Consider the following 121804-nt stretch of genomic DNA (forward strand, 5'->3'; position numbering starts at 1 on the left):
CACATCAAAAAGCTAATTTCTTCACCTACTTTAGAAATATATGATCTTGACATTTACACTCATCTACATTTTAAATTAACAGAATATTATGTGAATAAACGGCTCTTCAAAATAAACCTGATCTAACAGCGTTCGATTCCTCGATGTGCATGTCAAATAAAGTCAACTCAAGTTTTTATTTACATCAACTTCAAATAGTTTCTGATTGTTGTTCCCATATAAAATACTTAATTACACTATTTCTTGATAAAGTATCAAGCTTACTTTTACAGAAAATGATGTGAGACAAATTAAGTTAGAATCAACCTTAACACGAGAAGCAACAACTTCTGTTCTCTAATTTGAAGGCTGATATTTGATCATCAGGGGTAAATGTCATATTTTGTGATTATGCATTACTTTACATAGCGCTTACAACTCACTAGTCATGTTCTGCCTTAAAGGAACAGTTCAGGCCAAAATGAATATTTACTGAATGTTTTCACTCTAGGAAGCATTAATATGGATTATGAACTTCTGAACCAGAAGCGATGGTTTACAGTTTAAATGTCTTAAAGATGGATTTGTTTCTTACAAACACGCAGCTTTTCTCTTCACAAGATGTTAACTGATGGACTGGAGCAGTATGGATCATTTGTGGATTATGGTGATGGTTTAATCAGCTGTTTGGACTCTCATGCTGACGGCACCCATTCACTGTTGATGGTGATCCATTGGTAAGCAAGTGATGTAATGCTAAATTACTCCATATCTAAAGTTTGGCTGAACTATTTAAGATCACGTGGTGTAACCAAATCAAGCACAAGAGTTAGTTACAAACTAGCGAGGTAATAAGCCTTTCTACAACACTACAGAAGCTCAGTCCGGTGCTCTTACCACAATAGCGCTGGGTGAATGCATCAATGCTTTCAGCTCGTTGAGGTCATTTTCTGCCTGTGTCCCACAAAGAAACAAAAGCATTAGTTCAGTATTTTCATCCAGCATTTTGGGAGGAAAAATATCACCATCAACCATATAGGGTTTACTTTAAAAACACTCAAGCTCAGACAAAATAAGTCATGTTAACCTAAAAAACTAAATTAATTGGAATTAAATATAATAGCCCCTGGACACTTCAGTTACTCTTCAATTGTCTAAATATCTTAGATAGCAAAACACCAAAAGTGTTTGTGAATTTTAAAGAAATATTAAATAAGCAAAACACAGATTTAAATTCTAAAACAATAGATATATTGTTCAAAATGATAATGAGACAAATGAAAGAGAGTACATTATGAATTTGTTTATTTGATTGTACTATTGCTTCAAAAATTCATCAGCATTTTCTGCACAAAAAGAAAAAAGAAGCAGTATATACCTCTCTAAACAGATGGAAACTAGAAATGAATAAGGTGGAAAATAGGATTCAGCTTTGCCACTGTTAGTTCAGGGAGCCAGAAGACAAGGAAAATTAAACCTTCTGCTTCAGCGGTCCAAACAGTTCCTCAAGCCAGAAGCACGATCAACTAAATGTGCAAATCATTTCTAGAGTTTATCTTACTCCACCATGAGCTCTGAAAAGCATTTCCCTAAAGGTTGGACATGATTGTTGTTTCTGCCCGAGAGCTTGGTTTCAACAGTCCAAACTCCCCTCTCTCAAATAAACCTGCTTCTTCCTGGATGAAATACAACATAACTGGATCGTTTTTATTTCCACCCATTTAAACTGCACTGCAGTCAAAAATGAGAGTCCACTTTTCAAACAGCTTTAGACTCTTTTCTTTCAGTTTACTCATGAAGTGTACAGAAAGGGAAAGACATGCATTCACGGTCGAATTCATTTTTATTTTATTTTTTTTAAATCACACTTACAACTGCTGCATTAAAGAATCAAAATGTTAAAGTCTTGGCAAAGATAGAGAAGAACAAATCTATATGCACACAAAATCAGAATGAATTAAGCTTTTTTTTATGACGTTTCACCGTCCCCACATAGACATTTACATGACCTTTGACCTACAGTTCACCCATCAGTCTGCATGCTCATCCTTAATAAACATGACACAGCATTCACAATTAAAAAAACCTATGCTTTCCACGACTATTGTTTTTTATTATTATTAAAACTGTAATTAAGATGTTTTAATTAAAAAAAAGTAAATCTCTGTTGGGTAGCACTTTGTTTGCCAAAATGGTAAGGAATTGTTGAAATTGAAATTTTATTTTAAAAGATTATTTAAATTGTTCAAGTTGTATACATTAATTAGATTACCACCATTTTCCATAAAATAAATATTTTATCATTAAAAAAAAACCTGAAAAATGTAAACAGACAACACTGAAGTTCTGAAAAAATAAAACATGATATGGAACTATAAGTGTTAAAATATAATAAATTATTTAATCGATAAAATGTTATGATCCTTTTTTATTATTCAGATTTAAACAATTAAATGTAAACAGAAACTGGAAAAAAAAGGATTTGATCCCTGCTGAAGTTTGCCCACTTGCAAGGAAATTAAGGGTCTGTAATATTTATGGTAGGTTATTTTAATGGATAGAGACAGAATATTAACAATAACAAATCCAGGAAAAACACATTATATAAAAGTTTAGAAACTGATTTGCATTTCAGTGAAATGAGTATTTGATCCCCTACCAACCAGCAAGAATTCTGGCTTCCACAGACACAGATTAGTCCTGTCACTTTAAGAAGTTCCTCTTAGGGGCCTGTTTACACCTGGTCACTTCATGCCTTTTTTCTGATCGGATAGCTATCGAATCGTGAAAAGACCAGGTGTAAATGCACATTCAAACACATTCGAGACATAAAAATCCGATCACTCAAACCACTTCAGGAAGTGTCCGGGATGCATTCCAGATTAAACTGGACAAGTGTAAATGCATCTGGTTGCTGAAACCACATATGTAAATTTTACTCCTCTCAAAACATTCAAAATAATAAGCGTGTTATAGGCTACATGACACTATAGTCAGATATGACAGTGATAATGTACCGAAGTTTGAAGTGCATTTCTTCAGCAAGCAGATGTGCAAACTTTCCAGTGATGATGCCGCGCTCTATTATTGTGGGTTTTAATATTTAAATGAGCTGATAACTAATAAAATACAGTGCTCATCTTTTGTTTTTGTTGACTCCATTAAAATTGAAATGTAGTGCGGGAATTGAAGATTAGATTTACATCCGTTCTTAAATGACACATCTATGTGGCCAAGTGTAATTGGAAATGTTTCAACAAACGTTGATAAATCAGATAGATATCCCTTCAGCGAAAACACATGAAATGTCTAGGTGTAAACAGGTCACTAATGTCAGTTTGTTAGGTGTATAAGGCCCCATCCACACAATCTGTATCTTCCATTCCAACCTCTCCCACCACCACAGACGAGACCAAAGATCTGTCTAAGGATTCAGAGACGAGGCTTGAATGGGCAACAAGACCGTCAGCAAGAAGCTTGGTGAGGAGGAGACAACTGTGAGATTATTCAGAAATGAAAGAAATACAAAACAGCCATGAACCGGCCTCAGTCAGGAGCTCTGTGCAAGATCTCACCTCATGGGGCAAAGATGATGATGAGAAAGGTGAGGGATCAGCCCAGAACTACACGGGAGGAGCTTGTTAATGATCTTAATAACCCCAACAACACCATCCCTACCGTCAAGCACTAAGATGGAAACACTGTGCTTTAGGACTGTTTTTCTGCTAAGGGTACAGGACGACTTCACTGCATTTAGAGGCAAATGGACTGAGAACCTCCTTCCCTCAGCCAGAACACTGAAGAAGGATCATGATGGGTCTTCCAGCAGGACAATGACCTGAAATATACCCCCAAGACAACAGAGGAGTGGCTCAAGAAGAAGCACATTAAGATCATGGAGTGGCCTTGCCAAGTCTCCAGACCTCAGTCCTACAGAAAATCTGTGGAGGAAGCCGAAACTGTGAGTTTCCAACAACAGACAAGAAACCTTAAGGATTTAGAGAGGATCAGTAAAGAGGAGGGGAGTAAAACTTCTCCTGAGATGAGTGCAAACCTGGTGACCAACTTCAAAAAACGTCTTACCTCTGTGCTTGCCAACAAGGGTTTCTGCAAGTACTAAGTCATGTTTTGCTTGGGGATCAAATACTTCCTTCACTCACTGAAATGAAAATCTATTTCTGAACTTTATATAATGTGTTTTTTTTCTGGATTTTTTGGCTGGTATTCTGTTTCTATCCATAAAAATAATTCTACCATAAAAATTAGACCCTTCATTTTTTTCTAAGTGGGCTAACTTACAAAATCAGCAGTGGATCAAATAAATATTTTCCCCACTGTAAGAGATTTAATGAGGAAAAGTAGCCACTTTATCCGCTAGGAAATTACTGGAAAAAACTGTTTGTTTATTATCGTTATATTTAGTGCCATCCCAGCTACCAGAGCTATATTCATGGTTAGAGACAAGTGAAAAATAGAAAAATGTAATTGTTAACAACAAATAATAATAAAAACAAATTACAAAAGTAAAAAAAATATATATATATATATATATGTCTATCTATGATTAAATATATTTAAAACTAAATCTGGCCTAACTTCAAACTTTAAAAAAATGAAAAGACTTTTCATAAGAATTGGAACAAGGTTAAAATTCTGCCAAAAAATACAGACTCTTATTTTGATGAAAGGTTATGAGGACAAACATTTTCTTTACTATGCACTGATGCATCACATATGGCATGAAAATATTGTCAACTTTGACCGATTCAGGATAAAGGTGACTATCCCTCCCAATAACTTCTGACTCAAAATCATGATATGATGCTTGGCATAAGCTCACCTTGTCCCATTCGCCTTCCATGATGTGGTTCCGGAACTTTGTGGCTGATGGATGCTCCAGTCTACAGCCAGATTCCTGCATTAACAAATCCACCGTCTGACTGGAAAGAGACAGAGAGACCTCACAAACATGAGCAATGCATCACAGTGCATTCAACCCTTCTCATTTATCTGACCTGTAGTGAAAACAATAACTAAATCTTGATTGTTTCTAATTGCTATATCTCGGAGTAAAACAACAGCTGGCATCTCAAGTACTGTTTGCATCCTATCTGACATGAATAATAAAGTTAAAAGGCCATCTATTAACTTGTGTGTTCCTAACATATGCATTACCTGTTTCATTAAAGCATTAACACACTAATGCCTTGCTAAATAATGAAAATAATCATCGCTGAAGGGGTTCAATGGGAATTTATATGTAATTACCTGCATTACTCTGCCACATCGTAACTCTTACGTGTGTCATATAGATTTATTATGGCATGTGGTGGTCCTATATTCAGAATTGAACATTTCTGAAAATATATTTTTAGGTTATTAAAGACTGAAAAACAAGCTCAAACATGCTGATGAAAATGATGGTGGTGACTGGGATGCTACAGACAGGTGAAGGTTTCTAGAAAGTGTTTTGAATGCAGGGTCTGACAGAATGACGTCATGCTATGATTGCAAAAGAGAGAGAGTGTGTGTGTGTTTGTGTAAGGGGGGAGGGGATGGATGTTTTTTCAGTTTTTACTGACGTTTTCAGCTCATCTTGCAGTCCAGATCTTGGACGTGAGTTTTCAAGTACGCTGATATGCATTGCGATCGTTTTTGGTGTTTGAATCTGAGTGACAGCTGATGGCTTCAGCAGATCTCACTAAAATTAGATTCGAGCTTCTTTCTAATGTAAACCAGCTGCTACACACACACACACACACATTCCACAGCCGCCATTAAAGCAAACACACAATGTCAAAATCAATTGATAATGCGTAAAAACACATATGTGATACATCGCCAGAGGGATGTTGATATGTACTGAATTTATCTGTACGTTACTTTTGACACTATTAAAGCTCAAATATGTTTTCGGGGCCCGACAAATATTTGACAGGCGTGCTGTCATCTGTGATCGCAAGTCTCTTTGTGTCTAGCGTTAACTGATTACGTTGTGGATATCTGTATGTCATTTTATCAGACTATAAAGGTTTTGACTGTCATAAAACACGATGTTTCGTCGAGAGTTCGCTTCGTTGATCACATATCGGCTACAAAATCTGCGATCTGTCAAAACAGAACCGACTCGGTCCGGTGGTACTCTTCATTACCGCGACACTTACTTCAGCCCTAACCCGTTCAGATGCTGTCCGATGAGGCGGATCACGTCCTCCTCCGCCTGAGACAGACGCTTCTTCTTCTTCAGGGAACCCGAACCTGTCCCGGAGGCCCCCGAAGCCGAGCCTGCGTTGCTCTGGAGGCCGTTGGCATCTCCGTTCTGCGCGCTGGCCGGGTGGTTCTGTTCCTGTCCCGTCCCGTTCGACTGCATGTTGGTGCCGGTTCGGCTGAGGTGGGTCGCTGACGTAAGGCCTGCTGAAGCACCGGGCTCTCCTACTCCCTCCGCCGACGAGGCTCGGCGCTTCTTCCGCGGGGGCGGCGACGCTCCGCCGGTGTCCGAGTCGGAGGAGGAGGAAGCGGAGGCCAGAGTTTCCTCACCGAGAGCGGCCGTGGTTAGAAGCCGGTGAAGCCCGGGGGAGGGGAAAGAGGCGTCGGGCTCCCGCGGTCCAGAGCGCGTTCCGTACAAGGGTCTTTCGTCTTGTTGTTGTTGCTCTCCAAACAGCTGCAGATCTAATGGCGTCCAGACGTGCTGACGTCACCGGACATTCCCCTGTTGCCTCACTTCCGGACGGAGCCCGGCCAAAAGGGGGCGCACGAAGAAACTTACCACAGACTATTAATTCATCAATAATTATGATCTATATATACATGGTTTAACAGATTATCATATCAGTGAATCTATAAAAAATATATGGAACCTGTTTTTTTCTTCTTGTTGATAATAGTCCTTTTTATTTTTCATGTGGCTCAGTGGTAGAGTATTGGATTAGCAGCGCAAAAGGTTGTGGGTTCGATTCCCAGGGAACACATGTTAGGTAAAAAATGTTAACCTGAATGCACTGGAAGTCGCATTGGATAAAAGTGTCCGCTAAATGCATAAAATTTTATTTATTTTCTATCTATCTATCTATCTATCTATCTATCTATCTATCTATCTATCTATCTATCTATCTATCTATCTATCTATCTATCTATCTATCTATCTATCGATGAAGTCAGCAATAATCTACTAAAGTTTGGCTGCTTAATGTACCTTTTTAAGACTCTTTAAATCATATTTCTTATTCTGTCAAAAAATAAAACATATCTGAGCTTCTAAATCCACAATCTACAAAAAATTAAAATAAATTATATATATATATATATATATATATATATATATATATATATATATATATATATATATATATATATATAATCAGTAATAATCTGATCTACAACCATGAGTTTCACAGAGTGTACATGAAACAAACCGAATGTCATTGTATAAAAAAGCATTAAAACATCAGACTGCCTGCTGGCATTGAGATACAGACCAGATGTTTAAGTATTAAAATGCCATTCATTAAAAAACTTTCTGACTACACGTCAATAAGAATATGGTATCTGTGATATTCTTGGTTAAAGCTATACATGAAATACAAATATAGAATAAAATTCTCCCTTCTGTTGATGCTTTCATTATAGAATTAAAATAATGAATGATATACAAAAATTTTGATGTTCTGTTGAAGAGTGACTACTTCTGACTACTTGACCCCTTAATGGCTAGTATTTTGAGTTTTTAGCTCCTGATCGTGTGTTTGTTAACAATTAACAGAATTTCCATCATTGTCTATTTTATACTTTTTATGTGCTTTACTTTTCATGTGTTTTATGTGCTAACATTTTCAATAATTACAAATAACAATTCAGTTTTCTGTAACCTGATCCTTATATGGATGCATATGTTCTTTATCAGCATTTTTTACTGAATGAAAGTGTATAAAGCATGAAAAACTCAACAGACCAGATTGATCTGTCTCAATGATGGAACGTGCTTTTAAAATACAAAAACAATAGATGTTTTTTCTGGTAATACAACCTTTGGCTGTTGTTTTTAATGGGTAATTTTTCAGCGTTATTGTCTATGTGCTGCAGACAATGTTGAGCTTCAGTGTTCATTAGGGAGACTCTGTCCCCTTTCTATTGTTTCTCTCTTCTCAGGGTTTGTCTGGTATTTGATGTGGGAGAGAGACTGCGGTCGTCTTTGCGACAGGCTTGTCTTTGCCCTTCATGAAGAAAGTGAGCAGTTCTCCTTTTCCTTTTACATAGATGGGTCCTCTTCTGACGAAACGGAAACCGTACTCCTTCAGGATGTTACAGCAGTCCTCCACCACCTGTGGAGCACCAGCACCAGAAGAACACAGATATCTGTATCACTCACAAAAACAATTGCAAGCTATGACCTCAGAATTGTGATATATAAACTTGAAGTTTTAAGAAGAAAAGTCTGAAGTGTTAGATATAAACTGGCAATTGCAGAAAAAAGTCAGAACTGTGAGATAAAAGGTCGCAGTTAGTTGTTAATTTTTTTTCTGTGACAAACTAAAATGTCACAATTGCATAATGCAAACTCAGAATTCAGATAAAAAATGTAAGAAATGTGAGATGTAAACTTAGAATTATGAGAAAAAAAGTCAAAACCGTGAGATATGTGGAAAAGATGTAAATGTTTGTCAAAAGGCTTAATATTGAACATTTAAATGACTGATATTAAAAATATAATTTTTATTTTATTTTATTTCATATTGGCCAGTTATTTTTTAAATAACTTTTAAGAAAACGTCTAATAAAATGAAGCATTTATCACCTGTATGTTACCCATAACTCCAGTGGACTCCATACGACTGGCCACATTTACAGTGTTTCCCCAAATATCGAAATGAGGTTTGCGAGCGCCAATCACTCCAGCTAACACACCCCCCTTATTCAGACCTGACAATAATACACACACACAAACAGCATGGTCACAGTACCATAAATTTAACACATCCTCAACTCTATTATTATATAAATAGAAGTAATATGTGTCTGTAGTTCAGTCAGATGCTTTCCAGTGTTTAAGTGGGCCGGTACGCACCAGTACTCAGTAAGGGCACTTCCAAAATAGCTCTTGAGCGTACTGCCACCTCTCCGTGCACCCAGAACTTGCTTTTAGCGTACTGGTACGTTCATTTGGACATCTGCTTTAATAGAGGTTTTAATCCTTTGCCTGCGCTGCCGCTTTTCACAACGCCCTTCACAATGCACGCTTCCTAAATCTTCCTAGTTTAGAGTATGGAGCGTGAATCATTTGAACCAGTTCGGGAGTTCGGAGCGGTTTCGCGAATCATTTGAGTCAGATCGGGAGTTCGAAATGGGTTCGCGAATCATTTGAGTCAGTTCGGGAGTTCGGAGCGGGTTCGCGAATCATTTGAATCAATTCGGGAGTTCGGAGCGGGTTCGCGAATCATTGAGTCAGTTTGGGGATCGCAAATCATTTGAATCAGTTCGGGAGTTCGGAGCGGCTTCGCGGATCATTTGAATCAATTCGGGAGTTCGGAGCGGGTTCGCGAATCATTGAGTCAGTTTGGGGATCGCAAATCATTTGAATCAGTTCGGGAGTTCGGAGCGGCTTCGCGGATCATTTGAATCAATTCGGGAGTTCGGAGCGGGTTCGCGAATCATTGAGTCAGTTTGGGGATCGCGAATCATTTGAATCAGTTCGGGAGTTTGAATGCAGTACCTCTTTCTAAGGGTATTTTTTCAAAATCCTTTTGCACATTTTATTTATGTTCAGTAGTTCTTTCTACCTCAAGCAAATCCACAAACTAATAAAAGGATTTATTCTTAAGGTCGCCTGTTGACTGCTGTATATAAAACGCCTTCAATATAGTTGTTGTTACCTCAGGGGATGAGGGCAGTCATCAAAAAAAACAAAACATAAAATAATTTTTTTTTTGGGCTATAATAGAGTACCGGCACCTCTTTTGGGCCACTTAAAGCACTGTTTCTGACCTATGCGCAGCATGAAGTTATTGAATGACTGTTTGTTTAGGTTTCCAAGTGTGACTTTCATAGCCAGTGCAAAGTCTGCCAAATCAGCAAAGTGTTGCCAGCGCTCCAACATGGACTGATCCTCTATCTGTATAACACACAAATCATCATCATCACCATCATCATCAGTAACACAGTATTTATTAGTGTATTATGAGGTCTAGTTTGTGTTGTGGAGCTGACCTTGCGCTCGGTGTATCTGTTGGTGTTGCTCTCCGGCGTCACGCCTGATGCAGCCATGTATGTGCTACCAATGGTCTTGATCTTCGTAATATAGCGAAAGTCTGTGCGATCCAGAAGCTACTCAGAATCAAAAAAGGCATTGTATGATATTAAAGAGAACTTCTGCTGAACAAATAATGACATATATGAAGAAATAAAGGACAAGAGGCACTCACACTGTCAAAGTCAGAGATGATCTCATTCAGGATCCGGAGGCATTCTATCCCTCCATTGTTTATACTCTCCTCCGTATAAAAGTCAGAGAAGTTAGGAATAGAGGCGAACATCACGCCGATCTCATCATAAGACTGACTGTAAAGTTCCTGCAATAGACAAATAGAAATAAATGTGCACTTTTATTAATGACTAAACTAATAAAACTCTATACTCGGAAAGGAATATAGAGAAATGGTAATTAGAACTTTTTATCTTATAATTCAGCTTTTTTTTTTTTTTACTCGCAATTCTGAAAAGCCTGTTATAAGCCAGTTATGAGTTATAAAAGATTATATAAAGATATCTATTATATAATTTTATATGATAAAATTACATACAGATATAAAATCTCAACTGCAAGAAAAACTGAGATAAAAAGTTGCAATGACCTTTTTAATTTATTATACCATGGCCTAAACAGAAAAGGCTGAATTGCAAGAAAAAAAAAATCCAAAATTGCGAGATGTAAACTCTGAATTAAGTGAAAAATCAGAAGTATGGGATATAAGATAAGTTATAAACGGACATAAACTAGCAAAAAAAATAAAATAAATAAAAATACAATATTTAAACTTAGAATTCAGAGAAAAAAAGCCAAAATTCCAAGATGGAACTTTTGATTTAAGAGAAAAAATTAAAAAATGTGAGATGTACACAAAAGTCAAAAGTATGGGGTATAAGAAAATGTATAAACTGATATAAACCTGCAATAAAAACATTAAGTGTATATATATATATATATATATATACTTAGTCTAGATAATTATAGATATTTAAACTATTATTATGATAAGTAAACGTAGAATTCAGAGAAAAAAAGCCAAAAAAAAGGTAGAATTAAGAGATTTAAGAAAAGTAGGATTAAGGAAATAAGGTTAAAATTGTTATTCCGTGGCATAAACAAGTTTCTGTACATACCTCATCTCTCTTCTTGGAGCCCAGGAAGTGTTTGGCCACGTGTTCAGGAAGCATGTTAGTGACCAGCGCCTCGTTGTATGTTCTCATTTCATACACTTTCTCCTTCTGATCATGAACCTCAATCTTCCACAGAAACAGTTTACGTGACTGTTTTTCCACCTGAATACAGAAATAACATGCTAATATTTGTGAAAAATGGAGGAAAGGAAATAAACTTGAGTTATTAAGCTTTTGTTGGACATACTTGACGTGCAAAATAGTAGAAACTCATCATCATGATGATAATCATCATGGTCAGCAGATATCTGGTGGGAACCACTGAATAACTGAAAATAATGAAAAACTATTTCAGGTCTCAGACAATTTCCAAGAGTGGTTTAAAGCGCAATTTAACCTTGCATTTCATTTATTAAACACACAATCCAATTTAACTGGGTGTAAAATAATATAAATAAGTTAATGTCATGTAAAAATAAATGTTTCAAATTATTCAAATACACAACAGTTATTTTAAATTGAAATAATATTTTACATTATGATTCTACTGTATTTTGATCACTTTTCAAACAGATCGTCTGGACCCAAACTCAAGCTTGTCTCACCTGTAGTCATGGTAGCGAATTAAATCATAGATGTCGTAAATGTACATCCAGCTGTGGAGGTTTACAGCACCTGTTGCTATTGTAACCAACAGCATGAGCGCCAGCTTGACCACATGGCTGAGCTGCACCAGCATGACAGTGGCCACAAGTGACAGCACTGATATGTATCCGTAGTGTTTGGGGTTCTCTGCACATCCGCCGTCACCCAGGGACTCGAGGGTCATGCCGGATGTGGTGTTCAGAAGCACGAAAGGAGGCTGAACACAGCTCAGCTGAAGAAAAAGGACAAGAAAAAGACTTCTGTTTGCGAGGTTCATGGCGCTGAATCTTTAATAGTCTGATTTTACAAAATTATACTTGAAAAATGCAATAGCCAAGCTGCATGACATCATACAAAGATGCCAGAAGAAAGAATGATTTACACACTCAGTAATAATAATTTGGAAAGAGGTGAAATGTGTCTTTTCTCACCATATCGGCCACCTCAGCCATGGTCAGAACAAATATGGCAGCCATGGCCCATGTGTTTCGAGCCCACCGTGTGCGGTCGATCCACTGCGAGAATGACACCAGCTTCCGGGGGAAGGCCTGATACACACACATCCCAGTGTTACACAGACGCTCTGCACTCGCTCTCATAGCATTGTAATTGTTAACTAAAATTAAAATTATTAGAAATAGTTTTCATTAATTGTAGCACTTTATTTTGTACTAGCAATAACAATAACTGGGTAATAACAAGGTGCTAACCCTGTACATACCCCTACACCTAAGTTTAACCTGTGTTACCCGACTTATACTACCTGGTACTTTCTTGGTTAAGTACACTGTAAGTAAAATGACTGTAAAATAAAGTGTAGCCGCTAAAATACTATAAAAGTATAAAATATACTAATTCTAAATAATAATAAATACTATAAATGTATATAAATAAAATAGAATAAAATACTAAACATATAAAATACTAAAGTATACAAAGAAATACACAAAATATATGCAAATCTTTAAAATACTAAAATAACATTGCTCTCTCATGACAATAAAAATTAGGTGAATCACGTGACAAACTTTCAAGGGTAAATCTGGCTAATACTTAACTCCAAAATAAAAAGGAAAATAATTATAATTTATATTTAATATAAATAATAATAAATAAATTATATGTTTAAATTAAGTCTGTTTTTAAAACTTTAATTAATAAGCCACATTACTGTAATTTGAAGAAACAATCTTTCAAAAAAAAAATTTTTTTATAATTTGGGGTATTTCAAAATGATTATTTATTGTACAGCCTTTAATGTATGATTTATTCTCACAGTAGTCCAGTAAAGAGTAAAAAAATCTAATGAGAAGCATCACTTATGACAATAATAATAATTTTAAATGATGGTGTGGGTCATGATTCTAAAATGCTTTAAACTAGGCTAACTAATATAATTTATTTTCTTTTTCTTCCTTTTTTTGGATTGAAGTGAACTATGAACCAACTATGTTGTCATGAGATTTATTTAATAATGTACTGCTGAGATGTTTCTCACCTGAGGAAAGATGGCCGCTAGTGAACACAGAGTCAGAATCAGCAGTAACAGCTCACCAACAGCCAGGGTCACATAATTAACAATTAGCCTATCAGAAATCAAGCAGATACATTACAACATTACACAAGAGAAATGTCAATATCAATACAGTGTTACATGAATAACTCATTCATCATGTTGTATTAGTGACAAGTTATTTATGATATTCACTTACTGTGGATCGATGAGAATTTCCATGACTGAGGTGAAGATCAGAACAACACAACAACAGCTGAAAGCAACGCCTGTCCGTCTCTCCTTCTCTGCTGAATAACGAGACTCCAGATCAGAGTCCTCAAACCTCAGAGACAGAGTTGATGTCTTCTTCTTTTCCAGACTGAGAAAGAGACAGTGATTTAGGACAGAGTTAAAAAGACAAAACCACTGGGTTCAAATAAGTATAAATTGTAATTACGTCTCCTCTGTCTCTCTCTCCAGCAAAGATTTATTCAGCAAGTAATTTAGATGCTCGTCCTCCATCAGTTCATCGGTCATAATAGCCAACTGTAACTGCTGAGAAATCACACACACAGGTCAAAGGTCAAGATTGATAGACAGATGGACAGACAGACAGATGGATAGACAGAATGATAAATAGACAGACAGACAGACAGACAGACAGTCAGACAGACAGACAGACAGACAGACAGACAGGCAGACAGGCAGACAGACAGACAGTCAGACAGACAGTCAGGCAGACAGACAGACAGTCAGGCAGACAGACAGACAGACAGACAGACAGTCAGTCAGACAGACAGACAGACGGACAGACAGGCGGACAGACAGACAGACAGACAGACAGACAGACAGTCAGACAGACAGACAGACAGCAGACAGACAGTCAGGCAGACAGACAGACAGGCAGGCAGACAGTCGGACAGACAGACAGACAGACGGACAGACAGACAGTCAGTCAGATAGACAGACAGACAGTCAGACAGACAGTCAGGCAGACAGACAGTCAGACAGTCAGACAGTCAGACAGACAGACAGGCAGACAATCAGACAGACAGACAGACAGACAGACAGGCAGACAGTCAGACAGACAGACAGACAGACATACAGGCAGGCAGACAGACAGACAGTCAGGCAGACAGACAGGCAGACAGTCAGACAGACAGACAGACAGACAGTCAGACAGACAGGTAGGTAGGCAGACAGATAGACAGACATACAGACAGGTAGGTAGGCAGACAGACATTCAGACAGACAGATAGACAGACAGATAGATGGATATACAGATAAGCCCCTTTCACACTGCACGTCGGACCCGCAATATTCCCGTAACATTGCCTGGTTGCCTTCTGTGTGAAAGCAACCACGTCCCGGAATTGATTACCGAATCGAACCCGGGTCGGGGACATAGTAACATTGCGGTAATCGATCCGGAACGAGCGCTGTGTGAACAAAAGCCAGATCTAATTCGGTATCGAAGTGATGACGCGCGTTATCCCGCGACTCTTTTACCGGCTGTTTTGAAGGAAGATCAACATTCGCGACGAAAACACATGTGCAAACTGTAATGAAGCAGAGATCAGTTAGTTCCTCACTTTCCGCGCTGACGCAGAGATCGTTTGCTTGCTTCAGTTAAAGTATAACGTTCCAAGCGTTGTCGACTCGTACATTACACGTCACGCGCTGATGTCACGTGTCGTTACGGGATCTTCAGGGGTTGTGTATGAAAGCACGCACATATACCGGGTCATCACTGGCAGTGTGAAAGTGCCAAATCTAGCGACCAGGGAACAATTACAGGAACACTTTACCCCTGTATTTGCCGGAATGGCAGTGTGAAAGGGGCTACAGATAGTCAGAAAGACAGACAGACCGACAGACAGATAGACAGATAGATAGATAGACAGATCTCACCTGTGTTTCTGACTCCTCAGGTATGTTCTTTACTGACGTGTAGCTGCCGCTGGGATTTGTGGTGTGAATCATCTGAAGAAAGTTTCAGATGAGTTACAGATGAGAACAGAAGATCAGAGTATAAGAATGACAGTGATGATACGCACTGTGCCATTGGTTACTCCGTTTGTTTTGGGAGTGTCTTTAGACACCAGCACCAGGTACGTGTCGATGCCTTTCTCCAGAAGATACTCGCAACGCTCTCCTCCATTGCCCTCCTCCAGCTCAAATTCACCATGCAAACAGTCCTTCGTGCTCTGAGAGATGTGCACACGCCTGCATACACAGCAGAATGAGAGTCACCTGCTCTGTAATTCACAAACACATCTACCCTTGAAGAAAAGAATGGTTTAAATTCAGATTGTAGTTGATCACACCCCGGGATTCCTCCTGACTCCATCTTATTTGCCACGGTTACATCAGTGGACCAGACATCAAACTGCCAGCGCTTCTGTCCCAGGACTCCACCGAGGACAGTACCCGTGTGCACACCTACACGCATGTCCACTTCCGTCTGAGTTTTTTCACGAACATATCTGAGCAGAATTGAGAAGAACATGAGCCATTTGGACTTTCTGCTTTATAATTGTTTATTAATTTTATTTAATTAAAATATGTACATTAATATTATATAATAAATATAATATATATCTTAAATTTTATATAAATGTATATATTCGTGTTAAATTTTTATATTTTGTATATTTTAATTGCATATTGGAATAATATATCTAATATATTATTATATACAACTTTATTTTATTTTTATTGAAATTTATATTTTATATATGTGTATATATCTTGTAGTATAAAAAAAATAAAATGTAATAAAAAAATTAATATAAACTCTCACTTTTTATACAATAAATAAACAGATTTTAGTATATATATTATTGAATACAATTAATTTTGCAAGCACTGAATAAACTATGCACTATACTTTATGTGTGTGTGTGTGTTTGTATATATATATATATATATATATATATATATATATATATATGTGTGTGTGTATAAAATGTATTACCAACTTATATACATTTTCATTATTATATAATTATGTTAATTTACAACCGGATCCTTCGAAGCATAAAGAAAAGAGCTCAAAACCTCTACACTTTCAGAGATTATTGTGAAAGTTCAGCACTGAACTCATGAAGTGCCCTCTTATTATTCATAGTTCAACACATTTATCATAATTGTTTCTGTAGATAAAGATTCTTTTAGTCCCCATTTACTGTAGTCAATGCCTTTCCCACTTTGAAAAGCCCCACCCAGTGGATGTGTGCTTAAGATAGAGTTATTAATGATTAAACCCCTCCCATATGGCATGTCCTGTAGATAGAGTAGAGAAAGCTCCACCCAGAGATTGGGTACTGCAGGTAAAGCCCCTCCCAGTGGGCGTGTACTTACGAGATGGCCTCCACCATAGACAGGCCCATCATAATAGAGCAGACCGCGTGATCTTCACGGTAATCTGGCAAACCACAGATACAGTAATAACAGTCTCCCAGAATCTTGATCCTCAGCTGGTGGTGTTGCTGTTAAAGCATACAGCCAGATAAGAGTGGAAATTGTATTCTTAGTAAAGGTGATTATATGCATATTTGTACCATGCAAATTCTCTATAACATATGAATTTGTACTATTTATGGCCATTTCTTTACAAGGTGGAGGTAAAAACTGTAAATATTTAAAATGTGTGCGTTGGCTGTTTTTACTCACTGCTGCTAGTTTGTCAAAGCGAGCAAAGAGCTCGTTGAGTAATTTCACAAGTTCTTTCGGGGTCACGGCAGACGACAGTTGTGTAAAACCTACGATGTCTGCGAAAAGGATACTGCAGAGAGAGTAGAGATGTTAGATCAATACTTCCATCTGTTTGAAGGGTTTGAAGCCTTGTTTAAAGACAACTTGAAATGAAAACCTGTAATGTGAATGACACATGAAAAATGCTAAGGTTTATTAGACACTCACTTTTTGCCATCTACTGGTGTAATGATGTAAATACAGGAAGGTTTACACTCATAAACATAATTTATGTATTTGATTTGCATATAAACTGTCCATCTATTTAGATTACACAGTTTTAACATAAAGAAATGAAAATAGTGTCAGGCATATTTTTAAGTCATGCATAAACAGTGGTAAGAAAGGAAAAAAGGTAAGATTTCGGCATAAAAAAAGAAATCAAGTAATTTTATTATTAACAATTTGCATGCATTTTGTATGTATGTAATTTGTATGTATATTATTTTAAATCATCTCATTTTCAAAATGCATTTATTAAAATTTCTTAGAATCAGCACAAATCTGTTTATTGTGAAAACAATTAAATGTATTCAGTTAACAAGTGAGAACATGGTTAAAATATGGCTATAGGAACAAGTTAGTAAAAATCAGGTTTACTAAAGCTAAAATCATAAACAAAATTTGATACTTGAAGCAAAATAAAATACCAAAAAAAAAAAAAAAAGGCCAAGGCTACATATATCATTTTCCATTTTCTTTTAGTTTTTCTTGATGAACTAAAACAACTAAAACGGAATTAAAAAATATATAGCTAATTAATTCCTTTTTTTTTTTTTTTTTTACTAAAATGTAAAATAAAATAAAAACATGATAATATCTCAATGATACTAACCCTGGAAAAATGTATGAGATTGAAAGAAATTGGTTTTATTGATTATACATATATGCATACATACAAACACTTTACATTTATTTATGACTAACAAATATGCAGATATATCCTGAATGAGTCAATGGACAAATATGAGTGAATCTTTTGGTTAAACAGATTCAAAAGAATCACTGGGGTGAATCAGAATTAAGATCCACTTAATAATAAATGAAGACAGGATAACGATAATGGAGTGACTATGAGTGGAGGACAGTTAGAGGGTTTTACCTGACGTTTTCGTGGCGGTACATGTACATGGTGTTGAACTGCTGAGCATCTGATTTCTGATTGGCTCCTTTCTTCATGCCCTGCAGCATCTCATCTGCTATGTGCTTCGGTAAGATGGACAACAGCAACTCCTCCTATACATACAAAAAAACACATATATATCAAAATACAAGGTATACAAGGTTGTGATTGATTATGCACTTTTATCATCAATATGATAATAAAAAATAAGTAATTGCAATGTCTTAGTTCATGATTATTAATTAGATAGAGCAGACTTTGCTAGATTCAAATGTATAAGTCTAGTTCATGAACAGAAGAGTGATGTGGGATTTTGGGAGTTTGATTGCAGGGCGCATTTGTCTCTTGCTGCCGTTGCCATAGTGAGTTAAACCTGTCAGCTGCGCTCTGATTGGTTGGATGCACTCAACTCCCAGAAGCCCCCACAGTTGCTCTAGCATTCTGGGATTGATAGGGTCTCTGAAGACCACGTGAGAACATGAGCAGAAAGGACAGAAAGAAATGCTGGCAGTAAATTAACACAAGATAGCAAAAACTTTTAGTATCTAATATGGCACATGTTGTCAAGATAAATGGAGTAAGATATATATATATATATATATATATATATATATATATATATATATATATATATATATATAAATAGTTTAATAAATATATGTCTTTATTTAGCTCTTAAATGATTCAGTAAATATATATAAGTAAATAAGCAAGCCTTTATGCAGCTGTTAAATATATAATTTTATAAATATATAATTTTAATGCAGCTATATAATAAACAACTTAATATATACATCTTATGCAGCTGTTAAATAAATCATTTATAATATAAGTCTTTATGCAGCTCTTAAAATAATTAATTAATATATTTTCTTCATGTAGCACTTAAATTCATTTAGCAACTGTTCAGTCATTTAATAAATATATGTCTCAATACAGCTGTAAAATAATTGAATAAATGTAAGTTTTTATGAAACTGTAAAATACATAAAATCATAATAACATAAACATAACATAAAATAATGTGTGATGGCAAATTTGGACTCTTGGGTCTTTAGTGTTCCTGCTGTCACAATAATAGCAGCCCGGGGACTGACTTCATTACTGCAATAAGATTGACAACAGAACACAACCTGTGTGTGTGTGTGTGTGTGTGAAGTGTGTCATTATCTCTAGTTCTGCTCAGATGTGGCAATAACAGGTAACAGGACACAAGGTCCCCAGAGCAGAGCTCCACCACTGAGCCCAATTAGAGCATCTCAGTATGTTCATTACTCACAGACTAAAACATGGCACAAAATCCCTACAAAAAGAATCTGGTGCACTTAAAAACCTTCTTCATTAAAGAGAAAATTTGTATTTGGGAATGCATTTGTGTGTGTACCTGCTGTTGGCTCTGTTCTTTCAGCGTAAGACTGACTTCCAGAGATTGTTTAGCCTCTAGGAACGCTGTGCGGTACATACGGTCGGCCATGAAATATGACATCACGCCCACCAACATGGCAGAAAAATAGAGCATCAGATTCGCCACCAGCTATGAGAAACAACACACTCATGTCACTTTTGCTTGAATACACTCCAGCAACTGCTTTTATATTTCCACATGGAAAATAGATGTCTGAGTGATGATTTTGAGTTGTGGTTGATTTTGTCTCATGACGTCAGTGTAAAATCATTATAACAGATTCTTCTGTAAGCTCCGCCTCCATGTGGATGACATGAAACATGTGACCCTCTCTCTGTCATGCATTACAGTTTTAGAGATGGTTAAATATAAACACTTAATTAGCACTACTTTAGATCAAGGGTTTGGGGGTCAGTAGGATTTTTTAATGTTTGAAAGAAGTCACTAAGACTACATTTATTTGATTAAAATAATAAAATAAAAACACTAATATTGTGATTACAATTAAATAGAAATATATTATATTTTAATATATTTTTAAATGTAATTTATTCCTGTGATCAAAGCTGGATTTTTAGCATCATTACTCCAGTCTTCAGTGTCACATGATCTCCAGAAATCATTCTAATATGCTGATTTGCTGCTCAGAAAAATTTCTTATAATTGTTGAAATAATTGTGCTGCTTAATATTGTTGTGGTGATATTGTTTTTGTTTAATTAAGCATTTATTTAAAATATACATTTTGTACACCATTAGAAATATCTATACTCATACTGTCACTTTTGATTAATTTAATGCACCCCTGCTTAATAAATCAATTTCTAAAAATAGTATATAAAATCCAAATATTACTATAGATATTATCATTTAATATCATTATTTAATGTAATTTATCTGTTACCACATGAAGTTTTGTGTGTGTGTGTGTGTGTGTGCGCGCGTGCGTGTACTGTAGTAGTGATGATATTAGGGTAACAATATTCAGGTAGCCTACCATGGTGCTATGTCCAAAATAAATAAACCCCAAATGATACCATGATATTTGAAAATAGTATATAATATATTTAAAGTACCTTTCTATAGTATTTGGCAACCGATAAAAGAGAGTAAGTGTGTGTGTGTGTGTGTGTGTGTCACCTGTCTGATCAGCACTGTTAACTGCAATTTGTCTTGGTGTCTCTGCGCAATAGTGAATCCCAGCAGCAGCGTGTGCGCGCAGCACGAGAGCGCGCTCAGGAGCGCGATGGGCGCAAGCGGCAGCGGGAGCGTGAGAAAGAAGGAGAAGAGGAAGAATGTCTGCCATCCGACAGTGTCACCGGCCGCGTAAAATCCCGCGAAGTTCAAACTGAAGTAACAGAGCACGTGGACCGTGATGAGCAGCCAGAGCGCGTACGGGACGAGGCTCCGGGACACGGACTCCGGCAGCAAACGCAGCCGGCACAAAATGTAGAGCAGAATATCCGACGCCAGCCCGCCTGCCGCCACGGCGAGCGTCTTCAGTTTATCCTGAGAGTAAACCACCGCGCACATGATGATGACATAACCGTTAAAGAGAGCCGCGAACACGATCAGCACCAGCAACGTCTCCTGCCGCTGCCGCAGAAAATACGTCTGATAAACTTTCTCCAGAGATTCCGGTGTAAACTTAAGACGCACGAAACGCGGCAGAGACGGACCTGTCCCACGCGCCGTCATCTCGTGCGCTCCTCCGCCCGTGCGCGTCTCCGCCAAGGTAACCGGACCGTCCTGAATCCCGTTCACCGACATACTGAAGCGTTAGTGAAGTTGGACATGTAATACTGCTATCTGTAGACGATCCGTCACGGTTGTCCGAGTTTATTCCTCTCGGGTTTGAGTAGAAACGCACCGGAGAGATTCAGTCTGTCATTCCTTAATGATCCCAGGCTCCGTCTCCATGACAAACACATCTCGAACTGCTCTTCCACATCCTTAAAATGCAACAATAACAGAAGAAAAACAAAGAAAATTTAAGTTACTTTTTTTTTAAATGTCGTTCATAGCCTAAATTATGCAAAAATATTTAATAAAAGCACATACAACAATAAAAATTGGGTTACAAGTTAGTTTCTCAATGCACTATTTTCGGACACAAAGTGCGCGATAAAAAGTTTAGTTTTATATTAAGACTTTTATTGCATTGTAAAGCGACCATTTTAAGTCATATGTGCATGTCAATAGAAGCATTTGAATGAAGACTATATATATATATATATATATTTACCCGGGTGGCATAGGGTGGCAAATGCTACCCTAGAAGAAAGCCTTGCCAGTTGGCAGCAACGAATTAAAGGTTATGGCCAATTTGAAAATTTACGAGCGCGAATCTTTCTCGCGATTCGTGATCCCGCTCTTAACTCCCGAACAGACTCAAATGATTCGCGAACCGCTACGAACTTCCGAACTGACTCAAATGATTCGTGATCCCGCTCCGAACTCCCGAAATGATTCAAATGATTTGCGATCCCCAAACTGACTCAAATGATTCGCGAACCCGCTTTGAACTCCCGAACTGACTCAAATGATTCGCGAACCCGTATGGAGTGAGTTTTGGTTCTTTATTACATACGAGAAAATAAAAGATCTGAGAGAAAAAAAAAAGTTTGAGAGAAAAAGTTATCACACTGATAGCAAAAAAACATTTCATGAGAGAAAAAAGAATATTCGAGAGAAAAGGTTTTCATGCCAATAGCAAAAAATAATAATATTTGAGACTAAAAAAAGTTTTGAGAGAAAGTATTTTCTCATAGAACATAAAAAATATACATTTGAAATTTTTTAAATTATTTATGAGAAAAAAAATCTCTCTCAAAATACTTTGAAAAAAACTCAAATATATATATATATATTTTTTAGCTACGAACTCCCGAACTGACTCAAATGATTCGCGAACCCCAAACTCTAATAATTTACCAAGTATTAATATATGTAATATTTTTGTTGCTGTTGTTGTTGCTATAAAAACAGACCTAAGCCATCAATAGCCTTTAAAATTGCTTAAAATTCATTTTATAAAAAAATACTGAGGCAATAATGATTGGTTAATAATAACACTGTTAAAATACATAATGAAAACTATTTATGTACATGTTATTACAAATGCCATGTGATTGCTGCTGTTACACTTACAGGACAATCAAATTCTTGTTTAGGCTACTGACCAAACATTGCATTCAAATATTCACTTAATCTTTCATTTTTGGCCACCTTTTTGCTATAGATGACACAGGCTTTATAATTTCTTCAACTAAAAACGTGCATATCACAACCCTTACAAAAATAAACCATGGTTTTATCATAGTAAAACTGCTTAGTTTCCTTGTGCATGATTTCTGAATGCTTAAGACTATAAAATAAATTAGAGTCATAATAAAGTTATAGCCACAGGTAAATGTCGAGAGCTACAATTGTGATTTGTTAATAATACAATTTATTCATTTAGTTTTTTATTTGATTAAAGTTATTTTTTCACCCCATAGTAGTTTTTTTTCCATCATCATATTTGAGAAAGGGGGGCACAACAATGCAATCCTGCTTATGGGAACCCTTAAGGTGTTGTTATACACGTCTCTGGGAATGTGTGCTCTACTACACACACACACACACACACACGGAAGCACGCATGGTGTTTTCAGCTCTTCACTATTGATGCATGATGTATGCTACACATGTGCACGTCAGTGCGCTATGAGAGGATTTCACCATTTCATTTGATAAAACTATCGTCATTCATTTGTATCGTATACACAGACTGACAGAAACGGCAATGTCTTTACGACAACCTGTCAAAATAAAATTTTGGTATAACTTGAAGAAATTCAAACAGAAATATAGTACTATTGCACAGTAGAGTATGCCATACTTATACTATGCTATACTTCCTATTAGCTAATAATAGTAGTTAATTAAAAAACACATAAACTCTAGTTACAACCCACCAAAATAAAAGTTTGGTCTAACTCAAAGAAATTATGTAAGAAATTGCTTAGTAAAATATACTTAAAAAAAAGATATACTAAAACAAGTTTTCATAGAAGTTTTAATTTAAGCTTGCCAAAACAATAACACCATCTTTTTCAAAAACAATTTCTAAAAGTACATCTGTATTTGTGCCTATAATGTTTATTTATTTATTATTATTGTCAGCTTCAGAGACCATATTCATATAACATCTAAGGCTAAATGTAGCTCTTGACTGGTTGAGTTAGATGATGATTAACACTAAACAGTGGAAAATCAGTTGAGTCTCCCCAGCTGGAAATGTCATTGGCTGTTAACATCTTGTGTTTCTTATAATAAATTGACATATTGATAACACTGAACCTTTTATAATGCTCTTAATTACATGTTGATGCATACTGTATGCATTAGTGAGTGTGGTGGTGCTTATGGAGTATAGTCACTTATTCTTTATATGAACTGTTTCAAATGCAAGACATTGATTGCATGAGATTAAGTTTGTAAATGAGAGCCTGTGTCCTTTTGTAGTGTGCACATATATTTATCATCAAACTGTGATAACAGTGACTAAATTCAGTGTATATACGTCTGCCATATGTTGCCACCCCTCAAAAATTCCTGCCCCCTCCTCGCCAACCCATCAATATTTTTCTAGATCCGCCCCTGTATATATATATATATATATATATATATATATATATATATATATAATAAAACGTATACTACAAATAATATTACTTTTATCACACTCAATATCAAGATATTAATATACAATTATTATTATTAAATTCAGCTAACTAGACTTTCACTAGACCAACACAAATATATAAACAGAATTGATTTAAAGGGATAGTCCATAAAAACCTGTCATTATTTATTTTTACCCACGTGATGTTATTGTTTTTTTTTCATGGAACAGGAAAATATAATTGTTTGAAGAATCTTTTTTTTGCCATGCAACAGAACTACAGCTGTCAAACTTCAAAACAGACAGTTAATAACAGAAAGTATCACATAAGTAGTCTACATGACTCTTTATTTTTGGTTGAACTCACTCAATGTTATATTTGACGATTAAAGAACTGAAGAAACAAAATTGTGTCTTACCTGATTCAGGTGGAAACTTGATTTGTTAGGTGACCGCTTTTATTGTGGTAAAAGACTAACATTTCCTGTTAATATAAGCGAAAAATAGCTCTTACATTAAAACAAATAATTAATTCACAATTATTCCTTCCATTAAAGTCAGATACTCCATCTTGTAGGTTTGGTAAACAATCCATATGTCACTGAAGGCTTTCTAATAATCTCTCTCTCTCTCTCCGTCAGTGTTGCTGTAACCAAACCCGACTATTTCCAGGTTGCTACACTGTGTTCTCTTGAGAATACAAACCTCATACCTGAGGGAACTACAGAAATGTGTTGCACCCTAAGTTCTCCATTCTATAATATGTTGTAATGATTAAAGCAACTGTTTACGTTCATTTAATATGTGTTCATTCCTGTTTGTTTTACAGTGTTTTCTTAAAGAATCAATATTCAAGAACATTCGTGTTCCAAAAGCAGCAGTAGTATTATAAAGGTATATTTTTCATAGTATTTTATGCCTATTCCTCAATGTATTGGTCACTTCCATGCTTGTGGTCTACTGGTTGCCTTCGTATCATTGCAGGACTGCACATACTTTACAGGTCTTGAGCAGATCACTGGAGCTGTGCAAGGTCCCTCCACCATCATCCCCATCCCAAAGAAACCCAATCACAGGACTCAATGACTACCTGTTGCTTTAACATCTGCATGTGGTCATGAAGTAGTTTGAAAGCAAACAGCTTTACTGAGCAAACAGGTCCGTGGATGACGGGACTGAACTACATCCAACAACATCTGGACAAATCAGGGACTTATGCAAGGCCATCCCAACACAACCAGCTTTCTGTTCCTAGCTCTGTTTGGATCTCCAGCTTTCTGACAGATATAAAACAGCTAGTGAGAATTGGTAAATTCACATCCATCAGCACTGGTGCTCCTCAGGGATGTGGAGTATTGTATTGTTTATTATTTTTATAGCACATTTAAAAGCAACTCATGTTGGCCAAAGTCTTTTCCAATAAAACAACATTTAACCAAAACTAAAACAGCAAGAATATCAAATAGCATGACTTAAACAAACAAGAGCATCAGATATACACCAGCTATCAGTAAGTGCCTTCTTAAAAGTGTTTTAAAATGACCTAATGATGTACAACATCTAATTTCCAGTGGCAGGTCATTCCAGAGGCAAATGTGCTGCAGTTAAAAAGACATCTCCTTTTGACTTTAAGCGGGATTTTGGGACCTTTAACAAAAATTTTTGAGATGACCTCAATGGCGGTGTCGGAGAATAAAACTGGATCATATCTGAAATATATTTAGGTGCTAGATCATGCAAGGCTTTAAAAACAAAGTAAAACCTTAAATTGAACTCTAAAATTAACTGGCAGCCAATGCAATGAAGCTAGCACTGGGTTAAACACTGACCTGTTCCTTGGTCCCAGTCAGCAATCTGTTTGCTGCGTTTTGTAATACCTGAAGACGATTCAACAGAACAGTGGGAGTCCCCAAATACAGCGAATTATAGTAATCCAAACTTGACATAATAAAATATTTATTAGCGCTTTAAATGATCAAACGACAGAATTGTTTGTATTTTTGCAATATTTCTTAACTGAAAATATCCCATCGTTACCAAAGACCACTCCCAAGTTTCTTACCTGCTTATGCAGATTTGTGACTTAAGACCTAGACCGGTTAACACATGTGAAGACGGTATAATAGGGCCAAATATTAGGCATTTTGTTATAGCCTCATTCAACTGTAAAAAGTTATTTGCCATCCATAACCTAATCTCATAAATCATCACAGTCACCAGCATTCAGTGGAAGATAGAGTTGTGCATCATCTGCATAAAAGTAGGATACATTAGACCCTCTAACATTAGTCTTAGTCTTAATTTAGTCTTAAATTACTTTCAGTTTATTAATAAAATCTGGAAAAGGGAATGGGAAGAGGACAAGAAAATACAGGTTTAGTTTGCCGTATTTTCCAGACTATAAGTCTGTTTTTCATAGTTTGGCTGGTCCTGCGACTTATAGTCAGGTGCGACTTATTTATCAAAATTAATTTGACATGAACCAAGAGAAAACATTACCATCTACAGCCGTCAGAGGGCGCTCTATGTTCTCAGTGTATACTACAGGAGCACTGAGCAGTATAGAGCGCCCTCTCGCGGCTGTAGACGGTAATGTTTTCTCTTGGTTCTTGGTTCTAAATAAATGCGACTTAGGCTACGTTCACACTGCAGGCTGAAATGACCCAATTCCGATTTTTTTGCCCCTATGCGACCTGTATCTGATCTTTTCATGACAGTCTGAATGACACAGATCCGATCTTTTATAATGTGACCCAGGCCACTTGGGTATTTGGTCCTGAATCCGAAACATATCCGATCTTTTGAAATGCGACCTCCGTCTGAACGGCCAGTCCACATATATCTGACCCGTACGTCATTGATACGCTACAAACGTTATAATTCTGCATTGAAGTAGGCGGGAGCGAGAAGAGCCACTCACATCAGTATCCCACCACTCCTGGCTGCGAGTCGACTCCACACCCACACGTTTCTCTGTACCGACATTGCTAACACTGCTCCACAAAACGCCATGGCCAAAAACCTTGCTATCCTCCTTCTTTTTAATTTTCTTCTTGAAACGAGAAGATTGTAATTGTGCTGGCTCCGTTGGGAAAATAACTTTAATATTGCAAAAAGAGCTCCGCTGTTGACTACACTGTTGTTGACATCCATGTTTAACGTTAGCTACTTCCGCAAACAACGAGTGACGTCGTTCACCGTTGAGTACTCTTCTGCGCACGCGGGCCACTTCTGGGTCATTTCACGTTCACACAGGAGATCACAAAAGGTCACATTAAATTGGAAATGTTAACGGCCTTGCAAAAAAATTGAATTAAAAAAATCGGAATTGAGCATTAAGCACTGTAGTGTGAACGTAGCCTTAGTCCAGTGCGACTTATATGTTTTTTTCCTCATCATGACGTATTTTTGGACTGATGTGACTTATACTCAGGTGCGACTTAAAGTCCGAAAAATACGGTAATATAGATACTGGATAATAGCCTAATTTCTAATCATAATAATGATTTATGATAACAATGAGACTGAAGTGATTTTTTTGCAATTTTAGTACCTGTATAATATTAAACAGATACATTTATTAGGAGGACCAAACATCTTGTGCTTTCTGAAAATGAAATAGTTCATGCATTATAATTGTACAACATTTTTCATGATAAATGAAACAGAGAGGACAATAGGTTCAAATTCATTAAACGTGTCTGTATATTTTACGTTTTTATTTATTTTATCACAGGTGATCGCAGAAGATCACACATACAAATGTCCCTTCCTCCATTTTTGAGATATAGGATAACTTAGCAGTTTGTCCAACTTTAGAATATCCCAAAGGGTTTAGAATAAAAATAACCGGCTAGAATTGTGTATAAAGTACATTCAGAATGTTTGCTCAATTCAACATCTTAAATGAGTCATAATAGAAAAACATTCACACATAATATCTGTGAACAGGATAAACAATCATCACTTTTTCTTAGAATCAAGTCCCATATGTCGTCTCATAAACATTTCACAGAAATAGAATAAAGTAAATGATCATATGAATCAGTAGAGTGGCTTCTAATGAAATCTAAATTGAAAACATTCATTGTGTCATTGCCATGCACCTTTGCAAGTAGCCAACGTTTAACTCTACAGATGCTTGCATTTTACAGACATGAGGTTTTGTTCGAGGAGCTGGGATTATTTTACTTCAGACAAAAAAAAAAAAAAAAAAATTAAATGATATTAAGATATCATTGTCACAGAAATCGTTACTACTGGAGGCTTTTGTTTTTAATTTTCTGATTTTCAGTAGATGATTTTAATATCTCTTCGATGCCCGCTGATGAATCTGTTTTGTGGTTAATGACTCAAACCAAAGTTCATTGACTGTCGCCCACAGGCGGATTCCAGCGGCCTCTGCCGGTCAGAGCGGGTAGTGCGGCATGCTAATATGCTGGTGGAACGCGCCGTGGTGCGCGCCGTACAGAATCTCCGTGGACGCGCCGCTCAAGCCCGTGCACAGCGGCTCATGGTTGCTCAGGACCGTGGACAGATATTTGGCCTCCTCCGTGAGTCTTTTCACCTCTTTTCTGAGCGCTGCGTTTTCCTTCTCCAAACTTTCACTTTCCTGCAGAACAACAGAATATCAAATACATTTAATAAGCTCCTGAAGTCAGATTTAATGTGATACTGTACTTTTTCTGAAGAACATGCAAGTATATTATACATTCTGCAGGACATGAATTTTGAGTTTTGTCCTCTAGATGTCCTTATAGTTACAAAGTACACAATAATCATGGCTTGCATCAATGTCGACCGCACTTGTGGGCTTTGCATAATCCTGGGGTAGTATTTAATCTTGTGTATTGAGTATTTGTTACCGTTCACATATTTATGAGGTCAGTGATTGGTGGAACAGCCAAAGCAGCCTAGTTTTATAACTACTTATCCAATTTTGGAAATATTTGATATTTTCATTTCACGTTCAGACTGTGAAATATTTTGTGACTGTACACAGCATATGAATAATTAATGAGTTGAGAACTGTTTGGTTTATGATTGGTTGAAGATCTGTACATTTGTAAATCCGTTGAATTCTTTACATATTTGTCAAGTCAATAAGGACAAATGGTCAAAAAGGCACGCAACCTATTTAAATACTAACTGCTTATCCAATTGTGAAAATGTTTGCCATAGGATTTCATTCTTTATTTCAGACAGACGTTGAAGCAAAACAAAGCATGTGAAATCTTTTTGTGACAAGTGCAGAGCATATGAATTATTCATGAGGTTAGCGCTGTTTTGGTTCATGATTGGTTGCCTGTACTTTTGTAAATATGTTACTGTTTTTATTTACATATTTATGAGGTCAATACATTTTGTTGTTGAACAAGCACAGTGTTAAAAAAAATTATTTCAGAAGCTGAAACATAATAAGGCCTGTCACTGTATGGTTACGGTCAAAGCTTATGAATAATTAATGAGGTGGCTTGCTACTGATTGGTTGTCTGTTTCTAAACCTCTCAAATGTTAACCTAAGGTTCATGTAAAATATTTATAAACTGCTCATTTTTATTTGTATTGCACTTAACATGAAATAATACTTCACAAACCACAATATCAGCATAAATGTCCACAGGTAAAATTTTAAGAAGCCACATGTCAATTAATAACAGGTTAGAAATAGATATGCTTATATAATGCATATGCTTACTGGCCATTATTTTTAGGTACTCTATGGGGACATGATGGTTCCCGCTCAGCGATGTCATCAACCTGTAGTTCGACTAGCCGCTCCGCTGCCTTCCAGTCACACTAGGGTAAAACCCCTCTGACAAGCGTCATTCAATTTTATCTGCCCACGGCCCGTAGCGACACCTTACCAGAAATGACAGCTGAACACTCCCCCCGACGGCCCACGTTTCTCAGGCAGGCCTCAACCAAAAAACATGGCATGAGTAGACACTACAGGAAACGTGTAATACAGAGGGAAATTTCAGCTTCCTGTTTATCAAGTATAGCGGCGAAGAGCGAAACCACATACTACCTTAGTCTACCTTACCCAGAATGAGTACATGAGTTTCCTCTATATAATTTTCAACTTTGGACTTGTGTTTTTGTTTGTCAGGAGCAGATTATGAATGTGCTAGTATATCATATCATTGAATTATTATAATTTGTTTTAAATTATATTCAAATAATCTGTAATATGGATAATAACGCTGAGTGCATTTACTTGAGCCCTATTTACACTTAGAAATTGCTTAGTAAATATATTTTTTTAAGTCCTGTACTCCAAAAATATTTATTTATTTTTAAATTAACTTTTACAAATATTTATTAAATAAATAAAGTGTGTAACTTATTAATGAAGCTCATTTTTAAAAAAAAAAAAAAGAACCTGTAAAGTGTATAAAAACAAAACAGATTAAGATTATTTTTTGTTAATTGGAATAAAGATGAAATAAAATAAAAAATGTATATTAGATTACATATTGTTTTTGTCTTAGGCATTTAAATAAATACATAAACCTAATATAAATATTAATTACATAAATTAAATGATTAATACAAAATAATAATTCTAATAAAAATCAATAAATAGAATAAAATTAAAATAAAAACTGAAAGTCTAAAAATAAAGGCTAATTCAAAATATTAATAAATACTATAATAATACCTGATGCACCCATTACCTTAGCTATGACCTTTACTTGAGATCTACACATCTGGATATTAAAGGATATTAAGCATTATCAGTGTAAACACTCTCTATATTATATATGTGCTGATGAGTGACCTATATGTGGATTTCTCAAAAATTGTGCAACCTCAGAATCGAAATGATATGCGGTTCCTGGTAAGTGGTATGTGCCTGTCGGGACATCATCTCCCACTCTGCGTTTAACCGGTTGAGTTCAGGGGAACTCGCATGAGGTCAGTGTGTGTGTGTGTGTGTGTGTGTGTGTGTGTGCTATCAGATCACTGATGCTGAGAACTGTAGCGGGGGCTGTCAGTACTGAGTCTGACACCAGGTCAAGCTTATCAAACCTCTCTCTTCCTGAAATAAAACGACTTATCAGTTTCCTTTGACATCTGAGTGTTTTCTGTGAATCAGACCAGATCTCATTCTCAAGCAGAATCCATTCAGTAGATTCACTTTAATCACTAGTATACACTCTTAGAAAAAAGGTAGCCTACATAGCTGTCAGCGGGGCAGTACACTTAGGTACAAAAGCTAAAAGGTACCTTATTTACCCCTAATTGGTACATATTTACGGGAGTGCTAAGAGGACATGGATTATGATTATTTTTCCTTATTTTTTTCTCATGATCACAACTTAATTTTCTTGTGATCTCGACATAACAAAAGTCGTTTTCTGAATTTCTTGAATTGATTTTGTTGTGATCTTGTCATAACAAAAGTTGTTTTCTAATTTTCGTGACTTCATTTTCTTGTGATCTTTTCATAACAAAAGTTTTTTTCTCATTTTCGTGACTTAATTTTTTGTTTTCGCAACTTAATTTTCTCATGATCTCGACATAAAAAAATTTGTTTTCTAATTTTCAGGACTTAATTTTTCCTGTTTTTGCAACTTACTATTCTCGTGATCTTGACATAACAAAAGTTGTTTTCTCATTTTCATTACTTAAAGGGGTAATATGATGCTTTTTAAAATATCATTATTTTTCATATTTGGTGTAACAGAATATGTCGACATGCTTTAATGTTCAAAAAACATTATTTTTCAAGTACTGTAAATTATTGTTGATCTTCTATGCCCCACCTCTCTCAAACGTGTCGTTTTCTACAAAGCCCGTCCTTCCTAAAGCGCAGTCTGTTCTGATTGGCCAACTGACCCAGTGCATTGTGATTGGCTGATCACCACAAGCACTTGTCGGAAATGTAACGCCACTTTCCATAATCGCGAGCTTCTTCTTTCAAAATAAATTTAAAGACAGTTAATAATGTCCTTAGATTTACCACCAGTTCAAGTTCGAAAGAGGAACAGAGTTACGTGACAGACACAGTGATGAAGCTCGTATGTGTTTACAGTACACAAGCCACGGTTAAGACAGCTGACTCCACTGTGTGACTGTTTCTCTCTCTCTCTCTCTCTCTCTCTCTCTCTCTCTCGCATACACACACAACGTGCAAAAATAGGAACATTCAATAGCAAATACTTAAACTAATAACAAAAAATTCTTCCAGTAGCTGATTCAGAAGCGCTAGATTATCGTAGCAAGTCAGAATGACCTCCTCTCCTAGTTTCACAAAACGTTCGTCCATAAAATGCGTTGCTGTTCTGTTGTAAGTAATCCTAAAGATTCCTAAATGCATCTTCTTTTGGAAGGCCAAATAAAGTGCATTGCCTTTACCTAGATACACACAGCATCTCCCTGACACGGCTATGTTAACATTAACTGCGTTTACTTTAACCATGCCTTCTTTCTTTGCATGAACATTTGGGCAACATTACACAAATATGTCCACATAGTGATGTAGACATGTGGGGGCATGGCAGAGTCTTTACTTTGATAAAGAATATCTCTTTGAATTTGAGACTTTAGTTATCGCAACTTTCACATTTCTCATTTTCACAACTTAATTTTCTCATGATCTTTTTTCTTGTTTTCACGTATTAATTTTATTGTGATCTTGATATAAAGTTGTTTTCTCATTATCATGATTACATTTTTTCTCATGATCTCAAAATAACAAATTTTGTTTTCTCGTTTTCACGACTTAACTCTTTCCCTACCAAACAGAATTTTCCACGCTCACACTATGAAATGGCAGGGGGCGCTATTACGTATCTTCTGAATAAATCTAGAATGTGCCAATCAAAAATAAAAGCAAGGAAGACGCAAAATAAGCAATTTCATAAGCAAGCAGATGCATGTGAAAAACAATGCTATCATCGCAATAAACAGCATATAAATGAAAACTGCCTAATGCTACCAAGTCAAATGTTGATCCAGGATGTGGCAAAGGACTGTGCAAGCTTTTAGGGTGTTGATGGAAGCGATCTACTGCATCTTTGCTTTGATTATTACTAATTATGGATTAAAGGATTTAATTAAAGTATAATTCCACTTTTAGCTCATGCGCACAGTCAAACGTGCAGCCTTTCAAAATCTACTCCATGTAATATCTTGAGATATTCATGCAATTTCATGAAAGGAGCCCTCAACACATGTGCACTAGAAAGATTCACCTTTGTTCAGCATCTGCGCTTTTTCTCTCCATAGGTTATGAGCGATAAAAATACCTGCACTTGTTTAAACTAGAGTTGCAGGTATCTTTTAATCTCCTCAAATAAGCACTTGTCAACACGGACATCTACTGTTATTGTCACCTTCAGCAGTTTGTTGTTGCTCTTGTTCTGTCTTCTACATTTTATTTTCCAACTGTAAACAAAGGCTCGGGCCAGTATGTTGCCACCTTGTGGGCAAATTAATTAGAACAAAAAAATTCTAAGCTCATGTGCGAGCTGTGCGTATATTGTATTAAAATAGGGCTGTATGTGTACTATATGTACGGAAGGCCAACTGGGCCAAAAGTGTTTAAACAAAACACTGTTTTTTAACGTGCCAATTTTGAATGCGTTTGTTTTGTATGTGTAGACATAGACATTCTGACTGTGATAAGGTGTAAGTTTTCAATTTGCAATGCACAGTTGTACTGTGTTTTTTTTTATCAAAGTGTACATATTAATACCTTTTGAAATTGTACCACCTCAGTTTTGTACTTTTGTCTGTGAGTGTAGAAACCTGTTGTATTTAAAGGTGTAGTTTACTCAAAACATTTAATTCACCCTCAATTTGTTTAAAATCAGTTTGATTTATCAGTGCAACACAAAAGGAGAAATTTTGAAGAATCACATGCGATGGCCATCATGTTCGAAACCTATAGACCTTAGTCAGGGAATGCCATATTTAATTTTTGACAGGAATGAAAACAAGGCTTTGGGGGATAGGAGTACTGTGTGTTTTATGGATTGTACTGTTGTTTAACGATACTCCGTCTGTTCAGCTGATGAATTTTTTTTTTTCGAAAAAAAAATTTCAGTTGACAAAAACTCCTTGAAAGTTTATGAACTTCTGAATTATGAAAATGACATGTTCTTGAATCTTTATACAGTGCATGCCATTGTAAAGTCTAAGTCTATCTTTCACAGCCACATTTCATCCATGTTAAATTCAATATGGTGTCTAACCTGACTATCTATAAGTCTTCTGAAGCCATCAACTGAAGCCCTCATTCAAAGATTATCTCCTCTCAGCCACAGCTTTCAATTCTCATGTTTTCATCTAGTCATTTTCAAACCGGGTTTGATGTCTCACAGGCCTCATCACTGAACGTGACATGCAAATTTTGAATTTGTGGATACATGAAAGAATATATCTTGTTTTTGTGTTTCAGACAGTCACGCAGGATTGGAAAGACATAGAACTTATTTTTTTTGGTTGAAATATCCCTTTAAATAAATCTTACACTCTCAAAAATAAAGGTTCTTAATATGGCATTGATGGTTCCATTAAGAAACTTTAACATCCATGGAACCAAACACACAAAAGGTTCTTTAAAGTCCAAAAAGTTCTTCAGATTATACAAATATTCTTCACACTAAGAAACAAATAGTTCTTTGGGGAATCAAAAATGGTTATTTTATATGGCATCACTGTGCAAACCCCCTTTTTGAACCTTTGTTTTTAATAATGTAGGATCTATTCTTCTAGTTGATGTAAAGCTGAGCACTAGATCTGTTCTGTTAAGAGTCCCTGAAACAGCATGTGCAAGGTGAAAGGACATGAGTAATACCAGAGGGAAACACCCATATAACACAAATACTGAATGAAAGTGATAGAGGGTTTTGGCTTTGACTAAGAGCCAAATGCTATCTAAACGGTTTGACGACTGTTAGACAGGCGTGTGCTCGAGTTCAAAGCGCAGGAATCAAATTTAATAATGCAGGCATCGTATTTCTGTAAGAACAGTCATGCAGATTTGAGGACTGTTGTTGTTTTCTTGATAAATTACAGAGAATTTACTAGGTGCATGGCCAATCGTTTCAGCTGAGCGTTTCACCCACGCGATGTAATTAATGCCAGAATCTGAAGCAAACAAGACCAGAGCCACAACAAGTGTGAAGCACGACAGAAGCCATGACGCATCCCCACATGGTCAGTAAAGCCTCATGTAAATACAGTCAAGAGTCAATCAGCATCACGCCTGTAACACAGCTGGATGCATCAATACATCAATATCACAAATTAGGGTCAGTCTGTACCTTCTGATTGTTCCTAAGTCACAGTTTGCAGCACTAAGCAATGCAAGTTCATGAAGTGTTTGTTTTGTTGCAGGTTAATTAGAACTTCACTTTGTGTCAGGTGTGTTATGGATGATGTTTCTGGATGAAGTTCTCACCAGGTGCAGACTGTCGGCTTTCTGCGTTTGTCTCATTCGGCTCTTTTGCGCCGCGATGCGGTTCTTCTCTCTCCTCATCACCTTCCTTACGTCATCCGTTGAACCCTGAAGATGAAGAGTACATCAACTCAAAACCTTGACATGCATTTGCAACACATTTTACTAGATGTTCTCTCAGAGCAAGTCTTTTTGTCAGACTGGAATACTTTGAGGAGGTTTTCTGACCAGGATGTAGAGGTTGAAGCTCAAATTCATTCTCCAGAGCATATCCACTTGTCCCAAGGGTAATGTTCTTTTAATTTCCAACCGTATTATTATTAATTATTTTTTTACTGCAACTTTTCTTATATTAATGTCTACTGACATTAAATTACTGACAAGATTTTAGCAATGACTACTGCTTAACATTATATTTAATGTCTGCATGATCTTGGTGACATCAGCTTTTTCTTATATTTAAATGAAAGATTTTAAAGATAAAATTTTAAAGATAAACTTTTTTTTTTATCTGAAATGACATACACACACACACACACACACACACATATATATATATATATTTTTTTTTTGTGTTATTTTTAGTTAAGGATAAGTATTTTCTCCTTTAAACAATTCTGTAGCAGAGATGTTTTTTCATTATTCTAGTAGTTTTATATATTTAGCAGATGCTTTTATGCAAAGTGACTTAGAGTGCATTCAGGCTATAAATTATATATATATATATTTTAACCTAACCTGTTCCCTGGGAATCAAACCCACAACCTTTTGCACTTCTAATGCAATGCTTTACCACTGAGCCACAGGAACTACAGATTGAAGGACAAGACTCCATGACTGCATGTTTTTCACATGTTGTGGCAGACAGGTGTGACATTTTCAAAGACAGAGAGCAATCTTTTCCCACAGCAGCCCCTGAGCTGTGACGTCCTTTACTGAACCCACAAGACTCATTGTCTCTGACTTTTTCCAAATGACAAAATCCCCACAAAAAGAGACCCTCCAGAGGTGTGTTCATGTTTATAACTAGCTCAGTTTGAGGTGAATTCAGGGGAACATCTGCTGTCAGACACAGACGTATAGAGCTGAGCTGCTTCATGATAAAACCAGATTCATCTGGCTGCAGTTTAGAGCCATTATACACTTCACTAGTATTTTCCAACTGGTATTTTGGTTATCTTTGGCAGATGTATGAATTCGATTCTCCTGAACTTCACACATGTGCTATAAACATCACAGATAACAAGTGTCAAAGTACTTCATTCGGAATCTATATATCAAACTGCATGAAAAGTATCTTTCTTCAAAATAAATGGTGCTTGGTTCTATATTTTCCTAATGCATCGACATTCATGTGTGACTTAAGTGTTCAGAAGCCATTGCTTGTGGATGCATGATGCATGTAAAGAAACTAAAGGGGGATTTGCACAGTTGCTATGTCTGAATCATGTTCTCTCAGTGATAAACATCTCTCTCGTCCGGTGAGGTTGGAGAGGATGTAGTAGCCGTTGAATTCAGATCACCTTCAGCTCGTAAAGCCTCGTGCCATCTTAACGGCAGTTTCACAATCACTAACGTTTGTCAGACTCTCTCACAGCACGATGCTGTGTGCAGCTCTATAGTTAGAGTCAGTTACTCAACACTAAAGCTGCTACCTTCATAAATACTGAAATAGCATGTGAACGGTTCAGAATGAAGGTTAAAATCACCTCTAGCCTCATGACTTCCTCTCAGCAGAATCATAATCATTCATACACACATGTGCAAATCTACAGTCACATGCACACATACTCATTCACAGACAGTGTTGGAAATGCATGTGAAATCTACAGTAAAATAAGTGGGATTTAGGTGTCGAGATGCCATTCATAATGTCATATTTAACTTAATATTCATTTTGTATGTTATATTCAATCTGGTTGGATGCATGTTGCACCATGTGTTTCAACATCGATTTCATTGAATTAAATTCAGTTTAATGTAAACAAAGAAGCAGGTATGAAGAAGCAAAATAAAGCATTTGATCAGATAATTTATTTTGTATTAAAATTATGTTTTTATCACTTATTTATATAATTATCTAAATATTATATTCTGATTTTATATATATATATATATATATATATATATATATATATATATATATATATATATATATATATATTGTGTGTGTGTTTGCATGGTGCTGGTTGAGTCTCTCTTACCTGTTTATTGCCCGGTGAGGGGGATTTGGTGTAGCTGGTGTCGCTATTGTCAGAGCCCTGAGCCATGCCACTTCAGTCCCCGTGAAACCTTTGACCTCCTTCAGCGTCTGTCTTTCTCTCAGCCTGTTTATCTGTCTCTGTCTGTCTCAGGCTATATGAGACTGCATGTGTTCAGAAGAGAGATGTGAACTGATCGCGGTCCACTGAAGAATGAGTAAGAAAGACTGCAACACTCGCACTCTTTCTTTTTTGCTCTGTTTCACTCCCTCCCTCTCTCTCTCTCTCTCTCTCTCTCGCCCTGCCTAATTAGCGAAGTGTGATGTGGTTGTAGTTAGAAACCTCTACTGCACTAGACTGGAAGTCACATGCTTCCTGGAAACTTTGCATAAAGCATCTTATTCACAGCAGAGCTGATGAACCTTCACAAACAGGACAGACAGACAGATGGAAGATCACATCTTCTCCACATGCACTGTGGACAGAAAAGTGTTCATAAACTTAAGCAACACTTGAAAATATCAGAATTTCATTGCATTTGATAAGAAAATATGAAATAGTTTCATTAACTTTACACAAAGCATACTTTTCGAACAAAGACAGTTCACAAAGTTGGTTGGATGATAATACAATAGATATACTGCTGAAAATGAAGATTAAACATATTGTTTGACTTTATGTTAATAATATATATATATTATTTCTAGTTATTTTATAAACATTTAGAATTTTAATGAGTGATATATATTTAATAAAAAACAACTATACATTCAAATACAAAACAATACTACAAATAAAGTCATTCAGCAAAATTTATGTTTATAGTCCAAATATTTTTTGGCCCACTATAATATCTATTTAGCCCTTGAAGTTAAATTGAACTCTATCTGAATTAAATTGAACTCTATCTGAATTAAATTGAGCTCTATATGAGTTGAATTAACACTGCCAAGTTTACTGTGTAGCAGTCTTGGCAGACAGCATCCTGAGCGCCTGTGTGTGTTTGAGTGTGACATTGTGATAAAGAGAGAGACTCATTAGTGCTGTTTACTGAGTGAAGTGTCATTATTGCTCATGATCTGAACAAACCCATAACAGAAGTGTTAAACTTGATTGCATAACTCGTGTGCTGTTTGTGCTACAGACATAAATGATTTCTCATAAACATGTGGCTTGTTGACGAGATGTCTTTTCATAGCAACAACTCAGATCACACTATCAAGAACATAGCAACATGCTAAAAACACTTCAAACATATTAGCAACCGCACAGCCATAGCATTGCAGCGGCGGGTTTTAAGGGGAAGCACTGCTCGAGTTTTCTTTAGAAAATGTATGGAGATATTTAATTTCAAATATTTACATTATTTTATTTTTTACATTTAGTTATTTCATTATTTTAAATACATTTTATTTGTTTAATATTTTAATATTTAAAAATCTCATATAAAATGTATTGGACAAATATTATTTTTTTATTAATTTTCAACTAATTTTATTTTATTTTATTTGTTTAATAATACTTTTGTAGAAACAAGCGACATTTTCAATAATAAAATAAAACAAGGACCACTCAAGATTATTTTATTTAAAAGTTTTATTTTATTTTATAATTTTTATTTTATCTGTTTAATAATACTATAGTGAAAACCCAGAACTCCATAGGAACCACACATCAACATTTCAAATCAAATCAAAAGAAGAAAAAAACTCTTCTCAGCTAATGTGTAGAAATATTTTATTTTATTTTATTTTATGGAATGTAAGCACTAAAGCCTCAGAAAATATGAAAATATTTTATTTAAAATATATATTTTTCATTTACATTTTTTGTTTTTATTTCCTTTTCTTTTATTATTTCATTGTTTTACACTACTTTTTTAATTCTACTTAGATTTTTTTTATAATACTTTGAAATTTTTTATTAACACTTTTGCTATTATTACTTTTATTTAACTTATTTGACTTAAATTTAATGAAACTGAATTTGAAATGGAACTGACAACACAGAGAGAGCAAGAGAGGGTGAGTGAGAGAATGAGAGAGAGAGAGAGAGAGAGAGAGAGGTGCTTCCCCTTCTGCTGTGGAGTATTTCAGCAGGTGCGCTGATGCACTTAAGCTAAAAAAATTCCACCTGACTTTACCCTCCACATTAACATAAGATCAACACCAGCAGAATTTTTTAAGCAGCAGATTTTCATAAACACTGTCAATGACAGATCTCCCACCAGAAGTCCGCTGACGATCCAGTGGCGCCAAAAACAGTACCGTTCCTGTCAGTGATGCAAATGACGCCCAGTGCCAAGCAGTGAAAGCAGAGCTCTACACGTACAGAGCCTTCCCCAACATGACACATAAATTTAAACAAAACTGGCCTCAGTATTTCTCGCTTTCCTCAGCAAGAGAAACTGTGTAACTGCTGGGAATTCTGAGCTGGAGAGTGCATTGAATGTGATGATGGAGGATGCAAGAGAACCTTATTAGCTGTGTTTGCTAAGGCAAGCATCACCATTAATATTGTTCATACAGAACAAACTGCTAAGTCTGAAGAGGACATGCGTTCTAGTAACTTTCTAAGCAATAACACTGAGAAAACAGCTAAGAAACTCCCACAATATATTATAAAAACTACTCAAGAGTAATTGGATTTAGTAAGAAATTTATCAGACCAGGTGCAACATCATGCTGCTGGGTTTTCCACAAGCTAGAAACGTTAAAATCTAGTTTAAATTTAACACATTTAGATTTATATTTATTCATCTGGCACACATTTTTTATCCAAGTGACTTTTTAGTAAAGTGTCAGGGCAGACGGTTTCAAGGCAACAATATAAACAAACATTACTGCGCATGCGCGCTTTTGTGGCCCTAACACAAAATAACAACAGCCAAGTCCCTCTAGAGTAGATATATTTTTTTGATAACAAACAAATGTGTTTGTATATCAATAGTGATATACAAACACCCGTGCCTCGTTTTGATATTTAAACAAATAAATGTAAGGAATTATTATTATTAAACGTGCAGTACGTAACGTTACTCATGTTTATTCAAAGAAGCCTTTTTGAAAATAGATCAGTTTTAAAATTGTGGCGAGTCTCCAAAAATAAATAAAGGTATGGGAAACACATCCCACAGCCTAACCACCTGAGCCCAACTTCAGTCTACTCATCACCTTTGCTGAGTTCCAATTCGCATACTATCCGTCCTAAATAGTATGCGAAACTAGAATTAGTACGTCCCAAATCGTAGTATGTTGAAAAGAGTATTCCAAAGATACCCGGATGGTCTACTATTTCCTGTTAGAATTCGAAGTGCAGATCAATGCACACTCTAAGTGCTAATATTGCCCACAACCCATTGCGTACGGGAGGGAGGAGCTCCGCGATGGCTTTGCGGTGATGTAAACATGGCAGCCGGATGCAGCAGCGGAGATGCGCCCTCAGCTTTTAAGTGTAAGAATTCAAATGTTTAACCCTAATTAAAATTATATTTTATTTCGTTACACACATTGCACATGAACGTCAGAACCAGCCGCCTCACAAACGACCTGCGTTTGGTTCTACGACGACGCAGCCCTGCTTCTTCACTCCTCAACTTGGTAGAAGAACACATTGTAAAATGTATTGTGAAAAAAAAACGATGAGAAAAAAAGATGGGAATAGTAAATAAAATTTTATTGGACATAAAGAATGAATGAAACGTTAACAGTTGTGGTGTGCGTAACTAGGCAACCACGTTGTCGTTCACGTTGCATGACGTCATCAAAGTATGTCCCAGAACGTGCAAACTCTTTTGCTACACACACAAAAGTATGTATTTTTCCTCACAAAAAAAGTACATACTTTTAGGTCGTAGCATAAGTAGGCGAATTGGGATTCAGCACTTGACTTTAACTGTGTTTGTAGAAGGCACCGCTGCCAGACCGATATACACAACACAGACCGGAAGTTAAATTAGGGCCAGAAGCGTGCACCCGATGAAACCGTCTATAGTTTTTACATATATTTTGAATTAGCTTTTATTTATGTTTTCAGTTTTTCTAGTAATTATTTATTTACTGGTAATATTTTATGTGCTTTTGTCATTTTTTAGTTTTTTGTTTTTAATATGCCTGCTTTTAGTAACAATACATTGTGTAATTTCCTCTCATTTATTTATTTATTTCAGCATGTCAGTTTTTGAATACAACACAAGAAATACATTTATGATATTGTATGACTTGCATCTTTTATGCATCTAAAAAGTCTCCTATTGATCATAATTGCATGTGTAAAACAGTATATTCTTCTTAAATGTCTCCTTTTGTGTTTCATAAATAAAGAAATGAGTAAAATGAGGATGAGTAAATGATAAATTGTCATGCTTGAGAAAAACATTTCTTTAATTGCTGCCTTTAAGTTAAAAAACGAAATCAAAGTGATTCCAATCTTGAATCGAAAACGAGTTGCGTGTCATTCTGTAGGTTTTTAGACCAGTAATGTGCAGCGATATGTTTGGGAAAGTTGCTTGTTTGTTCACCGTTAACGCCTAATCTTCAGTCATCGCTAATGCTGGCAGCATGTGTGAGTAAAGATGAGAAGCCACAGAGATGTGAATGGATATTTTGCTGTTGTGTTGTGCTTACTGGATACGCCACCTACACACACACACGCACACACACATCAAGAGTCAGTCAGAGCTTCTTCTCAAGGCCTTGCACTGAATTCTGAAGGATCAGTAGACAGACAACGTCCACAAGTTTTTAGAATTGCATGGAAAAACAGTACGTCCAGCTATAGAAAGGTTCTAAAAACTGCTAGGGCAGAGCATATACACAATCTCATTGAAAATAACCAAAAAAATCCAAGGTTTTTATTTAGCACAGTGGCTAAATTAACAAATTACCAGACGCCACCTGATTCAAACATTCCACCAACGTTAAATAGTAATGACTTTATGAATTTCTTCACTGATAAAGAGATAACATTAGAAATACAATAGCGAATGTAGATTCTGCAGCGTCTAACACTTCAGTTTCATCCATCGCACACAAAGATAAAATGCAGTGCTTTACAACTATAGGACAGGAAGAGCTAAATAAACTTATCACTGTATCTAAACCAACAACATGTTTATTAGATCCTTTACCCACTAAATTACTGAAAGAGTTGTTAGCTGTAGCCGAAGAACCGCTTCTCAATATCATTAACTCGTAGTTATCTTTAGGTCACGTCCCAAAACAATTCAAGCTGGCGGTTATCAAGCCTCTTATTAAGAAACCAAAACTAGTGTACTGGCAAATTATAGGCCTATTTCAAATCTTCCATTTGTGTCTAAAATTTTAGAAATTTTTTGCGTCAGATCAAGGCTGCATCTCATTGCTAGTTTTTACTTGATCTTAGTGCTGCGTTCGACACCATAGAACATGACATACTTATAGATCGATTACAAAACTATACAGGTATTCAAGAGCAGGCTCTATGATGGTTTAGATCCTACCTGTCCGATCGCTACCATTTTGTTTACTTAAATGGGGAGTCATCTCATTTATCACCAATAAAATATGGAGTGCCACAAGGATCCGTCCTAGGTCCCCTTCTATTTTCAATATACATGTTGCCCCTTGGTAATATTATCAGAAAATAGGGAATTAGCTTCCACTGTTATGCTGATGATACTCAGCTATATATCTCAATGAGACCAGATGAAACTTCCCAATTATCTAAGCTAACAGAGTGTGTTAAAAATGTAAAAGATTGGATGACAAATAATTTTCTCCAATTAAATTCAGATAAGATACAGAATCTTGTAGATTACAATCTGCAACTAGACGGATGTACTGTTACTTCCTCTACAGTCAGAAATCTGGGTGTTATATTAGACAGCAATTTGTCTTTTGAAAATCATATTTCCAATGTTACAAAAACTGCATTCTTCCATCTTAGAAACATTGCCAAGCTACGAAACATGTTATCGGTTTCTGATGCAGAAAAGCTAGTTCATGCATTTATGATCATATTACCCCAATTTTACAGTCTCTGCACTGGCTACCTATTAAGTTCTGTATCAGTTACAAATTATCATTACTTACCTATAAGGCCCTTAATGGTTTAGCTCCTGCATACCTAACTAGCCTTCTACCACGTTACAACCCATCACGCACCCTAAGGTCACAAAATGCTGTACTTTTTGTAGTTCCTAGGATAGCAAAGTCCACTAAAGGAGGTAGAGCTTTCTCTCATTTGGCTCCAAAACTCTGGAATAGCCATCCTGATAATGTTCGGGGTTCAGACACACTCTCTCTGTTTAAATCTAGAATAAAAACGCATCTCTTTCGCCAAGCATTCGAATAATGCATCTCTTAAATTGTGAGTGTAGTTGCATCTGATCAAATGTGCATTTTTATTCATTAGCTTGGGTTAAACTAATTTTACTTTGTTGGATCAGCAGCTATGCTAATGATGTCTCTATTTTGTTTCTGTTTTGGATTTACACAAGCTCCAGTCTGGATCCAGAACACCTGAGAAGAGATGATGCTGATCCTCAGAGGACCTCAGATGATGCTAACCCTGAATCAACAACAGAACTAACAATTATTGCTGCATGTGTGACTGCATCATATAATAATGATTAATTAATAATATTAATAATGTTCATTGTCTAGCTGACTACGTCTTGTATTAATTTTTTCTACAAATCCTGTCAAACGTGCACAAACTGACCAAGGTCAATTTCTTTTTTTTCTGGAATTAGGGATATTTCAATATTTTGTTAATTTAGCAATCAGCACCAACTTGGCAGACCAACATGACGGACTGAACAGTTTGCCTTCTGTTTCTCACAGGTTTTGATTTGTTATTAAAACTCATGCATGAGTAAACAGAAGTTTTCAGAAACCTTAAGAGGATCAGTCATATATCAAACTGCGCACTTACCCACAATTCCCAGTGACTTCCAAGATTTTTCCAGCAGCATGGGCAGATAGGTTGGAGATGTTCTGCAGATGGAAAAAAAACAGCTGAATCCTATTTGAAGTTATCACAACAATAGTAGAAAGGCAGATTTCTAAGCATATAAATTAACTGTTTTGTGAAGCACAGTATAATAAACACAGTATAAAAAATAGAGAACACTTACAGATACCTCCAAGTTATTGGTGTTAATCTGGGACTTGGTGCAAATTTTCTTAACTATATGACTATTAACTGGCAGCATTCCTCCAATTTTCAATGAGATTGCAAGATTGCGGGTCACTTTAAGGTGACTGAAACCCTGTGAAAGGAGGTTGATACACAGATGAACCCTGTTGAAAAAAAAACAGCATATGCTGGTTATGCTTTGAAGCATGGTAGCTGGTTTGAGCTGGTTTAAGATGGTCCTTAGATGGTCATAAACTGGTTTAAACCAAGCCGGAGCTCACTGAGTGTACAAATTAAATATTGCTGCTGGGGCCTGCTTCAAATACCAAAATATTCTAATGTTTCCAACTTAAATATTGAAAAATACAATTAATAAGCTTAAAAGATATATTAAAATTATATTATGAAATATACAAAACTGAAATACGAAATATAAATACTAAAAATATGAAATATTAAATATTTAAAAACTGATAAAACAATAAAACAATAAATATACAAAAAACGATACATTCAAAACAATAAAATACTGAAATATTGTGTATGACTTGGTAAAACAGACAAACAGGTAAACAAACAAACAAATTTATTAATTAAGAAAACCGAAGTATAACAAAACTGAAATACTATTTACAAATACATTAAGATAATAAAATGGAAATAAAAAATGAAATATTCAAGTATTTACACTGAATTAAATAATTAATAAAAAACTGAATAACCAGATGATGTAATGAAATATATATATGGAATACTGAAAATCTGACCTGCATAAATAAATACATAAAAGCTATGAAATATGAAAAAGATTATAATAATAATACAGAATCATTCAGAATAAATTATTGAATAACTGATTAACCTACTGAAATACTGAAAAAAATGCCAACAAACTAAATATTGAAACATGCTGAAATATGGCCATAAATAAATATGCAAATACTGAAACACTCTGGAGGTTTAAAACAATATGAGATGGATCTGTGATCTCAGCTAGGAAGTGCTGTTTTTAGGTCACTGCGGTCGCTCTCATGAGTGATTTGGAGCTGTTTGTGTTCAGATCTGCCTGTTGAAATCTCACAGTTCTTGAGGTAGGACTCAATGGCAACCATACCAACAAGCGCTTGGAGAAACAGAGTGAAGAGCAGATTCTGACAACCACCCACGTGAAAAACATGTTCTGCCAAAAAGACACATTTTTAAAAGGCTGGAACTGCTGAGCAGAAGGTCAGACATTTGATCAAAGCAGCTTTCAGAGTGAGAAAGTCTGAAGCCAGACCTCAAGAAAGATGATCAGCCCAATTCTGACGTGACAAAAAGTACTAAAGACAGAAAATGAACAAACAACAAGCAACCCACTCAAGCCGGCTTTCAGCTGTTTTCATTAGGAATCAAAACACAAGTGAATCGACATATACAAACACATGAATCCAGACCAACAGAATAAAAAGAGACTAAATGTTCTAATCTAAATATTCTATAAACATACATTTGAGGTCATTGTACTGTCTGATAGTGGAAAACTGATCAAATTGACAAAATTCTGAAAGGAGAAAACAACAGGATCAATGGAAACCATCGCTGTAAGTCAATGGAAACCTCAGGGGAAATAACCTGGTTTTGTCAAGTTAATTTCTATGTGACAACATTTAATTTCCACAAACAGAGTTTACTGAAAAAAAAGAAAAGAAAAAAAAGGGGAAAAAAACTCAAAGGGAAAAAAAAAGAAATAATGTAAGAGTGATGCAAGCATTACATTTGTAATGTAAAAATCAACCATGCGTCAACCCATTCCCAAAACCTCATATTGTCTAGGGTCGTGTGGATGCTTGACCCTAATAAATAATGAATGATACTTGAAAAAAAGGTAAATAAATTATATAACATAAAAAACATATAGACTAAAATATTTTATTTTAAAATAATTAAATAACATAAAAACAATAATGAAACACATTATAATAATATATTAATAATGTAAATAATAATATTAAAATAATATACATTAATTAATAATGTTATATAATAATAATAAAACCATACAAAATAATAATCTTTTAAAGGAATATAAAAAATTATATTTTAAAATAATATAAAATATTAATATTGAGAAATAACAATACCAATAATATAAAAAAATAATTGTTAACAAAGAATATTGAAAATAAATAATATTTAGAAATATAAATACAATAAAACATTTTTAAAATCATAAGGAAATATAAACAATACTTTAAAATAATATTTACAACATGTTGTATTAATAAAAATAAATATTTTAAAATATAAAAATTATAAGAATTCCAGTAATAAAAATAAAGAAAGAAAAAGAAAGCATGAATGAATACAATAACAAGGAATGAATGCATGAGTCATGTTGTATTTGAAAAATAGGCTTTATTTCAATGTGGCTTTACATAACAAAAGAAACATTATTTGGTAACAAAAGTGGCCGTTCAACAGACACCCTGAAGATAAAAACACATACAAGTCACCATATCATGTGATGGCACAATAAAAATGTAAATACAATAAACATCACATGCAACAAACTATGTCAATGCAACTGTAAACAATAATAAGTCCACGGAGACTTCACCGTTAGTGAGCAGTTTATCAGACAGCGCCACCTGCAGGCGCTTCATTCAGATCAACTGAGAGACCTGCAGCTTTATGACCGAGTGTCAAACGTCTTTGAGCTTTGTGCATGATCTCAGGGATGTTTGTTTGTTTCTTGTCCACACAAACCTCCCATTTTCTTCATGCTGAATTAGACACTGACAATAAGTGTCCCGACAGTGTCTGTTTTCCCCCTGTGATTGTGGTGTGGTGTTCAGTCGGACTGCTCGGATCGCTGCTCGCTCTCGGGGCTTTTCATGCTGTCTGTGCGGACGATGCAGGTGGGCCGGTGGAGGTTGAGCATCACGATCAGCTGCTGTCTCTCAGATTTCAGATCCTCGATCTGAGACTTCAGCACTGAGTTCAGCGTCTCCAACCGTTCGGACTCCTAGAGGAGCAACCAGACATCTTCTGGTTAATCATAATGCCTCAACAGACACATTTATTAAGTTGTTGAGTCAAAAAACTAACAAACAAAAATGCACTTTTCACTTTTTATATTACTGGTTATTTAGAAAAGATGTATGAATTAATGAACTAACTATAGAGTAATACTAATAAACAATCTGAGCTTGATGTGCATTTTTTGAGCTGCCTGTACTTATGTTTTAATATTACTAGGTAGTTGTTATATACATTTCATGTAATATTATAGAAATTATAATATAAAAATTCCATGCATAATTCTTTTTTTATATATATATTTTATATATATATAAATTACATTTTAATTAAGCCTTTACTTCATTAGTTTATTTTAAAAGTTCTGTAATGTGATATAAAAGCACTAAAATACTGTGCAATCTCAGTTAATATTATAAAAAAAGAAAATAAATATAATTTAATTAAAAATGGCATGCACAATATATTTTTTAAATGAAATGACATGTTTTAACTCTTACTATTTTGTTTAATAGTTTTGCAATGTGAAAAATAAATTTTAAAAATAATATTTAAATAACCCATGTTAACTCTCAATTAATATAATGAACAATATTAAAAAATCATTAAAATGTCATAAATAATTAAACAAGTATCAGATTTTAATAAAATGTGACCAATTAAAAATTAAGAGCGCAAATATTCCATGTAATGCTAAATTAATATAGCCTAATAAACAATGAAAAGTAGCATGACATGCGCATCAGAATTTTTAAATAAAATAAATATGAATAAATAAATATTTAAATAAAAGATTAAACTTTTAAATGAATAACACCATATAAAACCACAATAACAGTAACTAGTAATATTCCAAACAAGAACACTGTAAAGGGCTTAAAAGGGCTTTTTCTAACTCACCTGCTGGAGCAGGTCGGTTCTTTCCTTCTTTCTGTTTCGACAGCGAGCAGCTGCAACTTTATTTTTCTCGCGCCTTCTTTTCTTGCGTTCTTCATCGTCATCTGACTGTGGACAGAAAATTAAAATGTGTTCGGTTTAAATATATATTTATACATATTGAGTGTTTACATGGTTCTAAAAATGCAATTGAAAGTGTAATTTCTAACTGTATACTAATTATAATGCTAAATATTTGTATAGTGATATGGAAGCATTATAATCACTGTTTTAATCACCCTAAGCAGTCTGACAAATAAGTGTCAAAAAGGCAGATGCACAAAAACTATTGTGTCCACCAGGTGTCAGTCTTGACCAGGCAGTGAAGTGCATTCAAAGGAGCTTCACACACAAAAGAACTTTGCTTTCACTTTCTCAAACTGTTGCACAAATGTTGTTTACATGCGATCTGCGTTTCGAATTACCTGATGCAATCAGAAGCTGACCTTTAAAGTCTGTAGATGTTAAATGTCATGTTTTGTTCTCACCTCACCCTTGATGACGTCGAACGGTCTCTTGGCATGTCTGTTCAGGATGAGAGGAGACAGAACCGTACCGAGGCTGTAGAGCTCTGCAAGTTTGAGCTGGTCTGTGAGTGTGGTGGAGGGAATACCAGCCAGCGGACCGACGCTGGGCAGAGAACCGGCCGTCATCATCGGGTCAGGGATTTGACCAGGCATCATTGCTGCTTCAGAAAGAAAGAAAGAGATGTCAGCGTGTCTGTTGATCATGCATCTAAATACAGACGTGCAACCCTTTATCTAATGTGGTGTTGCAGGTCAAAAATTACCAGCCTTTCAAATACTGCTTGTAAATAGTTCATTAAACTTGTTTTCTTTCAATTATCACAGGTTTTGTGTTTCTTTTTGGAACTGATTGATCGTAGGCGTAACTGATCTGAGCTCATGCACCTCAGTTTTCGAGTGCAAACCTCTGCTTACTGAAAGAAAAAAAACTGAATGCAATATTTATATAGTGAATGTATGCATTCATAAGTCAGTCATTTCTGGCAACAAGATGGGAGGAAAAACTACAAAAATTATCACATTTTTATTTCTTTTTAGGAAGTTGTTATAAAGCTAGTAGCTTTTAGTCCAATGCAATAACAATGACTAGCATTTTCACTAAAAAGAAACTCCTCTCATGGTCAAAATTACAGGGAAACAGTGTGAGAGTTAAAGAAAACTCTTGTTATTGAGCTTTTGAGAAGTTTAAGAAGAGTTTTTGCTTTGGAATAAGTTTAATGAGGACTGATAGGTCAACATGCGTATTGTCTCCAGTGAAAGCCACAGAGAATAATGAAGTTTCCATGAGAGGAACACAAACTCTGTAAATGTGCATGTAAATCTGCTTTTCACAGAGTTATAGGGGAACTTCAAGATTCCCAAGAGCACAAACAACACCTACGCATGTTAAAACTGAGGCTTAAAACAGCTAGTGAATTGTCTGCAAAGGCCATTACAAGATTATGTAACAGTCAAACATGTTTCTGTCCACAAAAAACCCTTGAAGCCGTTTGCAGCAGCTTCTGGCTACATTCTTCACGGTTCTTCAGAAAAACTTCTATTTTACTGATGTGGAGATAACATCGAAAACTAAACGTTTTTTGCAACACATCTGCATGGTGACAATTTAGCATTTATATTTGCATCTGTATTTCACTACAGACGTTGAAGAGTCAAAAAAATAAAATAAAAATACTTTTCAAAATACAAACAATTTGAATTAATTCACATTAATGTATAAAATTATATTTCAGGTGCTGTAAAAAAAGTTTTAGGTGTTGTGCAGTTGAATTCAATCATCCTATAGTGTAACATGTTAAAATAATAATTTAGAAAATGCATTTATAAACAGGTAAGCATATGAAAAAGTTGTTGTATAACTGCAGGACTGACACTATCTAGCCAATTAAATCAGGGTTCTCAAACTTTAAGGCTCAAGGTACCAAATCCTGGAACTGCTGATATATATATGTATATATAAAAAGCTAGATTTAAAAAATAAAAATAGATTATTAATGTATCAAATGTAAAAATCTTTGGTTGAAACCCCTGGGCACAACAATACAGTTAAAATACAGTACATAATGTACTTTAGTGTGCAGTTAATAACCAGGAAGTGATGCACTAATATAATTAAATGAATATCTAGGTTTATTTTCATCTCAATGTCAATGTCATTCTCTCTCTATACAAATATGAATTCATCTGAAGTGCTGCAGTTACTGAATCCGTATGCTCGATTTATAAAACACGCCTGATGTCTAAATCAACTCTTTTTCTTCTGTGATTAAAGAGTAAATGCACTGTGATACAATCAAAATAAAGCACTTACTCGTTAGGTGCGGTTGTTCGTCCGTTCAGCTCGTTTGTGTGTCTGCTAGCGTTACATCAGCGAGTTTATATATCGCTGAGCTTGGTGGAATGCGGAACTCTCCGCGGCGTGACGCCAGCAGCGAATGAGCGCTAGGCTCCGCCCCCTAGCAACCAAACAACATAAACACAGTGGCGCGGGACTCCCTGCGAGAAGCCACAGACGCGGGATATCCCATCAAAACATCAACAACTCAATGATGAGCTCATATGTTTATCTTTTTATAATTAAGCTTCAGGAAATCTTTCAGTACTCGACCCACGGGGGAATTTATTTTTCTAAAAATATGATTTGCGCTGTAAAATGTTTACATTATTAAATGTGTTTATACACCGACAAAATTATTTTAAAAACAAACTTGTAAATAAACAAAGACTATATCCCTGCTGAAAAAAAAAAACAAAAAAAAAAACAAACAAAGGAAAAAAAAAATAACACCAGCCTATGTTGGTTGACTAGGTTTAGCTGGTTTAAGCTGGTCAAGGTGGTCTCCCGGATTTAACTGGTTGAACAGCTAAAATGTAAACAAAACCCCTTTAAAACTAGACTGCAAACTAGTTATGATCTAAGCTAAGGCTGGTTTCAGTTGTTATATTAGAAGTATGTGTTATGAGAAAATATCTAATCTTTCTTCTTCAAAAATTCATGTTTAATTCAATGAGATATTTGCCATTTCTTTGTAATCATTTGTGAAATAAATTTCTGTGAAAACGGCTACATTTTACACATTTCAGTGAAAATTGTTTTAATAAAAGTAAATCATAGATTTTTTTGCTGTTGTTGTTTTGGTTAGTTACTGTATTATTTACTTTTTAAATGGCTATTTATTTACTAATTATTAATTTATTTGTCTTTTTAATAATTTAATGCATTAGTTTGTTTAGGTTATTTTACACAGATTTTTTCTTCTTCACTTTTTCACAGGCCTATGCTGTGACTAAATAAAATAACAATTTTACAAATATTTAGTGAGGAGGTTAAAATTACTGAGTAAAACAGATGTCTTTGTATAACAGAATATTAATTTATTTTACAGAAACAAAGCACAAGTGCATGCTTCAAGCAAAACTTCTCAAAAGTGATAATACAACTATAGTGTTGAATATGAAATGAAATTCAGTGTTGTGAGAGTTGTGAAACACCGGCGTGAACTGCACCTGTGGTTTTCTCCTAAAACACCTGTTTGATCTGGAGGCAAACTCAGCTCTGTCTTTGATGTGAAGATGATTAAAAGTTAAACAAATAAACTGAAAAAGGTGAGAAAAGGCTAAATGTCTCTGCAAAGTGAAGTTTGTATCATAAGGACTTTCTCTCTCAGTTCTACTTCTGTAAAATGTCTAAATATTTTGTGATAAAGCTGCTCAAAAGCTTTTTCATATCCACAAGAGACAATATAACTATAAATTGCTTTAAAGGCACTCATCCTGTTTTTTAACACTCAGGATTTTGCATGAGAGACTAACTATATAATGCATTCTTGATCATAATCGGAGGAGAAATCCATCTAATGGGGTTTTAATGAGCATATCTCTTTTGAATCTGTGATTAAGGCTTATACATACATATGATTAAACAATCCAACCTGGATATATTGGCATGCACTGAAACATACAGACAGGCCAACCGCAGACACGGTCACCTCTGTGCCTCACCTCTGACACACAGACAAACTTCCTCTATCACATTTATTGCACAACAGCATTATTGCATCATTAGAGGAGTCATCAGGATCCATAAGGCCTTGAATTTTCAGTCTTAAGTTACACTTAATGCACAATATGAGCTTAATTCCTTCTTCAAAGCTGTATAAACTCATATTCAGATCCTGATGAGTAATGCTGAGTACAACATTTCTGCATTTAACAACCATATTAATAAACTAAAGACAATGATAAACTCATCAACCGGACATTGTTCCAAACACAAGCCCATTTTGAACCTAAAAATATAGTATAATCGAAAATACGGTAATATGGAAATGCACAAACACAAATCAGACATGGCAGATTATTCACAGGCATAAATATGAGATAATGCTGCAGTATCAAAAATATTATGTGCTTTCGACCTGCCACATTTATATTCATAAAGTCGACTGTCAATTTTATTTGCAAAAGATTTCCTAGAGCAAAATATTTTGGATTTTATAATGTCTCTGCAAAAAAAGTTGCTTTGTGCATGATAGTTGCCTTGTGATTCTGTATATTATAAAAAATCTACATTTCATTTAATCATTGTATTAATAAAACATAGCCTGTGGATTTAAATACAATCTGTGCTAACACCTGAAAAATATTAAGTCATATGAGAAGAAACCTAAAATTGTGGACATCCGATGCACACCAGACATCCGGCTGACTATAAACTTCACTATATCCAAAAAAATCTGCAACCTGAATCATGCCAAAAAATAGGAACTCCTGCCAGACATAATTTTATTTTGGCAATTTGAATCACTAGCAGGGAACATGTTGACTAATCAAAAGCTGAACGTGAATAGACTGACCATGATCTGTCCGTCAGTCCATCAGGTTCCCTTTTGTATCCTTTCACACTTTAACAAAGTTGCCAACATGAGATGTTTATATTTTGTTTGTGCCAAGAACATTCAGTAAATCTACACTTCCACCAGCAGCAGCGGTTGATATGAGCAGTGTGTCTCAATATTGAGGTGCTTGTGTGGGGAAAGAGAGTTTCACCTGCAGCAGAAGACTCATATTACAGTCTGAGTGTTGAATTATTATAGTCTGAGCAATGATACGGGTGAAAACTGAGCCATGTTATAAAATAAGCATTTGTGGAATACTCAAAATAATAATTTATTTAATGATCATTTGAAAATAATAAAGAAATTTGGTGACACAGTAAGGTTTAAAATTCTGAGATCATACATAAATAAATAATTATTTTTATTTAAACCTAGAAATAAGAAATAACACACAGTTTTAGGACAATGAAAACTGTATTAATACAGTAAATTGTTATTAATGGAATTATTTTTAATGCACACACACAGGTGTATGTGTGTATATATATAGAGATAGAGAGGGAGAGCAAAAGGTTAAAGTGATTAACCTTTTTTAATTATATAAAATCAAGCTGACATATTCAACACATTTGTTACATACTGATTTTTTCATTTCAACTTCTCACTAAAATTGTTGTTATGATAATTCAATTTATACAGTAAATTATATTAAACTAAAAAAAATAGAAAGGTTTTCTCATGTGGCCTTCGACTTTTGGACTCACAGCATACTTAAACAAATTAAATAGAGATAGTAGTAGTTTAATAATAATAAAAAAACATGAGTTTAAAAGCTAAAATGAAGAGTGCAAGAGGGTTTAAGCCATACAATGTTTTCATCGATAATATTAAAACTTTGCAACAGAGCAGTGGCCATTTTATAAGAATGTGAACGTACGTAAAATGCTTAAATGCTTACGCTGGATACCCAAATGAAGTCCTGAAAAACACAAAGCAGTTCCCGTAACATACCGACAGCTTCGCTCCGCTCCGCTCCTCTTTCTCCCTCTGCCAGATCTTCCGGGAAAACTTTCATTGGTGAAACACTACTCTGCTGTTTCCATAGAGGCTGAACAACAGCTCGATTTCATTACCATATATGGGCACGGAAGTAGAACCGAGAGAGAAAAAAAATGTGAGCGTGCATGCGTGCAAATACGCAATGACGTCAGACGCTTTACGTTGCAGCCTCGTTATTGAGAAATCGTTGTTGGGGAATTTTATTAAACACATAGGATACCTTAGAAATAAATAAATGGCGAAACTCAACGAAATTATAGTAGACGTGGGCGACTGTTTATTTTTATTTGAAACGATGCATTAATTTCCGTGCATGCATATGAAAGAAACTTGCTTGAAAGAGAGGCTTTAAATTTCTGCCCCACTCTGATTAAATGAATAAATTCACACATTTCTTAATTTGAATATGTATTCTTGTTCATGCCAGACCATTGAAAAGGAAGCAGGAAGAACAAAAAATGCATAAAGATTTTTTTTGCCACCAATGTCAGATTACTTTTTTTTTTTTGACAATACCAAAAAAAAAAAAAAACAGTTAGTCACACACTAAAGACACTGTGTAACAGACTGCACTTATACATTACCACACCAACTGATACAGTTACGTGTACCTATACTGGTACAAAAGTGCATGAAAGCATGTCTTTCACAGGATGAACAACATATTCAACAATGTCAACATCTGGAAGAAACAAATAGTGACTATAGTGACTTCACTGGATGTAAAGGTCACATTACATCTACTGCACAGCATTCACTATATTTTTTTGTAGATTTTGAACATGTCAGACTCATTTATGAAAGCATTATTATGAGGGCTTTTCATTTTACAATACACCCTTCTTTCTCAGATTATTTCATTCTAGATAGTTCCATAAAGAATGTTTAACATCCATCCTTTCCACAAAATTCCACAAAAAGTTCTTTATTGCCGTAAATATTATAATGCTTTTCACACTAAGAAAAAAAAAGTGTTTTTAAGAACCGTTCATTGAAATGTTCTTTGGGGAACCCAAAATATAAACGTTCCAAAAGGTTTTTTTCAAAGAGATGCCATAGAAGCATGTTGAACTTTTCAACAAACAGCTGTTAAAAGAACCATTGTTTTTTAGTGTGAAGAATGTTTTATTACTCTAAAGAACCCTTTCCCTCTATAAAGAACCTTTTGTGCAATGGAAATGTTCCATGGATTTTAAAGGTTCTTCATGGAACCTTAGATGCCAACAAAGAACATCCTTTTTAAAGAACTGTTCACTGAAAGGTTATTCAGCACTTTTTAGAGGATCCAAAAGTGGGGTTCCACAGCAATGCCAGAGAATAATTATTTTTTATTAAACAGTTTTAAAAAGATCTTGATGTGAAGAACAATTTTCCACTATGAAGACTGTTTGTACAATTCTTCATTGAACCATAAATGCCAATAAAGTACCTAGACATCACTGTGAAAACCCCATTTTTGAACCTTTATAAGAACAATGTGCCAGAAGCTTCATAAAGTTGTCAAGAGTTCTTTGGCTCCATTAGGTTTGCCCTCTTTTCCACCGTCATGCTTTTCCACATCTTCACTGTTGAAGCTGAAGACGGGCACGGTGTTGGTGTTGCTACAGGTGGGGCTGCATGCAGGCGAGCTGAGAGGTTCCAACCCGCCACCCATTGACATGTAAAGAGTTTCCCATTCGCTTAGACCAAGAGAGCTAGTAAGGTCTATATCTGGCACTAACAGATCCATGTCATCGCTGCTGTCAATCACGTCGCTAATGTCTTCCATGGACATATCTCGCATATCGATGTATGGTTCCACCTCAGCAGTGCCCAGTTCGGCACTGGAACACAGAAGGACGTCGGAGTCGCCAAAGATCGCAGTGCTGGTGGGATCGGCCTGTTGAGGGGAGGTGGGTGCCTGTTCTGGGCAGACATTAGGAGCTTGAATCTCCTCCTCCTGAGCTCGGGTTTGTTCCTCACTCTCTGCCGTTGTTTCCTCCATGAGTTTACAAGTGGGCTTGTGAGCAGAGAGGATGAGTTCAAGTCGTTCTTTCTCTTTTAACAGACTGGCAATCTCAGACTGCAGAGCTGCTTTGTCCTCCTCAAGACTATCAGTTTCCTAGACATAGGCAGATCATAATCATACCACACACAAAGTTATCTTTTTTTGATGAAGACGACTGCATATTAAGGTGGTTCGCTAACTTACAGCTTGGAGGCTGTTGGTTAGTTCTCGTCTGCGATTTCGACACTTGGCAGCTGCGAGTTTATTCCTTTCTCTTCTGATCCTCTTTCTCTCCTCTTCCTCTGGAGAAAGCTGAAATAATCACATGCACATTTATATATATATATTGAAATAATAGCGTTTTTTATGTTATGTTTTTTTTTAACATAGGCTTCTTATGCTCACCAAGACACCATTAATTTGTAAAAAAAAAATAATATTGTAAAATAATAAATGCATGCACATTTTTACTTAAATAATGTAACATACTAGTATACCATGGATGCAAATATATGTTTTCTACAGTCAAAGTAATGTGTATTTCTTCAGAAAACCAAGCTGCATTTAAACAAACATTGAATTTATATACTGAGCATTTATATGAAATAGGTATTTACCTGATCTTTCATCCCCTTCCTCCGGCCGGTGAAGGTCTTTTGAGCTGGTTTGGCATCTGTGGAGTGAGACGAGCTCTGTGGTTTCTCACGCCTGCAGGGCGACACTGAGGAGATGTCAGTCGACAGGACCATCCACTTGAGATCTGGAGCTGAAGCTACAGCAGTGACCGTTGGAACAAAGGCAGCATCAGCATCCTTCAGAATACCTGTCTTCTGAGAACAAGCACGAAAATGTTTTCATCATATATGGTCCATAGTAAAATTGCATGTTAATACAACTTACATCATTCATTTGGTTGTATTCAAAAACATATGAAATCATTGCATAAGCATAAATCATTAATAACAGCTCTTTTAAATAGTCCATTTAGGTTACATTCCAGGTAAACATGCAACTGATTGTACCTGCGTATCCTTCATCTCAGAAGCTGATGTGTGCAGCAGCTGTTTTGCAGACACCTTAGAAACACTCGCGTTTTTAGGCATCACTTCTGCTAGATCGCTCCAGGAGATGCTGGGAACCAGACTAATATGTGCTATGTGCCTAATGTCACCGAATGCTATTCTGCAGGGGTTTTTAAAATCTAGATTGAGGTTACTACGCTAGGAGGCACCAGCCATCAACGCTGCTTCTCTTTATAGTGAGGCAGATTTTTATGAATGAAATTTGTGAGACTGTACCACTGATCCGGAGGGGAGACAGTTAAGCACGAGCCAAATATATATACGGTATTTCACAGATATGCCCGATTCAAAACAATTCTGGCTTTGTTTCAACATTTTAGGCATTCAAATAAAGCGTCCAATGCGCAAACCGAGGTTATTTTCTTTAATTATAACGTTGCAGCTTTCACGTGAATGAACAGGATACGTCATTTTACGTGCCTTGTTTGCAGTCTGTCTTTTGGATTCCTGTGGGAGGTTGCGATTTATGCATATTATAGAGATATCTTAAAGATGGTTCATCTGCACGTGCATGATTGCTTCACGAGGCATAGCCTATAACTGAGAGAAATAATCAACAAAGGTGCATACTGTATTTGACATCATCAAGTGTTATTCAACAATAATGTATGCCAAAGGATGAGAATTAAACAATTAAATAATTGTTGTGATACTCCTATCGCGCCCTTTCTATTAAAAACGGTGATTTTTCGTATCCCTTTTCAATTACATTGACGGATCTCCTACTCAGAGGGCTCCAGCAACAACCCTGTCGCTGATGTGGGCAGCCAATCAGAGAGAAGCGTGTCTTGCCCATATAAGGCACATCCGGCGTGGAGCCTCTAACTGCAGCGCTACTGCGGCACGGCCTATTTTTATCATATCACACTTAATTCAATGACATTCTTATGACGACATATTTTCGCCAAGTAGCCAAAATAATCTAAGTATATGTGTCGACTTCGTAACTGTTAGCTGGCAGACATTATTCTGTCTATCATGTTAAGGATCTGCATAAAAACCCAAAGGCTTTCTATGCGTGAATTATAACTCGGACTGGTAGAAAACGCCGTTGTTCTCCTCCATAACCTGTGTGAACATCTCTATTCATAGCTCAGATGAAGTAATCCTGCTTTCACACGAGGTCGTGTGAGTGGGGCCTCCCTTCTGTCCACAGTCCAAGTGTTTCCCGGCAGATCCGCCTCTGGTTTCTGATCCGTGATTCTCATGAAGGGAAAGGGTCATATGCAGAGTCATTCCTCAAAACCAATACCCATTACCAAAATAAAATTATTTAAAATAAAATAAAAATATTTATAAATTATTATTTGAATCAAATTATATATATATATATATATATATATATATATATATATATATATATATATATATATATATATATATATATATATATATATATATATTGTTCTTTCTTAACGAGGAAGCTATCATTGGCCCGTTCTCCAACTTCATACATAAAAACACGATGTCATCTTTTCAGTATAAGAACTCCTCAAGGACATTTGCATGCTTTCTTTTTTCAGCACATCTATTATTATATATGTCGTTATGTCTCTCACAAGGTGATCAGAAATTATCACAGTGGTCGGTTACCATGATTTTGTACAATTAATAATTGGTCATTAAAACAATCATTAACATTAATCATTAAAAACGGGATATGTTTGGAGATGTTAGCATTAAATCCTAATTCTAAAAACCAATTGTGGTATCATGGCCTTTAGCAGAAGGCTATGGCTAAATAAACTAAATAAAAAAGCATAGTTATATCCTAGCATTTTAAATACTCAGCGTGAGATTGTACAATGTAGGCCCCTTTTTTCTTGACAGAATGTTTAAAATCCTGTTGTTGTTTTTTTTGTTTTGTTTTTATGAATCACATTTTTAAAATGGAAAAGGCATCTGTGCAATGATCTGTGAGCAGTTGCATTGAACAAATACTGTCAGAAACTATAAGTTCAGTATTTCTCAGACACATTTTCCTGTTCAATTAAAGAGAAAAAAGGATGACAATGATATTTCTAGTAAATGTTGCTATTTTTAGCTTTCCTAAAGTTAAAACAATTATTGCATTATGTTTATTTACTGTCAATATTGCTAACAGATTTTCGTCGTTCAAAGGCGAAACTTCTGAGTACATTTGCATAGGCTCGTGTTGCAGTGACGTTAGTGGGAGTGGCGTTGCTTAGACAACACGGAAGATCAAACAAAACACGAACACAGAACTAGAGCAGTGCAATGTGATGTCACATGGGAACCCTGATAGAGCTGTTTTCGGTTGTTAATCAATAACAAAACCACCTGCTTCGATCATGTTTACCCTTAGCTAATGGCGGGAAATGAATGTGCAAAATATGACCAAATAGACACTGTGCAGTCTCGTTGCTTAATATTTATACATCTCTCTCTTTCTATATAGGCCTAATATATATATATATATATATATATATATATATATATATATATATATATATATGTGTGTGTGTGTGTGTGTGTGTGTGTGTGTGTGTGTGTCTGTGTGTGTGTGTGTCTGTGTGTGTGTGCGTGTGTGATGTATATGCATACACAGACGTTTTAATTTAGATTTTATGTATATTTGTTATATTTGATGTATATTTGGTCCAGTTAAGCAATGCTCACAGCTGAAAAACGAATTCAGCATTTTATTTCAAAGGAATCCTTTTCAAACTGAAAGGCTTCGTGTTGTTGTATATTGCGCTACAGACACTTCTTTCATTATTCAGAGGCACGAACACAGCCCGAGGCCATCAATTATCTGTATAATATAATTACAAGTATGAAATCTAAGAACATTAAGTGTCATTTAAACATATTTTGAACTTGACTGTAATTAAAAAGCATTAAATAGTTTTGCATTAAAATGATATGAATTCCAATACAATTACACTAACTGCATTTCTACAACATAGACTAATAACGCGGTGACATAAGAACTGTTAGTATAATTTAATACTGCTGTAGTTTATAAGTCGTTTATGAAAACAATAAAGTAGGCTATTCTTGAAGTATATTTACATAATGCTTTACACTGTACACAGTGTTTCCCATCAGCACTCCGCCTCTTCAGGATGTTTTCCATATAAGGTAAATGACGTCGTGGGATACCCTGCTATGGAACGTTTTTGCAAACATTTTGTTATGAATTAAGCTTATAAGTTTGTATGAGTTTCGTATTGATTACGTATCCAGCAAAAAGTGTTCTCGAAGACGTGTTTTCTTATGTTTCTATGCAAACACTGGCAGCGCGTCTAACCGCCCTCCCTTTGACGTCAGACTCCAGACTGGTATATAAAACCCCGCGAGCGCTGTAGTAGCAGTCAAACTTTGGAAACCGATAGAGAGAAGAACAGCAGACTAACACGGAACTAGCAGACAGCGGCTTTTGAAACCTATTTGACTTTCTGGATATATTAGCGCTGGATAGCTCTTGCTTTTCGACTTTGGACAGGATGATGTTCACCAGCCTTAACGCCGACTGTGATGCGTCTTCCCGGTGCAGCACGGCGTCGCCGAGCGGCGAGAGCGTCGCGTACTACCCGCTCAACCAGACTCAGGTATTTAAGACAATTATCTTTATTAATTTATAATTATTCAGCATAAGTGGTGACTTATTTTGTAGTTTATATATATTTCATTTAAAGTGTTCAAATTATGAATAAAAAAATGTAAAAACAATTATTACTAGCCTAATTTTATTCATAACACACACACACACACACACACATATATATATATATAGATATATATACACACACATGAAATACAAATTTTTTATAATATACAATATATGGCATGTATTAAATTATTTCTTATTTGCATTTTAGGAGTTCACAGACCTGAGTGTCTCAAGTGCCTCTTTCGTGCCAACCGTGACCGCGATCTCTTCATGCCCGGACCTGCAGTGGATGGTCCAGTCCATGGTTTCATCTGTTGCGCCCTCCAACGGCGCAACTCGATCTTACAACCCAGACCCTTACCCCAAAATGAGGGTCACTGCAACTAAATCCCCTAATTCCAACAAGAGACTCAGAGTTGAACAGGTAAACAGTGCAATTTAGTTTGTTATAATGACTGATCAGCCGGAGCACCTACTGTATTGATATATTGCTTCACATAGTTCAGAAAGTAAATTTTCCTGTTATTGCTTGCACAGATTTCTCCAGAGGAGGAAGAGAAGAAAAGAGTCCGTCGTGAGCGAAATAAGATGGCTGCCGCAAAATGCCGCAACCGAAGACGAGAGCTCACCGATACGCTGCAAGCTGTAAGTATTTCGCAGATCTTTGTGAATACGTGCCATATAGCATAATATGAAAGCTAATATTTAGTGTCTATCAATCTGATGGTATTTGTTTTTTCCTAAAACAGGAAACTGACCAACTTGAGGATGAGAAATCCGCCCTTCAAAATGACATTACCAACCTGCTCAAAGAAAAAGAGAGGTTAGAGTTCATCCTCGCCGCACACAAGCCCATCTGCAAGATCCCCGGCGAGTTGTCCGCCAGCTCCGTCTCCCCCATCCCCTCCGATTCGGTCCCTGAGATCCACAGCATCACTACCTCAGTGGTCTCCACACCAAGCACAACAGTTATGACTTCTTCCAGCAGCTCGCTCTTCTCCAGCACGGCCTCCATTGACAGCTTCGGCTCCACGGTGAAGATCTCAGACCTGGAGCCCACCCTGGAGGAGTCTCTGGAGCTCTTGGCCAAAGCTGAGCTGGAAACGGCTCGCTCAGTCCCCGATGTGGACCTCTCTAGCTCTCTGTATGCTCAAGACTGGGAGCCGCTCTACACAGCTGCTAACAATGACCTGGAGCCCCTTTGCACGCCCGTTGTCACCTGCACCCCGGCCTGCACCACCTATACGTCTTCCTTTATGTTCACCTACCCAGAAAACGACGGCTGTGGGCCTGTGCAGCGGAGGGGCAGCAGCAGCAATGACCAATCATCCGACTCCTTGAATTCCCCAACCCTCCTCACTCTTTGAGAATTCACTATAGACACTTGGAATTTCATTTCGGACTCACAACTTGATATAAAATGGTATTGCAGGGCTATGGAATTGACTATATCAAGCAATCGTTATTGCTTCCTGTATTTATCTGAAAAATACATGCCTGCCAAATGTAGCAAGATAAGCATGGATTAACTGATTTTGCATTAATGATAAAGTAAACATGAAAAAATGAAAAAGTTAAACTAATACGTTTTTATTATTATTATTATTATTATTTACAGGTGCTAGATTTGAATTGTTGTATTAGTGTGTTCTGAGCAATAGAGAACTGATATGTTTTGCCTTTATGGTTGATTTCTGAATGTGTAAATTTAATTTACTCAAATGTGTGCTGCATAACCATTGCATTAAATGGTCTAACGTCCAAGTATGAAGTTTTCTGTGAAAACGTAGTCTGTTTAATTTATGGGATTTTTATTTTTGTACTGAAATGTGAACTTGCGAATTGTTTGCAAAACTAGAAATAATAAATATTATTTGTTCATGTGAGCTCATTGTTTGTTGCTTTATTAGCAAGATTTATTGATGGGACATAACATGTGACAAAAACATTATGGTTATTTTTTTAATGTATTTTTATTAAGCAAGGATGTATTAATTGATGTGAAACTAAACCTTTAACATCTATAACTTATAACAAATTAAATTTCAAAATATTTAATAGCAAAATTTTTATTTCAGATAGTTATAATGTATTATTGTAGATTTTTCTTTTTGACCAAATAAATGCTGTCTCTGTGAGACTTCTTCCAAAAAAAAAAAAAAAGTGTATGTGTGTGTGTGTGTGTATATATATATATATATATATATATATATATATACACACAGACATGAAAACAAAAATGCACTGACTCTGTAGTAACTAGAAAGTTCATATAAACTAGTAATATTCACATCTTTCCATGGTTATGTTTTGGCTTGAGAATGAACTATACGATTCAAAACACACCTTAAAGGTGGATGAGGCATTAAGATTTCCTATTAATGTTTTATGATCCCGTGGGCTTTTTGGGTGATCACATAAACGGATAAACACCAAATCGTGGATCTGAATAGGTAATAAATCTGTCAAGATTCATCTAAATCAATGATCAGAGCCCTTGCGATTAGTTTGCATTATTTTATCTAGAGTATATTGCTGTCGTAAGAAATTTCAGAGGAAATGATGTTGTTCATGTGCGTAAGAGACTGTGACGCAATCACGCCATTACGTTTGGGTCACTTCCTTCCTGTTTCAACATTCGCGGTTGCACAATCAACAATAAGTGCCATTAAGAACATGAGGATTTTCTTCCCTTTTATGCTGATTTACTGTTAAATTCAGTCAGTGGCTATTAAAATTATATTAAAAAAAATAGGAAAAGAAAGATACTGACAGAACAAAATTAAACTCTTGTGCAATGCTGAACAAAATGTTTAGAATTGCATTTATAAAGGTAAATCTCAAAACTACCACTTTGATTCTCCAACAGCAGACACAGCCAGTCAGTGAGGCCCTGACGTGGAATCACGTAGTATGTAATAATTCCCTGTCTATTAATACAATTGGCAGACCCCAGAGAGAGGCAGAGACAGAAATAGCAGGTGCACTGCCTTCACCATCAGCATCAACAGCAGTAAATTTAGCACACGGTGACGCCGACCTGCGTCGATGCTGCAGCCCAGGGGAGGAAACAGACAGACAACGTATGCTGGAGAGCAGAGGAAAAAAGCTGGAGAAAAGGGAAAAAAAGGCAGAGAGAATCCAGGCTAAAGATAGATCATAACGCACTGCTTCCTCACTGATAGAGACATAGTTGGATTGCCACCATTTTTGACATCATCTGGTGGATAAATACCAAACTAAGGCATGGGAAGTGTGCCTGATTATTTAGATGAAGACACATTTATAACAGCTGTTATGATCACTACTGAATATTTATAGCTGGATTTAACACTAAGTTTACACCGGAGAACCTTTCACCCAGAGATCATACACAGTAATAAATATGAGAAACATAATCTAAAGTCCACAAAGCCTTCACTGGAAAAAAAGAATGCTTTCATAAAAAAGTCCTGGCAGCTGTTGTTGCCAGAATATGCCAGGAAATACATAAAAAAATTATAAATTAAATTTTACATTTTAAAATGGTCGTTTACATAACATTATTACATTTTAAACTGGCAAATCAAGGCCACACTGATAATAAAATCTGTTTTGTACCTTTAATATGAACTGAAAACCACCATAATAACGAAAGAGGAAGCATAATGAAAAATCAAAGTTCATCACAAGTAGCCTTTCTACAAGCTAAAATACTAATATATAGAAAGTGCAGTGTCAGTAACACAAAAGAATTGCAAAACACCATCATGGTAACACACATGAAGCTAAAATAACTAATAAACTTTAAGTAAACAACATATGTTGTAACATAAAACCCTAATTTAAGAAAACACAATTATTTAAATATCATCAAATGCAAATTGTCACACAGGGAATTCTGGGAATGTCAGTTTAAGGTTCAGTTTACATTTAACTATATTTTACTGTAAAATTACATGAAATGTAAATTTGCATCTATTATGAATGTCTGTTTACAGGTTTTCCCTGCAAAACATATGGCAAGGCAAGTTTATTTATATAGCACATTTCATACACATTAATTCAAAGTGCTTTACATTTAAGGAATCAAAATAATCATAGAAAAAGTCAAGGAATAAAACAGTAAATTAAAAACTAAATAATCTAAAATTGATTTAAAATAATTTTAAAAAGTTAAAAATCGAAAAAGATTGTACATAAAATACAGCGTGGTTGCATATACAGGCTAAACAATAGCGGTCCTTTAATTGATCCTTGTGGGACTCTGCATGTCATGGACGTCCACTTAGACTTATGCTTCTGCCAGAATCAGAATTTAAGTGAATACCATTTATTATCTTAATGAGCGCTGTCTCTGTGCTCTGATGCGGTCAGAACCAAATTGAAAATTGTCCAGGTATCCATTTGAGTTTAAGTATTTGTTCAGCTGATTAAACACTACCATTTCAATAATCTTGCCTATAAAAGGCAGATTTGATAATGGTCTGTAGATACTCAAAATGGTGTTATCAAGGGGCTTAACAACTGCAGTTTTCAGGGAGTTTCGAATAAAAAACCCAGAAAGAGGTGAGGCGTTCACCACTTCTAAGAGATCTGCTTTTAACAGTTAGGCACACTTTTGAAAAAGGATGTGGGAAGCGTGTCAAGGTCGCAGGTTGATGATTTAAGGTGCTGTACTTTTTCTTCCAAAATTTTGCAGTCAATTGCTTTAAAAACAGACATAGTTACTGCTTTTTGAGGTTGTGGTCAAGTTTTTTATTTATTTATTTTTTTTACCTCTGCCTAATCTGAGGATGTGGATTACTGATTTTCTCAGAATAGAAGGAAGCAGACTCATTGCATTTGCTGACTGAGAGCATTTCACTGTTTAATCAAAAATGTGGGGATTCCTCACCCGCATTCATTAATGCTTCAAAATTGTTCTCAAACTGTATAGGGGGTGGTAGAATACCAGTATTCACAAGCCTTGTCATAGTCGAATCTAGGGTACAGGCAGCAATATATATACAGAAACATTTGAAATATAATATATATAACAAATTAAACAGGTTTATAGTGAAGTTAAAGGTTAAATATATAGATAAAGAAAGTTATATTTTCATGCCAAGAATGGAGTTAAATCAATTTATGTAGGCCTGTTGTAATTTTTGTATATCTTTTCTAAAGCTTTAAAGGAGACAAATGTGGAAGATCCGTCGTCTAAGGAGAACATCTGAGCAGTGAGTGATGATGATGATTAGGTTTTTTTCTAAAACTTTAAAAGAGACAAATGTGAGAGTGTCTCCAGAGACAAGTCTGAGAAGTGGGAGACTTTAAAGTAACCTCATTTCTGTCTAGGATAAATATTTGAGATCTCATTTTAGATTTTTATTTCCTCCGGGGTAACAGTAAGAAAATAAATACACTTACACGCTGCTTTCAACTTCCGCTGATTGACTGCTTCTTAAAAGACTATTTCCTTGTATTGTGTAGAGACAGTGGCTTAAAGTGAAAATTACTCCAAAGCACCATCTAGTGTCCAACCTACTCTAACACTCATAACCTGTTTAAAGGTGTCTAAGAAATCCATTATTTATAACTTGTACATGAAAAATATAAAAGATAAAAGACAAATCAAAGTACAGGCCTAGTTAACGATCCAGGGTATGCAATATATATATATATTTTTGTTTATAGCACATGCATTTACACTGCATTTACAAATTGCAGAAATGTGTTAAATATGAAAACTGGGATATAGAAATATGAAAATATCGGGGGGGGGGGGGGGAAGAATGTCAGAAGAAATGTCGGATGTGCAGAGAGAGCAAATCTGAGTTTCTAATAGAAATGAATTTAATGCGCATGAAAACTGATAACTTATGCAATGAACTGAATAGTTTTTAATTGGTCTTAAGCAGGTTGATGCTTACCTAAGCAGGTTGATAATATTGTTTCAATGACACAGATCTCTCACAAGAGGACCAAAAATATAGTGCCACAAAATATGAAAATACAAATATCGTACATTTTCAGGGGTATTTGTACCTTGATGAGGGCACTTTCTAACCAGAATACACAAAAGAAATCTAAATGTAAATATTTACGACTGTTACCTATTAAATAAATAAATACAAAAGTAGTTGTTAATAATGGACAGGTCACAATGTCATAACACTTAAAAATAAAATCTTCAATGGTGAAATTAGACTTTTACCATTAAAAAACACTTAATTTAACATTCAAAGACTCACACGGTGAAACTATCTGACAGCTACAAACCACTTAACTTAACTATTGTTATAAAATGCTATATAGCTGGCTTAAAATAAACCCAAAATATGCTATAAATTAAAAATCAGACACATAATTATTAGAGGCATCAGCAATAATCAAAAGTTGATTAACATTTATTAATATGCAATTTTAAACATTTTAGGCCAAGGTAGAAGACTGCCTTGAGCCCCAAAAGCCAAGGGTCTCCTAAAATCAAGAATGTGATCAGCTTAGAGGCAATGAAAAGAAGGAAAATCTGAACCTCCAAGCCATGCCCCAAGCACTTGTTATTAAATATATATATACTATGCCTGCACTGGCATAGTATATATATATATATGATTCGCGACTGTGAAATATTTTTTTTACAATAATTTTTTTTAATATTTTTATATATATAGTAACATGTTATTAATTCCTGTGATGGCTACTCCAGTCTTCAGTGTCAGATGATTCTTTAGAAATCATTACAATTTGATTTGATGCTCAAAAAACATTTCTGATTATTATCAATATTGAAAACAGTTTTGCTGTATTAAATCATTTATAGAAATCTTTTGAAACATTTTAAATGTCTTCACTCACTTTTAATTGCTTTAATGTATAATGAATAAAATTATAAATTTTTCTATCTTTTTAAAGAAAGAGTGGTATTATTGTTTCCAGCAACAAAAATAAAAATAGTAAATGTTTCTTGAGCTGCAAATCAACATAATAATGATTTCTGAAGGACCATGTGACACTGAATCTTCTCTTTGTAATCAACAAAAGATTTGTGAACGATTGCACCAGTGATTTAAGTGGCCAAAAAGAGGGGCCGGTACTCTATTATAGCCAAAAATATATATATATATTTTCTGTTTTTTTTTTTGATGACTCCCCTCATCCCCTGAGGTAACTACTATTAAAGGGGTTTTATATACAGCAGTCAACAGGCGACCTTAATAATAAATCATTTTATTAGTTTGTGGATTTGCTTTAGCTAGAAAGAACTGCTGAACATAAATAAAATGTGCAAAAGGATTTTGAAAAAATACCGTTAGAAAGAGCTACTGCATTCAAACTGACTCAAATGATTCGCGAATCCGCTACAAACTCCCGAACTGATTCAAATGATTCGCGATCCCGCTCCGAACTCCCGAACTGATTCAAATGATTCGCGATCCCCTGACTCAAATGATTCGCGAACCCAATCCGCGAAGCCGCTCCGAACTCCCGAACTGATTCAAATGATTTGCGATCCCCAAATTGACTCAATGATTCGCGAACCCGCTCCGAACTCCCGAACTGACTCAAATAATTCGCGATCCCGCTCCGAACTCCCAAACTGACTCAAATGATTCGCGATCCCCAAACTGAGTCAAATGATTCGCGAACCCGCTACGAACTCCCGAACTGACTCAAATGATTGGCGAACCCGCTCCGAACTCCCGAACTGACTCAAATGATTCGCGAACCCGCTCCGACCTCCCGATATGACTCAAATGATTCGCGAACCTGCTCCGAACTCCCGAACTGGTTCAAATGATGCACGCTCCATACTCCGAACTAGGAAGAATTAGGAAGCATGCATTGTTAAGGGCGTTCTGAAAAGCGGCAGTGCAGGCAAATGATGAAAACCTTTATTAAAACAGATGTCCAAATGAACATACGGGTACGCTAAAAGCACGTTCTGGGCGCACGGAGAGGTGGCGCTACGCTCAAGAGCTATATTTGGAAGTGCCGGTACTGAGTACCGGTGCATACCGGCCCACTTAAAGCACTGCATAAAACGTCTTAAGAAGTAAGAGCATGGAACATTTTTGTACATGTGCAACGTGTTTTTAGGAGGTCTGTGCTACTCCCTCCCTCTCCACGAGCGGGCGTTCTAAATTTACAGAGCACCGAAGAGTCAGTGCGCATGCGCGGAGACAGAGCGCAGGCGCAGTGCGCAGCTCGACCCGGGCCTGCAGTAGTGGAGCGATCAGCTCGTCATGGCGCGGTTCCGTGTGCTTTTGCTCTCGCTCTCACTGTCGTTTGTGGTTCAGTCCGTCGTGTCGATCTCATTTTACCTGCCGGTGCGCAGCAGAAAGTGTCTACGGGAGGAGATCCATAAAGATGTGCTCGTTACCGGAGAATACGAGATCATGGAGCAGCCGAACACGAAAACCAACCTGAAGGTGACGTCACGCCACACATCAACCGGATTAACGATTTAAATTTTACCAAAAACAGTTGTATTCAGCGGTTACTTTACGCTTGATTCAAATGTTCAGTTCGCGGTTCTGTGAGTTTGTTAAACGCAAGGCCTTGTGTTTGTGCTACATGGCGCTTCCTGGTTGGACGGCGATTGAATGGTCCAGTTTACTTCGGTTTTAATAACATCCAGCTGGTTAAATAAATCAAATGAGTTGTGTTAACGACGTTATGCCTTTATTCAACAACACAACGTGTGTAAAGAATAAAAGTGAATGTATCTGTATGTTTCCACCCGCATCTCATTCAGTCTTGTAGTAACACGTCAGTCTTAACGTTACTTTCACACTCAAAGACAGAGATAGTGTGCATGGGTTAAGATATATAAGTAAACAATTACTGAGCAGTGTTGATACAATTAATTTAATGATAATATTTTTGGCCTAATTTATAATAAACATGTAGTAATCTGTTTGGCCTTTTCTGAATATCAAATGTTTTGGTGCTGTTAGATCACAGACTCTTCTGGACACATCCTTTATGTGAAAGAAGAGGCAACTAAAGGCAAGTTTGCCTTCACTACAGAGGACTATGACATGTTTGAGGTGTGCTTCGAGAGCAAGTCTCCTATGGGTGAGTGTTTGACTTTTTAATAGCACCTTGGCTGACATATGTTCAGTTTAAAGTGATAATATGATGGTCGATATATACAAATCTGTTTTTTCATTCCGTTTTTCTTGCATTCAGGAACTGGAATGGTTCCTGACCAACAGATCAACTTGGACATGAAGCACGGCGTTGAAGCCAAAAATTACGAAGAGGTTTGTTTGCATTGTTTTTTCATGCTTGAAAAGTAAGTTTCTCTCAGTTGCTCAAAAGTTTTTTTTTTTTTTTTTATGCTTTAAAAAAAAGGTGTATCTTTTTTCGCCAAGGCTTTATTTATTTGATTGGAAATACTGTAAAAATTGTACGATTGTAAAATATTATTACCATTTAAATGTATTTCTGTGATGCGAAGCTGAATTTTCAGCATCATTAATCCAGTCTTCAGTGTCACACGATCCTTCAGAAATCATAATAATATTCTGATTAGCTGTTCAAGAAACATTTATCATCCCCACTGTTAAAAAAATATTTGTGCTGCTTAATGTTTTTGTCTTAATATACTGTGTGTGTGTGGATATATATAGGGATGCATTAAGCAGACCAAAGCTGATGGTAAAAACCTTAACATCGTTAAATGCAGTCAAATAATTTCTGTTACTTCGAACTTTCTATTTCAAAGAATCTTGAAAAAGTATCAGCTTCCACAGAAATATTTAGCTTCACAACTGTTTTCAACATTGATAATGTTTTTTAAAGCATATTAGAATGATTTCTGAAGGATCATGTGACTGACAAGTAAAGTAATGATGCAAATTCAGCTTTGCATCACAGAAATAAATTACATTTTAAAATATATTCAAATCTAAATCAGTTATTTTAAGTTGTAGTAATATTAATTATTAATAGTAATTACATTAAAATACTAAACTATTTTTTTCAAGGTTTCCTTGACTAAAAGTTAAAAAAAAAAAAAAACTATTGGAATTAGAAATCTTTTACAATATTCTAAATGTCTTTACTGTCACTTCTGATCAGTTTAATGCAATTTAATTGCTCAATAAGACTAGTAATTTCCTTAAAAACAAACCGTACCAACCGCACACTTTAATATGGTCGCATATATTGCATATTTAGATTATCTGCACAGACTGTTCCAGGTAGATTTGTAGCTGTTGGTTTGATTAGTCAGTCAAGTTATTCTGCGTTTGTTAAGATTGCCAAGGTCGAAAAACTGAAGCCCCTGGAAGTAGAACTCCGTCGGCTGGAAGATCTTTCAGAGTCTATTGTCAATGACTTCGCCTACATGAAGAAGAGAGAGGAGGAGATGAGAGATACTAATGGTAAGCACCAACTAAAAAACATCCCACTGAAGTTTAATGTCCGCTCCAAGCATGCAAAACGAATCATCATGTCGTGTTTTGCAGAGTCCACCAACACGCGTGTGCTGTACTTCAGCATCTTCTCCATGTGCTGTCTGATCGGTCTGGCCACGTGGCAGGTCTTCTACCTACGCCGCTTCTTCAAGGCCAAGAAGCTCATTGAGTAAAATCTGCCTGAACAATCAGGGACCCAGAACTTCTTCCTCACACCAGATCCTCCGGCCCCTGACATTTTGCTTTGCCTCGGTGATTCAATCCGGTCGCTGCGGGGTGACCTGAAGTTTATCGGGAGTGGACGTGCATCAGGGAATTCTCTGGGAAGCGAGTGATGCTTGGCGGCCAAATTGTCCTTCAGTGCGTGTACATTTTTGATACAGGCTTGTTCAGTATCATTTGGAAAAAAAACCACCCAGTTTTTCAATGTTTTTTTTTTTTGCATTATTTTCTTGTATTTATACGAAATAACACAAGCCCCTATAACTGATAAAAGATATGCTTCTGTGAGAGAAAGTTTGTGGTCATTGAATGTGTGTCAATAATTACTTTAATCTGTTTTGCCGATTATTTGGAAAGATAGAATGATTGTTTCTCATGGACAGATTGTAGACTGATGTGTTTAGCTGTCTATATTATTTCTGTAAAGGCTTATGTTAGGTAATGCAAAGCCATTGAAGAGAGAGATCTCACATCAGAGCTTCACGCTGTCGTATATCATTCTTTCTTTGAGAAATGTACTAATTTTTAAGCAGTTTTATTTTGAGGAGCACAATCTTTTTTAGTTTGCTTACTATGGGAACGTGTGAGTTAATCTGTGATAGAAGTCTTGCTGATTGTTAGTTGCTAGTTTCTCCACAGACTGAATAAATGATCAATCCAACTGATCAGATCCAACAGGGTTAAAGGTGCATGAATCGGGTTTGATTTGTTAGAGGATCTACCTGTATCTGACAGATCAAACCAGACTGTCATTTTTCATTTTCTCTTCTTTTCAAATGGTTTTGTGGAATAGTGGTTACACGTCCTGGGTTTGGATCAGATTTATTATTATTAACTGCAAGTGGTTTCATTTTGTTTGTTCCAGTGTTCAATCAGTTTGAACGGCAGTGTTTTTGATTCAGATTAATTTTGGTGAAAGTGGATTCGGGAAATATACCGTAATTGGCTCGTCATTCAATAAAAATTGTTAGTAAAGTATTGGGAGTGTTTGTCAGTTACTAACAAATGAGGTTCATTACAGTGGCACATTTCATCTGGATGAGAGAATCTGAACATCTTAAATGAAAATATTTACGTTTTGAACAAAGACATTAAAATAGACCAACTATTAAATTAACTAAATAATATTGTATATAATAATTGTAGCCCAGCATGCTTTATTTAGCCACATAACAATATTAAAATGATAACATACAGTGCAATATATGTAAATGTATTTATATACTTACTTACACACACACATATATAGATGCATTAAGTATATCAAAGTTGATATAACATTGTTAAAAATAAGTAAACGCTGTCAAATAATTTCTTTCCTCCTTTCCCTTTTCTCTTAAAAAATAATCTTGAAAACAATAGTTATCAGCTTCCACAGAAATATAAAGCAGCACAACTGATTTCAACATTGATAATAAATGTTTTTTAAGCATATTAGAAATATTTCTGAAGGATCATGTGACTGAAGGCCTAAAATAATGATGTTGCAAATTCAGCTTTGTTCAGAGAAATAAATACATTTAATATATATTCAAATGTAAATCAGTTATTTTAAGGTGTAATAATATTAATTCATTATTAGTAATTGCATTAAAATATTGTTTTTACTTTATTTTTGACAGTGAGTGTAAGTAGAAGAGCCAACTACTTTCTAAAATATAAAAAAATATTACCAATGATGAACTTAAGTATTATAACAATTATAAACCAGCATGTTTTATATAACCATATATTAAAATGATAAGTAATATACAGTGCTTGGAACATTTTAATAGGCTACTTCGTGGGTTTTTACATGCAACAATTTGTTATGTATAATCTATTCATGAGCAATCCAGAAGATATTTGAGTGAGTGAAGGATGTACGGTTGGTGGGGCTGTTACAACACAGTCCTGATCGCCGTTAAATAGCAGAAGAAGAACAGGACTCATGACCCGGAGGAGGTTTCTGTCCGGTTCCGTGAGTGTTCAAGCTGTCACGAGAAATTCGTTCAGAATCGGCGCTTACTTGAGAAATCTGTAAAAATGCCCGGCGCGGATAAAGAGACCGAGCTGTCCGAACGAATCGAGTCGTTTCTGTCCGAGCTGAAGCGCTGCGGCAGCGGGGCAGGATCCCCCCGGGGCTCCGCGGAAACCGCCCGAGAAACGACCGCTTTACTCCGCAGAATCACCGCGCAGGCCCGCTGGAGCAACGCCGGTGAGTGAGAGCTCGAGATCGGATCAGAACCCGAGCGCTGTCCGCTGTTCTAAATCAGAACCCCAGCGCTGTTCCAGATGCGCATGCTTGTTTTGATGGATACACGACTTCAGTTACATCACTCTCTCTGTCTGTTGTTTAGTGCTTCACGTGACTGTGGTTTACAGCAGAGCTTCTCAGTCTTTCAGATTTTATATTCCAAACATGATCATCCTTATGTGAGGGACCCCATGCTAACATTTAAAGTAAAACGTTCCAGCTTATACGGAGAAAAATAAATGTTATTAATATGGTCATGATATGAAAATATGATAGGATTATTTATCTATTAATTTAAATGTTTTCTACTTACTGTACTGTACTGTTATATTTAGTTTATTTGTTCATTTTGACATTTTATTTTGAATATTTACTGTAATATATTTATTGTAACCATTCCGTCATTTTAATAGTGGTAATCAAATATTTATTTACATTTTTATTTATAATAATTTTAGATTTAAATATAATATTTTAATATAATTTTTATTAATGGCACTTTGATGTTCACATTTTTCTTAATATTAATCTAATTTATTATTTTAATCTAAATGTTATTTTAATCTAAACGTTTTAATTATTATTTTAATCTATTTTCATTACTTATTAATGTACTCAATTTTAATAAAAATGTACTTTGTGTGTGTGATATATATATATACACACACACAAATAAATACATTATTTTAATCATATTTTATTTTTCTTAACACTTTTCTCACTGACCCCCAGCACTTCCTGGCGACCCCATAGGGATACCCCAGTTTGACACCCTCTGGTTTACAGGATCTTGAAGTCTCTGGTGTGTGTGTTAGTTTATTAATTTTTTTCCTCAGGTGATCTGATGGAAATCATACGGAAGGAGGGCAGGCGGATGACAGCAGGACAGCCGTCTGAGACCACTGTCGGTAACATGGTGCGCAGGGTGCTGAAGATCATTCGAGAAGAATATGCAAGGTGAGGCACTCAAGCTGGATCCAAGTTAGCCCTTATAATTTAATTCCCTCTTCTAATTATTAATATTAGTTTTTTTTAACGAGATAGTATTGCATCACATCTGCTGTTAACTAGGCTCAGAAAACAATGTTTATGTTGGTTTACTATCCAGACTATCTCTAAACCACTTACTACATCCATCTTTTATTTTTCAGAAGTAGTATTTTCAAGTTATAATTTCCATCATTATCTGATATGAGTAGCAATGGATATTTTTTAACGTCTGAATAGCCAAACTTCTGTAATGATGGCATTAAATCAAAACAACAGCGGCATATAAGCTACTTAACTGCTTAGAAAATGTATATTTTTGATATCCTTCTTTCATTATTGATCGAGTTTTGATCTCAGTGATATTTGCACTGATAAAGCGATCACTTTTAATCACTCCATCAGATTAATACGCGCAGAATATCGGAGCCGAAGCACAACTTGCGTAATGACTGAAATGATGTTCCTCCACAAAATAACGTGCAGTTTCATGCTTCAACCCCTTGGGGGCACAACTACACAGTGTGGTTTAAAAACTGACAAATATCAGCATACTGGTTTTGGATCATGATAGTGAGTAAATCATGACAGATTTTTCATTTTTAGGTGAAGTACCTGAATGATCTGGGTATCATGTGTCTCTCCTCAGGTCCCGAGGCAGCACTGAAGAAGCAGATCAACAGGAGTCTCTGCACAAGCTGCTGACGTCTGGAGGATCCAGCGAGGACAACTTCAGACAGCACTTCCCTCATCTCAAAGCCAACGTCATTGAAGCCATCAACGAGCTGCTGACAGAACTGGGTGAGAATCCATGGATGCTAGATCATCAGAAGCTTTTGCTTTTTCAATATTCTTTTTACGTTAAATATGCTTGTTATTTTTAGAGGGCACCACAGACAACATCTCCATGCAGGCACTGGAACACATCCACTCCAACGAGGTGATCATGACCATCGGCCGCTCCAGAACAGTGGAAGCTTTCCTGAAAGACGCAGCGCGGAAACGCAAATTTCACGTCATTGTTGCAGAGTGTGCGCCCTTCTGTCAAGTGAGCAAATATTTGCATCCATTGCATTTTACTTAAGCGGCTCTAAACCACTTCTCATCACTAGCAAAATAGTAGAACCCATAGCCAAGAATTAACAACAATATTAAATAATAATGCATTAATAATTGCTTTACATAACGTTTTAACACGATTATAATTATTAATAATAAATACATTTTTTTTAATTATGTTGAAGTTAATGATAAATTAAAATGCATATGATTTATTAATTTAATATTTTATTCAATTGATACTTAAAATTATACTTCAAAAAAATCATTATCATGAATACAATTAGTTCTTACTATTTAATTTAATAAGTACTATATTATGCTTGTATAATTATACTATACTAAAGTTAAATGAAGCATTTTAATATTAATGCTGCTTAATAAACACTAGATTTTACTATTTAATTTGCATAAATATTTAAAAGATTAAATTATCTGAATAAAATATTATCTAAATAATTAATTTAATATTATTAGGACTTTTTATATTAATGTTTTAAGAGTTTAACATCACATTGGTCTGTTTTTAAGCAAGTGTATTTAATGCTGTTGTAAAAGTTAAATGAAGCATTTGAATTTGATTAATGCTGCTTATTAATATACTTTTACTATTTCATTTTAATAAATAATTAAATTTTTATTTAAATATTATATTATCTAAATTTTATATGAATAGTACTATTTTTAGTTTTTTGAACTTCATTTAGTTTTTTTTTTTTTTCAGCAAGTGTATTTAGTGCTGTTGTAAACTGAGGTCCTTCGAGGTAACTTGACTAAATTAAAACTTGTCTTTTTTTTTTTTTTTGTCCATCAGGGGCATGAAATGGCCACAAGTCTTTCCAAAGAGGACATCGAGACAACAGTCATCCCAGATGCAGCCATTTTCGCTGTAATGTCAAGAGTCAACAAGGTGAAACAAAGGACTGATGTGCAGTTCTCCAATAGAATAATCCAGAACTATCCAAAATTCAAACAACTAGAAATGTTTTGATTTCAAACATCATTTTTGTCAAAGAAAGACTCAAGTTTCAGATGCCTGTCTGAATCTCTTGCATGTGTTGATTAGGTGATCATCGGCACACAGACGGTTCTGGCTAACGGGGGTCTGCGGGCCGTTAACGGCACACACACACTGGCTCTGGCTGCCAAACATCATTCCACTCCCCTCATCGTCTGCGCTCCCATGTTCAAGCTCTCGCCGCAGGTATATGACACCCCCATTACACGATTTAGTAATATTAATATCAGTAGAGAAGATCTTGTAAATGCTGCTTTTGAGGTTTAACTTGAATCTTTGTTGTTGTAGTTTCCCAATGAGGAGGACACGTTTCATAAATTCGTTTCACCACATGAAGTGCTTCCCTTTACTGAAGGTAATGTCACTCAGCAACATTTTACCCCTATGAAGTAACTTTACACTTAATTTAAGGGTACAGTTAGAAAACCCTCAAATAAATAGCACACTCTGAAATTGTCAACTAAAAGTTTAGAGTGGAAAATAAAATAAAAAACCTTTAATGAAATGGTTGACCTGAAAATGAACATTTCCTCACCCTGAGGTCATCCAAGATGTAGATGAGTTTGTTTCTTCATCAAAACAGATTTGGAGGTATTTTGCATTACATTACCTGCTCACCAATGGATCCTCTGCAGTGAATGGGTGCCGTCAGAATGAAAGTCCAAACCGCTGATAAACACAAAGTAATCCAAACCACTCCAGTCTATCAAATGTCATCTTGTAAAAAATGCTTGTTAAGTGAAAAGCACCGTTATAGATCATCTTAAATATCGATGTTTCTTAAAAAAAAAACGCCTCATAAAATTCTCATTGTTACGGCACCCATTCACTGCAGTGGATCCAAATCTGTTCTAATAAAAACTGTTGTTTGTCTATGTTGTTCTATGGACATTTGTCTTGAAATTAGTTTTCTGCTTCCAGGTGAGATCTTGTCAAAGGTCAACGCTCACTGTCCGGTATTTGACTACGTTCCTCCAGAACTCATCACTCTGTTCATCTCAAACATCGGTGGAAACGCTCCATCATACATCTACCGTTTGATGAGTGAACTCTACCACCCTGAAGATCATGAACTCTAGACTAGAAAATAAAGAATCTCTGACTCGCATGTTTGTCTGCACTTTGGTTTTCAAAACTGAATTGAGTGAATATTTAAGATACTTCTCCATATTTTCAGAGTAAAGACAACATTCGTGTGTGTGTGTGTGTATTGTCTACGTTTAATACACCAAATATATTCTGCAAACAGCTTACAGAAACTTGCAATTTATAAAACTCAGAATTTGTTTTAAAAAGTAATCAAAAAAACTTAAGTAGAACAGAAATGATCCGAATGAGGTCAGAAGAGACAAAGCTCCAGATGAACCACAGAAACACTGCAGCTCAGTTGTGACCATTCACTTGAGTGTTTCTCAACTGGGGGAAAAAACACAGACAATCACTGATTACAGAAGTTTGATTCACAGGTACATATCAAAGGCTTGGCTGCAGTCGTCTGTGAGTTTGTGATACCTGTTCTGTGTTTTGGTCCATTTCAGAGCACTTCTGGGTGGCACTGCAACAGCTGGATGGTAGAAAGTACAGCCCGCTCGCTTACACTGCGCCGCAAATCTACACGGCTGCAAAAAACAAAAACGAGGGAAATGCATATGAACAAAAGTGTATTTAAGAACTTTTAAAAAAGTTAAAATGCGTAAAAATATAGAAACTAGGTTCACAAAACCCAAAAATTGGAGTAACATTCACAATAAGAACAGTAGCATGAGAGGATTTTATGTTGACATACATCAGGTTTTCGATTTATTTGGGTTTTTCTCTTACATTTTAAAGAAGTTGAAGTTTTTAAACTTAATAAACATAATAAAAACAAACAAATAAATCCCTCAAAGTGAAACGGGCTGATGTAATTCTCACTTTAGGGTGGTAGAACGGACAGTCCGGCTTTTTACATTCTGGGAAGAAATGGCAAACGCTGCTGGCTAGAGCTGGTTCTGTAGGGTCAAAGGTCACAGGTCAAAAGTCAGCAGCCATTTATAAGACATTCCAATGTGTTTAATCTTCGTCTTACACACCAGCTCTTGTAGGGTTGCTGTTGAGTCTGCGGCTGACGTGTGTGAATGGACAGTCCACTTTGGTGCACTTGGAATCAAACTTACAGTTTGGATGAATGAACAGACACTTGTTGCCAAATTTACAGTTGGGAAATATTCTGCAACAGAACCAAAAACAACATATTTACACAATATGCATCACTATGTACAACTATGGATATATCTAATTATTAATTTATTATTAATTACTCATTTCCAGCACCACCGATAATATCAAGAGAAAAACAAACAAAGAAAAGGTTATAAGTTAATGAAAAAGAAAATCAAAGAGTAAAATAATAATAACAAAACGGAGTACTCTGTTGTTAACTTGTTATAAAAAAAAGGGAAATATAAAATAAAAACAGAAAATTAATTGTAAATCACAACAAGGGGAGAAAAAAAATTATCCTCCCCAAAAAAAGGATTAAAAGAAAAAGAAAAAAAAGGAAAATGGAATAATAAAAGTGTAAAGATTAGTCGGTTGAGTAGTCCTCCATGCTGTGAGTTCGGTGGGGTTTATAGTGGGAGTTTGTTCTCACTTGCACTGTGTGTTGGGGTGATGGTACACACACTCGTCTCCACTCTTGCACGCAGGCCAAAACCTGCAGCGTTCTGGAAGTTTCTGTCGTTTAGTCTGAACTGGCTCTACATCCATGTCCTCCACCTCATTTAACTCTCTATCTGCAGGAGAAAGACAGAGAATGAGTGCGAGCAGAGAACAAATATTGAGAGGAATGTTGACTACAGCTAGAACAAATGATGAGTCGCATGACTACAATTACAACACTTAGTGCAAAATAAACTAGCATACCATCCATTAGCGCAGATTAATATTACATTTTATAGAAGATAACTGTATTGTTATATATATATCGTCTTACCGCCAGTGTTTAGAAAGTCAGTGCCAAGTCTGAGGTGGACGGCAGCTTTGGGTCCATTATTTTCGGGAAGGTCAGGGGTCGTATTGAACTCGTCCTCAGGTTCCATCTCCTGATCTGTGCGGTTTGCTAACGGACTGGGAACTCCATCTAATGTCACGATGAACTTTGGACTCGCTGCTTCCACGACCTCCGCTCTCTCTCTGCAGAGGAACAGAGCACAACTCAGCATTGCATCACAGGAATAAATTACATTTTAAAATATATTCAAACAGAAAATTGTTATTTTAAATGGGAATAATATTTCACGATTTACTGGTTTTATTGTATTTTTGATCAAATTACTGCAGCCTTGGTGAGCAATGAGCATAAGATTTCTTTAAAAAATATTTAAAAAAATCTTACAGACCCCAACATTTGCATGGTAGTGTGTATGTATAAAAATATGGAACTTGATATTGATTTGCTTGAAACCTGTCTGTCATACCTGGCCTGCACCATTCGGGGTGCGATGGGTGTGTCTTCATTTTGATTGACAGCGGTAAGTCTGCTCCTGACTGGTGAAGTCTGTTCAAGCTCCAGTTTCCTCATGACGAATGAACGTGAGTCCAAAGCGTTGAGTCTCGCCGCCTCTAAAACCTGCAGCTCTGAATTAAAAAAAAAAAAAATAATAATAATCCGATTAAGTACACTGCTGTTTTGATAACCGTAATACGTTATTTTTCAAAGATTCTTTGATGAATTGACAGTTCAACAGAAAATTTAACATTATAAATGTCCTCGTTTAATAAAAGTATTCAATTCTTTATTAAAAAAAAACTTTTGTACTGACCCCAATCTTCTTAATGATAGTGTATATTCAAATATATTCTAAACGGTCAGTTGCTTTACATGCTGATAAGATGGTCTCTTCTTGTCTATATTTGTGTGTTTAGGCAAAGGTCTGGCTACATGAGACTACAGAGCTTCACAGAATGTGACTGAACGACTTCCATAGTACAACTAAAATGTACTATGTACTATGTAAATCTTTACAGTCAGAGGTCAAAATTAGATCATATCACTCACGGTATTCACTGAGCTGCTCTCGAGTGTCCTCTTCTGGAAGCTCCAACTGCAGACGAGATGCTAAAGCTATGGATTGTGCTGCAAAACACAAAAGAAATCAATTTGTAGTTTGATTTCATGCCCCTTCTGTCAACACAATATTTCTTTAAGCAACAGACACTCACTATTGCGCAGCGTGTCCTGGGGCGTGAGAGCGTGCAGGTGCTCCTGGACCAATCGGATCGCAGCATTATTCATCTCGTCACTCGCTGAACGTGTCCGTGGAGCTACAGGAACCATCTGCCGCTGGGGAACTGGACAACAGAAAACAGAACCAGGTTTATTATCATTATGAAAATGGCAACTATTAAAAGTGTTTCTGTTGAAACAAAGCTAATATAAATTTAGGCTGAAGCAGTAAAATTACTAGCAGTAAATATATAAAAATTAAAATGAAATTACACTTAAACAGTATTATTTAAACTAATAATTATCAAAGCACAAAATTAAGAAAAAAAAAAAAAGCTAATTCGAAATATTAAGAAAAAGACAACAGTATATAAACATTGCTAAAATAGCATTTTCACAGATAGATTAACAATCACATGTCTATGGGTCACATTACAATTCAATATTTATTAACGACAGTGTCCCACACATGATATGCAGACAACAATATATGTAGTGTGGCCAATTTGTACCCTTGTTTTAGATGAATCATGGATATGAATTAAGAATTGATTTCATACACTTTGGATGCAGCTTCTGTTGTTATGAAATATGTTTTATAAATTAATAATTTAAATAAACTAAACTCATTTTTATTTTAGTATGACTGAGATACTATTAGTTTTTATTGATATTTTGAATGTTTGAATGTTTAAGTATAAAGTAGTGCTGTCAAACTATTAATCGCATCCTAAATAAGTTTGTTTACATAATGTGTGTGTAATATGTATACTATTTTTGTATGTATTAATACACACACACACATTATATATTTATGAAAAATATTTAGAGTTTATACTTTTCAATTAATTATATGAATATAAATATATACATGGAAATCTTTTCAAGATACATGCTGTGTGTGTATTTTATTTAAATACATAAATATACACAGTACACACACATTATGTAAACAAAAACTTTTATTTTGGATGCGATTAATCATATGACAGCACTTGTTTAAAGTTTTAGTTTTGTTGTATGTTTGTCTTTTTTATTAGTTTGTTTTATTTTATATATTTTTATAAAGGTTTAATTTTTTTGTACATCAAGTTAAAAGATTAAAATAAACTATTAAATCAAAATGAACCGATTAAATTACTTAATTAAAATGAGAAATGTTGCCTTTGCAACTACCTGAAAAATAAAGTTATGTATTTTATTTCAGTTTGTGTTTATTTTATTTCAAGTAAGAATTTTTTTTAATAGTTTAAATTTTAGTTTTGGTTTTAGTTAACTATAATAACCTGCGTTGTACTAATTAATTATCTTAATTAAATCAAAAACCAATTATTACTCCATGGCCACAACTTACTAAAAAGAGGATTCAAATTCTTCATTCATGAAAACAAATTCTTCCATGTCATGCGTGGGGCTCCGTAAATAACTACATGGTGTTAAACTAATTCTTATTAAGTATAATATTAAATGTATATGGTGAACCCGTGTATGTAGTGGTCCTGTTGATGGATTCCTGAGCTTCTGAGATCGCTTTGAGGATCAGATTTTTGTTGGCTTGTTTGGCTGGTGGGAGGGAAGGCCTGCGAAACACACACAAAACACCAAACTATTTCTGAGAGGAGTAAACAATCAATTATTAATAACCAGACTCTAAAAATATATTTTCCACTATTTCACAGAGGAACGTACTTGCGCTCAGGTTTCAATGGTAGAGACACTTTGCTGGCAATACCGTAGTCCTCCTCATCTTCATCATCCTCCTCCTCCTCATCACTCTCCTGTCCGCGTTCATGACTTCTATGAACCCGAACCACTGAACTGGCTACGGGAGCCTTGCGTTTCCGGGACAATTCCTGCCAGAAGGGTTCATTCAATGAGGTGATGAGCTACAGCACCAGCGCAGGACTGAACGGATGCTTTCACTGCATGGAAATTCACTCACCCTGCTGCTCTCCGCTGAGCTCCTGTAGCCCCGGCCATGGCTGGAACCTGACCTTTCCTGACCTCTCGTGACGTCTGAGGACCTGTAAGCGTCCGCAGTCTGTCTTGAAGACTCCAGCGCTGGCCGTGCCCTGGCCGCAGTTGAGCGGCTGTATAAAGCCTGAGAGCTCAAGCTCTGCTCCAGGGGGTCGTAGGCAATGAGATCATCATCCAGATCGGGCTTGATGTCAATCACAGCTTCTGCCGACGCCTCCATCAGCGGTTTGACAGCAGATGTGAGTCTGGAGGGTCTTTCAGAAGAGCCTCTGCTTCTAGATTAAATAAATACTGGTGAGCTTGTAGTAATCAGTATTTGCGATTAAGTCAATTTTTAGAGTGATTTGTGGATCCACTCATGGGAATTAAATACCTGGTGCGGTTCTCGTGGGCGGAGCTTGAGACACGCCCCTCCAGCTTATCAGAACGGGAGCTGGAAACGGCAAGAGCACGAGGCTCCGCCCCCCTCCTGTTGTTTTCTGCTGGGATGCTGGACTCAGAGTTTAGAACGGATGGACTGATCGATGTGGGCTCTGCAAAACAAATACAAACATTATTAAACTAACTTAACAACACTATTTCAGTCTGCCTTGGAAACTAATAAAAATCAGTTTAGACACTAAAAGTGAACTGGCTAACTACAAAAACTAAAACAGATATAAAAACAAATTAAACATACAAACTAATAAAATGACTAATGCACACTGTTAACATGATCTCCAGTATGAAACATACCAGTTGCTACCGATCGTAGCTTTTCCAGAACACCGTGTAACCTACAACACACACACAAACAGCAGTAACTTCATTATTTATTACTTTCTCAACAAAGTTTTCAACATTGATGATAATAATAAGAAACATAGCTTAAGCAGCATATTAGCTTATTAGAATAATTTCTGAAGGATCATGTGACACTGAAGACTGGAGTAATGATGCTGAAAATTGAACTAATATGTAATAGGCATAAATTAGGTTACATTCAAATGTGAATAATATTTCACAATATTACTGTTGGTGAGCAGAAGAGATTTAAAACATCACAATGTAAATAGGGAGATTTTCACCTACCAAACGGTGAACTTGATGGTATTGTTGCCTAGAAACAAGGACAGGTCGTCTGCCATCTGCTTCGGGTTCTTCTTATTGGCCACCATGACCATGATGTAATCCGGAAGCTCCTCATCTGACAGAGACACATGGTAACATATTCAATCTGATCCGAACAAGGTCAGTGAACCATCACATTAATGCAGAAATCGTAGCATAAACTGCGGTGAGAAGTGATAAACATGGAGTGCAGAGGAGAGAGCAAAACAAAACACCGGTCACGGATTAGAAGTAAAAAATTAGGATTTGTAAAGAAAAACGTAAGGATTTCAATATAAGCCAAGATGAGACTGGTTTTTCTTTTGCTGTAAACAAAACCTGGTTCTCGCTAGACTAGTATTTTCTCACTGGAGCTTATGCTACGCTTGCATTATCCACTGAAACGCCAGTCTCTGATGAACGTGATTACAGTTTATTAAGTTTTAAATATATTCTTCTTACACAAATGAATCAATTTGGTACAGGAGGAGCACTTTATGATGGATGGATGCACGTTATTGGATTTCTATTGGACTATTGAATCTCAACAGCCATTCACTGCCATTATAAAGCTTGGAAGAGCTGGGACATTACAATATGACCCCGAATGTATTGTCTGAAAGAAGAAAGTCATCTACACCTAGGATGGCTTGAAGGGGAGTAATTCTTGGGCTAATTCTCATTTTGAAAGTCCACGAGTTGATCAACTACCATCTGGTGAAGCGAAAAGCTATGTGTTTTTTAAGAAACAAAGCTATCATTAAGACTATTTTAACTTCAAACCATTGCTTCTGGTTATAACAAGTCTTCTGTCCTTATTAATATTGGTTTCTCCAGCTTTTCCAATTCATAAAACAGCTTTTCACAAGATGTTAACTGATGTGTGTGAAATCACTGGTGATATATTTATCAGCTGTTTGGACTCTAATTCTGACGGCACCCATTCACTGCAGAAGATCCATTGCAGAGTCTTAATATTTAAGACTACAGTTTACTTTCATGCACATTATTTTGCGTTCTATATTTAATTCTACAATATAGATCTTTTTTAACATTTTATTCTTATATTTTTATTGTTTACTTTTATTTCATAGCTATATTTATGTATATTTTCATCTGTGTTGTTTTCTTTAATAATTGCGATGGAGTGGACCTGACACATTTCACTGCTGGTTATATATGCTCTATATAATTGTGTGTGACAAATAAAAATCTTGAATAATTGGATTTTATGCTACTCATTTTGAATGTTAATGTAGCATATTGTAGCTATTATGATTTTACATTTCACAGTGTCTTATTGGATACAGCTGTGCTGCAAACACTTTGCAATACAAATATAAAGTTTCTATGAAGTCAGTCAAGATGCAAGAGTGAAACTATAATTGTTCATCAGCTGTAAGAGTCACTGTGATCCCATTCTTTAAAACTTTCGCTGAATTATTGTTTTGCAGATCAAAAGACTTTCCCGTTTCTTTTATCTCCAGTAAGTGCACTGAAAAAACTGAATTAAATTAATTATGCATATCTGTTTTGAGCTCTTACCCACATAAGCGCCGAGCTCCTGCAACTTTACTTTGATAGCAGTCTGAAAAAAAAGAAAAGAAATGACATTATAGGAGAAAAGCCTAAACAAAATTAATCTTCACTGACACAATAGTATTTAACATCAAAAACTAACAACCACCTTTAACCTTTACAAAACAGTCTCGATATAACACCGTAAATTATTTACATGCTAATCCCAACGTCCTTTAAACAACACTAACGTACGGTAGTTAGTGAAGATCGCTGATTTACAAATACACAACATAACTCTTTACTGCATTAAAACACCTTAAACGCATTTAATGAAACAAACGGAAAAAAACGAGCAAGAACAAACGCGTAGTAAGCATTCATTAGCGAGCATGCTAAACCGTGTTAAATACGCACTATAAACATCTCACCCTTATTTTCTTGCTAATCTCAGTTCCGATCTCCATATTTGTTGCTTTGTTGTTCCCCCTCTGATACTAGATACTATTTAAATTAACAGGACACTGAGAAAAGAAGCAGGACAGTTTGCTGTTGCTAGGCCTCTCGTGCAGCGTCTCTATTCATACTGCGCATGCGCAGCTAATAGCTCTTAAGATAATTTTAATTAAAACAAATATATAATAACAATACATTTTATTATGTTTTTAACATTATATTAAATTGTTTTTTATTGATTGATGATGATGATGATAATAATAATGTATTATATTATATTTATTTAGTATTTTTAGTATTTTATTTTACTATGTTCTTGATTTTTCTTATAGAAAATGTATGAAACGTTTTTTTTTTAAACAACATGGATAGAAAGACAACAAGAACATGGCACGTGTGTTTTAAACTATGTTTTTACAGATTTCTTCGTCTTGGAAAACTTATTTTTCAGTGACCCTTAATATGAATTATTTCTGTAGCCTGCGTAACTTTTATTTATTCGTTTTATTATATTTATTTTCCCTTTATTTTCTGTTTTATTAATATAATATGTCGTTTTGTTAAATTTGTATGTCATTTAATAAAAATAAATGAAAACATTTCACGTATTGACCTCAGCGCCACTCCTCCAGTCCGCCAGGGTGCGCTATAATGCATACGCTCGCTCTCTCTCTCTCTCTCTCTCTCTCTCTCTCTCTCTCTCTCTCTCTCTCACACACACACACACACAAACACACTCATGACATCAGCTGTCAAAGTGCGTGAGTTTGTTGCGATTCAGATATATGGTCTTTAATTCAATAATAATAATGAGTGTGAGGATGAGCCGGAGCTGTGTTTATATCTCTAAATCATGAGAATAAAGAGGAACAAAGTGACTGCGAATAAAATCCGCCCGAAACAAACGCAGATGTACTGATAGCGCAGGATTCGGGGTGATTTTACGGGATTGAAACGATGAGCTGGCTCGGCAGGAACGCAGTGATCGGTCTCGGTGTCAGTGTGACGATAAGCACTGGTCTGATCGCATTATTGATCATTAAAGAAGCTCTCAGGAGGAGAAACCGACGCATGCTGCACAACACGAGCTCCGCTTTACAGAGCGAAACGGGTCTGTACACAAAACACATAACAGAAGTTAACGTTAAGTTACATCATCTTTTTCACTTCAGATATGGTCGTGATCACACTAGACACGTGTGTGTGTGTGTGTGTAACTCTGATGTGTGTGTGTGTTCAGCAGACTTCGCGGCGGTGAGCGGGTTGTCTTCTGAGCAGCAGGTGGAGCTGAGGAAGACTCTGGACGAGGTGATGAAGAGTGTGTCCAGTCTGAGGAGTGAGATCGCAGATCTGCGGGAGGGTCTGAGGGACATCAGCACCACCATCGCTGAAGATGTCAAGTGGGTGAACACTCTCTTTCTTCTCGGATGCTCGAGTTTAGTTAAGTCTGCATTATAAACTCATGGGAACGTCATTATTACACAACCAATCTAAAGTTTTTGAACAGTAAGATTTTTAATGATTTTTAATTCTCTTCCGCTCACTCAGGCTGCTTTTCTTTAGTATTGAGAAATATCATTACTATTTTAAATAACTGCTTTCTATTTGAAAACATTTAAAAAAGTAATTTATTCCTATGATTTCCAAGCTGAATTTACAGCATCATTACTGTGTCACATGATCCTTCAGAAATCATTCTAATATGCTGATTTGCTGCTAAAAAAAAACATTTATTTTTATTTTGTAGTGGCTAGGTGATACATAAACAAACCTGTGTGTCCATTGCAACCAGGCCTTATCAGAAATGATTAATAAATTAACATTTTATTTTGAGTTAAGAATGACATAGGACAGTGTCCCATCAAGACAAGACTATATTATATTACATCTATTATATTGTTATGCAATGCTTAATCTCTAAGTAATTTTCGAATGGTGTTTGAGTGATGTTATTATTAGTATAAGAGTATGTAGAACATAAAATATTATAGATCTGTAAGAAAACATTTAATGCATCCCGTCCCACATACTTTTAAATCTATGCACTCTTACTCTTATTTAATATTTGTATATATTATTATTATTATTGTTATACTATTATATATTTATTTATTGTCTAGTTCTTTATTTCATGCATATTGTTATCTAACAACAATTACATCTTTAAAATTATACTTACTAATATAGCCTATCCAAACTGAAATTATATGTTATAGCTTAATATAAATGTAAAAATACCTGAAAAGTTAAATAATTTAATTCCACCTACTGGCATATTATTATTATTATTATTATTATTAAATTGTGCAGAATATACTGTAATATAACAAAGGCATAATATAATACAAAAATAAAATAAAATAAAGCCATGTCTGGATGTTATTCTAAATTTAAAATAAAATGTTAATTTATTAATAATAAATTAATTTTTTAATGTTGCATTGGACATGCCGGTTTATATATATATATATATATATATATATATATATATATATATAAACAGATATATGTTTGAATTATTTTGTGGTTATGAGAAAAGTATGTCGTTCCCTCAACATAGAATCTCAAGGCCATGACTTCAGATGAATATGATCACAAGTTACCACGAGAAAATGAAGTGAGGTGAACAATGCTTTTGTCATCTCTGTCCTCTCATCTAATCTGAGTCTCTCTTCTGTCTCTTTCCAGGAAGACTGTGGAGGAGAATCAGAGATCACGGCGGCGACGGCGGCTCATGCCGAGGGAACGCTCTGAATCCATGAGCTCCAGCTCCATTTATTTCAGCGCCAGCGCCGGGGTCGCCAGTCTGTGTGACGACAGCGAGGTCGGGTATGTCAGCGTCATTGTCTCCGGACGTTCGTGTATCAGGATGCCGTGTAGCTCTATAGAGTTTGTGTTCGTGTCAGCAGTTGAGCTCTTCCACAGATACTCCACGGCCTATTCCAACGCTGAGTCCGACTACACAGACAGAGAGACGGATAAAGATGGTGAGGACGACGGGAGAGACTCAGATGAGGAGGAAGAGGAGAGCTGCATCACGGTGCTCACGCTGAGACAGGACGATTCACAGGCCGAGGAAGAGGACGATGAAGATGCCGGTCTGATGGTGGACTCTTTAACGGACATTCCCAGCCCTGAACTCACCCTCCTGCTCACCCAGTGTGATCTGCTGCATGCAGGGGACTCTGGGAAAAAAGCAGAGGGGTTCCAGCTGCTGATAGAGAACATTCCACTGGTGAGATACCTACTAATGATAACTGAAGAGATTTCAAACAAATGCTGATAAAATGCTTGATAACAATAATAAATGTTTCTTGAGCAGTAAATCAGCATATTAGAAAGATTTCTTATTATCATGTGACACTGAAGAGTGCAGGTATGATGCTGAAATTTCAGCTTTACATCACAGGAATAAATTGCATTTTAAAATATATTCAAACAGAAGATGGTTATTTTAAATTGCAATAATATTTCAGAATATTACTGTTTTTACTGTAGTTTTCATCAAATAAATGCAGCCTTGATGAGCAAAAGACACTTGTTCGTAAAACATAAAAACATCGTATCAACTCCGAACTTTTGAATCATTGTGTATGTTTTATAGTTCATAAATATGAAACATTTAGTATGTAATAATTTTGTTTTTATGAAGTATTCAATTTATACATGTACAGTTAAAAACATCAAAATTCAAAACATTTCAAATTTAAATAAAAGAATGACAGTTTCTAAGCAAATTATGTATTTTAAAAGAGCACAATTACACTTTCCAAACAACATTTTTCACAAAAATAAGATATGAGAAATGAAATGAAAATTAAATAAAGCAAAATCATATCAACTGTAATAAAAATTGTGTATCTTTGTGTATGTGTGATCAGTATGCTGATAACGTGGAGTTTATGTGGCGACTGGCTCGTGCCTACAGTGACATGTGTGAGACGGCAGACAACAGAGAAGAGAAGAGAAACTACGCAGAACAAGGTGAGGAAATATTACACGGATTGGACTTCACTTCCTGACATCATGCTCTGTGAGAAAAGCACTGCAAATGCATCGGAAGCATGCCACACTCTGTCTTTATAACGCAATGTACTTTACCTGCACTGACCTTTGACCTCTTAACACTGAAGGTTATCACGAGGCAGAGGTAGCGCTGACGAGGAATGGACTAAGCGCTGATTGTCACAAGTGGTATGAAAACAACACAGACCTACTGTACTTTTATTCTGAGATGAGTTTAGATGTCTGTAGTTCATAATATGTCTGCTCTCTCAGGTTTGCCATCCTCGCACACTTGTCTTCACAGAACGAGAGCATTGATGGAAAACTGAGAAGCGCTCGCGTGCTGAAGGTGAGCCTGTAATGCTTCATGTCAGTGTCACAGATGAACACGAATGTCTTCTTTCTTGAGTCATGTGTTCAGTGACTGTGTTTGTTCTGGATGTTCTGACAGGAGCATTTGGATCGAGCTTTGGCTCTATGTGACGATGATCCCATCTGTTTCTATCTGCTCGGCCGCTGGTGCTTAGAGGTCAGATCTGACTGCTAAAACTGGAATAATTCATAATGCTTGCTAATCCTCCTTTGACAAAGTCAATAGGATTTGGGATTTTTGCAGAAAATAAGCTCTGTGACTAACAACAGGGTTTTGCTCATTAAGATAATCTTCACAACTTAACACTGCTTTAATTAATTTTGAAGCACAAATAAAGTCTAAACACTTTTTTTTAACCCTCTGTGATGGCTAAGGCCACACTTGCAGGATAAATCGGGCTAGTTTATTTTGTTGTAGGTTTCTAGTTCCTTTCTTTTGTAGGAGAAATTGATTTGTTTAAAGGATTAATAGTTTGTTTATAAATTTAATGCATTTATTTTGTCTCCCTAAGATTTACCCCAAATATTTAGTGTTAGTTGTGCATGTTGTCTCATTTAAGATCAAAGAGCAACATAATTCGTTACTAGAGTGCACGCTAGGAATCGAATAAAATCACAACTGCACAAGATATGGGGTATTTTCTTTAATTAGTTTAAAGATTTGAGTCTTACCCGTGGTTCTGCCGGGATCCATGACTGCAGCATGGAACCAAGGTGTAATTAAAAGAGCGCTGCATTTCCTGATGTCCTTTTATATTCTGTCTTAGGAATTATGGGAAATGTAGTTTGGGTACCACAGGGGTTTGTTAATTATTGGTTAATTGTAAGATTGTCATAATAAAGGGCATTCTTTCCATTTTATTTTATTATTGCTTTATGGTATGGAATCTAATGTTTATAGAGTTTATTTGTGTGTATATTCTTTTCTTTTTCATTTAGGTTTGATGTACCGACTTGAGTCCCCCTGTAATTATACAATGGTTTGCTCTGGTTTGTTAAAGGGTGTGATTTTTGTCTAGGGCAGGGGTTCCCAAACTTTTCAGACCGCGACCCCCAATATTAGATTGCTGATGACCCGCGACCCCCCCCCCCAATTCGACCCGCAACCCCCCCCCAATTTGTTTCCTTCTTGTGATGATTTGCGATTTGGTTACATACTGACAGAGCTAAAACAAAAAGGAACACAATCTTTAAGCCAGGCTATTTTATTAACAAATTATGGACAAAAACAAATACATCCATAACTGTGAAATGCTTACAGACAGAATAGGAACAAGCTGCCTATAACAAGCATACAACAATAACTTACTTTGTATTCAGAAAAAACGCCTTACATACATGTATGGATTTCCCAATGAGGACCAACCGCTACATGCATTCGGTTTGTTTCTACCATTTATTAGTAATGATTTACACAGTTTGTTTACTACTTACTGTTGTGAAATGGAAAATCAATAATCGTTAATCGAGAATCGTTAATAATCGAAAATCGACTGTAATCGAATCGGGACTTCAATAATCGTAATCGAATCGAATCGGGAAATCAGACAGATTAACCACCCCTACTAGGAATAATATATTTACAAATCCCTCTGTAAATGTCTCCATTATAACTAGGTACAAGACTGGACAGTTTGGTGTATATAGGTGTTACTAAAGTGGAGATTTCGTACTTGGAGTATGAGAGAAAGGTCATTTTGAGAAAACGGGCTTTAAAGATTTATCATCAGCCAATGAGATTGCGCATTCAGCCCTTTTACTTTGGCGATTTGTTGCTGATAAAAAGGAAATGACCATATTTGGATCTGACAGCATTGTACAGTGAAGAGAGAGCTTTCCAGCCGTGCAGACAGAGATCGCGGATCGGCAGGATGATTTACAACGCTAACTTTTGTTGAATTTATGCGAAATCTATAGACGCAAACAGACAAAGTGTAATAGAATAAAGACCTAAATGTGTATTTCGGACTTTTTTTTCACCATCTCGCATTAACATAAAAAAATGTCGCGACCCCCACTTTGGGAACTACTGGTCTAGGGCTTAGTGATGGGAAGTTCGATTCTTTTCCGCGAACCGGTTCTTTCGGACGGTTCGATTCAATAAACCGGTTGAAAAAACCGGTTCATCGGTTCTTTCACGCTCGACGTAATGACGTCATTGGCGATGACGTAATGGCGTCACGTCTATCAAACATTCAAATATATAAAGTCAGTAATCATAACTTTAGTCAGTTAAAACCTCATAATCATGAAAAGTTTACATTTGAGTTTTGCAACAACACCTAAATACAGTAACAGCAATAATGTGCATATGAGGATTTAAGTCTTGAAGATATAAAGTAAATAAATTAGGTGTCATCAGTGCAGAAACCATGATCCACTTACTAAACATAATCCATTGCGATGTATTTGTTATTAAATTAACTTACGTTTCGCCAGATTGCCCTTCATCCAAGCCCTCAAAATACCCGCTCATAACTACTAGTACAGAATCAGAATCAATCACCAAAAGAATCCCTTCGGTTCAGACATGCTGTGAGTCAGTTGGCGTCACGCTGAATCGCGCATGCGCAGTATCATCAGTTCATCGGTTCTCAATTCGGACGCGTCCGACAGAAACGATTCTCGGTTGAGTGTACTGATGATCCGAGAACCGATGCAACCGGTTCTTGACTCGAGAACGAGAATCGCTCTAACCGGCACGTGCTGCAGTTCAGTGTCATCAGCTGCTCTACTCGTGTTCATGTTCTGTTTACTACAAACTCAATTTGTGAATGTCATCATTAACTATAAATACAGTACAGATATCTCATAAATCATCCCTTATTCCTATTAAACATAAGAGTCTTTAGAGTCTTAATTATTGTCCAACTTCCCTGAAAACCCATTTGGCCTATACATTATATACAATATACAGATTGGAAACATTAATCTAAAAAAAATAATTAAAAAAAAATCAAAATAAAATATAGTTACTTTATCACACTTTCCGATGTTTAACAAAATACTTACAAAATCACACGCATGCGCAGTATAATCAGTTCATCGGTTCTCAATTCGGACGCGTCTGACAGAAACGATTCTCGGTTGAGTGTACTGGTGATCCGAAATCCGAAACAACCGGTTTTTGACTCGAGAACGAGAATCAGCTCATCGGTTCTCAAATCGGACGCGTCCGACAGAAACGATTCTCGGTTGAGTGTACTGGTGATCCGAACACCGAAGCAACCGGTTCTTGACTCGAGAACGAGAACTGCTCCAGCAGTGGGCGTGTTTGTTCATTATCTGGCTCGGCTCGGTGTTCATCTTCAGTTCGGTCTTCACAGCATTTCATTCAGTGTACTGTTTGAGTAAATGGATTACCCCGGGAAATTGGTTTATTCTGACTCAGAGGGAGTGTCAGTCACGTTAAAAAAGTTAACAGCTTAAGTAATTTGTGGATTTATGCTTATTGGAGACGTGAACCGTTTCAAACGATTCAGTTCGATTTGGTGAACTGGTTCAACCGGTTCACTAAGAAGAACCGGTTAAATTGAACGATTCGTTCACGAATCGGCCATCACTACTAGGGCTGAGTCAGTTCTGGTGAGGGATCCCTGGAGTAACATCTGAGGCCCAGAACTCAGTAGCATGTTAATTTTATTTATCAGTTAGTTTTTTTTCTTTCTCTTTTCTTTCTTTTATTTTGTTTCTTATATTTTCTGGCTACTATTGTGAACTGTATATAAGTGTGGCAGTTAATAAAAAGGTAATTTTGAAGATCTATGAACGCTTCCTGAAGATTTTATGGAAGAACCCTGACACCCTCTAGTGCTCTTTTAATTTATTTATTTTTTTAAAAATGGTACAACATCAAATTTTGGCACTTGCTACATAGACAAAGAAAAAAAATTAACATTATTCAAAATGGTGAAATATCCCTGAAAAAACATTGGAAATGAATTTCATCTAGTGGAAAGCGAATATTTTGAGATTTCAAACTCAAATTTGGAACATGACTTGTTCATAGTTAGGGCTTTGTTTAGTTGCAGTTTTACAGTAAAACATGTTTTGGAAAATATATATTTCAAATATAATTTTTTTTTCATAAGTTTAAAAAACTTCTTTTTCGTTCACTTTTTGAACATTTTTCACCTCAGCAATAATCAACCCAGGGTCTTCTTTAAAAAGAGATCAAACGTAAGTCAAAATTAACTGCAGTTTAACTTGGAAATTACATTTTCAGTTCAATGCTCAAAAAGGAAATGGATTATAACTACAGCATAAATATAATTAAGTACTATAAAATTCCCCACAAACGGCAAAATATTAAATAAAAACACAATAAAGTGAAAAAATCTGTCATTGTTGATCAGCACATGAGAAGCACCGGAGGGTTAAAACCGCTTTACAGAAAATCAGAATGCTAATGTTTATAATATTTTAATATTAAGTTTATAGAATAAAGCTAGGCAATAATACAGTTTAGATATTGTGAGAATATAATCACAGAGCTGAGATTTACTATGATGATAATTGCAGATGAGTTTAACCTGTTTAGTGGTATGATGTTTTATAAATTCATGAATTACCTCTATAGTCACATTTAGACACTTGTTAGCAACTGCCTATTTTCGGACGATGGAATCGAAAGCAAAAAATGTTGCCACCGTCAGCTGACCTGTAATATCTGTGAGATGTACATGTTTGTGTGTGTTGTAGGGGATCTCTCTGGGTCGGTTGGAGAGGAAAACTGACGCTATGATTTCTGAAACTCCTCCCACATCCTCGCTGAACGAAGCTCTGGAGAACTTCCTGAAGGTAATGACGAGACTCATGTTCAGCTTTATCAGCTTTCATCAGACTCGTGCTGATGTGTCTGATCGTCTTATCTCTAGGCGGAGGAGTTAAACCCAGGCTTCTCCAAAACAGTTCGCCTTTACATCGCCAAGGTAAGCGTATTGTCTATAATGGCTTAATTCTTCAAGATTTCTTTTAGGGCAAGACACTACAGGTGAGGCGAATAGATAATAGACATCACTATACTTGAGCATTTCAGTACATTAAGAAAATTATTCAACAATAAACGTTTTTCACAAAGGTGTTATTTAAATATACCTATGCATACATTTCTAGAAACAGTCAGGTTCAAAATTGTTTGATTTTGTTATTGTTATTTTACAAAGTGGATTTTAGAGATGTTTTTTTTTTTAATCACTCCATAAATCAGAAATCAGTTTTTAGGAATTGAATATTAAAAATAGGCAAATTATATATAAACAAACATTGATGGGGGAAAAAGAAGTGGAGAGTTCTGACTCATTTTGAAGCAACTGTATGCACGGTTTTTACCTTGAAATATCAGTTTCAGGATCATTCTGATTGCATAGTGACTTCTAATAAGGCGAATGCTTTGTTTCCCAAATGACTGTTCTGGAAGAATGTAAGTTGGTGAGTGGATTGCTTTACGGCAGCTGGAATATTCATGACAGCGAATTCCACTCACTTTACAATGTTGCAAAAATACACAAAACAATGGGGTTTCCTGCAGTGTCTTGCCTTAACTGTTCACCTAAAAATATCAATTCCACTCCTTTAAAAACTTAATTGAAAATGATGCATTTGTTTGCAGTGTCATAAGGAGCTCGGAAACGAGTCAGAGGCCAGAAATTGGGTCCATTTAGCTCTGAGCACACCAGCAGGAGCAAATGAGGTGAATTTGTGCTCTTCTCAGTTTCACTAGTATTGCAGATTTGAAGTTCTGTGTCTCAGATTAAAATGATTTTTTCTTTCAGGATTCTGAAAGCGCTGCTTTACAGGAGGAGCTGAAGGCTTTGATTGACAGCAGAACTGATCTATAAGCAGCATGAATCATTAGGGAGGGGTCTAATGTAAACTCATTTAATCTTTTTACATTTTACCTGATATGTGCACTTTTATTTATTCAGTGTTGTTTGCAATGGATGTGCATTATTAAAATGTATATTATCGTTTCAGTAATCTGAACAAAAATTCTAAATATTATATATTAAAATTAACTTCACATATCTCCTTCAAAAAACACTGCACTTCATTCCTAAAAAAAGATGATGGTCTTCGGTAACTCAGAGTCCTAACAATCATCACTTTTATATTTATACATGCTGTGAAATTAATCAATTACAAAATGCTTGATTATTAAGCGAATACCTAAAATATATGAAAATAAACTTAATTGCCTCAGTATTTTGCTGCCCTTCAATTGTTTTTAACTGACACTATTTTACACACACACACAAAATGCACTCTTCCTGCTTTAACAGATAAAACGCTTTAATTCTGAGTAGCTTATGTACAAGAAAAAGGTTTTGTCCAGACAAAACAAACAAATATAACAAAAGATGTAAATAACAAATAGTAAAGAGGAGGCTGACATCACTGTAAAGATCAAATAATTACACCAGCTCAAATCACCCAGATCCATGAATATCCATCAATCTGTCTATATGGAAATAAACCATGAGTTTCACTCTGAAGGGTTCATTCTCCTTCCAAAATCTTCTTGAATATTTTCAGACTAAACAATGCATGTCCACATTTCAATCACTTTACAGGAGTCTTTTCTCTGTCTGATGGTCTCACACACGTTCTCTGGACGTCTTATTTCAGTCTTTAGCATCACCCACTCCATCAGCATTAATGGCAAACATCGCCTCTGCCTCGGGCAAACATGGAGAATCATAGATCTTACATATCCGCGTCTCTCCTCGACCTTTCCGCAGGTATAATCTACAAGAGACAGAGAATTGATTTGAGATATTAATCTATAGAGTCTGAGAGCATCAGTGAGCTCCACAATCATCATCCACTGCTGAGTGTTACCGAGTAGTCGAGGCGTGTGCTAGAATATTTCCTCCAATCGGCTTCTTGGGGTCCGCTGAAAACATGGCTGCTCCGTCCACCTGAGCTACCACCTGATTAGAGATGACCACAGCCACACCAAACTACAAACCAGATTTAAAATCATGAGACATATTTCTATGATCTCACATTATTTTATATATATATATATATATATATATATATATATATATATATATATATATATATATATATATATTACATTATATATACATAGACACATTTATATAGTTTTAAATATTTAGGTTTCAAAAAAGCTTTACAGTAACTAGGAAGCATTTAATTGTTTTTTAACTTTTTTTTTTTTTTTAAATGTTGCATTAACAACTAGCTGAATTAACATCTCATTTACTTTAACTATTTACTAATATAAATAAACCAAAAAAATAATAAAAGTGATATGGACATATTGAAAGAACAACTAATAAAAATGACAGAAACATTAAAAAGTTAACATTTAAATGAAACTGAAAAATATAAAAATAAATGCTTAATCCACAATATTAATAAATAATAACATCTATTGTAGTATCTCAGTGACACTAAAAAAAAACACTGACCATCCTTCATATGTGGAAATCACCTATTTATTCAAGATTTAACATTTAAATAATTAATAATTAAAAATCAAGAACCTTATTCTGAAATGCTGGGAAACTGCAATATGTGAAAAAAATGTGCATAAATTGGGGGGGGGGGGATTAACAAAAGATATTTAAAAAGTGTATTACGTTTAAAAGCAAAGCTGTAAGAAAGTCAAATAGACATCTAAACCTTTATTTTTCATTCAGTAAAAATGATCAAATATTTCATATTTAATTGATATTTCAAAAAGTTTAATTAAGCAATAATAATAGACAAATAATTTTATACAGCATATAAAAGGCTTTTTTTCCCTATTTGCCAATGGAGTTAAAATTCCATAAGACAGTTCACACGACATAAACACGACCAATAAACTCTCAACTATATTTTAAGACGAGCTCCATAAGAAAAATGTTTACTTTGTAAATTTTTCTAAACTTGGTTTTTATTTTGTCTTGTGGACTATAATGCAGCTTCATAATAATATTTAATCATTTATTCAATATGTTTTAATAACGAAATTCTAGATTCTGCAAGGAGTTTGTAAATTTAAGAACCAATCAGATCATAAAACAGCATGTGTGATCTCTCATACTCTACCTCATCAGCGAGACGGAGCAGCATGCGTAAAAACCTCCCCAGATGCCCCTGACGGGCGGACAGCTCTCCTCGCCCGGAGTAATCTGTCCTGTACAGAGCAGTAGCGCTGTCTACTATCAGCAGAGCGTATCTGAACAGAGATCGAGGACAATTCAACACTTGGAGCTAATGGAGACAGCTGTCTGGAGTCTGGGAGGATGTGTGTGTGTGTGTGCGTGTGTTTTACCTGGACTCAGTCATCATCGCGGAGGCCTGATACAGCAGCTGTGTTTGATGGTCTGTGTTGAAGGCTCTGGCGTACGCCACGTTATCCAGCACGTCGCTGCCCACCAGCCCGTACCTGACACAGCAAACACAACCACAGTGTGAAACCATCCAGAACGGACAACAAGTGTCTCTAAAGCGACTCTGACCTCTCAGCTACAGCCAGCAGTCTCTCTGGACGGAAGGTTCCTTCTGTGTCGATGTACATGGCTTTTCCTTCTCCACCGCCCTGATCTATGGGCAGCTGAAATGCAGAGTTCATATTTTAACCCTGTAAAGCCTGACATGAAATTACAGTCAGATGTATATATTGTACATACATAGTGATTACTATATACACACTACAGCGTTTACTGTACCCTTAGACAGAATCTAAAAAAAAATAGTATATGTAATTTTTGTTGAGTATCATATTTGATACACCAGACTTTTATGGCTCCTACGGTATGATGTCCAGAATATAATATAAAGCATGACTAATAAAATAAATAAATAAAAAAATCTTAATATTTACTAAGTCCACAGTATACTGTCCTGCGCATTTTATTTTATTCTTATTTTTTTATTTTACTGTTTCCATACCATATTTATATATAATTTTCTTTTGTTTGTATTCTTTAACAAATGCACTGTCCATGGAGTGGACCCGGCTTCCATTTCACTGCTGGTCATATGCTCTCCATATAACCAAGTTTGTTACACACACAAATCTTCAATCTTGAATTCCTCCAGTCTTCAGTGTCACATGATCCTTCAGAAATCCTTCTGATTTGTTATTATCATTATTATCAACGTTAAAAACAGTTGTTCTGCGTAATACATTTGTGGAAACTGTGGTATATTGGAAATATAAATCTTTCGTAACATTATAAATATGTTTACTTTCAGTGTTGAGCAGTTTAATGTGTCATGGCTGAATAACAGTATTCTTTGAAACTTTTTAAAAAAAAAAGAGAGAGGAAAAATATATTTTACCTGGCATGTGACGGCCAGTGTGTGACACAGCTGTGTCTTTCCTGTGCGAAACTCGCCGAACATCTCAGTGATGGACCCCGTCTCGATTCCTCCTGCACAACACAGATACACAAAGATTCAATCTTCAATCTTTACAGCACACAGTAGATTATTATTAGACAGAGAGTTCAGTGTCGCACCCTGCAGGAGTTTATCAAGCTCTTTGGACCCTGTTGAGATCTGGATGATCTCAGCTCTGCGCTGGTGGAACTCCGTCGCTGTGGTGAAGCCCATGGGAACCATCTTAGCAGCCTCTGTCTGTTTGGTTAAAACAAATAATTAGAGGTTTGTTCATATCGCTAAATACAGAAGTGGCATTTCTGAACGTCTCACCAGGATCTTGTCGGCTTTGGCTTCACTGATTCCTTTGATGTGCAGCAGCTCTTTCTTGGGCGCATACGCTACGGCCTCCACGGTGTGAAAACCACCATCTTCCAGCTTCTTAATGTCGCTGCTGCTGATGCCACTTTGCTGCAGAGAGATTTACAACATCAGCACCATGAAAACATATTGAAAGAGCATTTGTGTTTATATCCACAACAGCAACCGTACCTCCAAACGTGAAACCGGTTGCGGCCCAAAATGTTCTTCCTCCTCTACATCTGCCTCCACCTCCACCAGAGAAGCATTCCTCATAGCCATATTTGCTGTTTCATAACACACGACACATTGTCAGTTTAACAATTTGAGTGAAAGTTGGTTAAAAACTTTGGTTGTTTCACTTGGTCTATAAACCAAATTCAGATTCAGTTGGAATAATAATGTTTTAATGACTTTTCCAGAGGTCTGGAACGATTAGACTAGCGTTCACAAAAAAAAAAAAAAAAAAAAAAAAAAAAGTATCTTAAGAAAACACGATATAATACATGTCTGGACATGTTATCTATGTATAATTTAAAACACTAATTTGTAATAACACGGTAAAAAGACATACAGTGATGGTAACACCACAGTATTTTGATATACAGCATTGTTTTACGCAGGAAAACAAGCAAGTTACCATGGTATTACAATCGAACACAGTGTTTTCTAAAAATAAGAAGGATAAATCGTAAATTAACTAAACAAAATCAACAACTATTGACGAGTTCATTGCTAATAAAACTTATGAATCAGTCTGGTCTTAGAAACCCCGCAGAACATACACATAAACACACATCTAATCGACACTCCATGTAGTGTAGACATGATCACACACTAAAATCAGTATAAATGTTCCAAAATATTCACGTAGACGTGTAATTAGTTCATGAATTAAACCTTCAATCGTGATTATTGTTTTGTCACTCACCCGCTAAGCTCCACTTCCAGTTCAAACTAAATTTTCCCGCGTGCCGCCGTAAGGTCACGTCACGACGTCATGACGACATCGCGTCATCGCGCTTTCGAAAACTCAAAATACAAATTTGTTTTATTTTGGGGTTTAATTAAATATATTTATATGAATAAAATCCGATTTGTGAGGCCATTTACAACGGTAAAAATACGCCTGTGTCTAAAAACTCGATTTGTGAGGAAATTTAAAATAATACCCGCTATTCAAAATGTTTTTCATATTTTGCATAACATGGTTTTCATATATTATCTGTAAAAGAAAGAATTTATTTTGCTACATATAGTCTCTGTAGGTTTACAGTGTTATTTTATTACGAGTTTATGTGACATCTTCAGTAAAATGCATACAGGGAAGGAAACATAATAGAAAGTTAAACTTGTAGGCCTATAGAAACTACTTATATAAAATAAATACAAGAATTTACTGACAGACGAACTGGTTAAAAATGATAACATACACATCAACGTTTTGCTGCTTTTAATAAACATATTATTTATTAAATTTATTATATATTATTATTTTTTATTTGCTCCCTTTACTTTGAATTTCTTTAAAATGCAATTAAGCTGTCAATTCAACTTCCTGTTGCGCAATTAAAATCAGTTCAAACTCATGAATTGAAAAGAGTACAAATTATTAAAATTCTGAAGAGTTCAAAAAAGAGCTGCATATGTGACAGGGAATAATTTGCATTGAATTGACTCACTTTTATAATACAAATGAAGGTAAAATATCAATAGACAGGTCATTTCAAATGTATACAGTCAGATAATTTTTTTGGTGTCTTCTGTTGCTAGATCTTCGTATGGATTTTCTGTAACAGTTTCTTCAGTCGTGACACTCTCCTCTGAAGGCGCCGAGTCTCCAAAGAGGGTGCTTGCTTTCAAGTAATATATGAACAAGAAAAATCCTAGAAAAACATACACAAAATGCATATTATTTTATGCATGTTTTATAGGCCTATTATATTAAAAAAATAATTTAATGTTTTTAAAGAAGCCTCTTATGTGCACACTAAAAACTGTAATATTGTGAAGTATTATTATAATTCAAAATGACTTTTTCTATATGAATAAATCTTAAAACGCAATATATTCCTGTGATGCAAAGATTACTCCAGTCTTCAGTGTCACACGAGCTTTCAGAAATCATTCAAATATGCTGATTTGCTGCTCAGGAAACATTTATTCTTATTATAAATGTTGAAAGCATTTGTTGTTGCTTAATATTTTTGTGAAAATAAATAAATCTGTGTATATAAGAATGCATATTAGAACGATATATCGCAGGAATAAATTACATATTAAAACATTTTTAAATAGAAAACACCTATTTAAAAATTGTAACAATATTTTACAATATTACTGTTTTTATTGTATTTTTGACCAAATAAATGCAGTCTTCGTGAGCAGAAGAGACTAACTTTTAAAAATATAGTAAAAAAATCATATTTTCCCCAAACTTTTGACCAGTATAAGTAAGTAATAAAAAATAAGTAATAGACATTTTAACACAAACCGGAATTTTGTTTCATGTTTTAAGTGTATTATAATATAATATAATACAATATATAGCTCTGGATTGAAAAACATATCACAATTACATAAAATCTTCTGGACTTTAAGGCTTAATCCATGTCTGTCAGCTTTGAGGTCATATTTGCCAGAGTATCCCTAAAAGTTTATAAAATTATAATTTTAAATGTATGCATTTAAATTCAGCTGCAATAATGCTCTCACCTTGGAAGGAGTTCAGGATGGTGAATATGTAATACGAGGGCAGACGCATAGCTCCGTAGCTGAAGAAGGCGAAGCTCCAGGTGAGTCCCAGCATGCAGCAGAGGCCCAGGATGGTGGTGATGTCAGTGGTGTCGGTACCTGAGAGCTTCACCTTTCCAGCCTTGTTCAGCTTGCTGAACTTCAGCATGGAGAGCCATCGCAGCACCACAACGAAGGTGCTGAAGGTGAAGATGAAGATGAGGCAGTAATAACCGATGTTCACATAGTAGTGGATATTAGAGTCTAAAATCCAGCACCTGCACGGGAAAAAAGTGCAGATGGTTAAAGCTGACAAAATTACATAGACAAATATTCGCCCTTACACCCACTTACTATTTTTTTCTTCATAGGAACAGATTTAAAGAAATGTAGCTTTACATCACTTTTTCACTAATGGATCCTCTGCAGTGAATGGGTGCCATCAGAATGAGAGTCTAAACAGCCGATAAAAACATCACAGTAATCCACAAGTAATCAACACTGCTCTAGTTCATCAATTAATACATAGTGAAGTGAAAATCTGCATGTTTGTAAGAATCCATTATTAAGAGATTTGTCACTTTAAACCATTACTTCTGGCTAAAATACTGTATGACTCTATCCATAATATTGCTTTCTCCAGTGAAAAATTTATTTAGTCTGAATCAGGACAGATATATGCACAGATAAGGCACAATTTACTTGTACAAATAGTTAGAAACAATTCTAAACAAATATGTTAGTGGATTTTGAAGTGAGATGACAACCTGGCTTTTTATTGGGGAAAGCATTATTATATTTTGTCCAGAACTGATGGTTGAAAGTTAAAACACCTTAATGATGGTTTTGTTTCTTACAAACATTCAGCTTTTCACTTCACAAGATGTTAATTGATCATATGGAATGGTGTTGATTAGTAATTGTGGATTGTTTTCATCAGCTGTTTGGAATTTCCATTCTGACGGCACCCATTCAGATCCATTGGTGAGCAACTGATGTAATGCAAAATTTCTCCAAATCTGTTCCAATGAAGAAATAAACTCATCTACATCTTGGAGGGCCTGAGGGTGAATACATTTCCAACAAAATACTCATGTTTAGGTAAACTATTCATTTATAAATAATGTTTCGGATATCTGATAAAGGCATTGAAGTCAGCAAAAGTCATTGTTTTTAAAGAAATAATATTGCATTTATGTCTGTAGAATGAGTGTTGCACTTTTAAATTTGACTAAAGACCACTATGTCCCCAACTACCACAGTGTATTTTATTGCTTTTACAACTTTTAAACAGTATATATATATTTTTTTTTCTTCAAAATAATATTTTACAAAGTTTTGGCTTTAGTAAAATTAATAGTTTTTTAGTGTGAAGAACATTTTATTATCTAAAGAAGCTTTTTCCATTAATAGGTTTTCATGCATAACATTATATGGCTGCTATTATATTTTAGGAAGTTCATCTCATCATATTTTGCAGTCCACTTACATAGTTACGTTGCTCGTCTCCGTTTTTATGGTCTGCTCACCATATTTGCCCAAGACGTAAATGATACTGACAACAAGAGCAGGAGGAGCTGAAACAAATTGTTGACAATGCAATTATAGTATAAGAAAGAGCCTTCAAACTCATCATTGATAATCTGAGCACTTACAGTACTTGAACAGGTTTTTGTACTCACCCCAACCAGCCACAGAGATCTTGATCATGTAATGTTTGATGGTGACTGAGTGTTTGGCCATCTGCAGGCAGAGGTGAAAAGCCTCCACCGCAAACCAGTTGAAACTGGCCAGCAAGCAGTAGTGCATGAATCCAGCCATGATCTTGCAGGCGTTGACGTCCTTCATACGTGCTACGTACTCATTCGACAGGAAGGCCACGTTGAGCAGGAACAGCGCCACAAAGAGATTAATCAGCACACGGATAGAATCAGTGGCCTTCACTCTCCTACATTTAAAAGGCAATTAAAATGTTCAATCCATTTTTGAACCTTGAAATCAAAGAGCCAGACATTGTGAATTAAAACAATTAAGGATTAGCTTTGATAATAAAGTTAATTTAAACTTGAAACCATAATTTTAAGCCAGGTTTTAATTTTACAGTCATGTTGCATCCAAATTAGACCCAATCATTAAAGGAATATTCTGGAATATTCTTCAGTGTCACATGATCCTTCAGATATCATTCTGATATGATGATTTGCTGCTCAAGAAACATTTCTTATTATTATCAATGTTAAACAGTCGTGGTGATTGATATTTAGTGTAAACCGTGGTTTATTTGATCACTTCTTTGAAAAACATTTTCAGAATCATAATTGGTGTGTCTCACCTCATGAGGAAGTGCATGAAGAGCCCGATGGACAGGAAAAACAAGGAGAGGCCGCAGCCGATGTAAGTGATGTAGGTGAGAGCAGTGAGGTCGCTTTCAGAAATGGTTATGTCTGGAGAGATCTGTATTAAAACCATGTTTAGTTACACAGGACATTAGCAACATTAAGGATTCAATAACCACAAAACATCTGTTGTGAAATGATTTCACTGATTAATAAACATAAATCTGAAGGTGCAAATACTTAATATACACTCGCACTCCAGCTCAACTGAACAGATGCCATAAGGAAACAGGAAAACCTACCATAAGCACAGCGAAGAAAGTCAAATGATTGCATTGACATGTTACATTGGTTCCTCCTTTAGTGGTATTGCACCCTTCAGTTGTCCAGTTTGGCTTATTTCCTGAAAAAAAGGAGGGACTGGTCAGTTTTGATTAGATTTGATTTGATTTGATTTGATTAGAGGTTTTAATGAAACTGACATTATGCTTTCATCAGCAGCATGGGCCGAAAGATTCAAACTTTTAACCAATTCTCTTAAATTTGCTCAAGTACGAATGCCAACATTGAAATTTAGCTCTCTGTGATATGAAAAATGAAAGTGTATTATTTTTTGTGACATTTTTTAAATAATATTTAAATATCTGCTATAAAAAACATGCACAAATAAAAACAGAAAAAACACAAGAGCATCACAGACCGCTTCCATCCCATGAGTGACAAACCGGAGTTTCCTTAGTCTCCTGCAGAGAAATACATCAGAATTTCACAAAATAAGATTCAGATGCATTTTACACTACTAGAAATACTTTTCCCCAAACATCTGAATACCTGATATTTGAATGTCAAGCTGATGGGGTCACTCAGATTTGAAATTTTTGTCCCCATTTCGATGGCATAAACCTCATCATTCAAAACCGTACTATTCTCTGCATCCTTAAAACAAAAATGATAGAGGATTGTTTGGGTTTGTTTTGTTTAATTACTGAGCAATAGAATCAGACTTCTATATAGAAACATCATGTGATTTACATCACATATAAAATAAAATGAGATGCAAATAAGACCAATGTCAGTAAAACGTCTCGGTTTCAGAAAAAGGCAAAAAAAAAATAATAATTCCCTATATATCTAATTGTTCAGGATATTCAGGATTATTATCATATTTTATTATTATTTTAAACCACTTTTTATTAATAAAGATATGCATAATTTTGTAAAATCACTCAGTTAAAAGTAGAAAAAAAAACAGCTTTTCTGTTATAAACACATCATTTAATGCTTGACTTAGTCCATTTTTGATGTTTCTTTATACCTTTGACATGTTAGGAAAGCGGAAAACACCCATAAAAGCGCTTCCTGCACTTTGGTTGAGCGCTTTGTTAGCTGCTTCCGCTGGAATACCGAAAGCGTTGGGATATTTCTCCAGTACAGCAACATCATCTAAAACCTGTAAACATACCGAGATTTCCATTCTGAGGTACATGTCATGTTTTTAGGAGACAAAAGTTTTTGTCATGCAAAGTTAAAGAAAAATGTGTGTATGTTTGAAATCACCCGTCTACTTACTCTGATGCCAGTTGTTGAAGAGTAGATGAAGTAGGATGTTGTGATTTTGGACTCACTTTGAATTTTCTTTAAAACCCCTTTAACATTACCCATAGATACAGAGGCAATGGTCAAATTCCCCATAAAAGACAGCAGACTGGAGAGATTTTTCATTGCCCCACTGAACAAAATAAAAAAAATATTTGTGTCGTTGTTGTGATAATATCTCTAATAAGACTACATTCTACAATATTGAAAATCAGGCACAACATACAGTATGGGTTAGATGAGAAAAATCCCCTGTGACAAAATCTGTTATCACCTATATATATATATATATGTGTGTGTGTGTGTGTGTTCTTTTCTCATGTGCATCCGTCAGATACATTATCAAGTTCAGTAAATTATAAAAAGCTTCCTAAATATGGATTGCAATGTTTGCATGCTAAGGTTTGCAAATTATAAGATACACTGATGCCTATTTAACAAATATTACCACTATAAACCTTACTAGACTTCAATCACATGTTTAAAGGAGTACTTACGCAGCTGTCTCAGCATCTGTCTCTGTTTCATTAGCATTGAATTGTTTTGATAATTCATCGGGTAAAGGGATTGTTTCCACAACTTGAAAAGGACTTCCACACTTATAACAAGTTGCAGTTTTATTAAAGATCCCAAGTTTGTTTATTTTATCTTCATCACCTGAATTTTCATCTGTGAAAAATACATAAAAATGATAACTATGTAAATAGGGAATAAGTAAGAGCGATGTGCAGCATTGGGGTTAATCACACATTTGTTCTGGAAGTGAATAAAGCAAAAATAGACATATTGTACCACGTTCTTACCGCTACAGCTGGGATCATATTCTGAAATCTCACATAACCTTATCACATTCAGGCAGGTCATTTGACATGCTTACACACACACACACACACACACACACACACACAAAGAAAAATATTACAAGCTGTGCAAATAATACAACTGTAATATTCCATATATACTATGCAAATACTTTATGAGGTTAGTGTTAAAATGTCTGTCAAATCTGTCACTGACTATGTTACAACATATTGGTTTACCACTCCATTTACGGGAATCACAGAATTCTTTTATTAGTCTAATATATCTTTAATATTAATATAACACTTACATTTTTTAGAATTGTCCTCACTTTTGTATTCAAAATATTCTGTGGTTTTGTTAGTCCAGTTACATCCTTTGATAAAAAGAACAAAAACATACTATTAGATATCTGATCTGCATAAAGCAAAACACTTGTAATATAGCAAATATATAGTGAATAAATTTGACACTGGACATTTAAAGTTGAAAGAAACCCAAGGATTATATTGTTTTCATACACTTCTAAAATCACAGGCTACCAAATGAATAAAAGGAACATAAAAGATCTCTTCATTCACCTTGATTAATCCAAGTGTTCAAAGTAATATTTGTGCAATTCCCTTCAATTAAACAGACAAATGTGGGTATAACAGCTCTGTTTATGCTGAGATTGTATGGTGAGTATCTTGATAAAATCACACCATAGTCTGCAAAACAACAGGTTAGAAAACAAGGTTACTCTGGGTTTAAAAAAGGGTTGCCCATGCAAAACAAAGTCCAAGAGAGGAAAGAGTCCAGATATGTTCAAACCCACCACTGTTGTTAAACAAGCTTTCTGTATAAGCTGTATTTTCTTCATACGAAAAGACAGTCATGTTGATTGGTTTTGGTGTTACTGAAAGACAAAACAATAGACATGTTATTAACAATAAACCTGTTTCAATGAAAGGTTATTTCGTACAGTTCTGAAACTTTCTTCTCAGAATTGTGAGTTCCAGAATTAAAAAAAATAAATAAAAATGTTTTTTAACTTGCATTTGTGAAATATAAACTCACAATTGTGAGTAAAAAAACTAAACAAAAACATAAGAATTGTGACACACTTGCAATTCACTTTTTTAATATTTTATCCTCTGGTAGAAATAACATTTTATAATTAACAGCACAGAAGATTTAGGTTTTCAAGATAAAAACATTTAAAAACAATTTTTTTCAAGGAACGTTAGTAGAAACTTTCTCTCTTGTAAAATGCTGTTTAGGCTACATTGGGTTTCTCCTCACCTAATGATCCACTAGAATTGCACAGAATAGTAGACTGGCTCGCCTTTGGGTCCCATTTACCATTAATACATTTACCTATTTGAAAGACAAATGATAAATAATTTGGACACCAAAATGTAATTTTTATGTTATGCAGTAACAGCATATACACACTATACATTCAGTGTCATAATAATTTAATTCTCAATCCTTTTGAATGTGTGTGATTTGAATCACCTGCTTCAATGTATCCCATGAAACCATCATCACCCAGTATAAACATATCCATCTCCATATCAGTTCCATCCTGATTTTGTTTATTTTCCCTCATGACAGGACTACATACATGTCCATGATTTCCTTCTTTACAGTTTTTCTTTCCTTCTGCAGATATGCTGAAGAGGGCAGGTAAAATGAGCAGGAGTCCACAAATGTTCCACTTCATCCCAGACAGGATCTTAAGGTTCCTTAATAACATCTGTAAAACTGCAAGAAGAATGTAAGACATGAAATACACTGTGTTTCACTTCTAAACTCAAATGCAAATGTGAGCAACTTTCATTTGGAAACATTTAGGAAAATCTCTAAAAGGAATAAAAAGTTTTTGAATTACGCATATTTTCCTGTCATTTTTAAGTATAGATTATGACATATAGATAACTGCCCACAACTGGTAACCAGGTAAGATAAAATCATGCAGGGCTCCAGGTGTCTTTCCAGTTATTTTAGCTGTACAAAAACAGTCTGTTATGTTGCTTGATATTACAGACTTTTGTAATTAAACGCACAGGTTTGCAGCGAAAATAGTTTTACCATTTACTGTACTTTGTTATTCATGTCATTTACCTGTATTGACTAATGTCTCACACATTCAAAGAAAATAGCTTACTTCTGTGTTGCAAAATAAGGTGGATATTTTGTCTTTTTTTCTAAACATTGTCGAAACAAGTTTACCTAAGCTGTTTTGTCATGAATAACGATGAAAGATATGTGTGAGCTGTAAGGAAATCAATGTACAAAGAATAACTGCTTCAAACTTTCATTATAATACTTTACAATAAAGTATGTATACAGACACGGTTTTGGGAAAAAATAAATGACCTTGGTTTTTATTTATTTTAATTTTTTAATTTATTTTTTTACTTTGAATGAACCATATGCCAACTTGAGAATTATACTTTTTTTTTTTTTTGGTCCAAGTGATTTCAAAAAGTTAAATATTCTATAGTGCTGTCGGAGTAAATATCAGCACTCCAGGAAAACCGCTCTGCCAATCAGACTAAAAGACCAGACATTAAACCAGAAAAGTTTTTATCCAATGAAAAGCACCTGAATCCAAACTCATCCTCTGATACAGTGTTATGTAAAATTGAGTCAAAGTCCATAAAATAAACAAATTAACTCCCAGTTCAAATGCAGTGAGGTACATTTATAGTTCTGCGCAGAAGTCTGCTCATATGTAAACGTGTTATGTGAAATGGCTTATTCAAGACAGTACTAAATAATAATACAGCCCACACCCCCCCCCCCCCCCAGACAGATTTTTCAAAATTATTTTGTTACAATTATGAACATTTTGCATACTCTCCAAGGGGTACACTGTAAAAAGTGAATCATGTTTCTTATAATTTACATTTAAAAAATGAAGGTGATAATTAAAAAGTGTGTAGATGTTATTTCAACTTAAAATAAATGAGCACATTTCATTAATAATATTCAAATTATTTTGTCATAATTATATAATTAAGGAGAATTGTGATTGATTTGGGTAGATTGCATAAAAAATAAATCCTTAAAAACAACAACAACAAAAAATATATATAATATTTTTACCATAATGTTTTTATTAGATAGCTCAAACAATTTTTACAGTGCATGCAAATTTATGAGCAGAACTGTACATTAAGCAGATACTGCTATTCAAACTAAATTAAGGACATAAGAAAAAGCAAAATCAATTTAAATACTAAACCAGAATATAACAAAAGTATAAAAATATTTTACTGAATCACAATTATTTTTCATTTATACTCTTTTTATACTGCCATCTATGGTTCCAGGAAGAACTTTTAACATCTATGCATTGACCTTTCCACAAAAGGTTTTGTTTTATTAGTAAAAGATTCTTTAGAATTTCAAAATGTTTATTTAGTTATGTATTTATTTATTTATTTATTTTAAGAACTGCTGACTGAAAGGTTCTTTTGGAAACCCAACATGGACAAAAATATAAAATAACTGGAATGAAATTCTTACCTGCTGAAGAGTCATTGAGTTTTTCCAAATACATCTGTCATTTCATCAAATATAGATGGTACATAATTTTGCATGTAGCAATTTTGCATTGCATTTTTGCATGTATCTTCCCTCCCCCTGTGGTTTTCTGTTCTTGTTAATCACATCTCTGGATGCAAATCAACCAGAAGAACACATGGGATGACAAACATCATTTAGTGTGTAATGATTAATTCAAATTATTTTATTCAAAATGTTATAGTCACAAAACAACAAAGTGCACATCTTCTTCTTCTTTCTGGCAGATCACAGACTTATAAGTGTATTACCACCTCCTATTTCTCAAGTGGACCACTGACTCTCCTAACAGAGATTGTTGATAGAGTGTCAACGGTCCATTTGAGATATAGGTGGCAGTAATGGACTTATAAGTCTGCGATCCGCCGTAAATCAAGAAGAAGAAACTGCCTCAAGTTCAGGCATAGACAATAAAAGAAATGGACACAGAGATCCCGTTAGATTCAACGGAGACAAGTGAAGTAAATTAGAAGCACGCACTTCCTGGGGTCGAGCGTACTGCGCAGACTCAAACTGAGCTTGATGACATAGATGTCACTTGAGCAACCTGTCTGACAATTTGTAAGTTTTCTAATTGCTGTGCCAAGAGAAATCTGAATCACCCACCAAATCTTGCAGAGATGGCGAGCGTGAACAGGAGCAAATTTTGCTAAGTATTCTGATTAATTATCTCCCTTGACTTTATTCCTCCACGTTGTTTCAGAAGCCTTTCACTCGGATATACGTCACAACAAGGAAAAAAAGGACAATCTCAACTTCCGTTTCATGCTGACTTTAAAGCCTCGATTCCTATTCATTTCCCATTCCCACACTATCTAAGCAGATAAAAAAAATGTCATTTTTGGGTGAACTATCCTTTTAATCCTACCCTAAAACTAAACTTAACAACGACATAAACTAATAATAAACAGCAAATTAGGAGTTAACTGTTAATTGTTTACATTTTGCAGAATGGTTACTGATGAATACTCTATTTTTCATTGGCAGGTTTGCATTTTGATGTTATTATTTTTTTAAAAACATGTTTTACTCTTTAAATGAATGAACAGTCTGTAAAGTTATTATCTGTGACATTTTCTCCCATGCTAAGGTTAAAATGCAAAGTATATGACATCAAGGTTGCTTTGCCATCACTCCCAATCTCACCATCAACTATCTGTCGCAAATAACAGTTATATCCTTCTTAGGAAGACAAATAAGCCTCTCAGGAACATCTGTTGCCTAACAAGGCATTAGTAAAAACAAGCCCTGTGTTCTTATCAGTACCACAGTGCGGTAAATAGAAGTTCATCTGTTTAACAAATGAGAGGACATCTGCCAAACAAATGAATCATTGTGAGTTTACAGTTATGTAAGGCTTTGTGTTGAACTGAAGCACATATAGTACATATACAGATGATATACAGGAATATTCAGGAATAATAATTGGAATATACAAGAATAATAATTGATGATAATTGTGATAATTTACACTATATTGAAGTGGGCACTGATTATTTGCCATACATGTGGTTCTTTTTTCATACATTCTTTGAAAAGTACTTTATTGATTGGGAAAACATAAGTAATTCTGATTAATTCTGTTTGCATATTGTCTGTCAGCTTATTTGCATTATTTAAAATTATTAATTTTGTTGTGATTCATACACATCGTGTTTGTTAAATGGCATAATGGATCAGTGCTGGAGAAGATTCAGTTCAGAGCTCATTTTGTTCAATTTCTTAATATAAATTTGTTTGTTTTTTCTTTGTACATAATAAATGTTCAGATAATACATGGTGAGATTTGTATTATTGTATACTATACAATTGTAGTGTATATTGTAAAGTGATCTGACCTTAACCTTGGCATGGTTATATTCTCAGCTCATAAAAAAAAACATTTATAACGGTGTATGAATCCATTAAACCTATTATATCATATTTAAAACAAATTATCTAAGGCTAAATTATCAACATGGATATCCATAAACCCACAAACATTTTTTTTAGCAAGTAAAAGACCTTTTAGTATCAGTGTAAAAAAGTCCACCTTCAGGTCATGGATCACAAGTCTTTTATTTTTTTTCTGTGAAATATATTTATAAACACAAAAATATTGTTTTATATTGTTAATAATATTTCAAGATTAACAATTAATGTATTAAAGCAACTTATTTATCCATAAATACATATTTTTAAAAAAATTGGGTTCAAATGTGAGTAATATATATAATCATCAGGCTTTTGAGAAACATGTATTTGTTCATCTCGCAATCATCATTGTATTGCAATGCATTATGTTTTGACACCACAGAGCTTTGATCATAAAACTAAGCATTAAATAAATAAATTAAATATAATCTTGCTAAGACATGAAAAGAGAAGGTCATTTAAGATGTTATTTTTGTTTTCTTTGTGTACAACAAAGTATTCTAATAGCTTCATATAATGCACGGTTGAACCACTAATGTCACATGGACTATTTTAATGATGTCCTTACTACCTTTCTGGGTATTGAATGTGTCAGTTGCATTGCTGTCGATGCAGCATTTGGGAGATATAGTGACAACTAATATATATGTGCATTTCATGTAAATAATCTGATAGATAACACAGATCTGACTTATTTACATTACAAACTACCAGAATTTTATCTTACTTTTTGGCTATAGAAATATCAGCAACTGCACCAAATTGCATATTTTTTTTTGCTCAGTCTGGGCCTCTCAATAAAACATGTTTTTTTTCTTTATATAACAGGTTTATATTTTCCTTATCAAGCTTCACATTCTACTATTTCATAGGCTACTATATAAGCCGTAAAGACATTGTCCTGTATCGGCGAGATCTAGATCCACAGAGAGGAAGTGAGCTCCCTGACTAAATGGTGTCAGGAGAACCATCTCTCACTCAACATTGAGAAGACCAAGAAGCTGGTAGTGGATTTCAGGAGACAGAGCAGAGAACACACACCCATCACCAGTGACAAGACACCTGTGGAACGGGTAAACAGCTTTTAGTTCCTCTGCGTTCACATCAGTGAGGATCTCATGTGGTCTACACACACTGATGCAGTGCTGAAGAACGCATATCAGCTTTTTCCCTCAGGCTATCAGACTAACAACAGTCAGAACTTATACACCCTACAGTATACTCCCTCTATACACTCTTAGAAAAAATAAAAAATAAAAGGTTCTATCAGGCGCTGCGTATTTGGAACCCCTAAAAGGTTATTTGTAACCAAAAAGGTTTTATATTATTTACATTAACAAAATTCATTACTATTACTGAAAGAATGCTAATTTTAAATATTCAAGGCTTTAAATGTACAAATCAACCTTAAAACACCAACCATTTAAAAAAATCTCATAAATAATTAAAATAGAGTTTCACCTACATCTACATATTACAAAATTATATTAATCTATCACTAATAAATAATGCAAATATACGGATTCATCTAAATTCCCATCAGGGTTAAAACAACATCAAGTACCTCACAACTACAAATCCATATTAATATAACTCACAATGGAAATATACAGATATAGAAGTACTTCAAATCCACAAATTCATATTAATATCACTCATAAAGTATGTGAATACATAGATTAAAATTCAGATCAACATTTCAGAACATCAAGTACTTCAAATCTACAAATTTAGATTAATATCTCTCAGATTACAGATTCAAATTCAGATCAGCATTTCAGAATAACATCTTACGCCTCATATTTACAAATTTACATTGTAACTAATCACGATATATCAAAGTATTATGATAATTGATTATACATTTTGAGCACTGGGACAGACAGTTTTTTTTTTTTTGGCTTCTGGAGAGTTTAAACAGGTATTGCTCAACAAAATTCATCATGTGAGTGATTTGCTTGGGGTATTCCACACTGAATATGAAATAAGTAGCAAAGAGGCACTCCATTGCCTCCATCACATCCATTTCTGCGCTCACAATGTTGACACCCCTCATATTGATGCTGGCTCTTTTTGCATGGAGGGGGTTTGAAACTTCATGAAAAACTATAGTCGGAGTTGTTTTTACTGATTACTGCAATTCGGAAAAACAAATAAATTATTTGTGAAATAACTTAGAATCTTGCATACTCTCTTCCAAACAATTAGGGATGTGACTGACCATTTTTACCACAGTGGAAAGGGACAATTCACTGACTAGGTTGCACACGCAACTCACTAACAATCATGACCACAGAAACTTCGTGATCAATGCAATATTCATTAATAAAATAGCTTGGATAGCATACTGAAAAACTAAAAAGCAACAATGTATCTGTTTTTGATTTAACTAAACTTGCAGCTTGATTATTGAAGAGACACTTCACAAACATTATTCACACATGCAGTTTCTCACTTTCTCTCTCTTGATAATTTAAATAAAAATGCTATTCATTCAAGCTACATCATTTCTGTATCTGATTTAAAGCATGCAGAATGCTAGATCTAAAGGCCGGTTGCTAAAAAAAAAATGCATCAGTAATTTTTTGCCTCCACGTCTTTCATTTAAATTGTGCAAATGTTTTTGTGAGAAACTGAGCAGCCCTCTCTCAATTTTAACATCTTTGTATTTCTCCTGATATTACAAAACAACTGTCAATAAGAGTAAAACATTCTTCAATAGAACATTATTCTACTAGAGCAAGACATTTTTATTTAGTTTTGTTATCACATTCACAGAGCTAAATGCAATCAAGTGATCGTGGCTGTCAATTCTTTAAAATGATGGCATCTCAAATATCTGCTCATCACAATGAACATCATACAGTTTAGAACTCAAGTCCAGATCATTTTCTGAACTCCCCCCACCCCCCAGCTCAAGCCCCACCCCCACCAACACAAAGACGTAACAAATCAAAACTTACATTGTCCAGACAGAAGAGAAACTTGATGTTTTCTCTGAATAAAGATGGTAAGATTAGCAGTGCTTCATTTTTCTCCAGATCTGCAATATCTGTTTACACAAAAACAACAAAACAAAACAGGTTATTGGTACACATTATATTTTAGCTGTGATGGTTGTCTAGGTTTACATTCACAGTGTTTTTGGAAACCCTGTAAATTTGAACAAATAACAACAATCTAAATAATAACATTATTATTTTGCTTATTTTTTTATTCAATTATTAATATATAAAGACTGAAATATTACTGTAATTACTTCAAATAAAATATTTATATAATTTTTTTACATTCACTTTCAAACATTAATCCTTTATTAGTATGTGAGCAGAGCAGCATCCAAAATCAAAGTACTTCTGCTGAGATTCTGAAGTATGCTTACAATGGACACTTTACTACTCCATGAATACACAGGAGAGGATTTATGAATGGCAGTGAAGCAATGCAAGTGAGGTTGTAAAAAATAAAAAATAAATTAAATGCAAAATGTCTCAGTTCACATTACTTTAATCTCCGATCTCCGTGTGCAAGTGTTTTGTTTGCATGTATGTCATTGCAGCAGCACATTAAACTTTAATTGTAATTAAACTGACTGGAACTATCCGTGAATCAAATTATTTTAATGCACACCTTTTAGCCAATCAGAATCAAATATTCAGACAAACCATGGTATAAATAGATTTATTAGAGTAACCATTCAACAAACCAAGCAACTAATGGTTGTGTTAAGGAAAAAAAGAACACTTTTTGTGTTTGTGTCAATTTGCTGAAGTAAACAGTAGTGTTCCTGTAGCTCAATTGGTAGAGCATTGTGCTATCAAGCCCAAGGTTGGGGATTCGATTCCCCGGGAACACATGATAGGTAAAAAATTGATAGCCTGAATGCACTGTTAGTCATGTCTGCTAAATGCATAAATTTAACCTAATTTAAACTGTTCAGAACTTGAAGAGCAGTCTCTAGATTAAGATGAAGGTCCTTCCCAAACCGCATCTACTAATAAAACTAAATACTAAACTCAAAGGAAACAACACTAAAAACAAATACTCACAAGTTGTGGAACCCGAAGAAATGGGAACATGTCCATGACCTCTCATATTGATTTTGTCATTAAATCAACTCTTTTAAAAAGAGCGCATCTCATTCGATTTTTGATATGTTGGTGTAGTCAAGTTGTCTTTTACATCGTTCTGTATTTAATGTGCTCCTGAAAACTTAATTGATCTTCTCCAATATTTTCCAGGTTTAATATAATCTGAAAAAGTAGAAAATAACAAAATTCCTATTGTATATCTACAATCTCCTAGCATTACTGGTCAATAACCAAGCAATTTTAAGACATTTTAGTGAAGAAGGATAAAACAGAGAAACTTCCTGGAACTGGGTGGAAACCAGATTATCAGTACACAGGAGTACTGGAAAGTTTGCAGTCTTGCATCTTTTTGTTTGCTGAAATGAACTAAAGACTAAAGGAAAAATATTTAGAAGTAACATAGCACAAATAACTGAAAATCACCCCCCCCCCCCAAAAAAAAATACATTCTGTCATCATTTGTTTACCTTTGTTGTTCCGAACCCCCATGACTTTTATTCATGGATGTCAAGAATAATAAAAAACTTGATTTGGCCGTATCTCATACTGCTGGATTGTATGGCTGTTCTGTTCTGTTCTGGCTGTTCTTCATTACCATCTTAGAGCACTATCTGCAGTTAAAAACTAAGCTTAGGATCAGAAAACACAAAATGTAACAGTTTGCAACAAGCACAACAACTGCGAACTGACTCAAATGATTCGCGAACCCGCTTTGAACTCCCGAACTGACTCAAATGATTCGCGAACCTGCTTCGAACTCTCGAACTGATTCAAACGATCCGCGAAGCCGTTCCGAACTCCCGAACTGATTCAAATGATTCGCGAACCCCAGGGGCAGATTCTAGAAAAATATTGATGGGTTGGCGAGAAGGGGGCTGGAATTTTTGAAGGGTGGCAACATATGGCAGACATATATATATATATATATTGAAATTTAGTCACAGTTATCACAGTTTGATGATAAATATATGTGCACACTACAAAAGGCACAGGCTGCCATTTACAAACGTAATCTCATGCAATCAATGTCTTGCATTTGAAACAGTTCATATAAGGAATATGTGACCATACAATGTGATCTCACTTAATAGGAGATAGAAGTGTGATAGAAGTAATGGGCCTTATCACAGGAAATGCATTAAGGTTAAGACACAGGTGATGAGGGGCAGATTTGTGAGAGGGGAAAATTTTTTTTTTTTGACTGACTGTATATAAAATAAGAAAAGAAAAAAACAACAACACTGCTTTATATACACCATTTACACCAGTGTCACATTTTAAACTTTATTTCTCACTAATGCATACAGTATGCATCGACATGTAATTAAGAGCATTATAAAAGGTTCAGTGTTATCAATATGTCAATTTATTATAAGAAACACAAGATTTTAACAGCCAATGACATTTCCAGCTGGGGAGACTCAACTGATTTTCTACTGTTTAGTGTTAATCATCATCTAACTCAACCAGTCAAGAGCTACATTTAGCCTTAGATGTTATATAACAATATAGCTGACAATAATAAAAATAAATAAATAACCATTATAGGCACAAATACAAATGTACTTTTAGAAATTGTTTTTGAAAAATATGGTGTTATTGTTTTGGCAAGTTTAAATTAAAACATATATGGAAATCTGTTTGATATTACTTTAAAATAACATTTTAGGAGATCTTTTTTTAAAGTATATTTTACTGTGCAATTTCTTACATAATTTGAGTTAGACCGAGCTTTTATTTTGGTGGGTTGTAGACAGAGTTTCTGTGTTAAGTAATAAACTATCATTATTATTAGCTATTAGGCCTACTTGAAGTATATACTCTACTGTGCAATACTAGGCTATATTTGTTTTTTTTTTTATATTTGTATTTAAATTTCTTAAAAGTTATTTCTTAAAAGTTATACCGAGATTTTTTTTTTTTTTTTGACAGGTTGTCTTAAAGACATTGCAGTTTGTGTCCATACAATACGAATGAATGACCATAGTTTTATCAAATTAAATGGTGAAATCCTCTCATAGCTCGCTGGCGTGTAGCCTACCATCATGTGTCAATATAGTGAAGAGCTATAAATGTACAGCCCTACTTTTGATTTATTCGTTCAAAAATGGCAGAATTATCTGACTTTCTGCTTTATACTGCAAGTTCTATTTGTGACTAAATTCTGCGATTCAATCCGTGTCGCTTTAGAAACACAGACGGGGTGAATTTATGAAAGAAAGTGTGAAAGTTCTGACACAAAACGAAGTGAGTAACGTATCACATAGTAGACCAGGGGCGTAGCAACCGGGGGGGACGGGGGGGACACGTCCCCCGCACTTTTAGAAACAGGTGATTCTGACCCCTGCTAATTTTTATTAATTTTTTTTTTTTAATTTTTTTTTTTTTTTTAGGATCCAGCGTGAATATTTCCGGCAGTGTTCTCTGATTTGTTACTTAGATTTGAGTGAAGTAACATTCAGCCAATCACAGAGCGAATCATCTCCTGGGCGCGTCTGCTATGAGCTTCAAATCTCTTGTTGCTCTTCTGAATATTCGTTCGTTCGTTTGTTCACTTTGCTAATAGGCCGTCTGGGATAAAATGCACCCCAGAAAAAAGCAAAGGACGATTACATCCTTTTTTCAAACACACACTGTAAGTATGTTACAGTATGTCGCGATGACACGAATCGCGCGATAAAGTTTTCATGTTATGATCTAACCTACTGTAACGTCAAAAGACAATTGAACCCGTATGGACCTCGTCACGTCGCGCCGGATTCATTGTGTCAAATGCTCTCCTAATTGTCGCTTTGGATAAAAGCGCCTGCTAAATAAGGCGTAACAAATTATTGGTTTCTGCTGTCTTTTGTTTGTCTACGTGCTGCTCGCGGAGTAAAATTATCATTTCACAATAAATCATATTTGTTTTGCAACGAATATCTTAAAATACTTTATTATATTTTATTCTTTTAATTCATTACTATTACTTTATGTCCTAACTGGTCTGTAGGAAAGGCAGGCTGTGACGTCACTGGCAGAGAGAGGGGACAGTTGCTCAACCTCTCCAGAATGTGTACAGGTGAGATTTGTATAAAAAAAAAGCAGATTGACTATCTTAAGGCAGTGTTTTCTTAATTGGAACTGTTGCCAATGTTTTAAGGAATTACACATCAATTTAATTCCATTAAACAAAAGATCAACTATCATTCACCTTTATTTATATAGTGCTTTTAATAATACAGATTGTATCAAAGCACTGAATAGTATCAAATAGGAGAATAGAGCAATTTATAATGACAAGCTTAAACACTCAATTTCCAGTTAAATGTATTTTATTATTGAATGCAGAGACGTCATTGTCTAGGTCAGTTCAGTTTAAATAGGATCTGTGTAATCAAATCAACAATAATCGCTAGAAAAAAAGATAACATTTTCTATTTTATGTTCAGACTGTTAAATAAAATTAGTTTTATGTATCAAGACTGTGTTCCAATAGTGTCAATCACTGTATTGTAGGCTATTTATGGGTTTCTAAATATACATCTAATTAAAAACTTGTGAAGTTGATTAACTATGGAAATGGTAAATGAGTCAATAAATGAGTGATCCCTGCCCCCTATATGCTATTTATGTCTGTTGTTTTTAGAATGTTTGTGAGGAAGTGTCAGTCATGTGTGAGGAAGGGAGGGAAAAAGAGGAAGAGAGAGAGGGAGATGAGGGAAAAAGTGAGGAAGCATGTGAGAACCGAAGAGAAGAGAGAACGGATCTGATGAACA

At 35.3% G+C, this 121804-nt stretch overlaps 11 protein-coding genes across 18 annotated transcripts; 4 read left to right on the forward strand and 7 right to left on the reverse strand.

The window, feature by feature from the left end:
- Positions 1 to 7751: 7751 nt before the first annotated feature.
- LOC113097331 (adenylate cyclase type 3-like) lies at positions 7752 to 22093 on the reverse strand. 2 transcript variants are annotated; one of them, XM_026262578.1, is made up of 21 exons: positions 22018 to 22093; positions 20913 to 21724; positions 19753 to 19902; positions 18348 to 18481; positions 17165 to 17276; positions 16853 to 16980; positions 15817 to 15975; positions 15547 to 15715; positions 15401 to 15472; positions 13947 to 14044; positions 13707 to 13868; positions 13493 to 13580; positions 12426 to 12542; positions 11955 to 12226; positions 11597 to 11678; positions 11353 to 11511; positions 10395 to 10541; positions 10180 to 10296; positions 9958 to 10084; positions 8771 to 8895; positions 7752 to 8297 (listed from the first exon to the last, which is right to left on the reverse strand). In XM_026262578.1, exons 2-21 carry the CDS (start codon positions 21540 to 21542, stop codon positions 8121 to 8123), a joined length of 3225 nt encoding a protein of 1074 aa, XP_026118363.1. In that variant the 5' UTR covers positions 21543 to 21724; positions 22018 to 22093; the 3' UTR covers positions 7752 to 8120. The 2 variants fall into 2 exon arrangements, with proteins under 2 accessions (XP_026118363.1, XP_026118364.1); XM_026262579.1 differs by lacking the exon at positions 8771 to 8895 and having other exon boundaries at positions 8140 to 8297.
- Positions 22094 to 28122: 6029 nt separating this feature from the next.
- On the reverse strand, positions 28123 to 38574 carry LOC113097333 (basic leucine zipper transcriptional factor ATF-like). The gene is made up of 3 exons (XM_026262582.1): positions 38059 to 38574; positions 35858 to 35962; positions 28123 to 29053 (listed from the first exon to the last, which is right to left on the reverse strand). Exons 1-3 carry the CDS (start codon positions 38122 to 38124, stop codon positions 28850 to 28852), a joined length of 375 nt encoding a protein of 124 aa, XP_026118367.1. The 5' UTR covers positions 38125 to 38574; the 3' UTR covers positions 28123 to 28849.
- An 8977-nt stretch (positions 38575 to 47551) lies between these two features.
- Positions 47552 to 51617, reverse strand: LOC113097329 (jun dimerization protein 2-like). 2 transcript variants are annotated; one of them, XM_026262576.1, is made up of 4 exons: positions 51469 to 51617; positions 49620 to 49816; positions 49096 to 49200; positions 47552 to 48181 (listed from the first exon to the last, which is right to left on the reverse strand). In XM_026262576.1, exons 2-4 carry the CDS (start codon positions 49812 to 49814, stop codon positions 48008 to 48010), a joined length of 474 nt encoding a protein of 157 aa, XP_026118361.1. In that variant the 5' UTR covers positions 49815 to 49816; positions 51469 to 51617; the 3' UTR covers positions 47552 to 48007. The 2 variants fall into 2 exon arrangements, with proteins under 2 accessions (XP_026118361.1, XP_026118360.1); XM_026262575.1 differs by having other exon boundaries at positions 49620 to 49819; positions 51469 to 51584.
- Positions 51618 to 55370: 3753 nt separating this feature from the next.
- On the reverse strand, positions 55371 to 59372 carry LOC113097335 (proto-oncogene c-Fos-like). Of its 2 annotated transcripts, none has more exons than XM_026262585.1 (4): positions 58064 to 59372; positions 57659 to 57868; positions 57246 to 57353; positions 55371 to 57155 (listed from the first exon to the last, which is right to left on the reverse strand). In XM_026262585.1, exons 1-4 carry the CDS (start codon positions 58142 to 58144, stop codon positions 56544 to 56546), a joined length of 1011 nt encoding a protein of 336 aa, XP_026118370.1. In that variant the 5' UTR covers positions 58145 to 59372; the 3' UTR covers positions 55371 to 56543. The 2 variants fall into 2 exon arrangements, with proteins under 2 accessions (XP_026118370.1, XP_026118369.1); XM_026262584.1 differs by having other exon boundaries at positions 57659 to 57871.
- A 2078-nt stretch (positions 59373 to 61450) lies between these two features.
- LOC113097315 (proto-oncogene c-Fos) lies at positions 61451 to 63305 on the forward strand. Its single transcript, XM_026262553.1, has 4 exons — positions 61451 to 61698; positions 61969 to 62184; positions 62298 to 62405; positions 62510 to 63305. The coding sequence occupies exons 1-4, from the start codon at positions 61594 to 61596 to the stop codon at positions 63125 to 63127; spliced, it is 1047 nt and encodes a 348-aa protein (XP_026118338.1). The 5' UTR covers positions 61451 to 61593; the 3' UTR covers positions 63128 to 63305.
- A 6423-nt stretch (positions 63306 to 69728) lies between these two features.
- Positions 69729 to 73351, forward strand: LOC113097322 (transmembrane emp24 domain-containing protein 10-like). The gene is made up of 5 exons (XM_026262561.1): positions 69729 to 70156; positions 70685 to 70805; positions 70920 to 70993; positions 71992 to 72118; positions 72203 to 73351. The coding sequence occupies exons 1-5, from the start codon at positions 69971 to 69973 to the stop codon at positions 72322 to 72324; spliced, it is 630 nt and encodes a 209-aa protein (XP_026118346.1). The 5' UTR covers positions 69729 to 69970; the 3' UTR covers positions 72325 to 73351.
- A 929-nt stretch (positions 73352 to 74280) lies between these two features.
- Positions 74281 to 78871, forward strand: LOC113097324 (translation initiation factor eIF-2B subunit beta-like). The gene is made up of 8 exons (XM_026262564.1): positions 74281 to 74570; positions 75446 to 75566; positions 76246 to 76397; positions 76481 to 76644; positions 77470 to 77565; positions 77722 to 77859; positions 77962 to 78028; positions 78595 to 78871. Exons 1-8 carry the CDS (start codon positions 74399 to 74401, stop codon positions 78750 to 78752), a joined length of 1068 nt encoding a protein of 355 aa, XP_026118349.1. The 5' UTR covers positions 74281 to 74398; the 3' UTR covers positions 78753 to 78871.
- A 4-nt stretch (positions 78872 to 78875) lies between these two features.
- Positions 78876 to 87049, reverse strand: LOC113097323 (zinc finger CCCH domain-containing protein 14-like). 2 transcript variants are annotated; one of them, XM_026262563.1, is made up of 17 exons: positions 86896 to 87049; positions 86492 to 86534; positions 84929 to 85043; positions 84593 to 84633; positions 84231 to 84390; positions 83823 to 84129; positions 83570 to 83733; positions 83363 to 83460; positions 81877 to 82005; positions 81713 to 81790; positions 81132 to 81291; positions 80648 to 80847; positions 80306 to 80447; positions 79746 to 79882; positions 79588 to 79664; positions 79186 to 79292; positions 78876 to 79089 (listed from the first exon to the last, which is right to left on the reverse strand). In XM_026262563.1, exons 1-17 carry the CDS (start codon positions 86929 to 86931, stop codon positions 79086 to 79088), a joined length of 1998 nt encoding a protein of 665 aa, XP_026118348.1. In that variant the 5' UTR covers positions 86932 to 87049; the 3' UTR covers positions 78876 to 79085. The 2 variants fall into 2 exon arrangements, with proteins under 2 accessions (XP_026118348.1, XP_026118347.1); XM_026262562.1 differs by having other exon boundaries at positions 83823 to 84132.
- Positions 87050 to 87610: 561 nt separating this feature from the next.
- On the forward strand, positions 87611 to 97791 carry LOC113097325 (regulator of microtubule dynamics protein 3-like). 3 transcript variants are annotated; one of them, XM_026262566.1, is made up of 12 exons: positions 87611 to 88031; positions 88161 to 88320; positions 89609 to 89749; positions 89846 to 90155; positions 90802 to 90904; positions 91054 to 91114; positions 91199 to 91274; positions 91377 to 91454; positions 95999 to 96097; positions 96175 to 96228; positions 96909 to 96989; positions 97072 to 97791. In XM_026262566.1, exons 1-12 carry the CDS (start codon positions 87878 to 87880, stop codon positions 97135 to 97137), a joined length of 1383 nt encoding a protein of 460 aa, XP_026118351.1. In that variant the 5' UTR covers positions 87611 to 87877; the 3' UTR covers positions 97138 to 97791. The 3 variants fall into 3 exon arrangements, with proteins under 3 accessions (XP_026118351.1, XP_026118353.1, XP_026118352.1); XM_026262567.1 differs by having other exon boundaries at positions 87612 to 88031; positions 88164 to 88320; XM_026262568.1 differs by lacking the exon at positions 91377 to 91454.
- LOC113097326 (DNA repair protein RAD51 homolog A-like) lies at positions 97571 to 102030 on the reverse strand. Of its 2 annotated transcripts, none has more exons than XM_026262569.1 (10): positions 101931 to 102030; positions 101192 to 101286; positions 100973 to 101110; positions 100780 to 100897; positions 100601 to 100692; positions 99775 to 99869; positions 99588 to 99701; positions 99362 to 99491; positions 98138 to 98259; positions 97571 to 98044 (listed from the first exon to the last, which is right to left on the reverse strand). In XM_026262569.1, the coding sequence occupies exons 2-10, from the start codon at positions 101279 to 101281 to the stop codon at positions 97921 to 97923; spliced, it is 1023 nt and encodes a 340-aa protein (XP_026118354.1). In that variant the 5' UTR covers positions 101282 to 101286; positions 101931 to 102030; the 3' UTR covers positions 97571 to 97920. The 2 variants fall into 2 exon arrangements, with proteins under 2 accessions (XP_026118354.1, XP_026118355.1); XM_026262570.1 differs by lacking the exon at positions 101931 to 102030 and adding an exon at positions 101900 to 101924.
- A 252-nt stretch (positions 102031 to 102282) lies between these two features.
- Positions 102283 to 112045, reverse strand: LOC113097332 (adhesion G-protein coupled receptor G2-like). The gene is made up of 18 exons (XM_026262580.1): positions 111985 to 112045; positions 109966 to 110214; positions 109750 to 109824; positions 109283 to 109363; positions 109047 to 109175; positions 108776 to 108841; positions 108468 to 108536; positions 108162 to 108333; positions 107638 to 107797; positions 107384 to 107518; positions 106900 to 107004; positions 106769 to 106811; positions 106371 to 106471; positions 106065 to 106186; positions 105415 to 105680; positions 105222 to 105309; positions 103715 to 104010; positions 102283 to 102885 (listed from the first exon to the last, which is right to left on the reverse strand). Exons 1-18 carry the CDS (start codon positions 112016 to 112018, stop codon positions 102740 to 102742), a joined length of 2337 nt encoding a protein of 778 aa, XP_026118365.1. The 5' UTR covers positions 112019 to 112045; the 3' UTR covers positions 102283 to 102739.
- Between the last annotated feature and the right edge of the window lie 9759 nt (positions 112046 to 121804).

This window comes from Carassius auratus, unplaced genomic scaffold (assembly GCF_003368295.1).
Source record: "Carassius auratus strain Wakin unplaced genomic scaffold, ASM336829v1 scaf_tig00216185, whole genome shotgun sequence".
Taxonomy (NCBI): Eukaryota; Metazoa; Chordata; class Actinopteri; order Cypriniformes; family Cyprinidae; genus Carassius; species Carassius auratus.

Bases quoted from the DNA above. Each gene is read 5' to 3' on its own strand.
- LOC113097326 (XM_026262569.1), bottom strand. From the start codon at position 101,281: ATGGCTATGAGGAATGCTTCTCTGGTGGAGGTGGAGGCAGATGTAGAG. The intron at 100,898-100,972 runs GTGAGACGTTCA...TTAACCAAACAG, and splicing joins CCAAAGCCGACAAGATCCTG to ACAGAGGCTGCTAAGATGGT. The intron at 99,492-99,587 runs GTAAAACACACG...ATCTCTGTTCAG, and splicing joins GCGATGATGACTGAGTCCAG to ATACGCTCTGCTGATAGTAG.
- LOC113097331 (XM_026262578.1), bottom strand. From the start codon at position 21,542: ATGTCGGTGAACGGGATTCAGGACGGTCCGGTTACCTTGGCGGAGACG. The intron at 19,903-20,912 runs GTGACACACACA...TGTTTCTCATAG, and splicing joins TAACAGTGCTGATCAGACAG to CTGGTGGCGAATCTGATGCT. The intron at 8,298-8,770 runs GTGATAAATGCT...GGTGCTCCACAG, and splicing joins GAGTTATGGGTAACATACAG to GTGGTGGAGGACTGCTGTAA.
- LOC113097324 (XM_026262564.1), top strand. From the start codon at position 74,399: ATGCCCGGCGCGGATAAAGAGACCGAGCTGTCCGAACGAATCGAGTCG. The intron at 75,567-76,245 runs GTGAGGCACTCA...GTCTCTCCTCAG, and splicing joins ATTCGAGAAGAATATGCAAG to GTCCCGAGGCAGCACTGAAG. The intron at 77,860-77,961 runs GTATATGACACC...TTGTTGTTGTAG, and splicing joins TGTTCAAGCTCTCGCCGCAG to TTTCCCAATGAGGAGGACAC.
- LOC113097315 (XM_026262553.1), top strand. From the start codon at position 61,594: ATGATGTTCACCAGCCTTAACGCCGACTGTGATGCGTCTTCCCGGTGC. The intron at 61,699-61,968 runs GTATTTAAGACA...TTTGCATTTTAG, and splicing joins ACCCGCTCAACCAGACTCAG to GAGTTCACAGACCTGAGTGT. The intron at 62,406-62,509 runs GTAAGTATTTCG...TTCCTAAAACAG, and splicing joins TCACCGATACGCTGCAAGCT to GAAACTGACCAACTTGAGGA.
- LOC113097333 (XM_026262582.1), bottom strand. From the start codon at position 38,124: ATGGCTCAGGGCTCTGACAATAGCGACACCAGCTACACCAAATCCCCC. The intron at 35,963-38,058 runs GTAAGAGAGACT...CTTCATCTTCAG, and splicing joins CCTCACCGGGCAATAAACAG to GGTTCAACGGATGACGTAAG. The intron at 29,054-35,857 runs GTGAGAACTTCA...GTTGTTCTGCAG, and splicing joins AAGCCGACAGTCTGCACCTG to GAAAGTGAAAGTTTGGAGAA.
- LOC113097322 (XM_026262561.1), top strand. From the start codon at position 69,971: ATGGCGCGGTTCCGTGTGCTTTTGCTCTCGCTCTCACTGTCGTTTGTG. The intron at 70,806-70,919 runs GTGAGTGTTTGA...TCTTGCATTCAG, and splicing joins CGAGAGCAAGTCTCCTATGG to GAACTGGAATGGTTCCTGAC. The intron at 72,119-72,202 runs GTAAGCACCAAC...CGTGTTTTGCAG, and splicing joins GGAGATGAGAGATACTAATG to AGTCCACCAACACGCGTGTG.
- LOC113097332 (XM_026262580.1), bottom strand. From the start codon at position 112,018: ATGTATTTGGAAAAACTCAATGACTCTTCAGCAG. The intron at 106,812-106,899 runs GTATTCAGATGT...ATTTCTCTGCAG, and splicing joins GCTTGACATTCAAATATCAG to GAGACTAAGGAAACTCCGGT. The intron at 106,472-106,768 runs GTCTGTGATGCT...CCTTTTTTTCAG, and splicing joins TCACTCATGGGATGGAAGCG to GAAATAAGCCAAACTGGACA.
- LOC113097329 (XM_026262576.1), bottom strand. From the start codon at position 49,814: ATGATGCCTGGTCAAATCCCTGACCCGATGATGACGGCCGGTTCTCTG. The intron at 49,201-49,619 runs GTGAGAACAAAA...TTCTGTCCACAG, and splicing joins TCGACGTCATCAAGGGTGAG to TCAGATGACGATGAAGAACG. The intron at 48,182-49,095 runs GTGAGTTAGAAA...TTGCTCCTCTAG, and splicing joins GAACCGACCTGCTCCAGCAG to GAGTCCGAACGGTTGGAGAC.
- LOC113097335 (XM_026262584.1), bottom strand. From the start codon at position 58,144: ATGCCTAAAAACGCGAGTGTTTCTAAGGTGTCTGCAAAACAGCTGCTG. The intron at 57,872-58,063 runs GTACAATCAGTT...GCTTGTTCTCAG, and splicing joins CTGAGATGAAGGATACGCAG to AAGACAGGTATTCTGAAGGA. The intron at 57,354-57,658 runs GTAAATACCTAT...TGATTATTTCAG, and splicing joins GGAAGGGGATGAAAGATCAG to CTTTCTCCAGAGGAAGAGGA.
- LOC113097325 (XM_026262566.1), top strand. From the start codon at position 87,878: ATGAGCTGGCTCGGCAGGAACGCAGTGATCGGTCTCGGTGTCAGTGTG. The intron at 91,455-95,998 runs GTCAGATCTGAC...TGTGTGTTGTAG, and splicing joins TCGGCCGCTGGTGCTTAGAG to GGGATCTCTCTGGGTCGGTT. The intron at 96,229-96,908 runs GTAAGCGTATTG...ATTTGTTTGCAG, and splicing joins TTCGCCTTTACATCGCCAAG to TGTCATAAGGAGCTCGGAAA.
- LOC113097323 (XM_026262562.1), bottom strand. From the start codon at position 86,931: ATGGAGATCGGAACTGAGATTAGCAAGAAAATAAGG. The intron at 84,133-84,230 runs GTATTTAATTCC...TATTTAATCTAG, and splicing joins GCCCACGAGAACCGCACCAG to AAGCAGAGGCTCTTCTGAAA. The intron at 79,883-80,305 runs GTGAGAACAAAC...GTTCTGTTGCAG, and splicing joins CACCCCAACACACAGTGCAA to AATATTTCCCAACTGTAAAT.